This window comes from Silurus meridionalis, chromosome 15 (assembly GCF_014805685.1).
Source record: "Silurus meridionalis isolate SWU-2019-XX chromosome 15, ASM1480568v1, whole genome shotgun sequence".
Taxonomy (NCBI): domain Eukaryota; kingdom Metazoa; phylum Chordata; class Actinopteri; order Siluriformes; family Siluridae; genus Silurus; species Silurus meridionalis.
In genome coordinates this window covers 8,684,396-8,828,574 of record NC_060898.1, presented here as the reverse complement: position 1 = coordinate 8,828,574, position 144,179 = coordinate 8,684,396, and the positions used below count along the sequence as shown (strand labels likewise).

At 37.7% G+C, this 144,179-nt stretch overlaps 2 protein-coding genes and 2 non-coding genes across 7 annotated transcripts; all 4 read right to left on the bottom strand.

Moving 5' to 3' along the window:
- Window positions 1-23,124: 23,124 nt before the first annotated feature.
- LOC124398110 lies at window positions 23,125-27,248 on the bottom strand. 4 transcript variants are annotated; one of them, XM_046868140.1, is made up of 3 exons: window positions 27,098-27,248; window positions 25,524-26,900; window positions 23,125-23,432 (listed from the first exon to the last, which is right to left on the bottom strand). In XM_046868140.1, the coding sequence occupies exons 2-3, from the start codon at window positions 26,818-26,820 to the stop codon at window positions 23,359-23,361; spliced, it is 1,371 nt and encodes a 456-aa protein (XP_046724096.1). In that variant the 5' UTR covers window positions 26,821-26,900; window positions 27,098-27,248; the 3' UTR covers window positions 23,125-23,358. The 4 variants fall into 4 exon arrangements, with proteins under 4 accessions (XP_046724096.1, XP_046724095.1, XP_046724093.1 ...); XM_046868139.1 differs by having other exon boundaries at window positions 25,524-26,872; XM_046868137.1 differs by having other exon boundaries at window positions 25,524-27,248.
- A 34,102-nt stretch (window positions 27,249-61,350) lies between these two features.
- Window positions 61,351-61,478, bottom strand: LOC124398527. The gene has a single exon (XR_006928085.1). It is a non-coding gene; the product is annotated as a U6atac minor spliceosomal RNA (small nuclear RNA).
- A 2,872-nt stretch (window positions 61,479-64,350) lies between these two features.
- On the bottom strand, window positions 64,351-64,478 carry LOC124398528. Its single transcript, XR_006928086.1, has one exon. It is a non-coding gene; the product is annotated as a U6atac minor spliceosomal RNA (small nuclear RNA).
- A 4,341-nt stretch (window positions 64,479-68,819) lies between these two features.
- Window positions 68,820-140,533, bottom strand: LOC124397546 (formin-binding protein 1). Its single transcript, XM_046867084.1, is given in 20 exon segments — window positions 68,820-73,028; window positions 75,829-75,987; window positions 76,215-76,360; window positions 76,719-76,846; window positions 76,941-77,073; window positions 77,876-77,927; window positions 77,930-77,984; window positions 79,628-79,663; window positions 79,945-79,959; window positions 83,166-83,252; window positions 91,617-91,808; window positions 97,635-97,823; window positions 98,903-99,049; window positions 101,685-101,813; window positions 106,799-106,903; window positions 108,547-108,609; window positions 113,075-113,222; window positions 113,449-113,505; window positions 116,052-116,167; window positions 140,331-140,533. Coding segments are annotated over 20 exon segments (2,013 nt in total). The 5' UTR covers window positions 140,379-140,533; the 3' UTR covers window positions 68,820-73,020.
- Window positions 140,534-144,179: the final 3,646 nt, after the last annotated feature.

Sequence of the window (144,179 nt, the reverse complement as noted above, 5' to 3'; positions counted from 1 at the left end):
CACTATTATCAACTATAAATTTTTCAGAGCATAAAGAACAAACCACCCAGTCAACTGATGATGTATATAGGTCACAGGCATCAAGTAGACATTCGATTAAATAGCAAAAAATAATTCTGTTAATTAAGCCGATTTGTTTAATAAACAGGATTAAGTCATTTGTGTCCTTTTTTTAAACACATCCAATAATGTTGTAAAAACCTTGATAAAATTTAAATAAGGATTAAATGGTGCACTTTAACAACATATTTTTTGTATTATTACAAATCAGATTTGCTGGAGATGAGTGTGAGAGAAAAGAATGTTAGTCATCTAGTGATTAAACAAACAGTGCATATTGGTACATGAGAGTTGTTGTTAAGCTCAAACAGGGCTGGAGTCCATGTTGTCAGTGTGTTCTCTCCAACAGGATAGAAAAGGGGAAAGAAAGAATGAAAAGGGCCTTCTGAACAGCATGATGTCAGTACAGGGAAAGCCAGCTTGGAAATGTGTCACCATAAGCAATTAATCCATGTCTTCCCCCTCTCTCTCTCTCTCTTTCTCTGTCTTTCTGTGCATAGACCCTGGGCTTTGGATCTTTTTCAGTCTGTGTTCTGTGGGAAACTACTACTAAGAGAATTTTGAAGTCCACCTCTTCTTTTTCTTCTTCTTTTGGCTTCTCCCATAAAGGGTTGCCACAGCAGATCATCCGTCTTCATACCCCTTTGTCCTCTATACCTGCCTCTTTCAAACCATCTACCTGCATGTCTTCCTTCACCCCCATCATAAACCTCCTCTTTAGCCTTCCTCTGTTCCTCCTTCCTGGTGGCTCCATCCTCTTCATTTTCCTACCAATATACCCTATGTCCCTCCTCTGCACATGTCTACACCATGAAAATATCAGCATCTTCAGCTATGCTACCTCCAGCTCCACCTCCTGTCTTTTAGTCAATGCCACTGTCTCTAAACCATACAACATAGCAGGTCTCACCACAATCCTATAAACTTTCCCTTTTACTCTTGCAGATACCTGTTTATCACAAATCTTTTCTGTCACTCTCTCAAAAGCAGGTGAGAACCTGGCCAGCAGGATCCATGTCTGCTATTCAGGACTGCTTTGAATGCACTGACTGGGACATGTTCAGGGAATCTGCAACCAACGGTGATTTAATCAACTTGGAGGAGTACACATCAACACTGACCAGCTACATAGGCAAGTGCATTGATGACGTGACCATCTCCAAGACTATCACCACACGCTCCAACCAAAAGCCGTGAATGACCGCTAAGGTGTGTGTCATCGGAGAGGTGAAGCGTGCCCACAGCAAGAGAATCCACGACCAATTCCAGGACAGCGGAGACACCCAGCACATGCGGCAGGGCATCCAGGCGATCACGAACTTCAAGACAACTTCACCTGCTTCTGACCATGACTCCTTCTTCCCAGATGCGCTGAACGACTTCTCCCCCCGGTTCGAGGTGCAGAACTACATGGCGGCGAGGAAGACCACCCCTCCTCCCAGTGAGCAGGTGATCTGTCTAACCACAGCTGAAGTGAAGAAAACTCTAGGTAGAGTTAAACCACGGAAGTCTGCTGGACCATACAACATTCCTGGCAGAGTGCTCAGAGAATGTGCAGAACAGCTAGCGGATGTCTTCACCGACATCTTTAACATCTCCCTGAGCAGTGCCATGGTTCCTAGGTGCCTCAAAACGGCGGCCATTGTTTCCGTGCCGAAGAAGTCTACAGTCTCCTGCCTCAATGTCGCGCTTATGAGTTACATTAAGACACTCACTGGACCCGTCATTCCTACTGCACACTTTACTGCTGTCACACTGTCCTCATACATGTCCTGCACCACTCTCACATACTTCTCTGCCACACCTGACAATACCACAGCTTCTCTCTCTGCACCCTGTCATACGCTTTTTGTAAATCCACATACACTCAATGCAACTCATTCTGCCCTTCTCTATACTTCTTTATAAACATTCCTAAAGCAAATAATGCACCTGTGATGCTCTTCTTTGGCATGAAACCACACTGTTGCTCACAGATGTTCACCTCTTCTCTCAGCCTGGCTTTTACTACTCTTTCCTATAGCTTCAGGTTTTTAAAGGTCAACTTTATTTCCCTGTAGTTACTGCAGGCCTGCATGTCTCCCTTGTTCTTAAAAACCAGTACAAGCACACTCCTTCTCTATTCCCCATGCATCCACTTACCTTCCAAAATTTTGTTGAACAATCTGGTTAAAAACTCCACTGCCAGCGCTCCTAAACATCTCTACGCTTTTACTGGTATGTTACCTGGTCCAACCGACTTTCCACTCTTTATTCTCTTAATAGCTGCTCTCACTTCCTCCTTACTAATCTTATCCACTTCCTGCTTCACCATCTCCACATCATTCAACTGCTCAAAATACTCACTTCACCTTTTTTAACACACTCTCCTCACTAGTAAACACATTTCCATCTCCATCCCTTATTGGTCCTACTTGCAATACATTTTTCCCAACTCTGTCCCTCTGCCAGGCCAATCGGTACAAATCCTTTTCTCTTTCCTTAGTGTCCAACTTCTCATGCAACTCCTCATATGCCTTTTCCTTAGCTTTTGCTACATCCCTCTTTACCTGTTTCCACATCTCCTTGTACTCTTGCCTACTTGTCTCATCTCTCTGCCAGTCCCAATTCTGTTATTCCCTTTCTCCCTATGCTTTCCTGCACTTCCCCATTCCACCACCATGTCTCTTTGTCTTTCTTTCTATTTCCAGATGTCACACCAAATACCTTTGTAGCTCTCTCTCTTATCACTTCTGCTGTAGTCGCCCAGCATCCAGCACCTCTTCACCACCACCGAGCCCTTGTCTGTCCTCTTCCCAAACCTTACACTACAGTATTCCTCTTTCAGTTGCCACCATCTTATTCTTTATTCAGTCCTTACTCTCCTCCTTTTCTTCTTCACCTCTAAAGCCATCCTACAGACCACCATCCGATGCTGTTTAGCTACACTATACCCTGCCAACACCTTACAGTCTCCAATCTCCTTCAGGTTGCATCTTCTGCATAGAATATAGTCCACCTGTGTGCACCTTCCTCAACTCTTATACTTCACCCTTAAACCCATTCTTCTTAAAATAACTAATTTCCCACTGCCACTTTGATCCTTTTAGCTAAATCTACCACCATTTGCCCTTCCACAATTCCTCTCCGTAGGACCATACCTACCCATAACCTCCTCATCACATGGCCATTGACCAATCTTTCATTCCTAGGTACACCTTCTAACACTTTATCTAACTCATGCCAGAATTCATTCTCTTCCCTCCCGCACCCTTTTAACTTGAACCTTTAACGTTAATCACCGTATCAGAAACTCTCCTTACCTCCACTACACTCATCCTAAACTCCACACCATGGCAAAACAGTTCAACCCCCCTACAATGTTCCTGGCCTTACTCTCTTTCCATTTGGTCTCCTAAATACATAACATATCTACCTTTCTCCATTGCATCATATCAGCTATTGCTCTCCCTTTACCAGTCATAGTACCAACCCAAACATCCACTCTTCTCTACTTCTCCTTTTCCTGCTGTCTCTGTAGATGTCTTCCTCCTTTGGCTAACAGTACCCAATTTTCACCATCGATCGATTCAGTATGAAATTCTGATTTGTGATCCGCATGTTTGAATTATACGCTGGATGCCCCTTTTTTAACGCAACCCTCCCCATTTCTCTGAACTTGGGTCCAGCATTAGGAGTGTACTGGCTTGTGCAACCCTAATAGCTGGGTTACTAAGACTCAAGAGGAAACTCATCGTCATTTGGGTGGCAGTTAATGTCCATTCATTACAGTTTTATTATTTTTGAGATTTGCTCTTCAGTGATGGGCATTAAAATGCAAAATTTGATGTAAATTGCAGTCCTAATTCATTGAAACAGACTGTTTATATTAATTGCAGAAATCCATCCAGAGCTAGGGCATAAATATAGCACTGAAAAGAAGAAATGAACAGGATTTAGGCAGGCGCACAAGGAGATGTGGCAGCAAGTAAAGAGGGATGTGGCAAAAGCTAAGTAAAAAGCATATGAGGAGTTGTAAGAGAAGTTGGACACTAAAGAAGGAGAAAAGGATTTGTACTGATTGGCCAGGCAGAGGGACCGAGCTGGGAAGTATGTGCTACAAGTTCGAGCAATAAAGGATAGAGATATAAATATGTTGACTAGTGAGGAGAGTGTGTTAAGAAGATGGAGGGAGTATTTTGAGCAGCTGATACATGAGGAAAATGAGAGCGAGAGAAGGTTGAATGATGTGCAGATTGTGAAGCAGTGGATACGAGTAGTAAGGAGGAAGTGAGAGCAGCTATTAAAAGGGTGAAGAGTGGAAAGTTGGTAGGAGCAGATGACATACCGGTACAAGGAAATGTTTAGGCGAGATGGCAGTGGAGTTTAGAACTAGATTGTTCAACAAGATTTTAGAAGGTGAGAGGATGCCTGGAGAATGTAGAAGGATTGTGCTGGTACTGGCTTTTAAGAATATGCGAGATGTGCAGACCTGCAGTAGCTACAGGGGAATAAAGTTGATCAGTCACATAATGAAGTTATGGGAAAGAGTAGTGGAAGCCAGGCTGAGAGAAGAGGTGACTATCTGTGAGAAACAGTATGGTTTCATGCCAAGGAAGAGCACTACAGATGCATTATTTGCTTTGAGAATGTTGATGGAGAAGTATAGAGAAGGAGTTGCATTGTGTGTTTGTGGATTTAGAGAAAGCGTGCCAAGCGAAACAGGGTGCCAAAAGAGGAGTTGTGGTATTGTATGTGGAAGTCTGGTGTGTCAGAGTAGTATGTAAGGGTGTTGCAGGACATATATGAGGACAGTGTGACAGCAGCGAAGTGTGCAGTAGGAATGGCAGACTAGTTTAAGGTGGAAGTTGGACTGCATCAAGGATCGGCTCTGAGCCCTTTCCTGTTTGCAATGGTGATGGACAGGTTGACGGATGAGGTCAGACAGGAGTTTTCATGGACTATGATGTTTGTGGATGACATTGTGATTTGTGGTGAGAGTAGGGAGCAAGACCGCAAACATGGATAAAACGTATTTGCCAAACCCCTCCAGATGTGCCATCGTACCTCCAGGTCCCTCTGAAGGCGACGTCTCGCCTCCAAGTTCCCCACAAGGCGACGCCTCGCCCCCAAGTTCCCCACATGGTGGCGTCTCGCCTCCAGGTCCCTCTGACAGCGATGTCTCGCCTCCAAGTCCCTCTCCAGACGACGTCACGCCTCCTAGCTCCTCTCCAGGCGACGTCTCTCCTCCGAGTTCCTCTCAAGGTGACGTCTTGCCTCCTAGCTCCTCTCTAGGCAATGTCTTGACTCAAAGTTCCTCTGAGGACGACAACGCATTCCCAAGTTCCTTCCAGGGTGCTGCCATGCCTCAAGGTTCCCCCCAGGGCACTGTCATGCTTCGAAACTTCCCTGGAGCCTACGTCACACTCTCAAGCCCCTCTGAAAGCACAGTCACGCTTCAAGTCCCCTCCGATGATGCCGGCGCAATCCAGGATCCCTCCGAAGCCATCATGGCGGACCTAGGTCCTTCCGAGAATGACAACACGGCCAAAGACTCTGCAGCCAGCACCGTCGCAGACCCAGACTCCTCTGAAGGTGCTGTCGTGCTCCAAGGTCCCGCTGAAGGCGCTGTCACATCCCAGACAGCCACGGTGGACGGCGTCATGCCTCCGCCACCCACAATAGGCACCATACCCCCGTGGGCCCCGTCATACCCAAAGGTCTGCTCCGAACTGCCGCAGAAGGCATGACTCGGCCTCTGAACTCCGGCGTGACCGTTTTTCAGTCTTTGGACTCCACCGAGGGCGTCGTTCTGCTCCAGATTTTCGCCGAGGGCGTTGCTTGGTCTCTGAACCCTGTCGTGGGCGTTGCTCGGCCTCTGACCTTTGCCGAGGATGTTGTTTGGCCTCTGAACCCTGCCGTGGGTGTTGCACGGCCTCTGCACCCCACCGTGGCCGCCACTCGGTCTCTGGACTCGTTCTGCCCCTGTTCTTCGCCGAGGGCGTTGTTTTGCCTCTGATCTACGCCGAGGGCATCTGTCCACCTCCAATTTCCGCCCAGGGGGTCGTCCAGCCTGTAGTTTTCGCCGAGGACGTGGCTCGGCCCCTGATCTCCGCCTCGGGTCCTTCCCGACCTTTCCCGGTTTCTTGGAGGTGCGTTTCAGGCCTCCTCCTTCGACCTTAGACGGTTGGCGGGGCCTTCCTCAGAGTTTCCTGGCCCGCCTGGTGTGGGTGGTTTTGGGGCTTCAGGTGCCATCCATTCCCATTGCTCTCGTGTCGGACCTACTCAATGGCTACGGACACCGACCTGGTTCAAGCCTGCCAGCATTCCCCGCTGGTTCTATGGATTACGCTCCTTCCGTGGATTACGTTCCTTCCATTCCTTCCGTGGATTACTTTCCTTCCGTGGATTACTATTCTTCCCGTGGATTACTATCGTTCCGAGGATTACACCCACGTTCAGACTCCTCACGCATCACGGTTCGGATGCTCTCTGAATGGTGTTTGTGTGCTGTATGAACTTCAATAAACATGATAGAGGTACTTCCGCATAATAATAATAATAATAATAATAATAATAATAATAATAATAATAATAATAATAATCTTTATTTTATGTAGTACCTTTCAAAGTTACTTTTTGAATCACTTTCCAAGCATAAATGAAGAAAATGTTTTTAAATTATAATAATAAAATAAGTAAATGAAAAAAAAAATCACCTGAAAGCTATCCGGAAAAGTAAGTTTTAAGAGCAGATTTAAAAACATTAAAAGATTCAGCCTGTCCAATCTCAATTAGGAAAAAGGCCTGATTAGAACGTAGACAGGTAGGAGGAAAATATTTCAAAATAAATTCGGAATCTTACAGGGAGCCAATGCAACGACTACAAAACTGGAGTAATATGCTCACCAGACCAGTTGAATGTCTTTGATTTCAAAAGAACTAAATCAGCTTTCACTGATAGCATTATATTCTGAAATCTATGACCACTAATTTGAACTCACAGCAAGACATTTTTACTTTTAAATTAATTTTAAGTACACTGACAAAAATTATAGTTCCCTTGTCATCATGAGAAGCCTAGCAAATTTGAGTCAGTAATGGCTTTGGCAGCACTGTAAAAACATCATGGATGGATCAGATTTCCCCCTGGTTAGTACACAAAGGTTAATTTGCTTCATGTCTGGTCATTCTGTACTTTTTTGTCTGTACGCTAAGATAACTTCATACCTTTGCAGCTTGTAATGGTAAATTTGATGCATCCCATGGTGCTCTGTAGTGGTAAACTCTATTTTTAAATGGTTTGAATGCAATGTGAATGTATAATACCCCAAACCTCCTAATAGCTGGATTGCTTCCTTTTTCCATCTGACTCAGCTGGTCCCAGACAGAGGGCTTCTGCTCATAAATGAGCTCATTCACATTAGCCACTTTTTTGGATGAAGTGAAATCAAGCCATTTTATTGCACTAGTCACAGACGGTTTGATGGGACTATTCCAGATCCTGATTGTATACTTGAATCCACCCACATATAGAGGCTCTTTTATACACATGCCACATGGAATTTCCTTCGGGATCATTAAAGTTTATCTATCTATCTATCTATCTATCTATCTATCTATCTATCTATCTATCTATCTATCAATCTATCTATCTATCTATCTATCTATCTATCTATCTATCTATCTATCTATCTATCTATCTATCTATGTGTCTGTCAATAAATATATACTTTCAGAACTGTATATTACTATCAGAGAACCACATTTATAAACCTGGATAAAAATGGATTTAGATAGATAGATAGATAGATAGATAGATAGATAGATAGATAGATAGATAGATAGATAGATAGATAGATAGATAGATAGATAGAGAGATAGATAGAAGTGCAAAAAAGTAGCAATTGTGCAAAAGGTGCAGATAAATAAGTAGCATATTTACAGCATGTGATATATATGTAAACAAATGTTCAGTGACTAAATATAAAGGCTATAGTAGTGCAGAGCTGTGTGGACATTATTGAGAAGGTTCTACGGCTATGGCATTGAAAAAGAAATGTGCAGAAGTTGAAGATTATAAGATTATGTTTTTTCAATGTTTTACGGCTTTAAAATTGCCAGCAAGAAAAAAAGAATTATCTTAAAATGTGAATTATCTTTGAGATGTGCCAAAGAAGACTTTACTTTAGAAATGAATGCAATAATAGAAGGCAATAACTGTTGTGACGTTTGCAATATCGCATAAAGAGCAAATTGAGAGAGATGAAACATCCTCGACTGAGAAAGATAGGGGAGCAATGTCCTCTGTAAAGCAAGATGGGGGAGTAACCCTGTCCCCATAGCTGAAGAGGGAAGCAGTACAACGTAAGGCATGGGGAAGGAGCAATGACCTCAGTGTTGCAAGGAGGTAGACTGAAAGAGAGAGAGGAGTGAAGTCAAGAGTGAAGTGGAGCTAGTGGAGCTAGATAATGACATCTGAAGTGGAGATGGTTTTATTAATGGATGAAGCTTCCTTAAAAATGTCCCCATGCCTTCTAACTATTTTTGTGTGTGGCCTTGAACGATGCACCTTTCACCTGTTGGTTTTACATCAGGTTGTTCCACTCCAGGATGTACTAATAAATCTCAAAAAAGTCTGCTGCAGTCATTTATTGGTCAGGATTTCTGTCATAAATAGGGGCAAAGGCGGATGCAATTTAATTTATTGAAGTACAAATTAAATAATCATAGTAGCATAAATAAGTACTATAATTGTGATATGCAGTAAAGGACCTACAGGCTATAAGAAATATTGTCTGACACATGACAACATCATGAAAATCTTAAGGTAAGATATACAGTGGCCCCCCGTTTATCGAACGGCTCGGCTATCGAACATTCCGGTTAGCGAACGGTTTTCCGAACGAAATTTCGGTCCGGTGAACGAACAAGGTTCCAGTTAGCGAACGCCACCCACGCTGCCCAACCCAGCGCGAGGGGAAGAAACTGCTTCCGCTTTAACCATCGCTGAGTAAGCATCTATCGCAACTTCTGTTTGTGAACAATATAGTGATATTTAGCGGTAAGTACAGTAATCATTTTGTTTCTTACTCTTGTAATGTTGTTAATTTATACTTTTACCGAGCCAACACAAAATACCCGCAGAGATCGGGATAATCTCGCAAAAGGCAGTCCATAAATAATATCCACGGTGCTTTACGGAGGAGGCCCGATTCAATGAGCTCAATGTGGGCGGGGCACGCATGAGTGAAGGAACAGGGCATTCCCTGAAGCGTGGCAGGCGTGGCAGGGGGATTCCTGACTATTAATACGGCTAAAAACAGGAAAAAATTGTTAATTATTGGGTATTGGTGTAGTTCGGGAACGGATTAATTGGTTTTCCATTATTTGTTATGGGATAATTAGGTCTGGTTTTCGAACATATCGGATTTCGAACGGTTTTAAGGGACGAATTAAGTTTGATAACCGGGGGACCACTGTACCTTTATTTGTCCCACAGTGGGGAAATATATCAATTTCTAACAATGTGAAACTAAAACTTATATAATGGTCATAATCAATATAAAAGTTTGTTGGCACCATTAAGGCAATAAATCACTATGGCATCAACAATTATACATTTTAGAGTAAATGTGATCCAGCATTCCTGCTTTTGGAGGACTTCTGATAAATCTCAAGTACTTTCACAAAGTTAAAATCAGACTAAAGCTTTGACCCCTTTACCTTAAATTATAAACCATTTTTATTTGAATCACAAACAATAAAGTAAATAAACAACCTTCTATAGCTATTTTTGGTTATTAAATAAAAATACTGTGGATGGAAACCCCTGATGTGACTAAAAACTTAAAACTTAACTGGGCAAATAATTTACCTTATAATTATTTAATTTACCAAATAATAAATATTTTACCCTAAATATTACCTCTTATAAATGTGTCTCACAGTTCTATTTCCAAATCCCAATATTAGATCTACCCACAAGATTATATAAGGTTTGTGACAGAGTTCCATCTGCATCTGCTGTGAAGTAAGTTTGAAAACATAATTTAGCAACAAAAAAGAAAAGAAAAAACAACAACAAAAAACAGTGGCAAATAGTTGCAACAACTTCCATTAATATAGATTAATTTCTCAGTTCTCAATATTTTGTCAGTATTTTAATGGAAACTGCTTTATTAGCAGATGATTTATGTGTAACATACTGTAGATGGAAAAATCTCTCCATTTCCACATGACTTAGCTCATTGTTATGTTTACAATGAGTATTATTATTTATGTTCTTCTTAGTGTTTGTGCAATACTTGTTTTAATTCTATTGATTCAGTGTACTATGACTACTAATACTATTATTATTACTATGTATCTAAACCTTAATCATATTTTTTATATTATATGGTACTATATATTCATGCTAAAAAAAAGCAGATTGGGTTGCTGCAGAGTAAAAGAATTAGTAGGTGGGTTTTCAAATCATGGGGCGGTAACTGGATATTTATGTTCACCCATTCACTCTTAACCCCTCCCCTTCATGATAATACTCTCCCTCTCCACCAACCTCTTCTCCTTTTCTTTCTCTCCATACTTTTACTGTAATAGCAGAAACATATGTGACCCACCCCCAACCAAACCCCCCAACCCCCTCTCACTCCCATTGACATCATAATTCTTAGCTGAAGGGTCCAGAAGGAGGGTGGGGGATACATGGAAAACTCCACAAAGAACTCGCTCTGATTGCTCTCATTTCTCTTCCCCCTCTCACGATTCTTTCTCTTTTCTGTAGCTCTGTTGGCTATCCTCTGTACAACAACTTGGCTTTCCCATTCAAAATGAAACCTTTCTTTGTGTTTTCTCTAATGTACGTATATGTCACTAATAAGGTGCTCACATCCAAATAACTATGACTGAAATCCCTTTTTTCTCCTTCTTTAAACTTCTAAGTCATTTGTATTCCTGCACAATGTTCTAACTTTCTGTCTCTCCCAGTATGGGAAACATTAAAGGTGCTATTTATCTGTAGCAACATCATTATCAGGATAAAAGTGGAGAAAGCATAGTCACTGCTGGAAAAGGACAGCGGTGATCACAGAACTGAATTAAGAGAACAAGAGTAAATGCATAAAACAAATAAAAAGAATGGTATCATTTTAGACTGTAATTTTCTGTTAAATATCTTCTCTTGATTAGAAAATACGTTTTAATAGGTTACATAAATAATAAATATGCAAATAATACATTGTTCTAAGTCACACAACATTATTAAAATAAAGCCATAAGACCGTAGGACCATGAAAAATTCCAAACACAGAATGCTATAATGCTGTGTTTATCAAAAGCAGTTTTTGCTCTTACTTTAACAGATTTTATGTGAATACTAATTGATTCTTCTAGTTATCATCTATTTGCCACCACTTATTCTACAATTCTAGAATAATGTTATGTTCCGTATGTTCCTCTCAAAATGTCTTGATAAAACTGGAACCACTGCTACCTCGCAATAAAGCTGAGTGAGAGAGTACAGGTTAAGACACATAAATGAAAGGAGTTTACTCAGAACATAGACTGTGAAAAAGAAAAGAGAATTATTAATAGCTAGAAGCTTAAATGCTGCAAAAAGTAAGAAAAAAAGGGCTTATAGAAACATTTCAGACAGTGCTACACCTCCTTGGCCACTTTCCTCATTTTTCCTTCTTTCTCTCCCTCTGTCTGTGTACAGTCAGTGGAGTCAGCAGTGAGTGTTTCTCATAATAACTGCTGTGCTCTGGGTACTAAGGGGGGTTAGAGGTTTTGAAAGCTGGAAAGAAAACCTCCTCTGACATTTTCCCATTAGTCATGGAGAAGCTTTCAGACAACCATTATTGGTGGCAAGGGAAGGAACGTGGATGCACTGGAAAATGTATAATCATGCAAAAATGTTTAAATTGATTGATTTTGTGTATTATATAGATTTCATAAATATAGTATTAATTTGAAAGTAGCTGGAAATACCTAAAATGTATTAAAAAAACACCATCAATATTTTTAAAACACACTGTATATTAAAAACAGTGTGTGAGAGAGAGAGAGAGAGAGAGAGAGAGAGAGAGAGAGAGAGAGTGTGAAGTAAATTTCCTCATGCAAAATGCCTTTTAGAGGCACCAGCAGCACACTGGGATCTATACTGGGGGCCAGAGTGCCAGACATAGCCAGACATATCCTAATCTTAGGATTTTAGCTAAGGATAGGTATTTTAGGATTTCATGTGGGACAAAATTATGTTTTTCACAATTTCACCAGTCAGAGGTTACTAATAATAACCTTATAGAGGTGTGTAAATTAGCAAATAAGTAATATGCCCTAGCCCCATCCCATCTGCATGACAGTGTAGCTTATAGCTTAGAGCAAGGGTCAGCTAATTAATGTTGAATAAAAAACAACAACATAGTTCTAACTGTCTTAACATAATATAACTATAGTAATATGATTGGTTTCTACTAATAGTACTGCCCCATGACTTAATGGCCTAAGGGGTCCTTGACTTGAACGTTATAGACCCTGGTATATATATATATATATATATATATATATATATATATATATATATATATATATATATATATATATATATATATATATATATATATATACCAGCCCTGTCTAACTGTCAAGGAGTTTGTGTTCACTGTTATTTGTAATAATAATCTAAGCATCAGACAGAAAACTACACATACTGTAAATGTAACATGTTCCAGGGCCCTATCCTGATCTCCTTGCCAAAGTTAATATCAGCCCCAGTTATTTCTATAGACAAAGAATTATTTGTTGTTGACTTTAATATTTGGTTTGATGAACAGGGAAACCATCTGATAACAGCAGTTGTGTCCAATCTAGATTTAATAGGAATTAATCAGAATGTAACTGACCCACTCATAATTACATGTCTCAAAACATTGGAAAAATTTGCCAGAAGCTTATTTTATGTTTACTTTATTTCTTTGCTGTTTTTTTTTTAAGTTTTAATGCACGCACACACACACACATTTCACACACACACACACACACACACACACACACACACACACACACACACAACTCTGCATGTCTCTCTTTCTATGCTTGTCGAATCCTCTCCCCTCACTCATTGCAAAAGAGAACATCTATTGCTAATGTCAGCCCGCTTGAGCACTTCCTGCATTGCCGTCTTTATCACCGAGAAACCGCCCCCTTGCAACCTGCTACATGGAAATGGCATCCATATTTCAAACACATATAAGGATGCCAGAAACCTCCAATCGGTGCCAGATTGTCTTCAAGGCTTGCCCTGATTACACTCCAGCGTGTTTCCACTGTTTAATTTAACCTTCTGTTACCAACCTGTTTCCTCCTGACTATTCTGTCTTCCGGCTTCCCGACCGCGCCTGTTTTCCCGACTCTCAACTCAACGCTCGGCTCTGCTCTGCTCGAGCTCAACGCGCTCCGACTTCCGGCTCGGCATCCTCGCGCTCAGTGCCGATGGTCTCCACTCTGATGTTCTTCAATGGTGTCACAACTCCCTGTTCTTCTGTCATCCCGGTCAGCCTAGCACTTTGTCTCTGGTCAAGACACGCTTTTGGTGGCCCTCTATGGTAAGGAACACCCAGGCCTGACACAAGAACTCTCGCGGCCAAGGTCTCCTTCTGCTCCTTCCTATCCCGAAACGTCCAAGGTCACACCTAGCCATGGTGTTCGTTACCGGGCTGCCCCCTTCCAAAGGCAACACGGTCGTCATGTCGGTCATTGATCGGTTTTCAGAAATGGGCCACTTCATCGCTCTACCCAAGCTGCCGTCTGCCAAGCTGGACCTCCACTACATATTTCGCCTCCATGGATTTCCCAGAGAAATCGTCGGACCACGGACCCCAATTCTCGGCTCAGTTTTGCAGTCCGGAACCCCTCCTACTGGTCAGATAAACACCATGCTGTCTGAAATCCTCCAGCACTGCTCGACTGGTATCACCTTCTCTCAGAATGAGAGGTAAGTACACTTCAAGGCTCTTCTCTGTTCTGGCACCAAGGTGATGGAATGAACTTCCCCTAGATGTCTGTACAGCAGAGTCCCTGATTATATTCAAGCGACGACTGAAGACCTACCTCTTCCTGAAATACCTAAATTAGCACTTTCCAAGTTTGTAGAATTCGAGTTATATTTATATTAAGTTTGTAATCTTGCGTACCAGTTTAGATTTTTTCATTACTAGAGATTTAAAACACTTTTGTACGTCGCTTTGGGTAAGGGCGTCTGCTAAATGCCGCAAATGTAAATGTAAATAAACTAATATTGGATTAAGTACGCCCATAACACCCTTCCCACTGCTGCCACAGGGCTTTCGCCCTTTCAGGTGGTCCACGGTTACCTGCCACTAACCTTCTCCAACCAGGAACCCCGGTCCGCCATCCCCTCTGCCGCCCTTTTCTTCTGACGCTGCCGCCACGGCTGGAGGACCGCCCGAGCCCTGCTCAAGAACAGCATAAGGCTTTGCCAGGGGGCCAACTGTAAACGGCGCCTGGCCCCTCATTACCATGTCGTACAGCGAGTATGGTCTCCACTCGGGACCTTCCCCTTAAGGCCACCTGTCGTAAACTCGCCCCACACTTCATCGGCCAATTCCCTGTTTCCAAAGTCGTCAATCCCGTGGGCCTCTGACTCAGGCTCCCCAGAGCACTCTGGATCCACCCTACGTTTCATGTCTCTAGGGTTCGACCCGTCCAGGCCTGCTCCTTGGTGCCCTTCACCAGGCCCTCTCCGCCGGCCCGGGTCATTGAAGGGGGTCCCGCCTACACTAAATGCCGCTTTCTCCGCTCCCTTCGCCATGGTAGGGGCCTCCAGTACCTAGTGAATTGGGAGAGCTATGGTACAGAGGAACACTCCTGGATCCCCTCCCGCTTCATCCTGGACCCGGACCTGGATGATTGCCGGCTTCAACGGGACCACCCGGAGCAACCTGTTGGGGCGTCCGAAGCCCCCTGGAGGGGGGTACTGTCAGCCCACTTGAGCACTTCCGGCATTGCTGCCTTAATCACAGAGGACCCGCCCCCTTGCAACATGCTACACGGAAATGGCGTCCATATTTCAAACACATATAAGGATGCCAGAAACCTCCAATCAGTGCCAGATTGTCTTCAAGGCTTGATCTTATTACACTTCAGCGTGTTTTCACTGTTTAATTTAACCTTCTGTTACCAACCTGTTTCCGCCTGACTATTCTGTTCTCCGGCTTCCCGACCACACCTGTTTTCCTGACTCGGATCTCGGCTCTTTTCATGCTCAACATGCTCCAGTTCCCGGCTTGGCTCGGCTCGGCTCGGCTCACGTTCAACATGCTCCTCGGCTCTGCTCGCGTTCAAAGCCAAAGATGAAAGATGAAATCAACCAAAAATAAAACAATAAATCTCTCTACATTTCAGCGGAGGATGATTGAAACAACCCCCAAAACAGCATTACCAGCTTCACTTATTAAAAGCTCAAATTAGGATTTTAGGTGTTTTGGTGTACGTTCTTTTGAAGTCACCATAATGGAGATCAACAAATCAAATGAAAATCAGAGAAATTAAAATTAATTAAAAAACACCCAAAAAAAATCTTAGTTAATTTTATCAGATGATGATTATATCTCAATCAATAGTTAACCAAAATCACCAAATTATCATTGCTTTTGTAATTTCTTGAGTATATCAAATGTGCTTTACAAACACATTCTCAACAGCCACAAAAAGACTAATGTTAAAGAGTCATGGGTCAAGAGCCCTACTTAAACAACCTCTAAACTCAAAAATGGTGAGATCAAACAAAACATTTTTAATAAAATATATACCCTTGTTAATTTAAAAAAAATGTTTTTTAGAAATTTCTAAGAAATAAAGTCAAACTATAATAGCGAAGCTGGTCATTCTACTTTCTTTGAGTTATTTAATCCTCCTGTTTTAATTCAGTTGATTTCATTTAAGACTGTAACTGTATGTACTTTCCTTTAGTGATTCTGCTTGTTACAGCAGTGCTCACCAGTGTCCGAATTCCCTCAATTGTTTTCATTACTCTGTCAAGTGGACTATACTAGTAAACTAAAGAATGTAGGGAATAGTTTTACTTTTCAGGTCATTGACCAGCTCCTCCCGTGTAGTTCTGGGCTGATTTCTCACCTTCCTTAGGATCATTGAGACCCCACGAGGTGAGATTTTGCATGGAGCCCCAGTCCGAGGGAGATTGACAGTCATGTTTAGCTTCTTCCATTTTCTAATGATTGCTTCAACAGTGGACCTTTTTTCACCAAGCTGCTTGGCAATTTTCCCGTAGCCCTTTCCAGCCTTGTGGAGGTGTACAATTTTGTCTCTAGTGTCTTTGGACAGCTCTTTGGTCTTGGCCATGTTAGTAGTTGGATTCTTACTGATTGTATGGGGTGGACAGGTGTTTTTATGCAGCTAACGACCTTAAACAGGTGCATCTAATTTAGGATAATAAATGTAGTCGAGGTGGACATTTTAAAGGCAGACTAACAGGTCTTTGAGGGTCAGAATTCTAGCTGATAGACAGGTGTTCAAATACTTATTTGCAGCTGTATCATACAAATAAATAGTTTAAAAATCATATATTGTGATTTCTGGATTTTTTTTTTTAGATCATGTCTCTCACAGTGGACATGCACATACGATGACAATTTCAGACCCCTCCATGATTTCTAAGTGGGAGAACTTGCAAAATAGCAGGGTTTTCAAATACTTATTTTCCTCACTGTGTATATATATATATATATATATATATATATATATATATATATATATATATACAGTGGAACCGGATATGTCGATGTCCTAGGGGGTTGCCAAAAAGCATCGCGGTAACCGATGATCGAGATAAACGAAAATCAAAATGGCGGCAATATATTCACGTGCTTGAAATTTCTTTATGTACATGATGTGCGTTAATAAATGAGAATGTGCATGCACGTGTTTTTGAAGGGTTTTTTTACATAACAGCGTTGCCGCGATTTGTTTGATGAAGGCATGCTATAAAAATACATACAGTACATGTTTATCTGTCAGGAATCCACCTGCCACGCCCCCTTCGGCCCCCTTCAGCGTGTCAGGTGCTTTCTCGGACGCTTTCTCTGAAGCTCCCGGCTTCAATCGCGCACATATGCTCGTTTAGCATCATCACCAGCTCCTATTTAAAATTCCACACTCTCACCGTCCGTTATTGTTGGTATATGTTGGTTCACGGCGGTCGTTGTTATCGCTCATGTGTATCCCGGTACGTGTCTTCCCACCGGCACTCTCTCAACAGCTGCTCTTTTCTTCCCAAAGCGCACCGCGGATTCCCCCGATCCTGCTGGTGTTCATTGTATGATTTTGGATGGTCATCACACGTTCCGCGCCACCAAACGCGGCTTTCGCCTCCTGTTCATCGCATAACATTTAACAACAAAAGGCATATGTGCACTAACTAACAGCAGAGATTCACCAGTATACAATACAACACCTGTAGCAGCTGTAAGCCTTGATTTTTTCGTCACTTTCGCGAGTTCTTTTGCGGCTGCATTAAGATAACCGACGTTAAATGGCAAATTTTTCCCCCCTTGTGCTCGAGATATTAGGGTTCGGCGACATAAAAAAAGTCGACATAACCGATAAAAAATGCTTAGAAAAAGCAAGAATTTGGCGGTTCCACTTCAAAAACGTTGACTTAATAGGGTTGTCGAGATAACCGAGGGCGAGATAAGCGGGTTCCACTGTATATATATATATATATATATATATATATATATATATATATATATATATATATATATATATAAAATGACTGACTGACAGTAATAGCGAGATAGCTTGTCCTGGGGTCACCTGCCCCAGGACACGCCACCCAATGGTCTTTTGCCAATCAGACCACCTGATTCAGCAAATTCACCAGATGCTGGTACTAGAACCACTTCATTGTACTCATTGGAAGTCAGGTGACAAACTGCTCCAGCATGTGTATACCGGGAGCCAGGACGCCGGACATAGCAGGTCAGCTTAGATTCTTAGGAAAGCACAGGTTCTCTAAGATAGTTTTTCACACAGGAGCTAATGATATACACCTTCGACAGTCAGAGGTTACTAAGAGTAATATTATAGAGGTGTGTAAATTAGCGAAGGCAATGTCCGATGCAGTAACATGCTCTGGCCCCATCCCAATGCGACGTGGCGATGTAGCCTACAGCAGGTTATGGTCGCTGAACTGCTGGATGTCCGAGTGGTGCTCCAAAAATAATGTGGGCTTCATTAATAATTGGAGCATTTTTGAGGGCAAGGCTGGCCTGTTAGGGCGGGACGGTATCCATCCCACCCGGGAAGGTGCTGCTCTTATTTCTTGTAGTATAGGTAATAGTCTCAGAACAGCACTAGTTAACAAGTGACTGTCTAGAGCCAAGGCCAGGGAGCAGACAGACTGGCTAAACTGACCGTCTGCTAGCTGCACAGAGTCGTCACTCAGGATCCACCATATTGAGACTGTGTCTGTCCCCCGAGCAAAACCAAAATATAGGAATTATCAGAAAGTCTGTTTTAGTAACCTGATTAACATTAAATTAAATAGGACTGACCGCACAGCCAGTACCTCTGATCAAAAAATTGGATTGTTGAATATTAGATCTCTCACGTCAAAAGCGCTTACTATAAACGAAATTATTACCAACCAGGAGTTTAATATAATGTGTTTGACAGAAACATGGATTAAATCAAATGAATATGTAGCATTAAATGAAGGTCCAGTCAGTTAATTCCACTAATTATTATTTATAGACCCCCAGGGCCCTACTCTGATTTTCTGATAGAATTTGCAGATTTCATTACAAATGTAGCTACTTCTTTAGACAAAGCATTAATTGTTGGTCACTTTAATATTCATTTTGATAATCAGGAAGACTCCTTAAGAGCAGCAGTTGTGTCCATTCTAGAGTCAGTTGGAATTAATCAGAATGTTATAGGACCCACTCATAGTGGTGGACACACTCTCGATTTGTTGTTAACCTTTGCATTAAAAATAAAAAACTTAATCATAATTCCACAGTCTGAAGCTATTTTAGACCATTATCTAATCTCGTTTAAAATTTGCCTCAGTCATTGCATTTCTACCTCACCACGTTACCGTGTTAAGCGTACTTTCACGTCAGCTACAGCAGCGCGTTTTATCAATAATCTTCCAGAAATTACAATATTAGACAGATCTCTGTCAGACCCCGCAGAGCTCGACTGGGCCACTGAACACCTAGAAACAACGTTACGTTACACTCTAAATGATGTAGCTCCCCTTAAGACCAAAATGATCAGGGAGAAAAAATTAGCACAGTGGTATAATGATCATATGCGCACCTTAAAACAGACCACTCGGAACGTAAATGGCGTTAAACAAAATTAACAGTATTTCAAATAGCATGGAAGGAGAGTCTCTTAAATTATAGAAAATCTCTTAGTGCTGCTAGATCAGCATATTTCTCCACCCTCATAGAAAAAAACAAGCATAATCCTAGATTTTTATTCAGCACGGTAGCAAAATTAACAGGAAATAAAAGCACTGCGCTAACATGCACACCATCAATAGGTAGTAATGATTTCAAGAACTTTTTTAATAATAAAATTTAAAACATCAGGTAAGAAATCCAGACGGTTAATATAAATTCAAATTATTTCACAAGTAACCCTGTAGACAGCAGCGTAATTATAACAGACAATCAACTACAAAGCTTCACTCCTATTCATGAGAATGACTTAATTTCATTAATTTCCTCATCAAAATCATCAACCTGCATTCTCGATCCCTTGCCTTCAAGTTTCTTTAAACAGATAACTCCAGAGGTAATCAAACCTGTTTTAAAAATAATTAACTCTTCCATTAGCACTGGTTATGTACCAAATCCTTCAAACTGGCAGTTATCCACCCCTTATTAAGAAACCTGACCTTGACCCATGTCAGTTGTCCAACTACAGACCGATATCAAATCTCCCTTTATATCCAAAATTTTAGAAAAGGTTGTAGCACAGCAGTTATGCTCACACCTACTTATGAATAACATTTTGAAATGTATCAGTCAGGATTTCGCCTCATCATAGCACAGAGACGGCGCTAGTTAAGGTGGTAAATTACCTGTTATTGGCCTCTGATTAGGGTTTTGTCTCCTTACTTGTTTTGCTCGACCTTAGTGCAGCTTTTGACACCACTGATCACATTATACTACTTGCTAGACTTGAGAACGTTGTTGGAATAAAGGAACAGCTCTCTCTTGGCTCAGGTCTTATTTGACTGATCGCTATCAGTTTGTGGATGTAAATGGTGAGTTCTCCACTCTATGAGGTAAAGTTTGGTGTTCCTCAAGGATCTGTCTTAGGCCCACTGCTTTTCTCTTTATATATGCTGCCTCTTGGTGAAATCATTCATAAACATGGGATTTGCTTTCATTGCTATGCTGATGACACACAGCTGTATATTTCAGCAAAGCCAGATGAGAGAGATCAGCTTAACAATGTTGAGAAGTGTGTAAAGGACATTAGACAGTGGATGCTAAATAACTTTCTTCTGCTCAACTCAGATAAGACAGAAGTACTTTTACTAGGACCACATGCAGCTAGAAGTAAACTTTCCGATTACGTAGCATCTCTGGATGGTGTTTCTGTTTCAGCGTGTACGGCTGTCAAAGACCTTGGTGTGATTATTGACCCGAGTCTTTCCTTTGAGTCTCCCGTGAATAATATCACCAGGCTCTCCTTCTTTTACCTTAGAAATATTGCTAAAACTAGATTAGACTACTGTAACGCTTTACTGTCTGGGTGTGCGAGTAAGTGCATAAATAAGCTTCAGTTAATTCAGAATGCAGCAGCAAGAGTCCTCACTAGATCTAGGAAATATCACCACATCACCCCTGTTTTAATCAGTCTACACTGGCTCCCAATTAAATCTCGCATTGATTATAAAATACTACTACTGACGTATAAAGCACTTAACGGTCTCGCACCACAGTATCTGAGTGAACTTCTGTACCAGTATGATCCTCCATGCCTACTTAGATCAAAAGGTGCTGGCTATCTGTTGGTTCCTCAAATAATGAAGACTACAGCAGGGGGCAGATCTTTCTCTTATAAAGCCCCACAGTTATGGAACAGCCTTCCAACCAGTGTTCGGGACTCGAAATCCGCGAGAGACAACCAGTGTTCAAGTCGAGGTTGAAAACTTATTTATTTAGTCAAGCCTTTTATCAGTAGATTTTTCTTAGGTAAAGGCTCAGATCTGGAGGGAGCATGGATATAGAGTGTTTGGTGAACTGGTATATTTGTATGCTGTCGTCCCCCTACATTCACACGTTCACTCGGGTTTGTTGACGGTGGTGTGGTGGGTCGTCTCTTATCCCAGAGATCCCTCATGTCTGTGTTACCTTCTGGGTCTCCCTTTTAGTTATGCTGCCATAGCGAGTCTTGCCGGAGTCCAAACTGCACAGTGACATTAACTTTCATACACCAATAGGGACACTTAATAATCCATATCCTTCTCTTCCCATCACCCTCTTTTCTCTCTCTCTCTCTCTCTCTCTCTCTCTCTCTCTCTCTCGGTCGAGTTAAACATGCTCCTGAGGCTCCAGTGACCACTGTTCCTGCCCCTCTCCCCTCCGTGGATCTTTACACTTCTGTGCAGCTTGGGACGGTCTCTCATCAACACCTTGGGTGGTTCCATGTAATTCCGGAGTAGAATGGGTGCTTTGAGGATGGATTGGACTGTAGTTAATGTCAACAGTCTGCTACACTGACTCAGGAATACAGTTCGCTTCTGATCATCATCACTGTACCCCGCAACATTGTATATCTGCTTCAAATGGACATTTGGTGCAACCCAGATGAGGATGGGTTTCCTCTTGAGTCTGGTTCCTCTCAAGGTTTCTTCCTTATGCCATCTCGGGGAGTTTTTCCTTGCCACAGTTGCTCATCAGGGACAAACATACTTACAAAGAACATATTTATGTTTAATCACCACATTATCTGTGTAAAGCTGCTTTGAGACAATGTTCATTGTTAAAAACGCTATACAAATAAAAATGAATTGAATTGAATTGAATTTGGGATAAACCTATAGAGATTATGTATGATACTACAATTTATTGTTGCTGCTTTGGGACAATGTCCGTTGTTAGCTTTTTATACAAATTAAAATTTAATTTTACTGAACTGAAGTGAAGTGACATGAATTGAACTGAAATAAAATTGGGTGAGCCCAAATGAGGAAAATTTGTACGTCCCTGTTGGGTGATACTGTATATCTGACAATTTTTATATGAACCAACATGCCCCCCTGTGTTCCATGTGGCACCACACTGTTCCCAGCCATTGAAAAAGTGAGTTTTTAATGAACAACTTCAAGGTTTGAAAAAGGCCCATGGATTCAGAGAGATTGTGAATCTTTTAGTGTTAAATGAGAAATAGTCATCTGTGCCTCCAGGCATCACAGGTGCAGGCTCTACTAAATACATTTTAAAATTATCCACTTCATCAGTTAGTGGCAAAGGGAATAAATTTACATTGAATAACATTAGCAAACCATGTCTTTAAGGGTGATGCTTTGCACAATATGGCATTGTTCTGAGAGAACCAGTTCAGGCTAGGCCATCAGTTCCAGTAAAAGAAAAATAATAATTCAGCAGCATACAAAGATTCCACATAATTTCACAGCATTCTAAAGAGTTTGCTTCCAACCTTCCGGCAATAGTTTGGGACTGAATCTTTAGGCCATATAATGTATCTTTATCTGCTAAGAGACAAAATCTACTAGTGCAGTGCAGGGCAATTTTGAAATTGTCATCACCTGCATCACTTATCCAAGGATTATCAGGAGATTGAAGCATGACTTTTAAATCACTCAGTGCCAAATGTATGTATTTGCAGAGCCAAGCTAGTGTGGTACCTAACCAAGAGAAAACCACTCAAATGGGGAGAGTATATTCAGCAATCTCGCTATTACTGTCAGTCAGTCATTTTATATATATATATATATATATAGTAGCGCCTCGCTCGCATGCTGGGACGAACACACACACACCAGAGAGCTGAATGTCAAAGAAAAATCACAGGATGTCTTTATTTATAGTTTTACAGGAGTGCCAGAGAAAAGAAGAAGTGAAATTTTGTATAGAACTGCGAATTAGTCCTTAACGCCGTGCCCGCTGGAGCTTCCGATGTAGCGCCGCCTCAAATGGGTGTTGTTCGCGGCCACGGCCTGTCCGAGGAAAGCTGAGACCCAAACCTGTCTGTGAGTGGGTGCTCGGTGTCCTCGGCACGTAAAGGTCTTTACACAGTCGTCGGAAGAGAATCGGCGTATTCGCGGCTGTAGCTCGCCCTGCTCTCGCCGCTCTCGCTGCTTCCTGTCAAGAAAAAGGGAGAAAAATCTTTAGTTAGTTGGAAGCCAACTATTTCCCCCTGTGTGTTCCTTAGTGGATCCTTTTATATCCCCCCTTCTCCTTGATGAGCATGGGGAGGTAGCGTTCTCGTCATGAGCTTCCAGCCGTGCCTCGTTATGCCACTCCGCCCCACTGCCATGTGCTCTGCAGCTTTCCACAACACGGGTGCTGATATGGCGCTGTCCATCCAGCACCCCCCTGGTTGTTGTGTTCGGAACGCTTGCCTGGGACGTGATGCCGCCTTCACAGTAACCCCCCCTGAGCTCCGAACCTACTGCCAGCAAAGATCGAGCCCAGAGGAAATAAATCTGGCCCTTCCCAGCCGTTCCACGAGGTCGTCCACTCTGGGTAGTGGGTAGCTGTCGAACTCCGAGACCTGGTTAAGCTTACGGAAGTCATTGCAGAGCCTTAAGCTCCCATCCGGCTTTGGCACCACCACTATGGGGCTAGACCACGGGCTGGCCGAGTGCTTGATTATTCCATCTTGCAGCATCTTCTCTACCTCCTCTTCAATAGCCCGGCGGCGGGCCTCTGGGACCCTGTAGGGACGTTGACGAATTATCACCCCTGGTGGTGTTTTAATTTCGTGCTGCCCAGGTGGGTCATACCTGGAGTCGCAGAGAACACATCCGAAAATGGCCCGCAAGTTCTGTCAGGTCCTGCTGTTGCGCCGGCATTAGCTCCTCCCCCCTGCCGACCAAGGCACACTCTAGCAAATCTGTGGGGGATATGCAGAGGACTGACACCACCGGGTTAGTCCCAACCCATTTCTTTAACAGATTAACATGATAGATTTGTGTATTTTTTCTCTTACCTGGCTGTTGCAGGCGGTAGTTCACTGAACCGACTTTCTCAAGGACTGTGAACGGGCCCTGCCACCGGGCTAAAAACGTGCAGGTCGAGGTCGGAACCAACAGGAGGACCCGAACGCCCAGGTTAAATTCCCTCGGTTGAGCCGGTCAGTTGTACACTCTCCGCTGCTCAGCCTGCGCCTGTTCCATATGCTCCTTCACTATTGAGGCCACCTTCTGTATGTGCTCCTGCATTTCCTGGACATACTCAACCAGCGACCGATATGGCGAATGTTGCTCCTCCCATGCCTCTTTGGCCACGTCCAACAGCCCCCGAGGTCTTCTACCAAACAGGAGCTCAAATGGTGTAAACCCTGTTGATGCTTGTGGAGTCTCCCTTACAGCAAACAATACATATGGGAGCAGGAGGTCCTAGTTTCTCCCCTGCTCGTCTACCACCCGTCGGAGCATTCGCTTCAGTGTCTGATTAAAACGCTCCACTAGCCCGTCCGTCTGTTTGTGGTATACTGACGTCCTGACGTGTTTTACCTGCAACAACCGACAAAGATCCGCCATGAATTTAGAGACAAATGGTGTACCTTGGTCTGTAAGCAGGTCCTTCGGGATTCCCACTCTGCTGAAAAGGAGCATCAGCTCACTGGCAATGTTCCTGGTCGTGGCCTTTCTCAGCGGGACCGCTTCTGGGTAATGCGTGGCGTAGTCCACCATGACGAGGATATACTCGTGACCTCTCGCGGATTTTGGAAGTGGCCCCACCAGGTCCATGCCGAGCCTTTCGAAGGGAACCCCGATGATTGGGAGCGGTATAAGGGAGGCTGGGGGTGGCTTGGTGGGTGAGGTGTGTTGACATGTGGGGCAGCTCTGACAGAAGCGTCGTACCTCCGTCCCATGCCCGGCCAATGGAACCTGTCCCTTATCTTTTCCAGCGTGTTCCTTGGCCCCAAATGTCCGCCCAACGGGTGCGTGTGAGCTAGGTGCATCACAGAGCCTGTCTTTGTTTTCGGGAGCACCAACAGGTCACAGGCCCGTCCTCGACGTTCTGTGTGGTAGTACAGAAGCCCGTTTTTCACCGTGAAGTACGAGTGGGGCAGCGGCTGGCCATTATTACCCCCCACCTGTACCACTTGGTTCCAGCAATATTTAAGGCGGTCATCTTCCCTTTGTTCCCGCCCGAAGTTGCCCTCACAGGAGGCCTGGTGACACACATTGAAAAGAGGATTATCACCATTAATGCCAAACTCACCCTCTGCACCAGTGTCCTGCGTTTCTCGCTCATGAGCCATCAGTGCCGTATGGGTCCGTTTCCCCGACCTACGCAGCAGTTTTCGGTCCCCACCACGTCTCGACGTCCTGCGAGAGATCGCCTGCTGTCTCTGGAACCCCGGCCAGTCCCTGCCCAAGAGTAGGGGCACAGGTAGATTAGGAACCAAACCAATTACAAGCGGCCACTCACCTTCACCGTTCGCCACACGGACTCTGACGGTGGGCACCTCATGCACGTCTCCATGCACACACGCAACTGGTATAGTTTCAATTCTTTTGGTCCCCCTGGCTATGACGGAGGGTCTGGCCAGTGTGACGTTACTGCCAGAGTCTAGCAGCGCCTCTGTGATTTTACCATCCAGTTTCACACTGAGGGTCGGCGACCGGGGCTGTGTAGTTGCATGCATAGTGCAGCCAGCCAGCCATGGTTTTCTGAACTGGGCCGCCAGCCCTGCACCTAGATCGGAGGGCATGTGTTCATCTTTTGGAGGAAACACACCGGTGTCAGCCCTGCTGGCCCTCCGTTCCTGCCGGTCGCTGTTCCAGTCTCGGTGCGCATGAACTTGGCGTGGCTGGTGGCGCCCTGTATTTCCCTCCAGGCTCAATGTGGACAGTGCACACTCCAATGCTTTAACTAGCTCCTTGGGGTTTTCCGGATTTTGCATCCCCACAGCCTTCCATTCCTCGGGGGGCAATGCTCTTACAAACTTATCAATGGCCACCCTCTCCACGATTTTGCTGGCAGTTTTCCTTTCTGGTTGGAGCCACCTATGTGTAATCCGTACCAGATTTTCCAGATTTTGGGTCCTCGGAGCAATGTTGGGTTTGTACCCCCACTTATGGAAGTCCGCTGCTGCAATTCTCGGCGACAGTCCATAACAGCCCAGTATTTCTTCCTTTAGCAAATCATAGTTGTCCGCCGACTCTACCGGGAGGCTGTAGTAAGCCAGTTGGGCATCCCCCGTGAGGTAGGGAGCTACGAGCCATGCCCACGCACGTTTCGGCCATCCTTCGTGTACTGCGATGCACTCAAAAGTATGTAGAAACGTTTTTGGGTCGTCTTTTGCAGTCATTTTGGCAAGTAGGCGTTCCGCCTCCTGAACCGGGCTGAGGACGGGATTTCTGTCCTCTGCATGCTTTTTCCGTATTTCCAGGAGTTCTTGAGTAGCTGCATGGACTCCTTTTGCTCCTGCACGACAGTCTGTTGCTGAAGGTTCGATTTCAACAGGTGTTTCAAAACAGGATCCATGGTGTGTGATGGGGCGGGGATTTCCCATTTCCGTGTTCAAAGACCCGCTTTCTCCACCAATGTAGCCCCTCGCTCGTGTGCTGGGACAAACGCACAAACACCAGAGAGCTGAATGTCAAAGAAAAATCACAGGATGTCTTTATTTATAGTTTTACAGGAGTGCCGGAGAAAAGAAGAAGTGAAATTTTGTATAGAACTGCGAATTAGTCCTTAACGCCGTGCCCGCTGGAGCTTCCGATGTAGCGCCGCCTCAAATGGGTGTTGTTCGCGGCCACAGCCTGTCCGAGGAAAGCTGAGATCCAAACCTGTCTGTGTGAGTGGGTGCTCGGTGTCCTCGGCACGTAGAGATCTTTACACAGTCGTCGGAAGAGAATCGGCGTACTCACGGCTGTAGCTTGCGCTGCTCTCGCCGCTGTCGCTGCTTCCTGTCAAGAAAAAGGGAGAAAAATCTTTCGTTAGTTGGAAGCCAACCATTCCCCCCTGTGTGTTCCTTAGTGGATCCTTTTATATCCCCCCTTCTCCTTGATGAGCATGGGGAGGTAGTGTTCTCGTCATGAGCTTCCAGCCGTGCCTCGTTATGCCACTCCGCCCCACTGCCATGTGCTCTGCAGCTTTCCACAACACGGGTGCTGATATGGCGCTGTCCATCCAGCACCCCCCTGGTTGTCGTGTTCGGAGCGCTTGCCTGGGACGTGATGCCGCCTTCACAATATATACAGTAAGGAAAATAAGTATTTGAACACCCTGCTATTTTGAAAGTTCTCCCACTTAGAAATCATGGAGGGGTCTGAAATTGTCATCGTATGTGCATGTCCACTGTGAGAGACATAATCTAAAAAAAAAAAATCCAGAAATCACAATATATGATTTTTTAACTATTTATTTGTATGATACAGCTGCAAATAAGTATTTGGACACCTGTCTATCAGCTACAATTCTGACCCTCAAAGACCTGTTTGTCTGCCTTTAAAATGTCCACCTCCACTACATTTATTATCCTAAATTAGATGCACCTGTTTGAGGTCGTTGGCTGCATAAAGACACCTGTCCACCCCATACAATTAGTAAGAATCCAACTACTAACATGGCCAAGACCAAAGAGCTGTCCAAAGACACTAGAGACAAAATTGTACACCTCCACAAGGCTGGAATGGGCTACAGGGAAATTGCCAAGCAGCTTGGTGAAAAAAGTTCCACTGTTGGAGCAATCATTAGAAAATGGAAGAAGCTAAACATGACTGTCAATCTCCCTCGGACTGGGGCTCCATGCAAGATCTTACCTCATGGGGTCTCAATGATCCTAAGGAAGGTGAGAATTCAGCCCAGAACTACACGGGAGGAGCTGGTCAATGACCTGAAAAGAGCTGGGACCACCGTTTCCAAGGTTACTGTTGGTAATACACTAAGACATCATGATTTGAAAACATGCATGGCACGGAAGGTTCCCCCTCTTAAACCAGCACATATCCAGGCACGTCTGGATATGGTAGCTCCAGCGGTTAAGGCGCTGGGTTACTGATCGGAAGGTCGGGGGTTCAAGCCCCGGTATCGCCAAGCTGCCACTCTTGGGCCCTTGAGCAAGGCCCTTAACCCTCTATGCTCCAGGGGCGCCGTATCATGGCTGACCCTGCGCTCTGACCCCAGCTTCTAAGCAAGCTGGGATATGCGAAGAACAAAATTTCACTGTGCTGTAATGTATATGTGACAAATAAACGCTATTCTATTCTAAGTTTGCCAATGACCATTTGGATGATCCAGAGTAGTCATGGGAGAAAGTCATGTGGTCAGATGAGACCAAAATAGAACTTTTGAGTCATAATTTCCACTAAACGTGTTTGGAGGAAGAAGAATGATGAGTACCATCCCAAGAACACCATCCCTACTGTGAAGCATGGAGGTGGTAGCATCATGCTTTGGGGGTGTTTTTCTGCACATGGGACAGGGTGACTGCACTGTATTAAGAAGAGGATGACCGGGGCCATGTATTGCGAGATTTTGGGGAACAACCTCCTTCCCTCAGTTAGAGCATTGAAGATGGGTCGAGGCTGGGTCTTCCAACATGACAATGACCCGAAGCACACAGCCAGGATAACCAAGGAGTGGCTTTGTAAGAAGCATATCAAGGTTCTGGTGTGGCCTAGCCAGTCTCCAGACCTAAACCCAATAGAGACTCTTTGGAGGGAGCTCAAACTCCGTGTTTCTCTGCGACAGGCAGGAAACCTGACTGATCTAGAGAAGATCTGTGTGGAGGAGTGGGCCAAAATCCCTCCTGCAGTGTGTGCAAACCTGGTGAAAAATTACAGGAAACGTTTGACCTCTGTAATTGTAAACAAAAGCTACTGTACCAAATATTAACATTGACTTTCTCAGGTGTTCAAATACTTATTTGCAGCTGTATCATACAAATAAATAGTTAAAAAATCATACATTGTGATTTCTGGATTTGCACCTACGGTGACAATTTCAGACCCCTCCTAAGTGGGAGAATTAGCAAAATAGCAGGGTGTTCAAACACTTATTTTCCTCACTGTATATATATATATATATATATATATATATATATATATATATATATATATATATTAAAGTGTGTGTGTGTGTGTGTGTGTATGAAAATTATTTACTATAGCTAAAGGACATTTTTACCTTTTAGCTCCCACCATTATCACAAGCTGTCACAGAGAGATCTAGATGTAGATAAGGTCTAACGTACAGTATTTGATGTAAGAATGGAGGAAAAGATGACAATAGTATTTATGGATATCATCACATCTGGAGGTTGAAACTTAAAATCAATAATGATGAATGAGACAATTTGACAAAATGTTTTTAACATTAATATAACACTCAGTATTACTGATGTCTAACTCATCCAGATTCTGCTTCAGTAACCTTCACTATTTGAGTAGTGGTTGAGTTTCAGTTAAAATCTATAGGAGAAATAGTGTGTCTATGTGTTTAGATTATGATTGACACTAAAGGGGACTCTAATACATTTACCAGACATCCTCTTCTATAAACACACACACACACACACACACACACACACACACACACACACACACACACACATCCTTGTAGAGGCATAAAGCTGTGCCTACACATACCCCAATGAAATAAAGAAAACAAAGCAAAGTTAACAAAATGTAAAAATATTAATTTCATCATTTACATTAAAGAGACATACATATTAAGCAAACCTTAAACCAAAAGAAAATTCTGACATGAATGCAAAAAACATAAATTTGTGTGTGTGTGCGTGTGTGTGTGTGTGTGTGTGTGTGTGTGTGTGTGTGTGTGTGTGTTTCACTGTGTAAGGTCGCAGAGGAGCAGAAAGCTTCACATTGCTCTACAGATGGAGGGATGTTTTCCTATTGACTCATCGTAGATGAGGACACACACACACACACACACACACACACACACACACACACACACACACACACACACAATTTTCATTTCCTTGGAGACCCTAACTTTTCCCTCTCTCATGTTAAAAAGATTGAGCAGGAAAAAAGTTGAAATTTATTTTCTCCCTCTCTCTTTGAGAGCTATATTGATACAACAGCATGTACTGTGCCAAAACAGAAAATACTGGTGTTGAATACTTAGAATAAATAGCCTTGCATTAAAAGTGTATTGGTAAGAATAAAACATACCAATGGTTTGAGATATCAGTTTATGATCCAGTGTTATTTTCTCTCTCTCTCTCTCTCTCTCTCTCTCTCTCTCTCTCACACACACACACACACACACACACACACACACACACACACACACACACACACACACACACACACACATTTACATATACACAATGACAATGTGGGTGGGCTGGACTAAGAGGTCACTCCAATCTCTGTTCCCAAATATGCCATCTCTTCAACTTGTCTTGATGAACTATAGGATAAAAGAAGAAAAAGAAGAAGAAACTCTAATCCTAAGAATGTATCATGGTTTTATCAGTTCAATGTCAATAACAAGGACAGCTCTGTCATTAACTCCATGGGCAGTCCTCTAGTGACTAAGATTTCCAACAAAGTCATGCAATCACAGTGACAGCCTTGATAGTAATTACTACAAGCACTCAACACACACACATAACTCAGCACTTAGGAGATAGGGTACAATTTCACCAATCTGCAAAAAAACTACATTTTTCATTTCTCCACCTAAAATACTTTCAATATCGAATCTACAGTATATACGATCTTCTGAGAATCTGGAGAAGGTCAAAAATCAATATTAGATGTTTATTATCTTCTGGCCCTCAAGTGATGCTGCAATAAGAACAAGCACTGCAATAAATAAAAAAACTTTGTTTCAATTCAATTCATTTTTGTTTGTATAGCACTTTTAACAATGAACATTGTCTCAAAGCAGCTTTACACAGATAATGTGGTGATTAAAAGTGAATATGTTCTTGATATGAACATATCTATATAAAAGTTTGTCCCTGCCTGTTTCAATGCATGGGCTCAGAAACACCTCTAGATATCATTGTTAACACAGTTTGCCATGTCATCCATAAATGCAGATTATAGCTCTATTATGCAAAGAATTCTTCATGTATGTACATGATTCAAAAACACTGCCGTGTTGTTCCTGGCAAAAGCTCTAACTAAAGTTTTCACTGAATTGAAAAACTGTTCTGTGGTCAGACAAATCTTTTTAAATACCATCAAAACTGTGGCCATTAGACTAAAAAAAAAGTGGGACAATCTTGGTTGTCATCACCACTCAGTTTTAAAGGCTTGCATCTCTCATGGTTGTACATCTGTAAAGGCATATGAAATGATGAATTGAGGTTGTGTATATGTTTTCTGTAGGAGGTTCTCTTATTTTCACATTGTTTTGTTGGCCTTTTCTTTTTTTACATTATTTCACAAATCTGCCATGTTCTTTTTAAAGATAATTTTTTTATGGCTACTTTTACATAAAAGTCATACCTGTATATTTTTTTCAACATTTAAGTATTTTAAAAACCTTTCATACACAAAACCTTTAGAGCTATAGCACCATTTAGACACAGACATCAATAATCAGCACATAAAACTCAAGAACGGTGATTATTAACAAACTTTCAAACATGCATCGCAGAATGCATAAATTGTCCAGCTGAATGTTCATACTACTTCAATGTTCAATACTCTTAGTTTGGTTTTACTTTGATGTTATTTGATTTGTTATGACTTTCTACCAAACTGTGCTGTGCTGTGCTGTGCTCTTTCCAAAAACTAAATTTAAAAGGTTATGGTTCAAGAGCAACACTAAAGAAAACACTAATCTGAACAGGAGAGGCACAATAATCCTGGGGCACAAGTAAAGTCAAGTGCCAGCGGCAGACACAGCGGGGCTTGAGGTGAACTGCCACCGGGTACACGTTGGAGTTCAGAAAAGGCCGGATGAAGCGTGGGGCAAGCCTCCAGGTTGCTGCCCCAAGCACTTTCTGGCTGATATGATGAAGTGGGGCGACGCCCCTTTGCAGAGGTCTGAGGCGGAGCAATGCCCTCTGCGGAGGTCTGGACCACGTCGTCAGCAAAACCCATGGGCAAGGCGAAACACCTTGGAAAAACCCGGGGGGTGGAGCAATGTAGTCAACAAGGATTGGTAGCAGAGCGGCGCCCTCGGCGGGACTCTGGAGCGGAGCGGCGACCTCGGCAGGACTCTGGAACGGGGCGGCACTCTCAGCGGGGCTCTGGAGCAGAACGGCACCCTCAGCGGAAATCTGGAGCAGAGCGGCGCTCTCAGCGGGACTCTGGACAGGCTTGGGGCATGCTCGGCAGGGCAGACAGGCTTGGGAGTATGCCAGTCAGGCAGGAAGGCTGAGGTTGGGCAGCCCCCCTAGCAGAGCTCAGGGGCCGGAGGGACAGGTTATTTAAAACCATTTGGTTTGCCAGAGATTGTTCATGACGCACCTGAGAATACTCAGTTATCTGCTAGTGGCTAGGCTTCAGAATGTCGACCATCTCGGTTGGGTCCCTGAATTGCCAGTCTGCCGCGGAGCAAGTTTAACAGTGTATCTGCTGGGTTTATCTTTTGGCCAGATTATTCTTTCAGAAACTCTTGCAGGACAGGGTGACCAGGTGAGTGAGGACCCAAATGCAGGATGTGACAGGGAGTAAGGAAAATACAGGCTTTAATGGGGCACAGGCAAAAACAAAGTTCAATAAACAGTCCAGGGTCAAAACACAGGCGAACAGGGCAATGCAGGGAGAGACAAAACCAAAACCGAAAAATACAGTCCAGAAAATCGAAAACCAGGTAACTCGGGAGGCAGAGCAGAACAGGGATCAGGATCAGGATCAGGATCAGGAACAAGAACAGGAACAAGGACATATTTCCAGAGCAGGCAGGGTGGCAAGAATAATCTCAGGGGCTAGGAAGCCGGTAAAATAATCTGTCACCGAGCTAAAGTCTTGGCTGTCCTTAAATAACGGGCGGAGTGGAAAAAACAGCAAGATGGCCGCCGACCCGGAAGTGCACACCTTGTGCCCGGAAAATCCTAACAGTAAACACCTTAACACCTAAAATCTCAATTAGTGCTTTTAATAAGTGAAGTTGGTAATCATTCTCTGTTTAAATATATTTCTATTATAGGGGGTGTAGCGGTACACATATTTGTACCTAAATTACACACATGACATACCAAATGCAATCCTTTTTATGTGTGAAACATAGTTCTAATGTTCCCTCTGGCGACTGTAAGTTTGTTTAGTCTCTCTACACATTGAGTGCATTTAAAAAAATTTTACTTACATACAGTACACACAACAGTGACAGAGGTATAAAAACGTAGGACAGTGTCTATGTGGCTTCTCACTTCGTACCGGAAATAAAAGCAGTTTTGCACATGCATAAAAATGCTAAAGAATCCACAGCACTAACATTAGCAGCTAACCAGGAAGTGGCTAGCAGCTAATGCTAGCACTATGGATTCTATAGTGTTAAATGTCCAGCCTCAATAATTTCTCTCAAAAGAAGAAAATCCAGACAATTCCATGTATCGAGGGAGCGAATGAATGAAGGATGGAAGAAATCAAGACATTTTTTAAAGTATGCTAAAATAAGTAGAACTGTTACGTTCATATCTTTAGAAACCTAAATATTAAATGTAAAACACATCTGTGTTACCCGAATTGGGTCTAACGAATGTAAATTATTGAATTTAATCCTTCCATTTATTTCAATTTATTTCCTCAATTAAATTTGTGCCAATTTAATTGAATACTCAGTTGAATGCATATAATTCAAATGTGTATTGCATTAATTTGATTTATTCTAATTTATTTTTTTATATAAAATATAAAATATTGTTTTATATTATATGTAATTTAACCAAGCAGGCAATTTATTTAAAATTGTTTTAAAACTGTGAACTGCTGATGTTCACAAATGTTAATAATAAAAACTGCTTTAATAATTAAAAAAAAAACTATTTTATGTTTTGCATTTCTTCCCCATAACCATCCAAACATTTTTTCCTCAATCCTTAATTATTCTTAATTTTCCTCAATCATATTGGAATGTATGCTTTTATATTATGTTATACTGTACATACAACTCTTGCAAAAAGCCAATTCTTCATCTTTTTCCACCCCTTATTTAGTGGCTTGGCTAAAAAGCTGCAAATCAACAATTCTTTATGGGTTGGGTTTGTGGGGAGAACCTAAAATGACCCAAAAAGAGGTTGTAGAACAGAAAAAGAAAGGAAATAGGGAAGGTTGGCTGTCGCTTTTGTTCATCCATGATTTCATATGTGTAGTCTGCAACTGCATGCCAGATGTATTCAATTCGTTCTGTCTTGTTTTTTCTCTTAGTTACTCATTCTAAATTTTCTTGCCTGCTGCTCTTTGGAGTTCTTGATTTTTCATATAACTTCAATTCCAACTACTCTCAGACCTTTCTCGCAGTATATTTTAATGGGAGATTTACAATTGCATTACAGTTATAGTTAAAAACAAAATGTAATGTAAGTAATGTAGTTAATGAAAGAAGAAATGAATTTATAGATTATAATATATATAAGACTGCCCCCTTATGGTGAGTAGAGGAAAGTGAACACAGCTTTCACCTGCTCCCCATACGAACCCTATTACTCAGGAAATCACACAACATAAATATACCCTATAGAACCCTATAAAAAATCTTTCAGTAGTCATAACAATTTGAAGTTTTATATTAAGTTTAATTCAGTTTTGGGGATGAACATTTACTAGGAGTGGAATGTTTTTGGTCTTAATAGTTTCCAAATGGACTGCCAAGTGTTATAGTTGCGTGTGTGCGTGCGTGCGTGTGTGTCTGGGTAGAATGGAAAATGTGTCGACTGGAACAGGATTTTCTCCCTGAACATGTCAGACGCCCCCCACACACTCTCCTATTCTCTAAATGGTCAAATGTATAATTGTATAACAAAATTCTCTCTCTCTCTCTCTCTCTCTCTCTCTCTCTCTCTCTCTCTCTGTATATATATATATATATATATATATATATATATATATATATATATATATATATATATATATTTATTTATTTATATATAATATTGTTGTAGAATAATACGTTTTATAGAGTATAAAACAGTATTGAGTATAAAATACAGTGTGTTCATTAGAATGCTATAATCAGTATTTATAATTATTCTTGCAATATTCAATTAAAATTCAGCATTTAGAAAATGAGATCATAAGTCTTAAGAAAACCTTTCCAACATTCTCTCTATATCAAACATTCTCTTGCTTCTCTCTCTCTCTTTCTCTCTCTGCATCATGTCTTGAACAGTTCCAGATGTGAGCTGAAACAGAGTGGTGATGTCATCACAGCCCCATGTCCACCACCCCTCTGCAAAATCCAGAAAGCAGACAAAAAAGTGGGGGATGAGAGAAAGGGAAGGAAAAGGTAAGCAATAGCCACCCAAAGGAGGAAAGAAGATTATTTGCCTTCAACAATGTAGCAAGGGGGTGGTGATGATATTTTACTCAGAGTAAAAAAAATTATGAAACTACATTTTGTTTCAGACTTGTGTGTAAGTGTACACTGTTTGAGATTTCAGTTGAATTGGATAAAGTGGAGTCAAGAAAATGATTACAGTACACATACTTGCACAAAGTCAGCATTTACTGTGAAGTTGACTCAACTCCATGAAACTGAAAATGACAAACATATGTGCACTTTCTCTCTCTCTCTCTCTCTCTCTCTCTCTCTCTCTCTCTCTATTCCTGAACTACCAACAGTACCTGGATATCCCAATAGCCTGCAGTTCCTTTGTCCAGATGTGTGTGTGTGTGTGTGTGTGTGTGTGTGTGATTGTTTATGCACTTTAAATGGGTCAGTGGCTGACGGCACTTATGCCAGCAAACTGAGAGAGGTTGGGGGTTTAAAGGGAGGAACACTGTTTGGATTGTTGCTATGCAATACAGGCACAAATAAGGTTGAGTAGAAAAAAGGCTATAGCAACACATACTCTAAATAATAGACTTTTTGAAGAGCATATGACTTTTGATCATTTTGATTTCTTCTGCTTAGATTGATTTAGATGCCAGAAGTGTAAGTACAGTATGCTGCGTTTCATGGTTGTATAATTTGTAAAGTATTATTAACACAGGGACTGTTGTTTCTTATATAACACAATTGCTCTCACTTATTCTAAATTATCTATAGAGGTAACCATCACCTTTTATATAATCACATAACTCCAAAATGATTACTTTAGTGGCAAGTTGCTCATGATTTAAAGAAGAAAAAGAGGAATGAATGAATAAACATTTACCAGAATGGTGTGAAAACCAACCAAATCAGCTCTCCTCACTCTTTCTAAAATCTGAGCAGTGTAATCTTGTTTCTGAGTTCAGGTTATTATCAGCACAGAGTTTTGTATGCTTGCTCCATGTTTGCATGAACTAGCTAAAATAAATGTCCCCTACATATGAATGAGTTTATGAATGTTATTTCTCTCTCCAGTGTTCTGTAATGTTTAAAGACTATAATCACACTCTTGATGTCACCCAAATGAGGTTGGGTTTTTATCAAGGTTTCTTCCTTATGACATCTAAGGGAGTTTTTCCTTGCCACAGTCTTGCTCATCAGCGATAAATGCACACCATTCACCTTAACTGTTGATTTCTGTAAAGCTGCTTCGAGACAATGTCTGTTGTGAAAAGCGCTATAGAAAAAAAAATTATTTGTTTAAAACATGTAGTTAACACAGTTGTTTAAAAGGTATAGGTATACTGTAGGTCAGGTCAGAATATTGTGCATAGAATTTACATTTTCACACTACATACAGTACTCAGTAATTGCTCTGAGGCTTTAACACATGCCAGTTCATAACAATTCTCAGACAGACATGTCAGATTGTTGTTTTTTTAGAAGAATCAGATGAAAGGAAAACATAGAAGGAAGGAAGCAGATCATATTTTTGGTCTGGGAGCAAACATGTTTCAGCCAATATCAATGAAGCTTGAATGCCTGTCAAATGCTGTGTTATAACAAACTTCACTCCAGAAATGTCATACATATGTATATATTACCCTATATATTTCTGTGTGATTTTTACCAACTTTTATTTACAAAAGGAACCTCAGGTGCCAATAAAAATATACAAAATATTTTAATATGTTATGATTATTTTTAAAACATAAGGTGTTTAAAACCAGGTGGGAAAAAATAAGTACAATGTATAAGTCAGTAACAGGTATTAACCTTATTATTCTCCCCACTATTTCAGAGAACAGTTTTACATCACTGCTCCAGTTCACTGATGTTTGAAGGCATTTGTTTATGAACAGCTATCCAGTAAAGCTAAGGTCTGTACTTTGTAATGGTCAATCCAACAACTTGAATTTTCTGCTGCAGGAACCATCAAAAAATTGATTTCTCTTTTTATTTTTTTATTAATTTATTCCCACTTAGTACGACTTCCTGGTGCATTATCCTGTGATAGAAAGATAATTGGTAGCAGACTTTTCTTAAATAGGAACAACTGTCCTGCGTACATACAGCTATTTTAAGAAAGTACACACAAAAGAAACAGAGGCATAAAATGAAAAAGAAAGCAAATAAAGAATTGTATGCAAGTACTAGAGATAATGAAAGACTTAGAGATGAAGTAAGAATTAAAGTTTGAACAACAGAGTGAAAGAATGACAGAGAAAGTCTGAAAATAAGCCAATGATAAGAGGTCTTATGTTTTCAGACTTATGTTTAAAAAGAAGGGGGTGGGGTGTTCAATATACTTATTTTCTTGATCACACCATCACATAGAAAGGAAAAGTCTAGCATAAGAATGCTGTCACATGTCTAGACTGTTTGGTATGTCAAAAATGGTTTTCCTTTCTCTGACTAAAGAAATTGTACTGCTACTGTTTTTGGATTGAGACCCTAACAATCTGCTAAAGCTGGAGAGGGAGAGTGGGCAGGAATTCCAGACCTTTTCAAATATTCAGAAGAGACAGAAATAATTCTGAAAGAAGCTTCATTAGCCCCACTTCTTAAGGCTTTTATTAGGTTCCAAAAGAACCTATATGATCAGTAAACAGAATGTCCATTGTATTCTGGGATATGTAGTTGTGCTACCCACATATCCTGACATTATCTTATTCAGTATTCAGTGTATAAAGTAACAAATGTGGAATATATTTACCATATAATCTGTATAGAGACATATACAGTAAATAGCAATCAGCAGTATCTGACATATTCACACTTATTTGTTTCACATTATTTAAGTTAACTTTGCCCATGCTTTTATTCTCTTTCACAGATACATTAGAATAAGAGTCTGTAAAAGTCCAAATAAATAATACTTACTTAAATGTATGTATATGTTGAAGGCATGGTGGATTAATGTGTAGTGTTGTTTTGGGATCCCTGTAGTCAGTAGAGGACTAACTAAGGTAAATTTTCCACATTGTTGACAGTTGTCTAAACTAAACAGATTTACATGATTAACATGACCATGTTATTGTGTGATGAAATGCTTTCACAACATTGCAGCAAATGGTTGGCATATTTGATGTACATTTCTTTTTTTTTTTTCTTTTTTTTTTTCTTTATTTATTTTTAATTTATCTGATGGATCCAGGGTATATTCTGGCAGCACTGTGTCTGGCAGCACTTAGTGGTAAACAATTTTATCATAGGGCATTCTGCACAAATGTTCATTCACAACTTCTAGTAGCCAATTTACCTAACCAATCCATGTTTATGGGAAATGTCTCTAGGTTATGTATGTAACCCTAGTTCCCCAAGGGACCGAGACGCTGCGTCTCAACACTTTGGGAACGCCTTGAGTTGTCCATGCTCTGAACCACGTATGAAATCTGGCCAATAGGCAACCAGGAGCTACAAAATGGTTGTGCAGTGGTAGCGACATTAGCTTCTGCAAAAGAGAGAAGGTAAGCGCTGCAGGGATGCAGGGAGTGTGGCCCGGGGATGCAGCGTCTTGTTCCCCTTTTGGGGAACTGGGGTTACATATGTAACCTAGAGACTTTCCCCATAAGCTTTGGGAACGAGTGTCCAATCATGCCACACTGACCAGACCCTGCCTAGTGTGTGAGAGCCTCACAAACAGCACTTAGGACAGAGAAGCCCGGAGTGGCTCTGAGGTCGAGGTCATAAAACCTGACAAAGGTCAGCGGGGTGGACCAGCCTGCAGCGTCGCAGATGTCCTAGAGCGAGACTCCAGCGGACCAGGCCATAGAGGCTGCCACATTCTGAGTAGAGTGAGCCTTGACCCCGAGCAGAGCGGGAAGACCAGAGGAATCATAAGAGGATGAGATAGCATCCACTACTCACCTGCTGAGAGTCTGCTTATTGGTAGGGAATCCCTTTCTGTTGGGGCCATAGCAGACAAACAGCTGCTCCGACTTCTTCCACGGACTCATCCTGTAGAGATAAGTGTCCAGTGTTCGCAGTGTTCCTGTTTGGGGTCTAGGAACAAAGGAGGGCAGAATGCCTGCAGCACAACAGGACACTTCGGGGAATACAACCTTCGACCACCTCGGGGAATACAACCTTCTCATGGAGGGAGCTCTGGAATGGAGAATGGTCTCCACTACCTCAGCAGAGAGACCAGCTGCTCTCAGGGGCCACAGCCAAAGCCTCCACAACTCTGGGCAGGGGTGAACCAGGGCTCCCCCCGTCTGTGAGAGGAGATCTCTCCTTGGAGGAATTTTCCAAGGAGGGCCCTCAAAGAGGGACCGTGAACCATGGTCTGCACGGCCAATGATGTGCTACCAGGAGGAGACAGGCTCCTTCCTGGCGAACTCTCTCCAGAACTCCCAAGAGCAGCGCATTCAGCGGGAAGGCATACAGACGTAGCCTCGGCCACGTCTGCACCATGGCATCCAGCCCTAACGGCAAGAGAAAGAACCAGAGGGGACAGTGTGAAGTCTCCTGAGTTGCAAACAGATCCACCTGGGCTCTGTAAAACCTCTGCCATATCTGCTCCAACAACTTGGGGTGGAGTCTCCATTCCCCAGGCCTCGGCCCTTTCCTCAAAAGGGCGTCCGCTCTCCAATTCAACTGTCCCGGGATATAAACAGCTCTCAGTTAGAGGAGGATCTGCCACGCCAGCTTGTATAAGGGCCAAGAACGGACACCCCCCTAGTGGTTGATATATGAGACCAGGCCAATGAAGATGCTATGCCAAAGAAGAGATAGCTAGCTAGTATCTGTTCCATACGTGGCATCGCCCTGTAGCTGCACTCCTTAGCCCCAACTACATTCGTGTATAGCGAGGTATGCTGGGAAAAAGTACATGCTGCATACTCCTAGGACCTGGACATCGCGATGTGCAGGTCGGGGAAAAATGGTAGGCCCCTGTGCTGAGGCTGTGACACGGGGTGCAGAAAGCGCTCATCCAGCTCACTAGGTGGACACTGCTTCTGCTTTTTCAAGGAGCTCCTCGTACAGCACAGGCTGTGAGGAGTCCATGGGCTCGCTAGTGTACATAATCTCATCCTCCTCGGAGGGAGAGATGTGGAGCACTGCGCTGCTCGCACCACTAGATGTGCTTCCCCGAGAGAGCAGGCTGTCTGTTCTTACTGTTGTCTGTCTGTTCTGGAGGAACGTTGTCTCATTTTTACTGCGTACCACTGTGTATAGTAGAAATGACAATAAAAGCCTCTTGACTTGACTTGATTACGGCCACACCAGTACGCAATCAAGAAATCTCTTAAATAGGACCTGCCTGACAAAGTGAAATAGATCAAAAGATCCTTAAAAGCTAGACATCATGCCGAGATCCAAAGAAATTCAGAAACAAATAAGAAAGGAAGTAATTGAGATCTATCAGTCTGGAAAAGGTTATAAAGCCATTTTTAAAGCTTTGGGACTCCAGGGAACCACAGTGAGAGCCATTATGCACAAATGGCAAAAACATGGAACATTGGAGAACCTTCCCAGGCCGGCCGACCAAAATTACCCCAAGAGCACAGTGACGACTCATTCAAGAGGTCACAAAAGACCCCACAAAAACATCCAAAGAACTGCAGGCCTCACTTGCCTCACTTAAGGTCAGTGTTCATGACTCCACCATAAGAAAGAGACTGGGCAAAAATGGTCTGCATGGCAGTGTTCCGCTGCTAAGCAAAATGAACATAAAGGCTCATCTCAGTTTTGCCAGAAAACATCTTGATGATCCCCAAGACTTTGAAAATACTCTGTAGACTGACAAGACAAAAGTTTAACTTTTTGGGAGGTGTGTGTTCCATTATGTCTGGCGTAAAAGTAACACCGCATTTCAGAAAAAGAACATCATACCCACAGTAAAATATGGTGGTGGTTGTGTAATGGTCTGAGGCTGTTTTGCTGCTTCAGGACCTGGAAGACTTGTTGTGATAAATGGAACTATGAATTCTGCTGTTTAACAAAAAATCCTGAAGGAGAATGTCTGGCCATCTGTTCGTGACCACAAGCTGAAGAGAACTTGGGTTCCAAAACACACCAGCAAGTCCACATCTGAATGGCTGAAGAAAACCAAAATGAAGACTTTGGAGTGGCCTAGTCAAAGTCCTGACCTAAATCCTATTGAGATGCTGTTGCATGACGTAAAAAAAAACGTAAAAACTGCATGTTGTGTTCACTTGTGTTATCTTTTACTAATATTTAAATTATTTTGGTTATCTGAAACATTAAAGTGTGACAAACATGCAAAAAAATAAATAAATCAGGAAGGGGGCAACTGTATATGTTTTTTAAAGATCAAACATTTTTTTGCAAACATCTCAGAGCCGATTCTTGATGCAGTCCAACCTTCACCTTGAACCAGTCTGTTGTTCCTACTGCACACTTCACTGCTGTCACACTGTCCTCATACATGTCCTGCATACTTCTCTGACACACCTGACTTCCATATACAATACCACAATTCCTCTCTCGGCACCCTGTCGTGCGCTTTCTCTTAATCCAGAAACACACAATGCAACTCCTTCTGACCTTCTCTATACTTCCCCATCAACATTCTCAAAGCAAATAATGCGTCCGTAGTGCTCTTTCATGGCATAAAACTATACTGTTGCTCACAGATGGTCACCTCTTCTCTCAGACCTTGTTTCCACTACTCTTCCCAATAACTTCATTGTGTGACTGATCAACTTTATTTTCATGTCATAATAAACATGCTTTACAAACACATTCACAACAGGCAGAAAAAAAAACCCTAATGTTAAAGAGTCAAGGGTCAAGAGCCCAACTAAGCAACCACTGATCTGAAAAATGGTGAGGTCAAACTAATATAAATATAAAACCCTTATAAGTCTGCAGCAATGAGGTAGGGCCTTATAGTGTAGGTCAGCATTAGAATTTAAAGATCAATCTGGAATCTAACAGGGAGAAACAGAGAAATATGCTCACCAGACTTGGTCTTTGTCAGAATTCTAGCAGCTGATTTTTTCTGAATCTGCAATTTGTTAAAGGTAGATTTTGAAACCCCAACAAGCAAAGCATTACAGTAGTCTTTGCATGAAAAAAAATAAAATTTTGATCAGTTTTTTTAACAACGGAAAAATATAACATGAGGTGCAATCTTACAATGTTTCTGAAATGAAAACTGTATTAACTGTATTCTGAACATGAGCATCGAATATTAAGTTTGTGTAGAAAAAATCACCCCAATCTTTTTTTTGTTTTGACTAAAACTCCGAAACAGAACCTTCCACTTTTAACGTTTGAAAACCAGCTTTATTAGTTTAATAATGTGAACTGATAATAGTGATAATACATGGGAAATTCTGGGACATCAATATTTTCATCTCAGAAATGCAATGTTCAAGAAAGCCAATGGCTGCATTTTTGCCAGGTTTTGTATGAATGTAAATCTGGGTGTCATCTGCATAAAAGTGAAACTTAAAAGCTGAACAACAGGAAAGATGCAAATAATAAAAAGCAGTGGACCCAAAATGGAACCTTGCGGGACATAAATTTATCTGAACCAACTTCAGACTGACATCCATCTAGGTAAAACCAACCTAGACTTAAAATAATTTAATACAATGTCAGTAACAACAACCGGGTTTCCAAACAAGTGAGTAATAGAAAGTGATCCACAGTGTCAAAAATGCACTAAGTTCAAGAATTATTCATATTAAGGGGACAACCATAGGCTGTGTCAATCAACAGGTCATTTGTAACCTTAACTAAAACTGTTACAGTGCTGTAGAGTTAACAAAAAAAAATTTGAGGGTGAAATGAGTATACAAGTGAGAAACCTCAATCCGCTCAAGAATTTCAGCAGGAAGGGGAAGATTAAAAATGGGACAACAATAATAGAGGTTGTCCAAAACTACGTTAACTTTGGTGTTTGGTGTTTTGTTTTTGTTGCAATTTTTAATGCTGCTGGCACCACTCCCATGCACTGGGAATATAATCATTTATTATATTTAAGACTACAGGGCCAAGATAGGCAAAGCATGATTTAAACTAATTATTTGGTACAGGACCCATTAGGAAAGTCTACTTTAATTTGTGAAACCACCTCTTCAGGACAGGTGAGATATGAAGATGAAAAAGTAAAGAAAGAGATTAGAGTAACAAAAGAGACGGGTATAACAGCAGTAATACATTTACAGTACGAGCATAGTCAAAGTTAGAACTGAAAAAATCAAGAATTCTATTACAGAGGTAGGTTGAAACAGGCAGATTAGAACCAATGTTTCCATTGAGCAGTTTGTTAGTAGTCTGAAATAGTTTATGAGGATTTCTTTGCTTATTGACAATTATCTGAGAGAAAAACTGAGACCAGATAGTTAACAACTCAGCTTTATATTTATGTAAATGGACTTTCCAAGCTTAATGATGCACATTTATTCTAAAAAGATGCCACATATGCTCAATCTTAGCACAAATAGCCTTCATAGAGCAGAGTTTGTCAGTATACCAAGGAGCTGAGCATGCTAAGACAATTTTTCAAGATTTACAAATAGGTCCAAGTAACCTTAGAGTGCTGTATGTTGTCCTCCAAAGGAGCAGATGGTGAAAGGCAACTCAGAGAGAAGTGATTAAATTTTGTGAAAAATCAGATGAAACAACAGATTTCCGTTTGCGATAATTAATAGATCAAGACAAAGGTAGATTTGGATGAGATAAATACATATTAAAAAGATTATCAGACAACTCAAAATCAGAGACAGATAATTAAGACAAGGAAGCACCATTTGTAATGACCAGATATAAAGTCACTTGGTATATGTAGGACAGTCCACCATTTCCTTCAAATCAAAACAGTCGAGGGTACAATGTCTTTTTTATCAATATGTATGTTAAAGTCTCTCAGAATAATAAATACAGCAGTAGAAGGTTTAGAAGGTATATAGACTGTAGCTATGACCATAGAGATGGATTCAAATACACTTAGATCAAAACATTCAAAAGAATGAAACTGAGAAATAATAACAGGAATTAATTTGATTAAAATATAAGGAAGACAAAGAGACGTGGTGGTTTAATGAGGAAGTGCAGGACAGCAAAGGAGAAAGAGGTTTGCGAAACAGGATTGGGATCAGCAGACAGATGAGAAAAGTAGGCATGTAGCAAAAGCTGAGGAAAAGGCATATAAGGAGCTGTTTGAGAATTTGAACACTAAGGAGGGAGAAAAGGATTTGTACCGATTGGCCAGGCAGAGGGACCAAGCTGGGAAGGATGTGCTATAAGTTAGAGCAATAAAGAATGGAGATAGAAATGTGTTGACTAGCGAGGAGAGTGTGTTGAGAAGGTGGAGGGAGTATTTTAAACAGCTGACGAAGGAAAATGAAAGAGAGAAGGTTGGATAATGTGGAAATGGTGAAGCAGGAAGTGGATAGGATTAGTAAGGAGGAAGTGAGAGCAGCTATTAAGCTATTAAGAGTGAAAAGTTGGTCGGACCAGATGACATACCAGTAGAAGCATGGAGATGTTTAGGAGAGATGACAGTGGTTTTCTAATCAGGATTGTTTAACAAGATTTTGGAAGGTGGGAGGATGCCTGAGGAATGGAGAAGGAGTGTGCTGATACTGTTTTTTAAGAATAAGGGAGATGTGCAGACTTACAGTAACTACAGGGGGAAAAAGTTGTTCAGTCACACCATGAAGTTATGGGAAAGAGTAGTGGAAGCCAGTAGAGAAGAGGTAAACATTTGTGAGCAACAGTATGGTTTCATGCCGAGGAAGAGCACCACAGACGCATCATTTGCTTTGAGAATGTTGATGGAGAAATATACAGAAGGTCAGAAGGAGTTGCATTGTGTGTTTATGGATTTTGAGAAAGCGTATGACAGGGTGCTGAGAGAGGAATTGTGGTGTTGTATGAGGATGTCAGGTGTGTCAGAGAAGTATGTGAGGGTGGTGCAGGACATGTATGAGGACAGTGTGATAGCAGTGAAGTGTGCAGTAGGAATGACAGACTGGTGTAAGATGGAGGTTGGATTGCATCAAGGATTGTCTCTAAGCCCTTTCCTGTTTGCAGTGGTGATGGACAGGTTGACCATGGACTATAATGTTTGTGGATGATATTGTGATTTGTGGTGAGAGTAGGGAGTAGGTTGAGAAGAGCCTGGAGAGGTGAAGGTATGTGCTACAAAGAAGGGGAATGAAATTCACTAGGAGTAAGCCAGAGTAAATGTGGGTTAATGAGAGGGAGGGCAGTGGAGTGGTGTGGTTGCAGGGAGATGAGGTGGTAAAGATGGATAATTGTAGGTACCTGGGGTCAACAGTGCAAAGTAATGAAGAGTGTGTTAGAGAAGTTAAAAGAAGAGTGCAGGCAGGGTGGAGTGGGAGGAAAAGAATGGTAGGAGTGATTTGTGATAGAAGGGTATCTGCAATAGTGAAAGGTAAAGTTATTAAAACTGTGGTGAGACCTGCTATGTTGTATGGTTTGGAGTCAGTGGCATTGAAAAATAAAAAAGATTAAAAGACAGGAGGTGGAGGTGGAGCTGGAGGTGGCAGAGCTGAAGATTTTAAGATGAGGATGGACAGGATTAGAAACAAGCTTATTAGAGGGACCGTGCATGTAAGACGTTTTGGAGACAAGGTGAGGGAGGCACGATTTAGAAGGTTTTGACATGTGCAGAAAAGGGACATGGGGAATATCGGTAGGAGAATGCTAAGAATGGAGCCACCAGGAAGGAGGAAAAGAGGAAGGCCAAGGAGCATGTTTATGGATGTGGTGAGGGGAAAAAGAAGAAGAAGATTAAGATTTTTTTCTTCTATAATTCTAACATTCTATAAAGATGCTTTGAGATAATGTCCATTGTGAAATGTGTTATAGAAATAAACTTGAACTTGAATTCCAAGTACTTAAACCTGTTATAAAAAATAGCTATAATAATCTTCCATTAGCACTGGTTATTTACCTAAATCTTTCTGTTACAGCTGTTATCGCCCCCCTAATTAAAAAGACCTGACCTTGACCCCTGTCAGCTGTCCAACTATATGCTAATATCTATACCTTCCCTCTAAGATCCTAGAAAAAGTTGTAGCACAGCATGCTTACAACTAAATATAGTATAAGATATACAGTATAAGCACTGGTTATAGTGATAACTGACCTGCTACTGGCATATGACCAGGGCTGTCTTCTTGCTTTTGTTGCTTGAACTTAGTGCAGCTTTTGACACCACTGATCCCACTGATCATAATATTCTTGCTAGACTAGAAAATGTTGGAATAAAGGGAATAGCTCTCTCCTTGCTCAGGTCTTATTTGACTGATTGTCAATTCAATTCAATTCAATCAATTTTTATTTGTGTGGTCTCCTCAGATTATGGAGATTGCTGAGCCACACAGCATTAGCAACAGTCATTCTGGAGAGAGAGAGAAGCTGTGTTTGATATGGGGATAATCAAGGAGTCCCTCAGTTATCTGGTTCTGTGGACTTTAGAAAAGTTGTTCAGAGCCTTTTAATGCTCCAGTGACTTATGAAGCAAAATATCCACACCTGCAGTGTATGCGGTGGTGTACTTAGGTTACATTGTTATTTATAGTGATGATTGACAGTGGCATCTTCAAAATATGAGGGTGGTCTTGAAATTGTTGAGATGGGAGAGACTCATAGCAAACCCAAAGGTGTGTGCGATTGTAACAGTACAAAAATGTGTAATTGGAAAACTGTGTGCAGGTGGAATTACATTGATACCTGTTTAGAGGGAGGATCTATGGTTGCGGGAAAGCAGGTACAGAATGATTAAGAAATAATGCTTGGCCATCAGATAGGCAGTCCTCACCCTCCAATAATCTAGTATGGGCCTTTACTTTCCATTCTGACTATACCACACTCCATTGGTTCCCTCACATGTAAGAAGTCAATACGAAGATGTTCACAGACCAGGGGCATGAATGGCTAAAGTGGATTTATTTTGCGACAATGGGGAATCAGCTGCAGGCCATTTATTACCTGGGCTACCTGAGTTAGGCAGAGGATGTATGCGGTGTATGTAATTTTTTGCTCTTGATCCATTGAGCTCTTTATTGTAATGTTCATTACAATAGTGAGACAGCACTGTTTTAAGTCGTAAACGACCACAACTGCCCTCGTATCAAGATTTTCTCATTATGTATATATGTATAATACCTTTGTATACAACTATTTAACATGATATGGTTTCCACTGTTACACTGATGGCAACAGGGATGGGCAGTATTTATTATACATGTACAGTAATCCCCTGTTTATTGCAGTGATAAACCCTGTTTATCCCCTGTGATAAACGGAAAACCATGATAAACTGATGCTACCCCAAAAATTATATTTTATGTATACAGAACTGTACTGTATTAACATTTTACTTAATTTTATAATTAATAATTATATTTTTATTAATACATTTTATTATTTTAAAATTCCCTACAAGTTTTTTGGTTTATCGTGCTAAATGGAGACCAAGAGACAGAGAAAATCAGCTAAACAAATTAGTTATGTGGCACAGAATTGCAATTAAACCGGGGGCAAGAGATTATTTGTATGTGTGCAAATCTGGAAGGATTAAGAGGATATAATGTTGTGGTAACATGGGATTTTTGGCTGCTATTTTGATGCTGTAAAATAAATATATAAAAAAACACTCTTCCCTACTACACACCCTCACATATTTGTCAATAATGCAGTGGCTGGCCACTATATGTCATAGGATATGACACCTTCATGTCTGTGCTACCTTCTGTTTTTCATTAGCAATGTTGAGTAGGTATAAAAGCATTAATTACACCAATGCTAGTTTGTTTCTTTTTAATCTCTGTAATTTTGGTCATTTTTATATGCAAGTCATGTGACATCTTTCTAAAATAAATATTGAGACACACTGAGGAAATATTCATATTGGGAAATAAAACTGGGTCAGGCAGTGTATATTTTGCAACTAAAATGTTTAACAGCTATGTGATATTGCTCCTGTTTCTAGAAGTGGACAGGGTTTGGTACAGCTGCTGCTACTATTACCACCCATGTCTGTGGCACTTTTGCTGCTGTTGCTGCTGGTCGTGAAGGTTCACTAGACAGGGTCACTTTTGCCTAAAATTAAAACAACTAAATGGCAATGTATATTAAATTTTTTTATATCTCTTATTAAGATTTCAAAATTCAAAATTCTTTAAATGTTCCAACACTGTACCAATACACAAGACAACAGCAAGCATATTAATCTATAACTACTGACATATCTCCCTCATTCCAAATATATTTGATCCTAAATAATCCTAATAAACTATTACTAGACCACATCAAAGCAAAATCATAGCAAATTGAAATTTGTTCTTTGCATATCCCAGCTTGTTAGGAATCTGGGAACAGAGCACAGGGTCAACCATGATACAGCACCCCTGGAGCAAAGAGGGTTAAGGACACTTGCTTGGCAGTACAATGGATTAAACTTCTGACCATCTCATTAGCAGCCTAGATATTTTACAATTGAGTCACCACTTCCAAAGCAAACCAACATTTGGAACAATAAAGTGTAATGTCATTATTTTTTTCTTTTTTAATCTCTATTTTAAAATGTTAGAATAGCCCTTATAGTGATGTTTTTTATACACTGACATTGACTGTTTCTATTTTTACTTAACATTTTCATTCTATCTGACTTTATTTTAAATACAAAAAGTCTCTAGACTGCATTTGCATCTGTCTTTAACTCCTTGCTTGAAAACACATAACCCTAACCTAACTGAAGCAAGAGAACGCATGTATAGATGTTTTTGTTGACTACAGCATTTAAAAAAGAATACCTTCCAAACTCATCTTTAAACTTCTGCTGAGACTTCTCTCTGTCTCAGCAATTCCATTGATATTGAATTGTTACTTGAGGTTTCCTGCTAAATTAATTGCTGATCTCTCAGATGACACAACAATCCTTGGCCTAATCTCAAGTTATAATAACCCAACAGAGATCAGTGGTGGGCAAAGTTAAAGTAGAGATAGGTAAAATATTACTCCCTTTAAAGTTTGTTTAAAATATGTGCTCCCTTTAAACTTTCACTTTTACAAAAGCATTTGCCTTTAAATGTTCCTATGTATCCAAAGTACAAGTAGTCTCTGAGTTACGATTGTTGGACTTATTATTTTTCCATCTTATGTTAAATATATTGTTACGACAAAAATAAAAGTATCGCACAGCTGGCAAACAAAACATTGTATGAGCAGTACAATATTTTGGAATGCTGCCAGAATGTGCACATCTTCCACCTTGTGAGATGCCTTACTCTTGCCAGCGGTCAACAGATTTCAGTTGTCTCAGTTTAGAGTGCATAATATTTTCTGTGTTTTTAATGCTTCAAAGCCCAGTTTTGATTCTCGACTCTCTCCTTTTTACTGGCATCGTTGTACACTGAAACAGAGCACACAGCCTGCTATGCCTTCAGCTTGTGAAATGGCACTCATATGCTCATGTACATGTCACAAACATATATACTGTAAAGTTTATACATTATCATCATGTCTCGACTTATGATATCTTCATCTTACGATGGTGTCATTGTAACATATGTCGATCGTAAGTTGGGGAATACCTGTACTATATATTATGGCTAAAATGTCTTATTATCACTTTTGTCAAGAGCTTAATCAACTCAGTTTCTGTGAAAAGACTCAGTTACTCTTAGCACAATCTATTAAGATTAATATTAATTAGTCAAACACTGATTGATATATATTAAAAATAATAATGAGCCCAAAACTTTCTTTTCAAATACGCAAAAAAAAAATCTGGCAAATAAGGGTGTTCCTGGCAAGTTAGAATCAGGAGTTTTATTTATTATCCTCAAAATGCTATGCTTCCTGTTGTACTGCCACTGAAAAAGCTTTTATTGTCATTTCAACCATATATAGCTGATGCAGTACACAGTAAAATGAGACAACATTTCTCCAGGATCATGGTGCTACATAAAACAACATAGAGCTACATAACAGAACACAGAGTTAAGGACTAAAGTAAGTTGCCCTCGTCAAATTAAGTGCATCGTGTGCAACCTGGTGCAAACAGTAAAGACAAAAGACAGTGCAAACAGACAGTACAAGTCAGTGTAGGACATTTGTAGGACAAGACACAATCCTACCATAAACCTACTGTATAATGTGTTGTACAGTACATTGTGTAAAAGAGAACTGTATACAAGAGTGTACTTTTAATAAACACAAAATGGAAACACAAAAGGTGATGCAAAACATCCACAGCAGCAGTCACATAGATGTACAAAACAGCATGTAAACAGTTATATAATTAGAATAGAATAATAATGTAAAATGGTATTTTGAATCGGTGAACGTAATGATGTGGTTCGAGCTGTGCATTGCTACACAGTCATGAGTCAACAAAGTGAACAGCATTGTGTGAACATCAGAGTGAACTAAGGGGTCAAGTGCTCAGTGTGGTAGTGCTGGAGATGCTGTCTTCCAGTCAGGAAGTCCAGGATCCAGTTGCAGAGGAAGGTGTTCAGGCCAAGGAGGCTCAGCTCCTCAATCAGGTGCTGAGGGATTATTGTGTTGAATGCTGGACTGAAGGCTATGAACAGTATTCGTACATATGTGTCCTTATTGTCCAGGTGGGTGAGGGCCAGATGGATGCTCGTTGCAATGGCATCGTCTGTGGAGCAGTTTGGACAATACTTAAACTGCATGGGGTTTAGTGAGGGTGGTAGCTGGGTCTTGATGTGCCTCATGACAAGCCTTTCGAAGCACTTCATTTTAATGGGTGTGAGTGCGGTGGGATGATAGTCATTGATGCAGGAGTTTGTAGATTTCTTTGGCACGGCTTTTGGTTGGAGTGTGTGGTGATGGTCACATCATTAATGGTCACATCATTAATGCACTTGACGATGTAACTGGTCACTAACAATGTATACTCCTCCAAGTTGGTGAAGTCACCGCTGGTAGCAGCCTCCCAAATTACATACCAGTCGGTCCATTCAAAGCAGTCCTGAAGAGCAGAGAGGGTCCTGCTGGCCAGGTTCGCCCCTACTTTTAAACTGCTCTTAAATGCCTATGTAGTGGTTTGTATGCTGGGATCAGCATAAACGTTTAAGTAGTTTGCTGGTCTGGAGCATTCAAGTTTTCAACAAATTGTTAAAGGAAACACATCAGCAAGGATCTGACAGAAGCAACTCTTGTTGATCATCAATCTGTAAATCAAATCAATCAAAATTTTGAATGTAAATAGATTTATGGCCATTTAAAAACAATTTAAAGCTCCTAATTTTACAGTGAGGAGAAAATTATTCACAAGTGGAAAACATTCGATACAGTTGCCAATCTTCACAGGAATAGACATCTCAGCAAATTCACTAAAAGGTCAAACTGTGAAATGGTTATAGAAATTGCAACAAAAAACAAAACAAATTATATCTCAGAATCAACAGGCCTCATTTAGCTTGTTTTTAATTATTAATATTTTATTTTAATATTATAATAGTAAATGAATAAATATATATATATAAAATAAATATTGATAATAGTTGATGACATAATAATTAGAAAAAGAATGAACAATTATAGTTTGTTTGGAAGGATTGTCAAGAAAAAGCCTCTCTCTAAAAAGAGCATGGCTGCTTTGTTTGGCCTTGTAAAGTTGCATCAAACAAACCATAAGACTTCTGTAATTATGTCCTTCGGGCACACAAGACCAAAGTCAAGATTTTCCAATGTGGAGATGTTTGACCTTAATGCACAGTGCCAAACACAGCATATCATCAAAAACACCTCATACCTACTGCCAAGGAGTGATTATTTGGGCTTGTTATGCAGCCATAGGACCTAGGAAGCTTACATTTATTCAGTTGACCAGAAACTCCTCTGTTGACCAAAGTATTCGAGTTAAAATGTGAGGCAAACAGTCTGCCAGCTAAAGGTTGGTTGAAACTCGGTCATGCAGCATGGCAATGATTCCAAAACACCAGCAAATCTTTAACATAAGACCAAAAAAGTAAAGAAAATAAAAGAATGAAGGTTTTGCAATCTCCCAAAGTCAAAGTCCAGACCTTAACCCGACAGGCTCCATGAAATGATGTGGCAGGACCTTAAGAGAGCTGTGCAAAAACATATGCCCGCAACCCTCAATGAGCCAAAGCAACATTTTAAAGAAAAATGAGCCAAAATTCTTCTACAATGATGTGAGAAACTTGTGAAGTCATAGAGAAACTATTACTTGAAGTTATTGATGCTAAAAGTGGTTCTACAAGCTACTGAATCATTATGTGTTCTTAGTTAGTCACACATGGTTTCTTCATTTTGGCTTTATTTTTTGTAAAATATTTACATCTAAGGCTATACTTACCAAAGGCCTACTATGGATCATGCTAGGGTGCTAAAGTCATGACATAGTTGTTTTATGTATCATGTTATGATACATAAAACAATAGAATTTACAGGTGCACATTCTTTTTCACTTGACTGTAATAATTCTGAATATATATACCAAAACAAATAAATTTAAATAATGACTGTGTGGAATTCAAGATATTCTGAAATTTCAGACACTTAGAAATACTCACAAGACAGAGTTTACATTTTTGGATGACTACAAACCTTCACATGATAAGAATACATTTGTTAAAATATTGTCTTGTAATGAGATCATTAATTTACATTGAGGAGGCAAAGAAAATATATTGTTTAACATACTGTACATGTTTCTAAAATAAGTCTAAAGAACAAAGTTTCTAAAGAACATTTTAACAGCTGCATTCATTTTCTTCAACATACAACTGTGTTTTATTTATATAGAGTAATACCCTATGTATGAAGAAATGCATGTTTAAGAAGTGGGATGGACTTGAAAGGGCAAATTGTTACACTTTTGCCCTTTTACTCTTCTTCTCCATCTCTTTCTCTTTCTTTAATTAGCAGAAGTAGATGAGGGAGTTTGGAGAGAAGAGTGCAGGAGGAGATGGTTGAGTAGAGGTTAAAGCTAAAATTGATAGTTTTTGCAAACATCAAACATATCTTAAGGGCAGACATACACATACAAACTCACACTTCAGAGCTATCACTTCTAAAGATTATACAAAAAAACTAAAAAGTAAATTGTGATAGTTCCTGAACACTGTCGTTTGGTTGAAAACTCTTTTAAATATATATTGAATTCACCCAAATGCACATAGTATCATACACACAGCATATCATTTTTTTACCATGACTCACACACATGTGGAGATGATGTAATTTTGTTGGCTGTCCTTATAGAGTATTACCCATGTTTTTGGTTTAGTGGGAAAGATGGATAACAGATTGTGCTGTTAGAACAATGTACTAAAACCTTGGAGACCTTTAACACCCCCTGGGGTTTTCTCTATTTCACTGAATTAAAATGATAATCAACTGCTAAGTTGAACCTAAAATAATAATCTGTTAAAAACTGTGCCCCCAATGTCCTGTTTAAACTTAAGCAAGGAGGCAGATTAGAGGCAAATGTACTCATGACATTTGTTTTTTTGTGTGTGTGTGTGTGTGTGTGTGTGTGTGTGTTTCATATGCAACCAACAATAAAATAATAAATTTACTATAGTGTTCTATATCTACCTAAATACCTGAATTCAGAGATGTGATAAAGCCAAAAATCAGAGCACATTGCTAGTGATTATGTCATAAATGGTACATCTATGGTATCATCTGGGAACACTTAACAGTCTTACCAGTCTTACCAGTCTTACCAACACTTAACAGTCTTACCAAGTCCAGGCACAAACAACATATCATTTGTTAGAAACTTTCTGATCGGTTGTGTATGAACCCTATTTACAATAAACTGGTGTTTGCTATTAGATTGATATCACTGTAAAACAAATGGTTCAACAACTCAAAAGAGTTTCATAGGCCATTTATGATTTAGTTGTGAACTGCTGGGATAAAAACATGCAAATGATTAAACATTAAAGGTAAGCATTTTCTGTGGCTTTTAATAGCCTATAAAAATATATATATATATAATATAAGTCATGCTTGTCATTTGTGTAGTAAAACTATTTTGTGTAGTATAAAATATATATATATATTTTTATACTACACAAAAATAGTTTTACTTACACAAATGACAAGCATGACTTGTGCTGACCACAGATTCCGAAAGGGAATTTAGGTTTTCATGAATTTATTATTTTTTTAATCTTTTTTTTGTGGAATTTAAATTCATTTGGACATACTAGCACTAATTGTTTACAAATACATAGACAGGAACACAAAATGACAACCAGATTTTTAAAGACTAGTAAAAGCTACAGAAGATTTGTATTTAAACAAAAATAGATACAGATATCATAAAACCTTAAAAATGCTTTATAAAAAGTATTTTTCAGCAGGAAGCACTTCTTATACTGTACAAGCTTATTCATTAAAAAATGCCAAAGAATCCTTAAAATTATGCATTTGACTGTCCCCTCTGAAATTATTGAGACTTTAACACCAATCATTATTGCTGTGAACTGAAAACATGGGTTTGAAAACAAAATATATAAATATAACACAAGAGCTTTTATTTTCTTGGTAAATAAATTTATATGTTTTAAACATAAAACAGAACATTTTGTATCAAAGTTCTAGGCAAAGTTTTAGGTGAGTATTTCCCTTCAGTCTTCTCTTCAGGAGGTGAAACGCATGCTCAATTGGGTTAAGGTCTGGTGATTGGCTTAACCACCTGATTTTTACACCTATATAAAGTAATTTGTTGCATAATAAAGTTTATCCCAATCCAGACTTTTACTACAGCCTTAATCTGTTGTTCTTTGTTTCAGAGAACATGCATTTCACCTCATGAAAAGAAGTAAAAAGTAGTGTAGCCAAAAGGTAGTGTGTTTTGCGTCATTATCCTAGTGCTTGACAAAGTTTCTCCCAATTAATTTGGATGCATTTCTCTATAAATTGGCAGATAATATGTTCGTGAACTTCAGAATTTATTCTGCTGCTCCATCATGAGTTACATTATGAATAAAGATTAGTGAGAATGATCCAGCAGCCACATAGGTCAAAGCCATGACCATATCCATTATATTTTACAAATGAGCATGTATGTTTTTGGAAAAAACTATCTTTTCTTTCTCCACACATTTCCATCATTTGGGGTAATCTTGGTTCCAGATTCTTGGTTCTGACTCTTACTGCTGATGAATAGTTTGCCTCTTGTGGTATGACCTTAATATTTCTGTTCTGCTCTGCTCTCAAAGTCTTCTTTGAAAGGTGGATTTTAATACTGTAACATTTTAGAAGGCATTGCAGGGACTCTCTCAAAAAAAAGAAAAAGTAATTTTTCCACCATGCTTAAAGGGTTTGTCTTAGCATTTTTTATCGGTTATGTCGATTCTTTTATGTCGCCGAACCCTGATATCTCGAGCACAAGGGGGGAAAAATTTGCTATTTAACGTCGGTTATCTCGGTGCAGCCGCAGAAGAACTCGCGGAAGTGGCGGAAAAATCAAGCCTTACAGCTGCTACAGGTGTTGTATTGTATACTGGTGAATCTCTGCTGTTAGTTAGTGCACATATGCCTTTTGCTGTTAAATGTTATGCGATGAACAGGAGGCGAAAGCCGCGCTTGGCGGCGCGGAACGTGGGATGAGCAGCAAAAGCATAGAATGAACACCGGCAGGATCGGGGGGAATCCACGGTGCGCTTTGGGAAGAAAAGAGCAGCCGTTGAGAGAGTGCCGGTGGGAAGGCACGTACCGGGATACGCATGAGCGGTAACAACGTGATGCTAAACGAGCACCATATGTGTGCGATTGAAGCCGGGAGCTTCAGAGAAAGCGGCCGAGAAAGCACCTGACACGCTGAAGGGGGCCGAAGGGGGCGTGGCAGGTGGATTCCTGACAGATAAACATGTACTGTATGTATTTTTATAGCATGCCTTCATCAAACAAATCGCGGCCACGCTGTTGTGTAAAAAAAACCTTCAAAAACACGTGCATGCACGTTCTCATTTATTAACGCACATCATGTACATAAAGAAATTTCAAGCACGTTAATATATTGCCGCCATTTTGATTTTCGTTTATCTCGATCATCGGTTATCTCGATGCTTTTTGGCGACCCCCTAGGACATCGAAATAACCGGGTTCCACTGTACTTGATAAATAATTATACTTGCTATTTTAAATACACAAAGATAAATACTTGATAATTGTACTTGATATATATTACTTGATCATTTAAAAAAAAAAGTGAAGCGTTGTAAATACATTTACAGCATTTGACAGACGCCCTTATCCAGAGCGACTTACAACTGAGCAGGGGAGGGTTAGGGGCATTGCTCAAGGGCCCAGCAGTGGCAGCATTTGAACCCATGACCTTCCAATCCAAAGTCCAGTGCCTTAACCACTAAACTACCTTCAGTGCTACTAGCATTATTGAGCAAAGAAAAAACACGTGTACCAATAAGTGTGCTATAAACTAGTGAACCAGTGTTGATTTATTAATTGAGACAGACTTCAAAGCACTGCTAAAGGCCATGAATGTAAATGTAAATTTGGAAACCCTAAATGCCATGTCCTCTACTAAAAAGGGGGACCATCCAGCTGTTCTCAGTGTTCAGTTCAAAGGCCTGCATCACTGATGGTATGGAAGTGAATTACTGCCTATAGAATGTGGAGCATCAATCCTAAAATGTATATACAGGGTTTAGAGCAACATATGCTTATTAAGCATTCTAATTGTTTCATAAATGTTTAAAGACACTGTGTAATGAAATAAGGGAGTAGGTAGAGACTCTGGCAAGACTAACTATTGCAGCATAGCAAAGGGGAGAGCAAAAAGGTGAGATCCCTCATGTGTCTGTTATCTTTTTGCTCTCCCCTTTGCTTTCTTTGCTTCCAGTACATGTATGTGGATGTTTGATTTTTTGTCCAATCAGATTTCAGCCTGTATGTGCTGCCATGTCAATCTAATCTGCCAAGAGACTTCAACGTTAGTACTGCTGGCCTTTAATCTTAGTCTTAGTCTCACTTTAGAGGGTGAATTTGGGCTAGCTGGCCCAGAATAGCCCAGAATAGCATTTTTCTGTTCTCTGATTGGTTGGTCAGAGGGAAACTGTCACAACCAGGTTTGACTGACAAAACACGTCTGTAGTGTGCTGTAAACATTAATACATCTTAGTTAAACTTTTTTTATGCCCATGGAGGAAGAGAAATTGATTTGGTCACATACTTAAAAATCCATTTTCAAGAAAAGCTAGACATCATGAGCCCAGGAAAGGGTTTGTTCGTCACTTCCAGACAAGTGAATACAAATGGCACCACTGGCTCTCAGCCTCTGAGCGGCGGTGCAAAATATGAGTATGCATCTCTGGTCAGTAGGTTGTATTTTATTTAGATTTTTAATGTTTTTGTCATGTTATTAGACAAATATTCATTCCGAACTGCTCCAGATTATGTAGGTGGCACAGTTGCGGATGCAGTGTTAAGGTTTGGAGCTTGCTTTAGTAAAATGGTATTCACCTTCCATATGTGAAATGCCTCTCTCTCCGTAATGCCATGCATTGTTATATTGCATTTTTGACTGTAAATACACATGATAGAGTTGCACAAGAAGGGGCCTGGCAGAATTGTGAAGGGGCCTGGTGATTAGAGATTTCTTAATTTAAATGCCAAGACTGAAACCACTGCAATATTAGTAGCTAGTCTTCCACGACATGCCTGACCTCCACAATGCATTATGCAATGTAAAATAAAGTATCATAGTGTATGTTTTTATTTGGCTAGTTTTAGTACATGTGGAACACTTTGTAGGACACTCCTCGTCACTTTCATTGCAGTGATTATGTATGATTTTGAAATTGATCAGCATTGAGTAGATTAATGATTTTATGACATCTTATTGCATTCCTTTTTCCACAATTTCAAACAAAGCACCAGACTATAAATAATGTTGTATAAAGAAGCTACAATAAGTAGTACTTGTCTCCCAATCACAATAGATGTGAATCTAATCAGCAATAGGTTTAGAAAAAATTGTCTTTGGTATAGGGTAAGTGTTAGCATATTAGTAATCTACCTCAACAAGAATTCCATGAATCAGCATGCCCTCATCCTCGTGGCAATTTTTACATTCTGCTGGCTTTTATTATCCATTTTTTTCCTCAGTGAATTGTCCATTAAAATCAATGCAGTATCTTAAATTGCAACTGTATACTAAGACTGCCTATTCAGATTTTTGCATACTTTCCACTAGTGTTCTTGAAATAATCATTTGCTTAAATCTCTTGCCCAGATGTCCTGCTCCATGACTAAAAAAAGAAATGAATAATATTGGAACAACAATCGAAAAACCTAAAACCTGTTATAGCATTGTGGAGCTTTATGGGCAAATTGCACAATCAGAAACTAAGTTTTGCATATCCCAATCTCCTGAAAGTTTATCCAAGAGCTACATTGTTTTTATAAATAAATTCAAAATAAAGATATTGGATTGGACTGCAACTGAATTGTCTAGCTTTTAGGTAGCAGGTAAAAGAGGCATAAATTCACTCCAATTCAATATAGTAATAAAGGTGAAGGTTTAAAAGTTCTGATTCAAGTATCTCAGCAAATAATTTTTCTACATTTTTTGACAATTTTATTGCCCTAAAGAGTGAAAAAGTAAAAAATATGTTAATGTGAATGCCTCACATTTTGCCCAATTCTCCTAGAAGCCATATAATTAAAAGAAGAAATCAATGGTTTCAAGTACAGCAGGTACAGACTTATCTGCAAAAATTCTTGACTGCACTTATTGACTGCATCCCCTGAACCTAATACATTTCTAAAATGGCTGTATAAATAGACTGAAGTGCTAAGAAAAACACAAGCGTGATATATCCCGACTAGTAAAATATTTAACATAGTTAAAAATACAGCCAAAATTTACCTTCTGGTTGATTATATGATGGTGATTTAAATGGAAAATTTATGTTGCATGGTTTTCATTTGATTCACTCACATATTTTTATAAATGTTTTGCCAAATCCAAACATTTGAATAGCAATAAATATCACTTTATTACTATAACTATAAAACCTTTTGGCATCAAGAGAAATAATTAACCTTTTATTATAATGCCCTTTTATTATAAATAAAAAATAAACTTGATCATTACTTCTACTATTTTTAAAGAGCATGTTAGAGAGGTATCCTGAGAGCAATGCTAAAGTTGCTGTTTTGTTTTTTTTTCACAAGATTGCTTTTTAAAAATGGACATGGCCTTCTTTTATAATGTTACCCTTCATAGGGTAACCCTCATCCAGTCTTCCCACTAACTGCTAGTTATTGTAATTGCCTTGTAAGCTGTGGAACACAGAGCTAAAGGATTTAACTCTTGTGAACTAAAGGCATGTCGGCATTTGCAAATTCTAGAATGCCTACCTTTGGAGTGCCATAGTAGTACACTGAGTAGTATAACAACCTCACAGCTCCACGGTCCCCTGTTCTATCACAAGCTCAGGTTACTGTTTGTTGTTTCACATGTTTGCATGAGCGAATATGTGTATCTGTGTGTGTGTGTGTGTGTGTGTGTGTGTGTTTGTGTGTGTGTGTGTGTGTGTGTGTACATGGTGCCCTGTGATGGACTGGTGCCTCATCTGGTTGTATTTCTGCCTTGTGCAAAGAGCGCCAAGAGTAGGATCAACTGCAACTCTGAGCAGAATAAATCAGCAGTGTAGATGAAAAAAATGCATTATTGTTTGATGGGCTGAATACATGAAAGAAAAGCAAATCTGCCCATTTCACTGCAATAATAGTATAACTGTAGTATGATACACACGAAGATTATAGAGAGTCCGGATTAAAAAATATATGCAAAGAAACATACATGGGAGGCAAATTGGACTAGATTGTTAATGAAAAATAAAGGTTTTATTGTTTAGATTCTACAATAGGTTTGGTATCTGTCAGAGTTAATTGGCAAGGAAGACAAGGATAGGAGTAACAAACTTCATTCACTATGTCTGTTTAATTAATCCACTGCACATATGCATGTTCACCTAAATGCTAATTGCTTACTTTCCAGGCATCCCGCTTCCAAATTCCTGCTTCAAAATAGTGTTAACACAATACTACTCATGAACACAGGACTAGGGTTAATCAAACAGCAGTTTAGGTAAGTTTTATTGTACAGTGACAGGTCCATTCACAGTGATTGTGTACTGAGTTTCTTGAAATGTGTTAAATGGCTACTTCAGGAAACGCGAAATAATAATTGCTGTTTTTGGTGTTATGTTTCCATCTAGTGGAGCAGGCAGCAATAACAGCATTTTACAATTTCCCCAAAAGCTAGTCGCTGACAAGTTCACTGATTTTTAACTCGTGACGGGTTTGCACCGCAGTGTGGACCAAAATAAAAAAATATTTTGTTATCGTTCTGAGAGAAAAAAGAGAACAACATTTTTTTTTAAAGTAAGCCAAAGTCTCTGCAGCCCAAGTGTTTATGTATTTTGAATTTAGATGGAATTATATATAAAGTATAATCTGTGGGTTGAATACTGTGTCTGTGTGTGTGTCAATGGTATATCTCCTTGGCGAAAAAAGGGGCTTTTGGCTTTTCAGAATTATCTATAAATCTGCTATAGATAACTGCATTCCTGATATCCTTCTGAAAACGTCAAAACACAAAATTTAATGAAAAATAGCACACAATTTTAGCGGCACTTTAAAAACATGGTTAGAGATGCCACGAAGTAGGTGGCAGTGCCTTAACCGTATATGTGTTGTAGGCCACTAGGACCTCTTCCATCCTTGTCAAGGGGAGTGCTAACCTTCTCTCCTTTCATACAACACAATGGAAGTAGGCTCGCCTCAGAGTATATATAGTACGAAAAAGATATAACTTTCTCATTGACGGTAAGTACTCCAAAGCTGATGAACGCGTTACTTCTTTTAATTTATATAAACGAAAAAAAATTATTTAACAAAATTAACAGGATTACATGTGTCAAATATATAAAAGTTACCTTGATAAATAGACGAATCCTGCGCCGCAATGCATTAATGTATTTGCATAAAACGGCTCAACAACCAATCAAATTGGAGAATGCGCATGACGTTGCCTGGTGATTCCGGAAGTAAACAATTGGACGTGTCCCAAATGACGCCCAGAGCTCTCCGCTAAATCAGCAGCATAGTGACGTCGTCGACAAACTATGGTGCCCGAGTGATCGAGGGCTAGAGAGTGTAAAGAGATGGATTTGGAACACTTCCCAATACGTCTCTCTGAGCCTCATACACCGACATTCGTGTGGCTACTTGATCCGTATATCGACATTTATAAGTGAAAGCTGCATGCAGGGAATTTTTGTAGCTGATCGACAAATTATGATTACTTGTGTCACTTTGCAGATGACACCACCTTATTTTTAAAAGACATATGACAGTTTTCTGATCCTGACGTTTTTGCATAATTGCATTATTTGGAATGTCCAAAAGTATCATAAAGTGCATACAGTATTATGTTAGATTTTCCATTTACGACACTTGCTGTAGGCAAAACTATGGTACTACTTATGTAGCTGTATTAAAGTTGTTTAAAGCCTTAATCGTTTAGATTCTACAATAGGTGTGGTATCTGTCAGATTTAATTGGCAAGGAAGACAATGATAGGAGTAACAAACTTCATTCACTTTGTCTGTTTAATTAATCTAAAGCACATATGCATCTTCACCTAAATGCTATTTGCTCACATTCCTGGCATTCCGCTTCAACTTCCTGCTTCAAAATAGTGTTAACACAATACTACCCATAAACAAAAGACTAGGGTTAATCAAACAGCAGTTTAAGTAAATTAAGCTAGTCGCTGACAAGTTCACTGATTTAAAACTCGTAACGGGTTTGCTCCGCAACCCAGTCATTAGGGTTGCACAAGCCAGTGCACTCTTAGTGCCGGTCCCAAGCCTGGATTAATGCGAAGGGTTGCGTTAGGAAGGGCATCCAGCATAAAACGTGCCAAATCGAATATGCAGATCACGAATAAGAATTTCATACCGGATCGGTCGAGGCCCGGGATACCAACGACCGCCACAGGAATTGTTAGCCAACAGGGTACCAGTGGAAATTGGGCTACTGTTGGCCAAAGGAGGAGAAGGAAAGGAGAAAGACACCTACAGAGACGGCAAGAAAAGGAGAAGTGGAGGAGAGTGGAGGTTTGGGTTGGTACTTTAAATGCAGGTACTATGACTGGTAAAGGGAGAGAGGTAGCAGATATGATGGAGAGGAGAAAGGTTGATATGTTGTGGTCAGGAGTCCAAGTGGAAAGGGAGTAAAGCCAGGAACATTGGAGGTGGGTTTAAACTGTTCTATCATGGTGTAAATGGAAAGAGAGATGGTGTAGGGGTGATCCTGAAGAACGAGTTTAGTAAGAGTGTAGTGAAGGTGAAGAGGGTTTCTAATAGGGTAATGAACGTGAAGCTGGAAGTTGAAGGGGTGATGATAAATGTCATCAGTGTTTATGCTTCACAAGTCTGCTGTGAGATAGAGGAGAAGGAGACATTCTGGCATGAGTTGTGAAAGAAGGTGTACCTAGGAATGAAAGCTTTGTGATTGGGGCAGATTTCAATGGGCATGTAGGTAAAGCTAACAGAGGTGATAAGGAGGTGATGGGTAGGTATGGCCTTATGAAGAGGTAGATTTTGCTAAAAGGATGGAAATGGCAGTGGTGAATACATATTTTAAAAAGATGTGAAAGGTGGAGGAGTTCAGGTAGCTGGGGTCAACAGTGCAAAGTAATGGAGAGTGTGTTAGAGAAGTGAAGAAAAGAGTGCAGGCAGGGTGGAGTGGGTGAAGAGTGGTTGCAGGAGTGATTTTTGATAGAAGGGTATCTGCAAGAATGAAAGGAAAAGTTAATAGGACTGTGGTGAGACCTGCGATGTTGTATGGATTAGAGACAGTGGCATTGAGTAAAAGATGGGAGGTGGAGCTGGAGGTAGCAGAGCTGAAGACGTTGAGGTTTTCGTTGGGAGTGACGACGATGGACAGGTTTAGAAACAAGTTTATTAGAGGGACCGCACATGTAGGACGTTTTGGACATAAGGTGAGGAAGGCAAGATTGAGATGCTTTGGACACACACACATATATATATATATATATATATATATATATATATATATATATATATATATATATATATATATCGGTAGGAGAATGCTGAGGATGGAGCCACCAGGAAGCAGGAAAAGAGGAAGGCCAAAAGGCCAAGGAGGAGGTTAATGGATGTGGTGAGGGAAGACATGCAGGTAGTTGGTGTGAAAGAGGCACATGTAGAGGACAGGGGGGGTATGGAGACAAATGATCCGCTGTGGCGACCACTAATGGGAGAAGCCGAAAGAAGAAGAAGAACGGGTTTGCACCGCAGTGTGAGCCAAAATAAAAAATAAAATTCAAAAAAGTTAGCGAAAGTCTCTGCAGCTCAAGTGTTTATTGCATGGAATTATATATAAAGACTATTCTGTAGGTTGAATACTGTGTGTGTGTGTGTGTGTGTGTGCGCGCGCGTGTTCGCCGTAAGCACGTCAATGGTATAGCTTCTTAGGAAAAAAAGGCTTTTGGCTTTTCAGAATTATCTATAAATCTGCTATAGATACCTGCATTCCTGACATCCTTCTGAAAACGTCAAAACACAAAATTTAATGAAAAATAGCACACAATTATAGCGGCACTTTAAAAACATGGTTAGAGATGCCACGAAGTAGGTGGCAGTGCCTTAACCGTATATGTGTTGTAGGCCACTAGGATCTCTTCCATCCTTGTCAAGGGGAGTGCTAACCTTCTCTCCTTTCATACAACACAATGGAAGTAGGCTCGCCTCAGAGTATATATAGTACGAAAAAGATATAACTTTCTCATTGACGGTAAGTACTCCAAAGCTGATAAACAGGTTACTTCTTTTAATTCATATAAACGAAACAAAATTATTTAACAAAATTAACAGGGTCACATGTGTCAAATATATAAAAGTTACCTTGGTAAATAGACGAATCCTGCGCCGCAATGCATTAATGTATTTGCATATAACGGCTCAACAACCAATCAAATTGAAGAATGCGCATGACGTTGCCTGGTAATTCCGGAAGTAAACAAGTACAATTTTGTAATGTCCCAAATCAGCAGCATAGTGACGTCGTCGACAAATCTATGGTGACCGCGTGATTTAGGGCTAGAGAGTGTAAAGTCATGGGTTTAAAACACTTCCCAATACGTCTAACTGAGCCTCAAACACCGACATTCGTGTGGCTATTGGATCCGTATATCGATATTTATATGTGAAAGCTGCATTTAGCGAATTCTTATAGCTGATCGACAAATTATTATTAGTCAGTTGGCAGATGACACCGCCTTATTTTTTAAATGATGCTTCCCAAATCCCACTAGCAATTGATCACAAAATTGTTTTCTGCAGCGTCAGCTCTTCACCGAAACGTAGGTAAATGTAAATTAATTCCCACTATTTTTGAAATTACAGTTAAAACGGAAGTTGCATATTTAGCAATTGTAATCACAAAAAAACAAAATAATAGGGGTATCCTGAATTTTGGACTTGTTAAAGTAAAGCCCAAAAAAAAATTCGATTTGTGGTTGCAGAGAGAGACATATCTGAAAGGCAGGATACTGCTTGTTAAAGCTGAGGGCATTTCCAAATTGTCCTATGCTGTGCTGTCTTTGTGGACAAAGGAACATGTAGAATAATTTATAAAATACTCTTTAATTTTGTTTGGAAAAACAAAATTCACTATGTTAAAAAAATATAAATACAAATACAATTGAAAATGGGGGATTACATTTTATTGTGTATAAAAACAAGTCTCTTTTTTTTTTATTGGGTTGAGAAAAATATTTTGACTGTCGCTCAGCTATTTCATTCAGAAGGTCTCACTTTAAATTATACAGAGTTTCTCCAAAAATTCAACTTCCCTTGTTATAGATGCTATTCCTAAAGTTGTTGTTATGTTTCTAAGGGGGACTTAAATCACTGCAGGGGTGTCAAACTCAGATCTGGCCCGCGGTGTAATTATATTTGGCCCGCAAGATCATATCAAATGTGTATTAGTGCTGGCCCGCCAGTATATAGCGCATACACCGCTAATACTACAAATCCCAGAATGCTCCGCTAATACTACAAATCCCAGAATGCTTTGTTAGTGCGTTGGCGCATCAATCGAGACCGATGAAAAATTCTGCGTACTCAGCGCTGAATTTACCCGGCGATTTACAGACATTGAAACCCAGAAATGCAGATTTGAACTGCTCAGTAATCCGTTTGTGGTTGACTTGGAAAGCGCACCAACCAACCTCTAAATGTAGCTGTTTGAACTCCAGTGTAGAGACACGCTCAAGTCAAAGTACGACTCTGTGTGTGCTGCACAGTTTCTCTGTTTCTCCCCGACACACTGTTCCAACTCCGTGCCCAAGCTGCTCAAATCCTCTCTGTGTTCAGCAGCACATATCTGTGTGTGTAACTGTTCTCTTTAATGAAGATGAAAAAAAACACCACTCAGGAGTCTTATTGATGAACATCTTCACTCAATCCTGAGGATTTCCTCAGCTCAGAGCCGAAACCCAGACATGATGCACTTGTATCTAAGAAGAGATGCAGGTATCTGACTTCAACACCAATGAATGAATGTTTTTTTAATTGAAGGAAATTATTATTTTTGGTTTTGTTGTTGGCCTGTGAACAATGATTTACATGATAAAGGTATTCTAAAGTCTATAGATAGAGCGAGACAGACATAATAAGAAACGAATACCACTGATGTGTGTTTTATTTCACATTTAATTTCTCATGTGGTTATAATATTAAACTTTTGTTGTTTCAGATTTAATGTTTATGCAAAACTAAAGTTTGTTTCCATATGAAAAGGTTTAACATTACACATCTAGAGAGACGGAAAAATGCACAATTGCAGTAATTTTTTCAATAAATATTGAGTTTGGCCCGTGACTTCATCCCAGTTTTTAATTTTGGCCCACTGTGAATTTGAGTTTGACACCCCTGACTTAATGTATTACCTGTCTCATTAGAACACCATTGGAAACACCAACAGGGAAATGTGCTTTTTGTCACATCACTCAACAAGTAACTTCAGAATTCAGTCTCTCTTTCAAAAAGAGCATACAACAATGTAAAGCAAGCTTTCTTAATGCTTTACTAGGGAAAAATTGTTAACCATATTGAGTGGAAAAAAAGGTTTGGACACTGGCACTGAAATACTTGATAACTAATAAAGTAAGGGAAATTTTATTTTGAATTTTGAATAGATTTGATCCAGATAAAGCATATTTGAAAAAATTTTCAAGTCAGACATAGTAGCATGCTGTTCTTTTTGTGATGCCCCTAATGCATCTGATCTTCATATCTTTTGCCATTGTCCTCATACCCATTTATTTTGGATGGAATTTTCTAAGTTTATAAGCTGTAACTTGCTTTTAGATTTTTCTCTATTCTTTAAAGTTGTTTTGTCCATCTTGATGACAGACAATTCAAATACACCAAATCACAGAACAAACCCATAGGCTTTGATCAAACATTGATACAGCTACAGCAAGTAGTACCTCAGTTTTGCCTACAGCAAGTATCGTAAATGGAAACTCTAACATAACACTGTATGCCCTGTATGATACTTTTGGACATTCCAAATAATGCAATTATGCAAACACTTCAGGATCAGAAAACTGTCATATGTGTCTTTGTCTTATTAAAAAAAAATTAATAGAAGACAGACCAATAGTAGACAAGCTAGGTGATTATACCGCTTACTGTAATTGCTGGATGCAAAGGGATCTCTATGCATGGGGTATTTTTTTAAGCTAAATACACTATTTTGCCAAAAGTTTGTGGACACCTGGCCATATGATTTGTGATTTTTGAACATCCCATTCTACATTTATTCCCGATTTGCTCTTATAATAATCTCCACTCTTTTGGGTGTATGTTCCACTATAATTTTGAGTGTGCTAGTGGAGATTTGTGCTTATTCAGCCACAAAGGTTTTAAGCCAGGCACTGATGTAGGGTGAGGTGAGGACGCTTGGGTGCAGTCAGCATTCCAATTCCTCATGTTCAGTAGGGATGAGTTCAGAGCTCTATAGCAAGTCACTCAAGATTTTTAACTTCAACACTTGTAAAACATATCTTCATGAAGTTTGATTTGTTCATATGGGCATTGTCATGCTGGAACAGGTTTGGGTCTCCTAGTTCAAGTGAAAGGAAAATTTCATGTGACTGCACCCAAAGACTTCCTGTACAATTCTGTGCCTTCAGCTTTGCAATAACAGTTTACGAAAGGACCACATATGACTGGAAAAGACAGGTGCCAATACTTGTGTTTATATACTGTACATTTGACTGGTTGTTTATCTTTCTGTATCCCTGTATGATTATACAAAAAGTGGTTGCACCTTCTTTTTTAGATATTTTAAACTTTTAATTAGATTTGCACTATTTAAATATGAAACACTATTTTTAAAATAATTGGAGCATGCATTTCCTAAATATGGAACTTCCTATTTTTCTATGTTTCTTATATCATTGTATTGCAATACATTGCATTAACCAAATATTTCTGCTTCTGTGTCATTTACATTTTTCTAACTGCTATCAAATAAACTTTTATAACCAAGTACTACATACAGATACGGACAATTCCCTTCATGCACACAAATACTGTAAGTTCTTTTAAATAATTAGCAATCACTATAGAGGACGTAAACAAGCACAGAAACCTTTACCACTTACACAGGTCTACAATTCCAGATTCATTAACTAGTGGTATTCTTATTCTTACTTTTTTTGTCTCTTAGTAAACATTAAAGTAATGGAAGTATATTTGAAAATACTACTTCATCCTTTGAATTCATAATCATCTTTATTCTTAGCCCTATTGCCTGGAGTGTCTGGTAATGATTCTATACACCCTAAGAATAGGCAACATGTTATGTGTTTGTCTATTAAGTACCAGTACATACATTCATGTATTTCCTGTGTATATTTAATTAGCACAGTTAACACAATATAAAGTTTTCTGAAAATACCATTTTAACAAACATAACACAAATGACAATGAAAAAGTGCAAAACACAGTTTGGAGCCATAAAGTGGAATAAATGACTTGCTTAGCTTAGGAGAAGCAGTACAATTTCATGACATTTTATTATTAGTCCAAAGCTTAAAAATAGATTTTTTTCTCTGTTATTATTTCCACAGTACATTCTTATTTATAGATGTATATGTATATTTACTGATTTGGAACCAGAGTGACACTCTTTACAGCACAGCCAGGTTTGTTTGTGTGAGAGAGAAATTGCAAAAAAAAAAAAACCCATATGTTTCAGAACAATGAGATGTATTCAGGCAGCATCAATATTTTCTTGCTTCATATTTACAGCTTTTATATATATATATATATATATATATATATATATATATATATATATATATATATATATATTTTTTTTTTTGTAGGTCAGTTTGGATATTTATCTTGTAATGAAAGGCAAAATAACCATTTTAATTGACCAAGTATTATTTTTAACAGGAGGCTTCGGTTTTCGAAAGAGTTGAAAATCAATACGACAAACAACTTTAATCAGCAAATGAACAATCAGCTATAATAATAATAATAATAATAATAATAATAATAAATCTCTCTATGAGAATATAAGGAAGTTACAAATCAAACAATGTAAATCAATTATGTGCCAGCGTGAGTAGTCAAAGGAAATTCCAGAAACTAAACAATATTAAGTTGATTCATCATGTTCTCTACAAAACAAAATAATGTCAAAGTAAAACTATCATTTCTCTTCCATACCACAGACATTAAGCCTAAGAATAGAAATCACCAACCACAGAACAAAGCCATGGACACCAAGTGGGTGTGCTAATCCATGATAATAGTCCTTAGCCAGTTCTGCTGATGAATGTACATAGTTTTAAATCTTTTTTTTATTCTCTTAGAATAAATGTTTCCACTAGAGCTATGTTTAAAAGTGCTTTTTCACCGACACAATGCTGCTGTTGCTTACCTAGGCTGCCATCATAATATCCAGGAACATTTCAGTCAAAAGAAAAAGGTTATTGTTTTCTTTACCCCAAATGGCATGCAGTGGTGCTACGATATTAATGTAAGCAATAGCTGAAAAAAGATTAGAAAATCACAGTTTATCATCATGCAAACTGCATGCCATACCTCGCTATAAAAGCGCCTGACTTAGTAACACCATTTGTACAACAACTGCATAAATTAAATAGAATTAATCCGAATTCAATATCACTCCGGACCTGAATTTCTATTAAAACGTGAGTAAAACAATTTTCTAAATTCAAAATTAATTTAATTTCACATGTAAGAATCACTAATACACAAATGCATATGCATAAATAAATATGATGGACTCTTTAAAAGCATATTCTTATTGTGACAGGTGCATTCATTGCACCAAATACATTTAAAAATCCCTCATTATTTTGCTGCTGTATTTGGAATTATAACAAACTACAGCATTAGAGATATACTGTAGATGCATGTAAGGCATGTGTCATTATTTGACTCATAGTTGGTTAGAAAATGAAAGACCTTCTGGAAATGTGCTCTTGCGTTAAAAAACCTAGGGTAGAAGAACTTAACTTTGCATAGAGGTGCTACTGCTGCCTTTGTTAGTCTTTTCAAGTGTATGGGTACTGGCAGAAATCAATTAAAACTGCAGTGGGCAAAATAAAAGAATTCTAATGAAGGTGAAATAATCACTCTCAAGAAAGAGGTTCTTGTGGTCCTTCCACATTCCCTGCACAAAGGTGCATGTGCCAAACCTCCAAGCAATGCATTTCAGATACTATGTGCATCGTCCCAATCAATTTTCAGATTACATGATTTTATGAGTTTCTGCATCAGATCAGTATCTTGTGGATACTGTATTTACTGTCACTTATGCTGGTTTGATTGAAAATATGGATGGGAGCTCCTCACAACCATTTTAATTCACATTTATTTTCTTATACTTGGGGCTTCCGCATATGCATGCTCAAGGAGGAACGTGCACAGAAAATCCGCATAGACAAAAATGCGAACTTAAGAATCAAGGACTACAGGAGGTGAAAATGGTAACTACTGCCATTACATGCAGCTGCATAAAAGGCACAATATGTTCAACATGTTAAACATTTTCCATTTTAAAATATTTTTGCTTATGTTAAATAAATATTTTGGTTACACTTATATATAAACAAGTCTCCATAAATAAGAATCTATTTTTTAAGCTGTTTAAAATAAGTATGTAATTTAAGCATGACATTTTCTTAATGCCAAACTGCGGGACAACAGCTGACTAGTTCCTGTTAGCTACATTAGCCTCATAGCACCAGTACAAAACCAAAATAAAAAAACTGGGTTCAGACCCCATGCTGTTGATGTCTGGTGTAATAAGGGGCATTGTTTGCACAAAGATTTTGTGTACCTAACCCTACCCTGAACTATTCCTTAAACATTTTAAAGGTTTAAAAAAGTGTGAAGTCAAAATTTTAACCACATAAGATATATGAAAAATATATCTACATTCACAATATATTTGCATGGGATATCAAAGCAGGTAGAAAATGGTACTTTCTTAAAAGTTTAGCTGTTGAAATAATCCAGCTTTGGTTCTTGTAACAGCTTTGTGTCAGTGGAAAAGCACTGTCTAGCCCTGATCTAGGATCAGCTATCTGTCTGCCAATATAATCATATTCATTCAGATAAAAAAAAAAAAAAAAAACGAAAAAATTACTTATAAGTCAATACCACATAAGCAACCACATAACATATGATGGCTAACCTTTGTAGGCAGGCTCAATAAATCCACAGGATGAGACTGCAAATTAACCTGTTAAAAATGTGCCTGTAATAATGGGACTTCACAGTGTTTGCTGAGAACTACTAGGGGTTGCAAGAGTATTAATTTTTACTAGTCAAGCAGTAATTTCAAGTCATTTCCGACAATGTTTGGCTATTTTTACTTTTAACTGTAAAATGCAGGGTTTAGATTTCATTTCTGCTTAATTTTTAACAACAAAAATAAATAAATCAGTGCAATAAATGTGCAAAAAATAGCTGTGTCATACTATATTATTTAAGTATGTGCAAATACACTTGTGTTTAAATTTTTTTTCTGGAAATAAAAATTCAATGTCCTTCAACAGAGTAGTCTTTATAGTTTATTGACCGGCCTTTTGTGGATCGAGGAAGCTATGTCTACTGTAGCATCAGAAAGCTTTTTAAGTCTAATAAGGACCTGGGTGTTAAACAGCTCCAGTTCAACTACAGCCTCAATAGCATCTGAAAACAAGTGTGACTGTTTGTTGGCATGCTCTGACAGGCTTTATACTACTTGAGTGAGATTGGATAGTGACTTGCAAACCATGGCACCGATTTCACTCTTTTGCATGGCACTGTTTGTGATAGAATTAGCAATGCCAAAGAACAGGGACTTTTGTTTATCTTTATTCAGCTTTAAAGGGCAACAAAGAGTCCCATTTCTATGCACATCTTTTAACCTAAAATTCATATAAAAGTAATACAAATCTTTTTGAAGCATGTTGACAATAGAATCAGCTTTGCTTTTTTTGTTTTTTTAATCTACATTTAGCCTGCAACTTGTGAATGTACTAGTTGACTAGTCTATGCAACCCCTAATAGCTACTCACTGGCTAACGAAGCAACAGAGTACAGTGCTTGTGAAAAAAAAAAAAAAAACACTAATACATAAATAAATCTGTTGGTTGCAATGCAACTAAGGCCTGATTGTAAAAACACAAGGACTCAAAAGACATATACAATATATAGTATAGTCCTATTTGACCAATCCTACATACATACTTCCTCTTGTTTACTGTGTGATATTTCTAGAAGAAAAAGTTTAAAGGTAAACAGGTCACATTTTGGACAACACTGAAATGAATGGCGTGTCTTTCAGAGGCTGACTGGACAAGATTTATGTTACCAGATCTAATGTTTAATCTGTGCCAATGTGTAGTATACACTATCTAGCTCATGTTGAACTGAATTACAATTATGGGTGCTTGTAAGCTGCATAGCGAAAAAGCAATATTTTCTTATATGTAGCGGCTTTAAGGGTCTGATTTTTTTTTTTTTTATCTTTGATTGGTGTCAGGGGCATGGTTCAGTTATTGTCTGCAGTAGAGGCTCCACTGCCTCCTGTGCATTGCTTTCTTCCAAATCCATGAGTCAATCATCATCATCATCATCATCATCATCATCAAAGTTTCACTCTCTCCATTTTAGTAGAGAGATATATTCCTGTATTTTCCAGTCAGTTGCCATGTGCCCTCTTCTCTTCATTAGGAATCTGCAGTTACAAACATAAACTGTGTTAGAAAGACACACCCACACACACAAAGAGACAAGAGAAGAAAATTGACACTGCCTTGAGTTAATTGGTCTGTAATCTCTTATACTGCTCTGATATGTAAAGATGAACACTGTCAGACAGCATTTATATCAATAATACATTCCTTCATTTATTCATTTTTAATTCACATTTAATCCTAGACAGGATCAGTGTGGATCTAGAGTCTATTCCAGTCACACTGGGAATAAGGTCATCTATTCATTGCATGGCACCATGCAAACACATGCATACAGCTGTATATTTTCGTATATTAATTTTTTTTAGACCTCGGGTTAAACTTGCACAAACATGGGGAAAACCTCCAAAAGTCAATACAGATAGACCTAAGAGATTCTGCTACCCTTTTATAGTATTTTTAAAGGGAAAGTCTAAATAGAGGAACGATTATTAATTTTTTTGTGCCTTCTGCTGCTCATGTGGCCAAATGAAATTAAAAGAGAAACAAAGCTCCTCTTTCTTTCAACAGAACCACTCTCAATGCAGAAGCTCACTTAGTCTCATAAGTTGTCTTTTAAGGAACTGAGCAACTGTGTTTTGGCTAGAGCTGAGTTCCAGCCAGGGAAAATGTAAACAGAAGACTGAATCATTACATAGCAATATTACCAGTAAGATTTTCTAAAAAAAATAAATAAATTGAAATCATGTATAATAAGTATATATTTAAAATGCATATAATTAAATATAAACTACACTATTAGACACACAAGACAGCTTATACATCTTTAGATGTTTCTGCTGTTCTTTAAAATGCAGTGGTAAACAAAATTCAGAGAGATGAGGAACAGATAATGAGCCAGCAAGAATTATGTATGCTTCATTTGGACCAAATGGAGATGGACAAAGATAAGCAGATAAAAACATTTTTTCTTGTATTGTCATTGGAGAGGAAATGTGTTTTAAGCACAGAAAAAAGAAGTTTGTGGGAAGTATATTGTCTTCAATGCTTGTGTGGCTTTTAGATTTGGGATTCTTCAAATGCATCATGACTGAGCAAATTACAGTAGATGTCCACAGTTCCAAGTTAGTTAACCATTCTCAGTTCATTATGCCATGCAGCACTGATTTATACCTATGATACCTTGGCATGTTTATGAGTCAAAATCTTTGAAAGTAAGCTGTCTACAGTAAATTTGAAAAAAATAAATAAATAAAAATAATGGATTATTATTACAAGGATTATTATAAAAGATTATTATAATTACAAGGATTCATGTTTCTTGCATTTGCTTGTGCATCAATACACTGCCAGTATATCATAGGCATCAAAATATTTTAGGGCCACTCCACACCTACAAAAACACACACTTTCTCACCCCTAAAATGGGTTGTATGCTCCGTTCACAACCCCTAATTCCACACATAATAACCTGTAAAGAAACAATACAATGGACCACCTGTAGGGGTATGGCAAATGTTCCCCTAGATAAATATGCAGTGTATACAATGCATATATACTATTACATATACGACTGGTATATACTATATTTTATATATATGGGCACCGATCGTCTAGTCATCACAATTTGGCTCTTGTCAAACTCATTCAAATCCCTACACTTGCACATTTTTGCTGCTTCTAACACATCAACTTTGGGGACACAATGTTCACCTAATATATCCCACCCAATAACAGGTACCATGATGAAGAGATAATCAGTGTTACTCACTTCACTGGTCATATTGTTAAAATGTCATAATGTTATGCTGATCAGTGTACTTTATCAGTATCAGTACTTTGAAAAAGTATTTGCCACCTTTTAAATTTCTCCTATTCTTGCATATAGGTAATAGTTAACTGTTTCAGATCTTCAGGCAAAAATTAATACAAGACAAAGACAGCCGTACTAAACACAAAATACACCTTTCATATATTCCAAAAATTAATGAGAAAAATTTATGTTGACTCTTCAATGGAGCATTAAAAAGACTTGTTACATCTAGTCTAATCCTAACAAAGAACATCATACCAATAATCAAGCAATGGTTCTACATCTGAAGGTTCTAGAGAGGCCAGTCAATGTCCTGACTTGATTCCAATGAGGACCTTAAATGGGCAAATTATGTTTGAAAGCCTTATATTGTGGCTAAATAAAGGCAACTCTGCAAAGAAGAGGATGTCAAAATTCCTCAACAGCAATGTGAGGAAAATCTCCATTGCTCAGAAACCTTACATTTTCCCTGCTAAATGTGGCACAACCAGTTTAAGTTTAGTAAATCAATTACTTTTAATATGGGTGATAAAGATGGTGCATAATTTTTTCAATCAATGAAATAATATTTTATAAGATCTTTATGCCATTACTGACACTAAATTGTCACTAAATAATAATCCTCACATATAAACTATACTATAAACTACACTGTATACTCAAGTCATTTTGAATTGTAAATCAAATGTAATATAAATAGAAATGTAATATAAAAGGGTCACTAGAGGGTAGCTTATAATGCATATTAACCATCTGATACATTTAAACAGCAGGATATGATGCTATAACATCAGCAGATGCTGATTAATTTTTGTGTGTTTTACATACCATTTCTCATGTGGTATCTTGTAAAAAATTAGTTTGCCATAAATAGAATATACTAATCAACTTTGTAGTCAATACATTGAATGTGTTGACATTTTCTTTTTCACATTTTTCCCTAATTAAATAGTATTACATATTACAAGATTTACATATTATGACCCCCATTTATTTATAAACCTACAATACTATTCAGGTGTGGATACCTTTGGCATTGGAGTCGAGGAACACCTCAATGTATGATGAGGGAACGTAGCCCTCCTCTTCCTCGTTCCTCCGGACACGTGTCCAGCCATCTCCTTTATCCTCCTCGATCACAAAGAGCACCTCTCCTTCTGCTAATGCGAGGGTACCCTCATTGTTTCCTAAAGAGAGAAGATAGAGATATAAAGGGAAAGAGGTCAAATTGAAAAAGAGGCTAAATGGCTACAATCCAAACAAGACCATTTTATTCGTCCCATTGAAATCATTCCCATAACAAATGGCACACAATGGCTAAACTATGACAAAATTATCAACATTTTCAGCAATGACCATAGACATATACTCAATGTGTGTTCGTTTTGTTTTGGTTTTTGTATGTCCGTGGTACCTTCAAAAGGGTACAATGCTTTGCAGGTTCCAATAGTGGGCAGCATTTCTTCTTCAGCATCATCAAATTCATCAAACTCAGGATCAGTCTGAGATTTTGTCTGTACTTCAGAGCTCTGTTCCTCAGTGTAGCTACCATCTGGACTGCTCCATCACACACACAAACACACACACACAGACCCGCACACACACAGATCCGCACACACACAGAGTAACTATAGCAGCAGCACTATTTACTGAGTCATTATCACAGGCATTAGCAAGCTAATTTGCTAATAACATTCAAAAAGCAAATCAGTGTTGCAATGAAACTAGTTGAAAAAATATGAGTATTTAATACATTTAATACAATTAATATATTAAAATTTAATTTATATTCTTTTTAGAGTCTGGTTCAATTTTGTTCCAGTGGTATTCAAGCAAATCAGTACACTGAAATTCTATAGAGAATGTCATAGCTGCAGAGACTGCAAAAATAAAAGCAGAGGTGTGTGAGTGTGCATACCTTTCACGGTCCTGAGCACAGTTATTGTTGGATGTCGTGGTACTGTTTTGAGTTTCATATGCAACACTTTGTCTTTGAGTAGATTCATTTCTCACCGGCATTCTGCCCTCCACTTCTGCTAGCCAGCCCTGCAATGTGTAAACACATACACACAGAGCACATAAGTAGTTTTGTTTGTAGCTGGGTATGACATAGGAATAAACACTAAAATTAAATATGCACCTCAAACTTCTGTAGCTCAGCCTGTAGTTTATCAACGTTATGGCTGATCTCTGCAAGTCGTGGGTCCACACTGCTTGGATCCCCCATCTGGGGGTTCTTCACATACACATCCTTCATTTTAGTCAGTGCATCTCTGAAACACACACACACACACACACACACACACACACACACACACACACACAGATTACATCTCTGCAATGACAGTATATGATGATGCATATACACACACAAAAAGTTGGCCAAAAATGTTGGCTATAATGATCATTTTTGTTGTACCTTTGTTTCTTTTTATATATAAACTTATTTGATTTGCATCCATAACCCAGAGCAGAGTTAACCAATCCTTTGGAATATGTGAGCTCATCTGTGCAGAAGTGGCTAAATGCGTTCTCTGAGTGGGTTACTCTGCCATGATTTCAATATAACTAAATTGAATTAATAGAATATATTGTTGGGAATACATCAATGTGGTAAATAAATAACAATTGTTTTTTATATATACAGTAATCCCTGTTTATCTCGGTGGTTACATTTCAAAACTGCTTGCGATAAACGATAAACCGCGAAGTATGCTATTATATGTATACAGTACTGTACTGTATTAACATTTTACTTCATTTTATCATTAATAATTATATTTTTATTGATAAATTTCATTATTTCAACCTAAAACTCCATAAAACAATTCCTTATAAGTTTTTTGGTCTATCGGTGAGAGACCAGGAAAATCAGCCAAACAAATTAGTCATGTGGCAAAATTAATTCCGCAATAAACCGGGGCACGAGATTCAAACCGCGGTAAAGTGGGGATTACTGTATATATATATATATATATATATATATATATATATATATATATATATATATATACACTGTATGTGTGTGTGTGTGTGTGTGTGTGTGTGTGTGTGTGTGTGTGTGTGTGTGTGTACTTCTGGTCCAGCTCTTTCTGTATGTCTTTATTAATGTCGTCAATCTTAAACATAGTTTCTTCCTCCTTTGTTCTGGGGGCAGATGACTAAAATCCTCTGGAGTCGCACCCTAAAACCAATACAAAGAGAGAGAGAGAGAGAGAGAGAGAGAGATAGATAGATAGATAGATAGATAGAGATAGATAGATAGATAGATAGATAGAGAGAGATAGATAGAGAGATAGAGAGAGAGAGAGAGAGAGAGAGAGAGAGAGAGAGAGAGAGAGAAAGTCAATATCTTAAGTGAATGTATTGACTCTATACTTACCCATGCAGTTTAAGCAAAAATGTGATTGGGATATAGATATAGCTTCTTATAGTCTGACTGACTATCTTTGTGTGGATTTGAAGTTGATGATTTCTCTCCTTAATATAAATATGAATTATAGGATTTGGAATTTTGGTCATAGGCAGTATGATTCATCAGAATTTGTGTCAGGTCACTTTGTAATTTTTTTAAGTAGCTAATTTCCTGTTTCCTGCACTGATGTATTGAGCTCTAGGGTTGTTGAGTCATCCTTCAGAATTTTCCCTATTTGCTGTTTTTGTGGTTGGAAAATTAAGCAGCTTGTGCACAATGAAAAAGAAGATGAAACATTCAGACTCCAGTACGATTTTCCCCTGACTTGGGCCAAAAAATTTACTTGCATTTTTGACCTGCCTAAAGCCTTCACTGACATGATTTTTACTTTATTATGTTTGGAATGGAACATGCTTGGATTTGTACTCAAAACTTATCCAGGTTGTCAGCCAGCTAGTTATTTTGTTATATTAATGACCACTGAATATCAATGTAAATTCCAGTTCAAACATCATTTGGTAAATGTCACTCTACTTTACTCTCTGCATGTAATGTGTACACTGCATGTACAGTGCACTTCAAACCCAACCCATTTCCCTTGGTCCAGCATGCAAGGTTGCAGCAACACAACAAAAAAAAAATACTATGCATGCAATACTAACAAAATAAACCTAAAATAATCATTACCATCCCAGTACTCATGCAAATGATAATGCAAAGCATGCATCAATCATATTTTCTTTAAATTGCTTAATGTCCTATAAAGGTTCGTTTTTAGTATTTAGTTCGTTAAAGAGTTCGTTTTTAGTATTCCTCATCATTTAAATGAAGAAAGAATGAAAATCTAAATAAATGTACATAGTTACACAGGTTTTTATTTTATTTAACTTTTGTTTATAAATCTATAACTATATATACATAGATAAATATTTCATTTAGGATATTTGTAATATATATTATTTTTAGGAAATTTGTTATTGTTTCAGTAAATATTTTAATGGAATGTACGAATTCTCAAAATTTTATATTTTAAAATAAAAAAGGTATATTAAATGTAATGTAAAAATCTGTTGCTTAACACAGTGACAGATAAACTGCACTTTTATGCAAACAGAAAGCTTTTGTGTGTACTAAAGTAGAGGTGTGTTGGAAACCTGGGAACCAGCAAGAACAAAACAGATTCTGGAGAAACAAGCAAAAAGGCTGAGCTAGGGCAACATGGGACCAAAAAAAAAAAAAAACCACATCACACACCTTTAGACTAAAACTATTCAAAGGAATTAGGTACAAGGTAACTACTTATGGGTTATTTAACCATTAGGTGAAAGAAAGCCAAGATGTTATTGTGCTTAACTGAACAGTTTAACAGACAAGCAACTAGACAAGAGGAACAGTGTTGGGTTTTGGGTCACCTCAATAAGATTCCGCACGTGGGCATTGAGCGAGATCTAAACAGAGGGATGGCCACCACAGACATGAGACAGACAAAACAAAAACAAAAGCAAACAAAACATAAGACAACACCACATTTGTGAACTTATTAAAATAACAAATAATAAAATAAAAGAAATTGATATCAACTGATTAAAATGAACTGCAGTTCATACAATAAGGCATCAAAATTAAAAAGAACACAAGGTGTTATTAGTGAAACGGTTTTGTGGGTTATGAAGACATCGAGCATGCTACAGTCATGCCAATAAATTCATGTGATTATCAACATGCTTACCAACTTCAGAGAGAGCTTCTCGAGGAGAAGAGAGAGAATGATGAAGAAAGGAGCAGAGAGAGAAAAAACAACATCAGAGGAGCCACACTGCATCACTGTTCTCTCACAAGTATACACACACACACACACACACACACACACACACAATGTCTATACTAAGTTGGGTCATGATGTCACTGGTGAAGGTCACTACTAAAAAAGTGCTCAAAAAGCAAAAAGCAAATTCCTATGCATGTTTTAATTTTCCTATAACCGGACAAATATTGCTGTGTACTTATCAAGACTTACTTTTTCTACATATTGATGTGTCTTGATATTTTGACAGATGTGTTTTTAGACCTTAAGAACTAGCTGTTTTCAGAGAAATAACTTTTATATTATTATTATTATTATTATTATTATTATTATTAGTAAAATTGTCTGTGCTCAGCAACATTCAAAATGTTCCAGATGGTAAATATTCACCCACATCTGTGAGCTACACAGCATGTCTCTTTAATCATAAAATGCTCACTGTAAAAAGTGGATACTTTTGAAAAGATTTAAAAGCATCCATTTATTCTTTTGTTTTGTCACCAATTTTAACAAATTATTAGCTAATCGGATTAAATATACAAATACGTTTGAATAATTATTTAAGAATAAAACATGGAGGGGTGTGTTGTAATAGCAAAATAGTAAATGCTGCAGAAGTGTAAATGATTATTTATTTGTTTGTTTGTTATTAATTATTGTTTTTTAGTAACAACCTATACTGAAGTATTTGATTAATGTATTTTTATTGTATAGAAAATGTAATAAAATATTAAAAACACCTACTGGCCAATTAGAATTACTCCGATGATATTAAGTATTACCACACATTTACAAATGCAATACTGCTTTTACACAGCAGTTTTATAAACGAGAACAAAAATTAAGATTAAGTCACATTTCAGACACAAAAAATGGCAAAATGGTCTGTTTAATTTTCCTCTGCTAAGTAAAACAGATCTCTAAAAAAGCCACTTACACTATAGCCAGCATATTCATCATATCATCGAGCTGGCTAAATAGCTCTCATTGTTTTGAACATTCCCATTAAAGGTGTGTCCGATAACATTGGCATCTGATCTTTCTTTTTATCTTTATCTTTCATCAGACTATTATATTTTATAGAAACAATTTTATTCTTTAAAATTTAATTTTGCCATGTGTGCTGATAATGTTGCTATGTCTTATGTAGTCATCGTTTCAAACTAGGAAGTGGAATCGTACACAATTAAGACAAACTAGTGGAGTGATGCACACAGTGAAACATCTTGTGCAGTTACAATTATAGGTAATACCGGCACTCTGGAATAATGCTTAAACAATCAAACTAGTAACCAATATGTAACTGTTGAAAAAAAGAGCCCACGATTCTAACTGTCACAGAAAGGGGTGACCATCAGCAACAGAGCTAAAAACACATAAAACATAGAAGGTGAAAACTGTAACTTTTAAGCATTATGAATACAATTTTCCCTTTCATGATTTAGACATTCCATATAATGTTTCCCCTTAGCGATTTGAAGTTTTCAAACAGAAAGGTTTATTTTGACTACTTATATATTGTGTATAGAAACATTTATTGTGAAACATGACATTTTGAAGTGTTAATGAGCACTTGAGAAGCCTAATAACAAAAGAATCATGCATGCACCAAATTTTCTATTTGAATTGTAGTGAACTTCATCAGGTTACAAAAAAAAAAAAAACTTGATGTTAAAATGATTTGGGGGGAATTGTCTAAATTGGCGGGATTGGCTTCAGCCAGACAATGGCTAAGAAGCATAGATAGGATAAGAGACAAAATAGATTATGACAGAAAAGAAATGAAAAAGGACAGAGGAAAGAGAGCAATTGCAGTGCTCGATTGAAAAACACATGAAATCCACATGGCAATGAAAAATTTCTTAAAACCAATGTTCATTTTCATATATACAATTACGTCCTTAATACACTGTGACACAATAACACAATAAAAGCTTCTTTCAGAGTAAGACACTAGAGCACTGGTATATAGAAAGCCTGTGTTCGAATTACAAGGCAAGAATTTGTTTAGAATTGTTAAAAATGTAAACAAAAATGAATTTGGAAAGTCTTTCAATAAAGTATAAAAATCATGTGATAATTAGTGACTTATTTTGGAGCAATACAGACATGCAAGTATGTGTTCCATACTAAATACCTAAAAACTAGCAAAGTTTTTACAGTATGGTTGGTATCATCTAACAGTTACAAATATTCAACATAATAGTTGAAGAAACTACAGTGATTTGCATTTTACCAAACTCTTCCGGAGCAAGAATGCTGAAACATTGGTCAGGAAACATCTTGATGACAAAATAATGCATTGGATCTTAATGTTCTTCCACTAGGGAAAGCACATATTGTTTTTAAAAGGTTAAACATTACAGTACAAGTTCTGCAGTGCTAATATATCTATACAAGGATGACCCTAATGCTATAATTCTACATTACTGAATATAACACATTTTGATAAAAACTATACAAAACATAATGTGTAATGTAATGTAAACTAACAAACATGACACATTTGTATACAGTACAAACAGATATATAAAGAGGCATGTATTGAAGCTACATGATGGAATTTAGACAAACAGCTACAATCTTTATGACATCAAGAAGGACCAGGGGTAAATTCTGAGACATATCCACACATGTCCAAATAACACAAAGGTCAAAGTTCACATAGTGCTTGCCTGGTCTTAGGCTTTATCCTTTCATTTCCAGCATAATTTCAAGCATTGCACTTGTGGCACTTTGAGAATTAACCCCTACACGCACACTGATTTACAGCTAAAAAGCTCTGACTTGAGGGTTCAAGGGTAAGTGACAATGGCAGGGCTATAGGTAGAATAATAGATAGTACAATATTGCTAATATTGTAAAAATATTTACGATTGGAATTTCATTAAAGTTAATCAAAAACAGACGCTAACCTCATTTATGAAATAAAATAAAAAAAACACTAAATGAGGTTATGTCTGTAGGTCACTTATAAGACACGTCTAACTACAGATTTATTCAGTGTGCACACACACACACACACACACACACACACACACACACACACACACACGTATAATATTCTCACCAAGACCAGTTCATCTTGGCTGAATAATAGGAAGACTTTCACACACCCATACAAAAATACCTACACACACACTTACGACATATTGCCTGGCCTCAAAAGCATAAGTAGGCCGGCCAAGAGTCCTCTTCATCAGCTCTTTATCATAGTGAAAGGACTGTGGAGACTGCAGCAAGGAAAATATTCTTATCAAGCCAATGTGTGCATGTATATACATACGCACATGTGTGCACATACGCACACACACACCACACCCACACACAGAAGTGAATACATAATCGGTAATCTGTGTAGAATGTAGATGATCTAAAATGTCTGTTTCTTAATGAATAGTGAATGTACAATAAGATCCTTAATATAATCAATTATTCTAAAAATGTATTTTGCAAACAATTACATTTTTTTCCAAGAAGATTCCATCATTCTGTATTAAAATGGAACCTGGTGCTGTAAGGCAAATGATCTATTCATAATTATCCAGCTGTATGTTTTATCTCACCACATTAAATGTTTATTAATGATTTAAAATATATCCCTAAAACTACACTGGAGAGATTAGACAGCATTTAAGTATTTTCCCTCATGTTACATACAGATGTCAGATTAATGAAAGACAGTGGCATGGTTTTGCTGGTATGGTTTAGGTTTTTGTCTCCTCTGTCTGTTTGTTGAATTTTATTCAATTAAATACAATACATTTTTATTTATATAGCACTTTTAACAATAAACATTATCTCAAAGCAGCTTTAGACAGATAATGTGGTGATAAAAATTTAAAAGATTTTCTTTATAAGTTGAAGTTTGTTCCGTATAATAATTTTATATAATTTTATATAATGATTAAGCATTGATATCCTTTCCCAAGTTAAAAATGCTCAAGCATCCATCAATCCCAAATGCCATAATAGCAAATGTGATTCATCAGAATAGGTCACTTTCTTTTATTGCTCCATTTATATATTTTGCTGCTCACATGCCCATTGTAGGGGCTTACATTTGTGCACAAGGGCCAGCATGAACACTGTGATCACTCTTGGGGTCATATTAACAGTTTTACTTTGTTACTTTTTTAGCAATTTGTGTTACAGTACCTTTTCTATAGGATCATAACAGAAAGATTTACATCCACCCCTATATGGTTCAATTAGCCTTCAGTGCCCATGTCCCTGTTCCAATGGCTCTGACTCAGTCATCTATCCCTGAATATGCCTCTTTTCAGAGTCTCTCAGATATTAATGCTTAAAACACCTCAAATATGAAAACTCATATTTACTTTACCAGTAGTTTTAATGTTATTGCTGATTCGTTCATAAGTTATGGATTTCATATTCACCAGATCTTAAACAAACTAAGCACCTATGGGACATTTTTGAGTGACATGTAAGACAAATGCCCTCCAACACTGTCATCAAAACACCAATTGAGACAATAGGTTTTGAAGGAATGTTACTCATCTCTATGGTACAGTTCCAGAGACATAGAATCTGAGCTATCTGCAATAGCAATGTAGTTCGTGTCTCAGCACCTTATTCAGATTTACATTAATACAGAACAGACTCATCTATTTTATTTACATACATAAGCAATATAGCCTGTCAGAGTAAATCCACACTCACACACAACAGACACATATGCCCCGACACACAAACACTCAAATAGACAGATACCCAGAGACACTAAATATACTCAAATAATCTACCTGCTTATGTACTTATGAACACACACAAATAATATAGTGATTCTGTTTTTCTGTATCGTGTGGTTTACTTTTATACACTATTCTTGACAACAAAACACAGACAAATACAAATAAACTCTAAACTTTTAAACTATAGATCAAGGGTTTCCAACCTTTTTTGGGTATGAACCTCTTCTAACCTTTGATTCGCTTAAATATCAGTGACGTATATAATGTATATATGTATATATATATATAAGGAGGACAGATAGTGTTCTCCTGACAATGTTAGCTGTTCAAAAAATTGCAGAGGAAACCCATGCTAGCATTTACTAAAATGTGTAGGAATTAGTGACAAATTTGGAAAGAAAGTAAAGAAGTACATGTAACTGCAAAATATTGAATATTATTGTCTAATGCATTTTATTTGCATTAACAGTATTTGGGGATCAATGGAATCAGTCAATATGGAGGTGTAGGTAAATCTGCCTCCACACTGCCTCAGTGAATGCTGAGCCAAGGAAACATATGCACCTAGCCTTCCAAAGAACAACTGGTACAGTAACTGGGAAATCGCCCCCAAGTGGCTAAATAATAAACTGCTGAAAAGTTCAACAACAGTTGACTATACAAAAGTTTTTATGGGGTTTTTTGGGGTTTTTTGCTTAAATGCTTGAGCCAAAGACAGGCACCATTAACAAGTGTTTACTCTCTCTGGAGGCCTAGCCTACAGATTGAAAACCCCTGCTATAGTTAACAGTAACAGTGGACGCTTAAAGCTTGAAGCTCAGATGGGTGGATGAAGAAGTGATTTAGCAGGTGGGATGAAACATTTTAAAATCTCTCTATTACTTGTGTTTCCCTATCAACCTTCTTTTATACATCCTGATTTATCTCTTTCCATTAACATTCCATACTTATGTTCTTCCTCTCAAAGACGCCATTCTGACCTGTTCTTTAGCATCAGTTCTTCAAATCTACTTATCTGTGTGACCCTAATTTCTATACAGTGTGTGTGTGTGGGTGTGTGTGTGTGAGAGAGAGGTTAGGCATGAGGTTATGCATGAGTCCAGGCATGTAAAAAGGAGGAAGCAATACTTCAGCAAATTTTGGTCATAGGACAGTCCATATGTTGAAGTGGTACTGCAAAGAAGCCCAGTTCCTTTTTTTGAAATATCTACTTCCTGTTCAATAACTGACACAACAATATCAGAGTTTCCTGTTTCACTATTTTGGGTTGTGAAATCATGGTGTTTTCTTTCATTGTAAGGTCGTATCTATGACTATATTATAACGTATAATATCCAGTAAGTGCTGTTAAAAAAAAAATAATAATAATAATAAAACCAAACAAAAAAACATCAGTTTTCAGCAGAATATTTATGAACTGTTTGTACTACTAACGCCCTGTGAGTATACACCTCAAAAACCCCACCCTTGTGTTTAGTCACTATGCCCTCCTGCACTTTTTTTTGAGAACTATTAATTATGTGCCAACTTGCCAATTCTTTAGACTTAGGTCTAAGTTAGCTGCCATGCTTAGATTTCAATTTTTAGCAGTGCTGTTTGGAAACACAACTTTCATATGAAGGAACCTTAACATCCAATAATGTTACATGATATATTTAATAGATAACGAGCTTATATTTGTGTAGAATAGCTGACTTTTATTAGACTGCATTGTAAGATAGCTGAGTATGTTTCATTGCATTCACGTCAGTGTGTTTCCTTTCATAGCAATACACAATTAACTAATGATCTAGCAAGCTATGAAGAGGCTTAAATACTAAGCAGTACTATACTTTTTCTATGTTGCACAGTATTGTTTATTTACTGTACCAATTATATTTGAAGGTTTATTGATGACCTCTTTTATTGAGAGGCCTAAAAAGGTAGTAGGTGTAACATGTTTTTAAAAGTGCTAGCACCCATAGTGTTTTAGTGTTTATTCTTCTGTCTATCTCATCTGCTGTACTATCTCATCTATCTTTCTTTTCTGTTGACACGTTAAGGCAGCAGGACTGACAGACAATGACTTTGGTATGAAAGTTATTTGGAGTTTCCACATACATGTATGAACCTGATTCTGAAAAGATCATCTGTTATTCAATCACAATATTTAAGCAGCCAATGTGTGTGCTGCTGCAGGCTATAGAATGTTGAACGAGAGGCCTATGTTATATTTACTTTACTGAGTCACACAACCTTAAAAAGCATTAAACATAGCTACAAACAATATGAAACTTCTGAAATTTAGCAAGGAGTCTGATGACTCTGTTGAGTCAATTGAATAGTGAGAGTGTAAAATTTAGCAAATGCAAAAAAATATAATCAATTACCAAATTGTATTATATCTATAATTCCCTTTCAGGAACTCGAGATGAGTCGAAGCGCTTTGGGAATGTTCCCAACGTGCACGCTCTGAAATAATGTGTGTGATCAGTAAAAAATTGGACGCTGGCCGTCACCGGCGGGGTGACGTCACAACCAGGAAGTATAAAGCGCACATGGAATGAGGTGAGCGGCAGCTTCTGTTTGTTCACGAAGCGCTCTGTGTGTATGTGTTGAATTGTCTGTCAATTGTTCCTCAGAAAAATAAAAATTTAGGTACAAAATTAAAATTAAATCCTGTGCGGAGCAATCAATGCCATCACTCTGCTCTGGATCTGTGCATATTGCGCCATTGTGCCGTGCACATTCTGCTCGTATTTCGATGCGATCGTTCCATTCCTCCTCGAGGGTGGTGCTCTCACTCCTCGTGGTAAAAAATAAATAAAATAAAATAATAATAATAAGCCAGTAAGCATTTTCGGGGGTTGTGACCTGCACCGTAGCCAAGCTACATAACTTGTCTGGCTCATGAGCAGAAAGTCCCTCCGTCCACTAAGCGAGATGAGCGCTCTCTGACACCGGGTCGCAACCTCCATGTGGGGGTCTCCCCTTCTTTCCAGACCTGCACACTGAGGTGTCATGGTCTCGGCAGGTTAAGCCGCTGCATCCCTGCACACCATGGCGGTCTAGTATGGCGTATCAGGCTGAACTGCTGCATTAACTGGATGTGGGAGGTGCCCTCAGAGCCACTAAAACGACCGCTAGGGCCATTGGCCGGTCCATGGCCGCCCTTGTTTTGACAACATTTGCAGCATTTAGCAAGAACAAGGAGACAAGGAGGCACCTCTGGCTCACTCTCTCAGAAATGTTTGACTGCTCCTTCAGGAGTAGCAGGTGGTTTCTGCAGTACCTCCTACACCTCTCTAATGAGGCTGCTTGGCGGGCGCAGCCCCAACCCCAACCCACCACCTCCCATCGGGAGGTACAGAAACGAAGCGCCGCATCTCAGACTCCCTTTGTCAGGGATCCTGCGTGGCTCTCTGTGCCGAAGCCCTGTGAAGTGACACCTGACTGTCACCTTCAATAAGAGGCGAAAAATACCTGACAGGACATTCTGGGGATCCGGCCCTGAAGAGGTGCGTTGCACCGCTGTATCAGGTGTCTGCCCTGCGCCGGCCCCGTCAGAGACCTGGTAGGTTAAACCTGCCACTGAATGTGCTTCAGGGCACGGCCAGATCCAGCGAGCATTCTCCTTGGTCTCCACCTGGTCTCATAGTGGTCCAGGAGAACTCGCCGCCTCCTAGAGTCGCTTCAGGGCACTGCCCCAGCTCTATGCACCAGGGGTCAGTCTCTCGAGACTGATACCCCTAAGAGATTTTCTGGCAGCCTGGAAAGCTCTGTCAGATGTGTTTCAGTGGGTCCTGCCCACTGTAGAGCGAGGCTACTCGATTCATTTTGAGTCTCATCCACCCCGTTTTTACTGGGTTCTTTCCACTCTGGTGGGAACCAAGCAGGCTCTGGTCATGGAACGAGCAGTAAACACTCTCCTGAGGAAGGAGGCCATTGAGGTTGTCCCTCTATCAGAACTACAGGTCCGGGTTTTATAGCCGGTACTTCATATTTTCCAAATAGGAAGGTGGGTTGCGTCCTATTTTGGATCTCCGTCAGCTGAACCGCTCACTCGTGAGACTTAGGTTCAGGATGCTAACCCTCAAGCAGTCGTGTCTTAAATCGGATTCATGGACTGGTTTGTCACGGTAGATCTAAACGAATTGTACTTTCATGTATCTATCCTTCCTTCTCACAGGAAGTTCCTGGGGTTGAAAGAGTGTGCTTTCTCAATTACAGAGAACCACCTATCTCGGTCATAGGGATTAGACTACCGTATTTTCCGGACTATAAGCCGCTACTTTTTTCCCATTCTTTAAACCCCACGGCTTATACAATGAAGCGGCAATTTATGGATTTTTCCTGGGTTTTTCACGGTTTCACAAGCTTCAAGCCGGCAAAAAACTGAGCCCCATAACATTAGACCAATGAAATTGCCGAACGGGTTCAGCTGAACCAATGAAACTCTTTATATTAAATCGTGCTCCCACTGAATCGGGCCGCACCACATCATAAATATGGATGAGGTCCCTCTGACGTTTGATCTGCCGCTCACTCGGACTGTCAACAGGAAATGCGAATCATTTGGCAAACGGGCATGAAAAAACGCACTTCAAAATAAAAATCTTTGTCAAATTCAGTGTGTGCGGCTTATATTTGGGTGCGCTTAATAGTCGGGAAATTACGGTGCTTTGCGTGCGCAGCTTTTACCTGCCCACATTGTGGCCATCCTTACGGCCATCAGAAAGGTCAGAGAGGGACAACATCTCACTGTCAAGCAGTTCCAAAAACTTCTAGGACTCATTGCAGCTGCACCCAGTGTTATCCCACTTGGCCTTCTCCACATGAGTCCCCTTGCCCTGGTGGCTCAGGACCCATGGGTTCACACGGAAGGGCGATGCCCACTGTACGATTAAGGTCACGTGGCGATGCCTACGTGCCTTAGATGTTTGAAGAGATGCCGAGTTTCTGTCTCAGGGTGCGATGTTGGGAGTTCCCGGTCGTCACATAATGCTAACGACAGATGCGTCCCTCATGGGGTGGGGAGCGGTCATGAGTGGTCGCTCTGCCCAAGGTCTATGGGAAGGGCCCCATCTACTCTAGGCACATCAATTGACTAGAGATGCTGGCCGTGCTTCTAGCATTGAAGCATTTTCTCCCGGACCTCAGAGATCACTACGTGCTGATCCATACGGACAACACCTCAGTGGTTTCTTACTTCACTCGAGGGCATTCCCAAAGCGTTTTGACGCATCGTCCCCTAGGGGTACATACCCTAACCTAGAGACGGTACTTTATATCTTAGTTTAGAGGAAATTGTAATGCTACTTCAGCCGCTCATCTCAGATTTTTCTGAAATGTTTTCTTACACGGTAATTTATATACCAAGGTCAATTATATTGTAGCAAACAATTAAAGATAAATCTATTTAGAATACAAGCCTGAATCTGCTTTTACTTTCGGTTCTTATCAAGCTTGTGAAGAATGATGTCATTTGCTACACATAAAATTACACGCAATGCATCTGGATGCTACTAAATGTGCTACTTGAAGTTGCTGTGTTTGTGTGTATGTGGATCTGAGTTAGTAACTGAGCAAGCTGAAACAGTACAAGACCATTAACCTAGTATTTAAATAACTCAACCAAAGAATATGGAATGAACACAGAGAAATAGAGAAAGAATATATGAGAAAGAGAAAGGCAGTGAGTAGCAGATGTAGAGAGAGGGGACAGGTGTAAGGCAAAAAAGAGAAGGAAGGAGAGGCCATTTTGTCAATATATTCCCCAAAGAGATTTGCAGAACACAGACCAGAAAAGTTGCCATTGAGTTTATATATTGAGTAAATATCTTTCTATTGCCAATGGAATGACAAAGACTTTTAATGGGAAAGTGGCTATTACTTTTAAGTAAATATATATGTACATAAAAGGTAAAAACAAATTGCCATTGGTATATGTGCATGCATTTTTACAGGTTGTTACCAACTATGCAACATGACATAACTATACAAAAAGAATTCTGACAGTTGAAAAAACAATTCAACAATCCACCATGAATGACAGTAAAACTGAATAGATAATATACAACTGTGCAAAATAGTGACTCTCTGAACCTTTCTCAATAGCACTTTTTTGAATGAAATCCTATAAAGAAAATATTCTATATTTATTTTTTATATTTCTATAAAGAAATACTTTACAGCTTTCTCATGTCCCCATCTGTACATGTTGCCTTATCTCAAAACACTATTCATATTGTATTGGTTCAGATGCACTTCACTTGGGGACTTTGAGTTTTTACACTACTTATATGGTGGGTATCATATTACTACAACACTTAACATTTCTGTAAGTGAGAAAAACAATAAAATCTTTCCTATCAATAATATGTCACCATTATTGCTAAAAACATCAGCCTATGCCTTATCTCAAATTTAGCCAATTTACATCCACCAGTCAGTTCTTTCCTATCCTTCCTTTTTTACCATATTACTGCATGTTAATAACCAATTATCACTGCTACTGCCAACAGGATAGATGACAGCTGAGAAAACCCATCTAAAAGGAAATATTAAAATAGTGTGGAGTGTTTTGGTTGCAACCTTATAAGTATTTAAAGGCCTTGTAATCAACCCCAGTCAACAGTATACCCTCTGTTCTGTGATTTGCAGAGAACAACTCCTGCCATTTTTGGGGGAAAATTATAAAAGAATTACATATTAAAATGATTTCAATTGAAAATAACTTGTTAATAATGAATCACTTTAGTCCTTTCAACTCCATCCTTCTCACACATGCACACAATATGAGGCAGGCAAAGAATGGCAGCACAAACACAGGCATGCAAACACACACACACACACACACACACACACACACACACACACACACACACACACACACATACTTACCCCACGACGCAGGCTCCGAAGGCAATGAATTTTGGGCTTGGAAGTAATGATGTCATTGAAGCGGTGCGAGAGGGCCTCCTTGGGTGGTTTGGGGCTCTGAGGGGTGGGGCAGGGGTCAAGGGTCACAGTAGAAGGTGAGGGGGGTTCTGTAGGGGGTTGGCGTGGGTCAGGGGATGTTAATAGGGACATAAGCTACATAAGCAAGACACACGCCACCAAGCAGCGGCAGAGCAAGAAAGGGAGCGAGAGAGGAAGGATGAACAGAGGAGATAAAAGGAGGGAAAGTGAGATAGAAATGGAGAAATAGGTAGAGACAGTGAAAAAAAAAAGAAGAGAAGCAAGAGAAAAGAGGAGAGAAAAGTGAGAAAGGAAGCAAGACATAAAAAGGAGATTGACAGATAGATGGGGAGGAGAGAGAGAAAAGAAAGTGAGTGAGAGAGAGAGAGAGAGAGAGAGAGAGAGAGAGAGAGAGAGAGAGAGAGAGAGAGAGAGAGAGAGAGAGAGAGAGAGAGAGAGAGAGAGAACAAACTCCAATCCAGTAGAAGGTAAAAAGGAAGGGGAACACAAAACAAGAGAAATAAGGCTCCAAAAAAATGTAAGACTTAACAAATTAAATTAATCTATTAATCGACCAGACAATTAATAACTCCAAAACAAATAAATTAGAACGGAAAGAAAAGATAAAGCAAACTATGGGTGTGTTTAAGATCACACAGTTAGTGTATTAGAGATAACAATCTGCTTCTTCAGAACATGCAGAAACAGTCATGGAACACACACACACACACACACACACACACACACACACACACACACACATACAAAGCCCAGGCAATTCTGTTCCACGTCAGAAAGCAATAAAAACAGAGAACTGTAAAGTACAATATACAAAATCAAATCTGTCATCACATTGCTCTTGTGGTTTTTTTTGTACTTTTCAACCAGTAGGGTATAGTTTTTTTAAACAAAAAACACAATTTAGTGTTTTATTGCATTTTACTTTCATCACTGTGCAAGAATTCTGCCACAGCCTGTCCACCATGGCTCAAAATACGCTACATGGACAAAAGTATGCAGACACCTGACCATCACACCCGCATGTGAGTTTTTCCCAAAACTGTTTTCCCAAATTTGAAAATACACAATTTTCTAAAATGTCTTAGTTTACTGTACAATTTCCCATCACTGGTACTAAAAGACCCCGAACATTTTCTGCATGACAATGCAAGTGTGCATAAAGCAAGCTCTATAGACATGCATAGAAAATTTTGTAATTAAAAAACTGTGCAGAGACCTGACCTGCAGAACACCTAAGGGATTAACTAAATCACTGACAACTTCAGGTCACCACATGCCTGACCTCACTAATGCTCTTGTCGGTGAATGAAAAATAAAAAATAAACATGGTACAAAATCTAGTAAAGCTTTCCCAGAAGAGTGGGAAACACACTACAACATTCAAGGAGGAGTAGATCAGGATTGAAATGTTTAACATGGGCATTTGAGTGTACTGGTCAGGTGCTCAAAAACTTAAGGCCAAGCATTGTATTTCACTAAACTAACTTTCAATTTAAAATGGCTGGAAACTCTTTCACTGAACACAAATCTGTTGTATAAGAAATGTGATTCCATTGGACTCTCCTCCGTGTTGCACAAAAAACAAACTTTCAAATACACAATCAGCCACATGTTTTCTTCATGTGATATTTAAATGATAATAAATAACATTACTTTAATGTTTAAACACTGCATAAAAGAAGAGGTGGAGAACATTATTTTAGTGCAATATCCTGCACTTTTCTTATTGTTTTTCTCTTTCGTTTCTATTACTCTCTTCTCCCTCGTGTCATTAACCTGTAACCCAGAGCACTAATGAGTTTCTAATGAAGTTCTGCTTTGGGAGGAGATCTGCTCGAATCTAGATCCATCTGTAACATGTGCATGTACCACACACACACACACACACACACACACACACACACACACACACACACACACACACAGACACAGACACGCACACACAGTAATTCATGCCCAAAGCAGCACTATCCATACCCATCAACAGTCATTCACAAAACACTATGAACTCCAATATACTATGAACTATGAATATATCTATGAACTATAGATTAAGAACAGGGTTGGGCAAAGATAAATCAAAATGCATTTTAAAATAAAATACCTAATACCTTTAAGTGTATCAAAATTAACTACAAAATCTTGCAGCCATACCATGAATCAAAACAAACTACTGTATTTTGGTATTTTAAAAATCCTAAAAAATACTTTTACAAGAAAACATGAACTTTCTTCACAAACCTTTCATCAATTAGCCTATTTGATCTCTCCCTTCACCATTACACGGACTCAATTGATAAAGCAAACAATCTTATCAATCTGATAGCAACAGCTTTTCTCTGGCCGAGTCATGCAGTACATCTGACAACCAGTTAACAGGTCAAATATTAACATGCATATCCCAGATGAAGGTTTGCGAATGACTCATAATTGTATTATAATTTGGTTAATTTACTGTTTGGTAACAATGGGCTATTTTACATCAGCAACACTGACGCAAAGACAAACAAGTCATTCATAATAAGCCAGTTGATGACACCTGCATTCATAGCAACTAGTCTCTAACTAATTGATGATTTGATTGTTAATCATAAATATAATATATTATTGTTCAGGCTGTCATTCATGCATTGGTATGCGAAATCATGATCCAATTACACAGCTACTTTAATTAGGGTACAATATTTGCAATTAAATATTTATTTCTATCTCTGGACACCTATTTGGTTTGGTTGGCAATTTCAACAATTATTAATGATCAATTATTAATGATTAATATGAAAGCTTGAGCCTGCATGTTTCTTACCTTGACCACCTTCCATATGGATACATTTTCTGTTCTGATCTCAACAAGTCTGGGGAAACTACTGAGTAGACACCAATTAACAGCCGCATTTTTATGATGTCATCATGTAGACTATTCAAAACTACAAAAATACAAAACACTGAAGTATTTTGATACAAAATATGAATACATTTTCATCAACTCTATCAAATATAAATTTCAAAATACTGTTATATTTAAAATACATATTTGAAATAGATGTATCATAAAAACTGCCCGTCTTTGACTATGAAGTTAGTATATGCTGCCCATCAGAATTATTGGTTTACACCCATAAAAATGAGCAAAAATGACTGTCTAATCTAAACAGACAATAGTTTATTAATTTGTATGGACTAATAATATTTTTTTCTTACATGTATACATATACATCAGGCATAACATTATGACCAGCTGCCTAATATTGTGTTGGTCCTTATTTTGCTGCCAAAATGAAAACCAATCGAGGCATGGACTACACTACCCTCCTGAAGTTCGGCTGTGGTATGTGGTACCAAGATGTTCAAGTTCAGAAGTAGATCCTTTAAGTCCTGTAAGTTGAGAGGTGGGGCCTCCATGGATCAGACTTGTTTGTCCAGCATATCCCACAGACGCTTGATTGGATTGAGATCTGGGGAATTTGGAGGCCAAGAAAACACCTCAAATTTCTTGTTGTGCTTCTCAAAACATTCTTGAACCATTGCTTTGTAGCAGTTCGCATTATCCTGCTGAAAGAGGTAACAGCTATCAAGAAATACAGTTTCTTCCCAAAGTGCATCCTGATGCCATGTGTTCCCCAGGTAAGTGATGCACATGCACCCAGCCATAAATCCGCAGACCAGGCCACCTTCTTGCATTGCTCCATTGTCTAATTCTGATGCTCTTGTGCCCATTGTTTGCTGCTTTTGGTGGTATACAGGGGTTAGCATGGGCACCCAGACTGGTCTGTGGCTGCGCCATTATAAGCAATACACTGCAAAGCACTGTGTATTCTGACACCTTTCAATTAGAACCAGCATTAACTTCTTTAGCAATTTGAGCTACAGTAGCTCGTCTGTTGGATTAGACCATACGTGCCAGCATTAGCTCCCCACGTGCATTAATGACCCTTGGCCGCCCATGACCCTGTCGCTGGTTAGCTACTGTTACTTCCTTGGACCACTTTTGATAGATACTGACCAGCTGCAGTTTTGGAGATGCTCTGACCCAGTCATCTAGCCATCACAATTTGGCCCTTGTTAAACTCGCTCAAATCCTTACACTTGCCCATTTTTCCTGCTTCAAACACATAAACTCTGAGAAAAAAATGTTCACTTTCTGCCTAATATATCCCACTTACTTATGGGTGCTAATTCACTTCACCTGTCAGTGGACATTATGTTATGCCTGAACTATATATATATATATATATATATATATATATATATATATATATATATATATATATATACATACATACATACACAAATTCTATATTCTATATGACTATATAAAACAAGTGCAATCATGGTTAAAAACAGGCACAAGCTCAGACTATCAGCAGATGATTAAAACATTGTATTATACTTCAGGGTGACTGTGTTCCAAAAGTCCTTAAATTGTGTAGGTAATGTAGGTAATCAAAAAGTGGGAGAACCTAAAAAAGTGGTTTAGGTGTTTGTGGTGGCCATGTTTGTCCCTAAGAAGTCAGCAACACTGATATCACAGAGAATTCTTTGCCCTCATTTGAGTCTAGATTTGTGCTCTACTACAAACTTAGGACATTTGAATCAATTAGTGATGTGCCCAGACAAGAAACATGCTGAAGCTTCAACATGTTATGGCTCTTTTCAAATGTACCCTAACCTTTTAAGACATTGCAGAAAGTCTTAGTGATGATTTGTTCTCTACATGGCTCAAACCTGCAAACATTTATCGTAATAGTGCTGATAAAAATTATACTGGTACATTTATTTTGTGTTTGGTAAAAAGGTTTACATAAAACAAAGAAATTAAAAATTGTGACTATAGCTGAGTGTGTTTTAGATGGTCATTTTGCTCTTTTTTTAGAAGAAAGGTAGCATTAATTATTTTAATATAGACTATGTATAGTGTGAATGTTAAACCTAGTTTAATTGTCAAACAACCTGTTTTGGTTTTATATAGTGATACCAAATATAGTCAAACCAACACACACACACACACACACACACACACACACACACACACACACACACACACACACACACAGTTGCATTTATCCATTTTGGCCCACTTCAAGAATGAGTGAGGTTTAGAATGGAGCATACTTATTGACATGTGACTCAGCCCAGCTTAGAAAAGATCAATGGTAAACAGTTTTCACAGCCACAGCAATAGTGTATGATGGAAAGAAGAGCAAGAGTTTCATACTAAAAATTAGGTTAGAGGGATGCTTTGTGTTGTGGAGGTAAAGGCTTAAAGGTCACAAAACTCTTCTCAGTTTAAAGGTTAGGGCTCATTGGCAATGCATTAGTACATTAGCTCATCAACTGTTTAGCCACACAGGCAGGGGTGTGTAAGGTTGAACATAATAGGAAGACTGCAGAAAATAATAACATCGCAAAACTTCTGCAACCAACAATGACATGCTACACAAAAAAAACCTGAGAAATAATAAAAACATGGATATAAAATTGAAATGAATAAAAGAAATAAAATATTATTTAAGTGTATTTACTCAAAATGCTGATATTTTTCACAGCACAATCAGCTTATTGTGTGTGTTTTGTTGTTTAATAATGTGCTGTAACACTTATTCAAACTTATTTTCAAGACAGAAACTAAATGTTTTTCTCTTGTGTCCCACTAAAACCAAAGCTTGATCAGCTGACCAACATGAAAACTGTTCAAGTAAACAGGAATATATATATATATATATATATATATATATATATATATATATATATATATATATATATATATATATATATATATATATATATATATATATATATATATATATATATATATATATATACGTATATATATATATATATATATATATATATATATATATATATATATATATATATATATATATATATATATATATACATACATACATACATACATACATATGCGTGCAGCTGTGTTACCTTGTTCTTCTTAAATGGCCAGAGTTTGCTCTTGCTTTTGCTGGGTTTTTCTGTCTTAATATCAGGCCGCGAGTTGGTCAGGCTGGTCTCCGATACGGTCCTCTTCATTGCTTGCCCATAATCTTCAAACTCCAAATCACCTGGTGGCTCAAACCCTGATTTGTACGATTCCACCACCTGTGCTGAGTCCTATACAAACAGACAAACATTTAATTCATACCTACTGGAAATGGATTTAAAAACAGTATCAACTGGGATAATTTGTCAGCTAAGCACTTAAAGATGTGCTAACAGAAACAAGAAGTTTAAACCAGTTTACAGAGTCTAAAAAATGCAGGCCTAATGCACTGTAAAATATTCTATTTAAAAACCGTATTACACAGTATTACCATAATGGTTCAAAAAACATAAATATTTTTATATAGGAGTCAGTATAAAGTCAAATCATGTACAATTGGCTTCATGAAGTAGCTAAGTAATATTGCATGAAATCTGCGTTCATGAAGGTGAAACAATTAATTGTTAAAGGTATTAATGAGAGAGTCGCAAGCCCATTTATGGATGCTTTCATTATTGCCATAGATCTGTTTTATGGTTAAAGCAACCATAGTAAACAAAGTTTGACTGATCAATAATGGTGTATTTTACTAATCATGTAAGAAACTAGTGTTCTTCTGCTCATGGCAAGGTGAGGGACTGTGCAGTACATATTAGCTTTCATGAACTGATAGCTAATGTTTAATTATGCAGCGTTGTATTTTTATTGTACACTGTAATACACAAACACTGTCATTACTAGGTTTCACCGGTTCCAATAAAGGAACAAACAGCACAGACCTAGTCCAGGTCACCCTTTGTGTGTGCGTGAGTATGTTATAGAGTGTATGTGTATTTGAGTTTAGACATTTCACAGTGATAACATGCATGTGTAGGTAGGTCTGTGTCTGTGAAGAATTGTGTAAACCTGTGGAAAAATGAATGGAGAGATGAGTAGGATGATATTTAGATTTGTGTATGTATGTATGTATGTATGTATGTATGCATGCATGCTTGTAGTTATCTATCTATCTATCTATCTATCTATCTATCTATCTATCTATCTATCTATCTATCTATCTATCTATCTATCTATCCATCCATCCATCCATCCATCCATCCATCCATCCATCCATCCATCCATCCATCCATCCAGCCAGCCATCCATTTACCTACATCTGTGTGTGTGTTAAATTACGCTTAATTAGATGACATTCAATTAGATGACTCACAGTCTTGGCGTCAATGCTTTCGGCTGCTTTGGTTATACCATCAAGGCATTTTCCTACAATGGGCAAGATCTCTCTATCCAGGTCGGCAAAGGTCTTCATGGATTCACCCACTTTCTCAATCCTCCTCTCTTCCATTTCCTGTATTTTCTGCTCAAAAACAGAAACAGAAAAACAATGAGAACATCAACCAAACTCACAATAAATTAACCAAATAGTCAAACCTATTTGGCCAGTGACAATATGTAATTGGAAGTAATGTAACTATTCCTGAAGTTTAGGTGATGTATAGGCACGTAACGTTATTGATGAGAACAAAAAAAATAATGCACGTGACATTGCAGTATTACAGTTTTTCTCAGTTGCTTTGGAGCGTTTCTTAGATCAGAAATGAAATTCTCAAAACTATTTCTGTATTTCTATTTCCCATGCCTACTTAGATCAAAAGGTGCAGGCTATTTGGTGATACCTCAAATAATGAAGACAACAGCACTGGGCAGACATTTATCTTTCAAAGACCCACAGTTATGGAACAGCCTTCCAATTAGTGTTCAGAACTCAGATACAGATAGTGTCCTTAACTTTTATACAGCAATAAGGATACTTATAATAATAATAATCTAAATAAATAATAACAAAAAATATACAAAAAATATAGTAGAAAAAATATATTAATAATAATAATCTTTCTCTCCCTGTCACCCCTCTTCTCTCTCTCTCTCTCGGTCAAGATTAACATGCTCCAGTGAGCAGTGTTCCTGCCCCTCTCTTCTATGCGAATCTGCCCTCTCTGTCCCGGCCTGCCTCTGGATGGTGTTCTCTTTGATTGGAGGCTCTGTGCAGCTGTGGATGGTTTCTCATCAACGTTCGGGGACCCATGAAATTACTGAGTAACACAGGAGCTTTGACTCTACTTAATGTCAACAGTCTGCTACACTGACTCAGGACTACAGTTTGCATTCGATCTCCATCACTGCACCCCGCAACATCATTTATCTGTAATAAATGGACATTTGGTGCCACCCAGATGAGGATGGGTTCCCTTTTGAGTCTGGTTCCTCTCAAAGTTTCTTCCTTACGACATCTCAGAAAATTTTTCCTTGCCACACTCACCACCGGCTTGCTCATTAGGGACAAACCTACACTTAAAGAACATAAAGAACAATCTTATTCATTCTTTTTTACCACATTATCTGTGTACAGCTGCTTTGAGACAATGTTAATTGTTAAAAGCGCTATACAAATAAAATTAATAGAATTTAAGTGAATATTTGTTCAATCTCTGCATCATGTTGTCTCTTGTGCACATCATAAAAGCATTTCTTGTTGTTTTGATTAAATTGTAAATACTTTGGTATATTAATTTAATTGATTTTGTACAATTGTCAGCTGTTTCCTACATTATCAGTTGTTAATGTCAGGTTAATGAAAATATCATTGTGTCAGTCCCATCACAATGAAAAGTCCCTTCGTTCATTTGGCTCTGTTGCCAATGAATGTTCACAAGATTCACCTTTGACCTATTTTAGAGAACTAGTTGATCATTGGTTGATCAAATTCCTGCAAATGGATGAATGACCAAGAAATGAACAGACATAATTACATTACAATAGAAGTATGAATCCTGTCTGTTCTCTTGCAATCAATATAAAATAAAATTTGCAATCAAATATTTGGGCTGTTTTATATATGCTATACATAAGAAATCTAGCCTTGTGAATTAGAAACCATAGTTTGCATCAGGAAATACTAAAACTGTATAATATCATACTGACAACATGACTAAACATGTTTGTGAACAAAATCAAAAGGACTTGTCATTCTGATAGGAATGACATGTTCATTGACACAAATACTTACTTTTGAAAGATGAACTAACAATTTTATGAAAAGTGTAGGCTTTTGCAAGAAATTCAATGTGTTGTGATTTTTGTACAAATTGTTTTGAGAATGCACTTACTGGGTTGCAAATATTAAGGATGATTTGAGAAATGCTCCAAAGCAAATGAGAAAAACTGTTAGCTTAACAGATGATGACAACAGGTTTGACCATTTTGGATTCAATGACTTATGCAATGAACTGGTGCTAAGGTACTAAGGTATTTTAGTGGTTAATGCTATTTAGGTAAAACTAGTATAACATATTTTGATCAAAATGACATAAACATGATCATGTATAAAACAGCAGACAATTGTACACAATCAATTAAATGAATGTAAAAGCACTCGCAATTTGATCAAAGCAACAATAAATGCTTTTATGATGTGCACAATTGACTAAATGATCTGAAAGTGGAACAAGTAGTTTTAAGAATTTCATTACTGATCTGGGAAAGCAAGTAAGAAAAACTGTAATTCTGCATTTGATGAATTAATGGATAATTAAATGCAAATAATATATATGAGAAGATATACATGTACACAACTGAATAATGGATGGCTGGATGGCTTTATGACTGGATGGATGGATGGATGGATGGATGGATGGATGGATGGATGGATGGATGGATGGATGGATAGATGAACAGCTAGATGGTGTAATGTTATATAGGTGTATATATGAATGATTTGGTATTGTATTGATGGGAGGAGTAGATTTATGGCTGTATGAGTACACTGGTTGGTGGATGAATAGTTATGTGTTTCCAAAACTGTGTCCATTTATACTAAGTAGTGTGTGTATATGTGCCAAATCTAACATGCGGAGGATCCGCTGTGGCGACCCCTAACGGGAGAAGCCGAAATAAAAAATGTTTAGTGTGTGTATATGTGCATGTGTGTATACCTGAAAGATATTGGGGATGACTGTGTGGTAATGTTCAGTCTGTTCTTGGTTGAATCTCTGCAGGTAGTTGGAATATTCACATTTACTGTCACTTGCCAACTGGTGTCTAAACTGAGCCTGCTGTCTGGCCTAGAGGGAGAAAGAGAGAAAAAGAAGGAGAAATAAATTTTAAAAACTGTTCAGGTTATTATCCAGATACTTATATCATCTTTTCACATGAGGCTTATTGATAACCACATCATCTATCCATCTCATACTGTCTGTGTATTTTGAAGGCACAAAAAAAAAAAGAATACTTGCATTGCTGTCTACCGCATATAATGACATTACTATAAATGGGGTTCTCATTTTTCATACCGTTGGTCTCCAAAAACACATGTACACACAAATAGTTTGGCCAGGGTGCTGACCATTTACACAGTAAGAAGAGTTAAAATGTAGAAGCCAAGAGGTGAGCCACACTGAGAAATGAGCTAAAACTCACCAAACACAAGTAAGAAAACTGGAACCGAGATGCTTCTTTAGCTGGTGACATCAACAGGTGTTTAGAAGCTGATAAACAGGTAGGAACTAAATCAAATGGGACTACTAGGTTTAAGTGATGTATGTTCATATAATAATATTACATTAACAGCTCCTAAAGAAAATTATTATAGTAGTGTACTCTTTGGCATTCTGTAAACCTGCACTATTAGTGCCTAGCAATAGCTAATAGCTACATCATGCGATATTAAGAGAAAAATGTAATGCAAAAGTAACTAAGTAAGTAACCCAAACTCTGAATAAAGCTATGCTGTTGATAAATATTACATGTACTTGTAAAAATGTTATAAAAAGATCTTTAAGTGAGTCATGTGCAAACTCATATTATGCAAAATACACAAATTAAAAATGCCAAACACAATAAATATTGCAACTGGACTGATCAGATGGTGCAACAGTTTAAATTTACGTCACAGTGATAGCCTGTTTATGCAACCGGCCATCGGCTTGGTTAAGTAACAAGTGAAAACTTTAACTCAAAGGAAGAGAGAATAAATCCTGCTTTCTGCAACCTTCATGCAAATTTTTAAGCAGGAAACAAAAGACCGACACCATAACCACATCCTGAGCAACTTCTAGGAAGCCTTTAAATGCTATGCTCATCACTGAACCAAATGAACCAAGTGCAGACTAAATTTAATCAAACTTTTCTCCTTAAAGCAATAAAAGGAATATTAAACAAAACAAAAAAAGTCAAATATGCTATTAAATAAACAATGCAATGAAGTTATGTAACATTTTATATGTTGCAAATAAATAAATAAAAAATTAATATATGTTTGCACTAATGACTCCCACTTCTTACAGAGTTTACAACAAACAATGGTTTTTGGTGTAGTGCTTGTTTCTTGATACAGCATAGCTAACATACGTAGATAAGAGAAGCCATTGTTTATTATTCCCTTAACCAAATAACCACACACTGGCTTCTACAACTGCCCACAGCAAATTTTACAGCTGCTTAACATTCAGCTAAGATGCACTAGCTGATGTTAGGAAATTAACCCATCTGTCAAGCAGTCTTCTTAATATTAAGACATTATCTATTTGCATTTTTCCAAAAATAAAATATTTGTTGATTTCCTCATATATAAGGGTTACTCTTTTTACAAAGTAACTACACTTTCTGCTATTAAAAGCAGGAGCATCTTTACTCTACTCCCTAACCTTGTTCTGCTATTACTAATCTTCTATTAAACAGATTAGTTCAAAGATTACTGATGAGTCTGTGTGAATGTAACTTTATTTAGATTGCCTTAAACACTGTTTAAATTCATATGTATAGTCAGATATATACCATTTTATTTTCTAGCTGAGCTGTTACTCACATGCTTATACATATTATCTAAATTGATCCAAATACCAGTGTTTTAAGCGTTATATCGTAATTTATTTTATAATGTAAATGATGTCATAAATCTTTTTAATCAAATCCTGTATATTAATAGCAGATTCCTGTAAGCTGCAAAACAAAATATTACATGATGAGCTAATTCTACTATGTTATTTCTACAAAAACAATTTAATTAGGGCAGGTTCTCCACATGAATTAATTTTATTTTGTTAATTGTTAATCAGTCACAGGATGCTTCTTCTTGTCTATAATCGGAAATTCTTTGGGATTTGCAGTTTTGCTGTAACATAAAAAGCAGCATTTTGGGTGAGGCAGCTGCTGATGGAACAATTGACATTAGCAAATTTTAATATAAGCATACTAACTGTTTAATAAACAAACTACAACTGCAATTCCAAAGAATTTGCAACACTGTGTATACTGAATGCAATGAGATTTGCAAATCTCAAAAGGTAATTTTTTATTTGATCGCCACACAGGTCCTTTTCCTCTTTAGTCTGGAAAACAAGGCATCCATGGTTTCCAAAAATAATTTCAAATTGTGACTAATTTAGTTTTTATGACCTTCGGCCCAGAGAAAATAATATGGCCTCTTTTCATGACTGAGCTTAAACCTGCATTTGTGAATGACAGGGTAAACTGCGTTAACAGACAGTGATTTCTGAGTGTTTCTAAGCCCAATTAATCAATCTGAAATGGTCCATATTTTGTAGACAGTTTTTTTGTAGATTAGTCAAACTGTTCCCAATTTTACTTCTGAGAGAGAACAAAAATTTTCTTTAAGACTCCAGTACAGTAATCCACCGCTTTACTGCGGTTCGAATCTCACACCAACAGTTTATCATTTGCATTTGCCACATAACTAATTTGTTTAGCTGATTTACCCGGTCTCCTGCGGATAGCCCGATAGACCAAAAACGTAGGAAATTGAGTTTTATATTTAAATAATAAAATGTATTAATAAAAATAGAATTATTAATTATAAAATGAAGTTAATGTTAATAAAGTACAGAACTGTATACATAAAATAGCATTTTTGGGGTGCCGTCTGTTGCGTTTTGCGTTTTTTCTTTTATTGCAGGCGGTTTTGGAACGTAACCACCACGATAAACGGGGATTACTGTATACCCAATCATGTTACTGACCTGTTGGCAATTAATTTAATTACTTGCAAAATATTCCTTTTGTTGTGTCTTTTAAGTAACATTGACTTTTCCAGCTTTTGTTTGCAAAGTGCTGCATGAAATATTTTGTTTGAACATTTAATATGTTTTCTATGTTCAATTGCAAAATAAATATGGGTTAATGAGATCTGCATATCATTGCATTCTATTTTCAATTTACATATTACATTTTCCCAACTTTTTTGGAATTGTGGTTGTGTAAAAGGAATTGCTGCTTTATGTTACTGAAAATTAATTTGGGTCAAATTATTAAAGCTATACATGCATACATAGATGCATACCTACATACATACACACACATACATACATACATACATACATATGTAATATTTCATGCAACTTTGAAGTATTTACGCTTACGTCACTATGTATTATTGGCACAATTCCTTTTAATTTATTTCTTGATATTTTAAGAATTCCCCATATACATTTTTACTTGAACATATTGAAAAAACCATAACCTACATACATATTGACATTTGCAGCCATGTGAGTGGTGAGACAACAGAGCGAACAGACATTTTCAAGGCTATGACTGGACAGGCCTCACAGTAGGCGTGGCATATGGGCTTGCCTATGGGTGCACTGGTAGCAACATACATATAGATACACAACTGTATCTGTGCACCTACCTTAAGGTAACATCGCTTCAATGCATGATCAAAACAACAACACAAAAGATTAGCTTGAAAAGGTTTTTGTACCCTTGAAATCTAACATTTTATATACGCCACTACCTGTAGACACACACTGACCAAATTATCACACAGAATTATACTCTTCACTCTGGTAAAAGCATTCTTACTGAAAAAGTGTGCAAGCATGATTCTGCTTCAAAACTCTAAAAGGAATTTTCTCTCTCCTCACGTGGATCACAACAGTATGGTAGCATCTGGAAATGATACTCTGCCTACACACCCACATCTGTTTCACATACACAGAAGGAGACAGAGAGAAAGAGAATAGAGGACTGAGAGAGAAAGGGAAGAAAAACAATGCCTGCACTACAAGGACTCATTAGAGAAAAATGTATGTGTCTCTGTGTCTATCAGACGAGATACATCCAAGTGATACACTCTGGACAGACTTACACACAGGACACACAGAGTCAAACATCTTAATGTTCTAGCACTGCCACAGTGACAAAGCTGCAGTGACATAAGCAGAGGATGGGTAATGAAATGGTGTGAGGAGAGAAACTAGGAAACTAGGGGATTTTTCTTCACTGTACAAATCTTTATCATAGACAGTTGATTTAAATTTAATTAAGTTAATCGTATTAAGGTTTTTTTTTTTTGTTTTTTTTTACATCAAACACAATCAATTTTTCTGGTACATAGTTTAGTCACTTTTAGCCTTTATAAGTGCCTAGGCATATTAATTTTTACCACTTTTAATACAAAATATTGCCCAACTTCTAGCTCATCATGCAAAAAATACAGTGTGTGTATGAAGTCCTAGTGGCAGTCATGTGGGTGGGACCTGTACTGGTATTTTGGGAAGTCTGTAGTGATGGCATAATTATCATGATTATACAGTGTTATTATAGCAATGCTTTCATTCTGTTTGAGTATAATTGTATCTCTGGCTGCTCCTCATTTGTGTATTATTATATAATTATTTAACTATATTTTTTTATTGCTTCGTGTTCAAGCTACATGTTGATGGATTGAGAAAGTAAGATCTGATTAAATCTGTAACACAGTTTGTATTTTCCAGCCCCGATTTAAACTTAAAGATAAATGTTTGTCTAGACCTACCTGAAAAACAGCTGCCCTTAAGGGGTTTAAGCAAGAACATTATGGCAACTAAGGGGTCTGACTGCATATGTCATATTTGTGTGTGTGTGTGTGTGTGTGTGTGTGTGTGTGTGTGTGTGTGTGTGTGTGTGTGTGTGTGAGAGAGAGAGAGAGAGAGAGAGAAAGAGCATAAGAATATAAATCCTGCCTAAATCTAATCACATTAACCAGACCCAGGTACTGAAAAAAAGCTAAGAATTATATAAAAAGCTGGAAACAATAACACACTCCTACCTTCTCAACATCTGCTTTTGTCACATTGATATCAGCATCCATTTTCTCAAAGTACTGCTGTGCTCGATCTGCCTCTTTACAAGATCTCTCAAAATTCCGCTTACACTGTAACATACACAAACAAACACATACACATGCACACAAACATCAGTATACAAGAACTTGCAAGGATTAGCAAATTAGAAAAAATATATTGTTGATATATAATGACATTTTATCCTGTTAAACACCTATGTATATTTTAGCATGGTCAATCCACCGACCAAGGCTCCGCATGTGTGATACTGCAAGTCTACCATCTGTGCCTCTGTGTTGCCTACAATACCCAGAGTACATGACATATACAAAATATAGTATAGTCATGCAGCATGTAGTGTCATCTCCTTACATCTGGGTTTGATGGCCTGTAATAGACTGGTATTATGACATCTAAGGTGTGAACCCACCCAATGGTGTCTCAAATATAATATCAAGTATTGCAGAAATCAACCATACAATGGCAGGCTCTCAAGGCCAGCAAGAATTAAAATCACAAGCAGAATCAATGACTTACATTTTAATATATTTTTGTCCATCGATATGTATTAAATTATTTTCAATAGTCTACTTTCTTCATTTCATAGCGTTTCAGAACACAATGTGGCTTCATAGAGTTTTTATTGTACTAATTAAATCAAAAAGTGCTAATTGGGGCAGCCCACAAGGTGCTGGCTATAGTTTCTGTAGTACTTTAATTCACATTTTCTCAACATTTAACTGCCCATTACATGGGCATTACAATAAGTTGGTCAGTGTTAAAAACATTATCCGTGATAATATCAAATATATCAAAGAATATATATCAAAGAAGCATATTCATATCATTAATTAATTGTTTATTAATTGTAAAAAGCACATTAGGCGTAGACAGACCATAATATATTTGTTTTTATCTTACATTTACATACCCACAGAACCCAGTTACACTCACATCATATCAACATACATACACACCCTGTCTATATGCTTGAGTTTAGCATTTGAGTAAATTTCAAGTCGCTTATGTACTTGTAGCCTTTCTCTTTCCACTCCTTTTTTCTTCCTTTCTTTAGTGCTTTTCTTTCTAGTTGTTTATTCAAAGAGGGACAATCGGTGCTTGTTTCACGAGTCCACAACCATTCCATCCTCCCACACAATGTGTTCTCACACACACACACACACACACACACACACACACACACACACACACACACACACACACACACACACACACACACACACACACACACACACACACACACACACAAGCACACACAAGCACACACAAAGGTATAAACAATTTTTTCATTTGCTTTCCAAACACACAGATGAGTTTGACACAGGCCCTCTGCTATAAATCATTTAACCACCATCTATGTTTGTTCCTTGTGAACCAAATATTTTATATAATCCGAATTGATTAGATAAATGTATATATTCATCATATTTCATTTAAGTACTTTGAATGTTGAAGTAACTAGCTCTGTAAAGGTATGTAATTACCAGAATGGAGAGTGACATAGAATAATTAATTAAAGAAAATAATTAGCATCCTAATTTATGCAGCTCCCCAGAGAGAAATATGTGTCAGTGACATGCATTAAGGGGGGAGGGTCCTCTAAAATCTGTATTTACATTAAATATATTTATAGATATTGACACACTTATTCAGTACAATTATCATTTCATTTATGTGCAGTGGATTAACATCTGGATTTAGATAAATTCACCTGTTCCAGTAGTTTACAGCTGGTCTCAATTTGTTGTTGAGCTTTCCGTCCATCATGGAAATGCTAAAAAAAAGAGAGAGAGAGAAAGAACAGAGAATTAGTGCATCTCTCTGTGTATGTATGTTTTCAAGCATCTCACTGATGTGTGGCATTTATACCACAGTTCTGAAGTCTAAAGTCCTTGATTTAAAAATCTCTAAGAAAAGTTGGCCTGCGTTCAACAACAGGAGATTCAAAATGGAGTTTTAGCATCGCCCACGTTTACTGCTTGTCAAATAGCAACTGACAAAGTTATTTTTTGTATATATTTTTTCATTTTTTGCATAAAAAACACAAAGTAGTGTAGAAATGTACAGCAGCACAAAGTATGACACTCAGGCAGATATAGAAATTTTGCATGAAATGCTATGCTAATCTCCTTCTTCTTCTTCTTCTTTCGGCTGCTCCCTTTAGGGGTCGACAAAGCAGATCATCGTCTCCATACTACCCTGTCCTCTACATCTGCCTCTTTCAAACTAACTACCTGCATGTTTTCTTACGGTCAACAGTAGCCTAATTTCCACCGGTACCCTGTTGGCTAACAATACCTGTGGCGGTCGTTGGTAACCCGGGCATCGACCGATACGGTATGAATTTCTGATTTGGCACATGTTGCTAATAAAATTAATTTTACAACAAATTACTTGTGCCTACATTTTAGTTATTGTGCATACTTCTCTGAAGAACGCATGCTTACAGTTTGATGAAGAAAGTAATGAGGCAAATTTCTATCAAAATAGTAGTAAATAGATTAAAAAAGATAAAAAATAACAAAACAACCTGCACATGTAAATATAGGTATTATCTATTTTAATATACCGTCTTTATTCTGATACTTAAATCCAAAGCAACTTTGAGGGAGTATAGACTTTAACAGCTACAATTTTAGAAGTTTTGCTCAAGGGCCCAACAATGGCACTGGTGTCTGTATTCACAAAATTATGATGAGTAGCTAAGAAGCCAAAAGCCCCAACCACTAAGCTAACACTATGTGTGATAACTGTGAATTTTGCCCTTAGAAGCAAGGTTCGAATAAAGTATCAAGCATCTGATCATTTGTCCCTACAATGTAGAGGATTTTTAATTAGAAATACTGAATTGTTACACATATACAGAGAAAAGTGGTCACTAATTTATTCAAGAGTCTGTGGATTCTGTGCAATTGTGTAGGACAAAATCTGCAGAGGTCTGTCTAAGTGAAGAGGACACACCATCCAAAGAGGAAGAGGAAATAAGTAGAGTAAAAAAAGAGGAACCAGAAAAGTGGTAGCAGGTAATTGTGAATGAATTACAGATGACAAACTTAAGTCAAAATCTAATGTAATGTCATCTTTTGCAAGAAAGAAAGCAGAGAAGTATCTTAACACAATTTGAAGCAAACCATTAAAAATTTATTTTAACATTTGCTAGATGTGCTTTTCAAAGCAGTATTTTCAGTTTCATGCAACCATTATAGTAAAACAAGCAAGCTAACAGAACATGACATCTTTTAGATAGAAATACTACTAGAATATTCACTACTTATTTACCTTCCACCTTCTGCAGAATACCTACATTCAGTAGTAACCAGGAAGAGTTGACTAGAATTCACTAAAGGTATATAAAGGTCATATTCCCAATATTTCCTTTATAAATATATATATATATATATATATATATATATATATATATATATATATATATATATACATATATATATATATATATATATATATATATATATATATATATATATATATATATATAGAGAGAGAGAGAGAGAGAGAGAGAGAGAGAGAGAGAGAGAGAGAGAGAGAGAGAGCATTAAAATTGGTCAGAAATAGAAAGAAATCTGAAAAGCCCAGTAAAATTTTATTTTCCTTTGGCCCCTGTGGTCTATAGAATTGGTGCAACACACACACACACACACACACACACACACACACACACACACACACACACACACACACATACACACACAGTAAATAGAAATAGAAATAGAAAGAGGGAGAAAAAAAAATGTTTAATTGAACTGAAAAAGAAGAAATGTATGCCTTTAGAAAAGCCTTTAGGCCCACACGACAGTCTGTGTGTATGTCTTTGTGAGTGTGAACGTGTGTAAGAGTGTGTGTGTGAGTGTGAGCATGCTTTGCATAAGCCCAAGGAGAGCTAACCCACTCACACAAAAGAAACGATTCTCAATTCATTATGGAGTGACAGCACTTCCTGTCTTAGTTAACCTGCACTGCCCTCAGGTTTCTCACTTCTCCCAAACACTGAGAAACTAGGAACCAGGAAAACACACACACACACACAGACTTATGTATACACGCACAATCTGTGTACCGTGTTATTGTACACTATAAGCTTGGCTGATCTCAGAAGCTTCAAACTTTGTTTAGATGAATCATTAGATTTATGTCAAATAATTTCAGTCAAATAATGTCATGAACTGCCACATTGTTAGTGGTAAATTCTGTGTTTATAATTTGGGTTAAAGAAACATTAAATTGAAATATAAAATGCACTCTCATGCAAGACATATTTGGTGTTTGACTTGTGCTTATTTGGTTGTGTTTTAGACCTATAAGGATAATGTCATAAACAAATGATAAAAATGTACCTCACACAGCAAGTCGCGCGCACACACACACACACACACACACACACACACACACACACACAATTAGGCTGCTAAGTATTCTGTGGTTTGTTCAGATGTACAGCTTATTAAACCAGAGACGGTATCTGATCAGGAGGAAAAAGGAAAAGGACAGAGCTTTGCTGTATATTAGACCTATGAACCACAGATTAGATGGGCATTATCCAAGATTGTAAGAACATTGGGCGAAGTCCATCTGCTGCAGATTTAATTTTAATTAGCAATAGGATAACCAAATGTTTCAAAGCAAAGCCACCATTCAGAAACCAGTTATGAAAAAAAGTACACCCTGTAATTCAATAACATTTCAAATCACATTTAAAAAGTTGAAGTAAACATTTTCTGCAGAAGTCTTTCAGTCTCACAATAATTTGGCCCAATGCAACACTGCTTCTCTTTACAAAAATGCATTTCTTTACGAACATCTCTCTTAAGAACTTACCACCATTTTTCCTCTTTAGCAATAAAGATGTCGATTTGCTGCTGTGCTTTGAATCCTTGTTCTGTTGCATGACCTAATTTCAGCTCTGCTAAGCTCCTGGACAAATGGCCTCATCTTTGCCTCAGGAAAATTCTGATATAAAATGAGTTCATTGTTGTTTCAATGACAACAGGTTTCCCAGGACCTGTGACTGCAAAACAAGTACAAATCATCACCCTTCCACCACCATGCTTCACAGATGGCATGAGGTGTTTATGGTGATATTATGTGTTTGGCTTTCACCAAACATGTACTTGTGCATCAGGACCTATGTCTGTATCAGTCTAAAGAAAATTATTCCAGAACCTTTTTGTGTTTTGTTTAGATGCAAATCAATTTTTTGAAAGAAGTCCCTTTTTCCTTGCCACTCTTCCATAACACAGACACACAACTGAGTGCTACAAAACACAAAATTACCAAAAGTTCTTCTTAATGACTACCAAATATTGTTTATATTATGCAACACATGGCTGCTAGTTATTCTCATGATCATTGTGGAAATAGGAAGTGTGTAGTTTTTATATCTCTATTATTTAGACCCAGATAATAATAATAAAAAAAAAAGAATTGAAGGAGAGTGTTTTCTCTTTTTCCCATAACTGTACCTATTGGGCAGGAATATTCTTGGCCTCGACCAGACCCTATCACTGTTAATGCTCCAGAAGAAAAAGGTTCACACAGATGAGCATGTAAATATACTGCTTTCATAGAAGCCCTGTGCACTCAATCACTCTCACACACACACACACACACACACACACATGCAGAGTTGTATTAGTGCCGGTCTACACTGGCGGCATTGAATATTGGTGTATTTTTTTCCTTTCATGTCTTTATTGGGATCAGAAACTTATATCTGGAGAGGGTGGAAACACTGTGTGTGTGTGTGTGTGTGTGTGTGTGTGTGTGTGTGTGTGTGTGTGTGTGTGTGTGTGTGTGAGAGAGACTGGACACTGAAATCAAGTACACATACCTGTGAACACAATTAAATGAAAATAATATTTAGGCGTGTGTGATGCCTAAATATTATTTTCATTTAATTGTGTTCACAGGTATGTGTACTTGATTTCAGTGTCCAGTCTCACACACACATACACACACAGGAGAAATAGAGAGAGTAAGAGAGAGAGAGAGAGAGAGAGAGAGAGAGAGAGAGAGAGAGAGAGTTAAGAAGAAATAAATTAAGCAGGATGAGCTAGAAAGCTGACTATTCTTATCCAAGTCAGAAACCTCACTTGCACTCATTTGTGCAATCACTACATTTAGCAGTAGCAAAAAGCCAATACAATATCAGTAAAGAATGTAGTGAATCTATCTATTTAATAGACAAATGTTTAATGAAAAGGATTTGTGTTCGTAAGACTTACTGATTTTCTCTCTGTTTTGAGGTCTTGTGTGTACCGCGTGAGCTCAGTGATGATCTGTGATGTCATGTTCTCCGCAACAAGCTCGTGCTGCCCGGCGTAGTCATTCATCTCATTAAGGGATGCCAGAAATGCACGGCACCAAGTGTATCTAACACAGGAAATGACATCACAAGTGAACTAACTGGACTAGCATCCTTCAAGCGACAGCAGCTTTCAGACTGGCCACTATCTATCAGTTACTGCTGAATTTACAATTATAAGTCATTTATTTCCTCTCCATCAGAACATCACCTCTATGATTTAACAATTTCTTTGTGGGATCAATAAAGTATTTAAAAATATTTTTTAAAAATAACAAATTTTGTTAGACTTACTTGCTCTCTTCTTCTTCCCTGGCATTCTTCTTAGGTTGGTACTTTTTAGACAAATTTCTAAAATAACAAATCAATAACACACAATTAGCAAAGATTTCAAATAATCTTCATTTTTGTACAACCCAAATAATTTCTTTGTAACTATGTATTATTCTATTAAACCTGGCAAGACTTGCAAAGTAAGCACATGGAAAAGCCAGTAGTAGAAGTACAGGTAAACATCTATCAACCAGCATTTGTACTTTAATATAAAGTTAATGTAAAATAAAATAGTTACTGCTTAGCAACTAAGTTACACCACCCTCAACATCATGTTACCTACAATATTTAGTAAAGAATTAATTACAGCCTGCCCATGAACCATCATAAAGCTCCACTTAAATTAAATACACATTTTATAGTGTAAACCTTTGTTTAAAAACCTTTTTTTAACTTTTATTTGAAAATAATTGTTTGGCAACTTATAGTTTGATCATTTAAAAAGCTACACTCATTTAATCACATTAAGTTTCTTTATCTTCAATGATTCTAAATTAGCAAAAAAATAGATCTTCTTCTTCTTTTTCTTCTTTCGGCTGCTCCCAATGGGGTCACCACGGCGGATCATCCTTCTCCATATTACTCTGTCCTCTACATCTGCTTCTTTCAAACCAACTACCTGCATGTCTTCCTTTACCACATCCATGAACCTCCTTTTTGGCCTTCCTCTTTTCCTCCTTTCTGGCGGCTCCATCCTCAGCATTCTCCTACCGATATACCCTATGTCCCTCCTCTGCACATGTCCAACCATCTCAACCGGGATTCTCTCACTTTGTCCCCAAAACATCCTACATGTGCTGTCCGTTATAAACTCATTTTTAATCTTGTCCTTCCTCGTCACTCCCAATGAAAATCTCAGCATCTTTAACTCTTTCCCTTTCACTCTTGCAGATACCCTTCTATTACAAATCACTCCTGCTATCACTCTTCTTCACCCACTCCACCCTGCCTGCACTCTTTTCTTCGCTCCTCCACTCTCACCACCTCTTCTCCCTGCAACTGCATCACTCCACTGCCCTCCCTCTCATTCACACACATGTACTCTGTCTTACTCCTAGTGACTTTCATTTTCCTTCTCTCCAGCATGTACCTCCACCTCTCCAGGCTCTTCTCAACCTGCTCCCTACTCTCACCAAAAATCACAATATCATCTGCAAACATCATAGTCCACAATGACTCCTGTCTGACCTCGTCCGTCAACCTGTCATTCATGACTGCAAACAAGAAAGGGTTCAGAGCAGATCCTTGATGCAATAAAACCTCCACCTTAAACCGGTCTGTCGTTACTACTGCAAACTTCACTGCTGTTATAAGATATAAGCAGATGTGCTGTTTAAAAAGCAAATGTACAATGCAGAAGGTGGAACTCTCCTGTGAACTTACATCCCTCTATCATTACTATAGAAACCAGTCTGTTCAACTGTAATTCTCAATGTGGACAGTATTAATAATGGTTTAAAAAAATAATACAAATGTACAAGGCTTAAGATGAGTCAAGTCAAGTCAAGTCAAGTTTATTTCTATAGCGCTTTTCACAACAGATATTGTCTCAAAGCAGCTTTACAAAATTTAACAGTTAACGTGAACAATGTGTATGTTAAGGTGAACAATGTGTATGACAACATGAATTGAGCTTGAAACCTGTAAAGTTTGGCTTTTATTTTCCTTTGAATGCCTTTTAAATATGTATTAAATATTTCTAACAATGCTGCAATAAATCAATTTGAAATGTTTAAAAAGATATAAATTGTATGCAAGAGAAGATTTTCATAAAAATCACATCTGGGACTGCTGTGTGTGTGTGTGTGTGTGTGTGTGTGCGTGTGTGTGTGTGTGTGTGTGTGTGTGTAGGTGTGTAGGTATGTTTGTGTGTGCGGTTGAGCAATGCAATATCTCACTCTCTAGGGGATTAAGGCAGTTTACCAACTGACAGCTCCATGGGGTTTTAAGGGGATTCAAAGCAAGTGTGTAAAGCAGAGTGAATCATCAATATAATCTTTATTTAAATCAGGATTATTTAAAGGAGCATACCTTGTTACCATGCCAATACTTGTGTTCCTGAAACTAGCAAATTAAAACCTCTACATTAGCTCTCGAGTCGAGAGTTTTTTTGTAAATTATTCTTTACTGGATGAGCTGAACTGAATGAGGAAGAATGATTGATATTAACAGATGCTCAATAGCTGCTATTATCGATTTAAGAACACACTAAAAATGTATTAGCAGTAGCAGTAGCATCACTCTGTTCACTAGGGTACAGATGGCTAACGAGATTGTAACAAGGCAAAGTTGATAGTTGACAACAACTAAGTTTACAGTGTACAGTTGAGTAATTGTAAGATGCTTTGAAAAAAACCCATCAGCTAAAAAAAAGCTGATGTAAATGCATCTGTGTATCCGTATTATGCCCCTATTTATAGCAAAACACACACACACACACACACACACACACACACACACACACACACATACACACACACACACACACACACACACGCACGCACACACACAGACACACACACAGAAACACACACATATACACAAAATTAAAAGTCACAACTCACCTGATCTGCTTTGCATAGTTGAGTTCGATCTCAGATCGCTCTTTGACAAATTTGGTGTAGCGCTCCACAAAATCTATACCCCACCCAGTGTGCTTCTCCAAGTTATCAAACTGATCCTAGAGAAAAAAAATTACACAAAAATTAGCACATTATGCTTGTTCACTGGTTCACCAGTTTATAAACAGGGTAGTGTTAATGTTGGTAGTCTCACAGACACTCCACCTACACTGTGTGTAGGTGGAGTGTCTGTGAGACTACCAACATTAATGAGGTGTAGTTTAATGAGGTGCTATTATGTAAACTGCGACTTCGGGACAGCCGCACTAGGTATGTTCTGTCTTGACTCGCAAGCATCAGGTTGCACAATTAGCTCGATCCCAACATAGTTGTGGATTCAATTAAAACAAACAGTAAATCTAAAATCAGCAAATAACAGCAGCAGTAAACAATTACATTTTTAGTCACTGCTGTTGATTTCAGTGAACGATTACCAATGCATATATTTTCTTTATTTTTTTTTACAGAAAGTAAGAAATATAGAAATATAGAAATATATATATATATATATATATATATATATATATATATATATGACAGACAGACAGAAACCCAACAGAAAAACAGCAAATACATTTTAGCAAGGGAAGTCCCCCTCAGAGACTTGCTAATAATTTGGCACCATGTATTTTGTAAATTGAAATAGAAACCTTAGAGATCTTTAACTGGGGAATTCTAGAGGATTTTTGTTTCAAGGAATCCAGGGGAAAATATAAAAAGTTGTATCTAGAATTCACTATTTTAAGATCTTTTGCATACTCCTCCCAAGATTTTAGCCCAATCTGAATTTTTTTATCACATTAATAGCAATCTTGTAAATGTGAATGATATCCAAAACATGTTTCAATTTGCAAAAAATATGAAAGGTCAATCTATTATTATAAGGCAGAGCCTGATTTTTAATTTTAAGTTTAGAGCGTTTATACCCCCATGAGGCTAAGGGTAAGGCTGAAATTCAGTATGTTTTCTTCAGCCCTGCCTTTTAAAGTAGTGAAATGTTGTTGTTTGGGCATATAATGTCAAATGGACCACTGTGGACCAAATTATTAAATTTATTTTTTTAAGACTATTTTCAAGTAGTCTTACTTGTTAATCCCTCAGATCCACATTATGTACAAGTGTATTATTTACTTATTTATTAAAATTTTAATTTAGAATAGCCTTTATTTGTCAAATATACATTATATCACAGTGAAATTATTTTCTTTGCACATCCCAGCTTGTTTAGAACCTGAGGTCAGCCATGATACAGCACCCCTGAAGCTCACAGAGGGTTAAGGGTCTTGCTCAAGGGCCCAAGAGTGGCAGCTGGGCAATACTGGAGCTTGAACCTTAACCACTGTGCTACCACTCCCCCAATTTTCAAATGTTCTATTTAAAATGATCCCATCTAATCAGGGTTTTGCTTAGTTTAAGCTGGTTTAGTTCAAGCTGGCAGTTTCTTTCTGAAGAAACAAACACATTTAACTCTAGGGTAAGAGTTTAATTTAAACACATTGCCAAAATCCCTACTGTTGTTTAAAATATATAATGATAAAAAATCAAATATGGTTTATAAGAAATGAAAATTAGTGGAATAAAAGTATAAACACACCTGGTCCAATAAAACCAGTTAATTTTTTACATTTCTTCCTTCCATTGAATGTTGAATTTACAACATCTGGATATTTTAGTATGCAACAATAATGAATACCAACCCAGCCCTAAAGGTAGGTTTCAGAAAGTACCAGATTCTCCAGCAACAGAAATTTGTAGTTGCTGCTGTTTAGAGGAAACCCCCATTTAGTCATTGGCGTGTTTGAAATGTCAGTGCTCTTTAGAATTCTATGTCTCAGTGACAATTCAAAGACAAATCAGATCTTAACAGTCCCACTTTCCTTTTCAATAACAAAAAATCCTCATACATTCAAAACACAAGCAAATTCTCCTCCTACAAGTCAATGTGATGCAAAAAACAGCCATAGAGATAGTTTACATTGTACAGTTGAGGCAGATGTGTTATATTGGCAGTTTAAGAAGGCTAAAGGCTATTAACATAAAATGGAAATGATCATGAGAAACTATATGGGGATAATATATGTGAATCAGTTGGAAAAGTGAGAGATAGCTAGCGAGAGAGAGAGAGAGAGAGAGAGAGAGAGAGAGAGAGAGAGAGATACTGTAACCATTAGTATCAGTTTGTGAAAGGAAAGGAGCAAGTCTAAACTGGACTGAGGAAGGAAGAAAGGATGATAAAGAGAGAACAAAAGGAGCAGCACATTGTCTTATCATGAAAGTTACATAAGAAAAAGCTAAATAACATCTAAAGAATAAAAAACCTCATGCTCTCTCAGCATCATCCACCTGAAAGCCTGATGCACCACACACAGATTCAGATTCTCAGATAACTCAAGATAAAAGCATAGGTCATCTAATGCAGTCTAATGCATTGATTGAAAATGTCTACAACCAAATCAGCCAATCTGATTACCATTCACAGTCTAACACCTACAGTATCAGCTGTCTCACTGTATGATTTCAGGGAAATATGATCTAAACTCTGATCTAATATCTAAGCTTTGACAAAAAAACAGAGCTAATAGGTTTTAAGTGACAGAGTGGGACTTAAAGTGGTCTTATTAGTGGTTTTTGCATTTCAGTACCAGAATTAATTTATTTATAGAGCTCTAAATAAAGTCTTTGTGTCTGCCAAATATCATAAATGTTTTTCAAATAAAACAAAATAGTATGGTCTCCAATGTCTTGTCAGGTTGAATAATACACTGGGGTGTTTCTTTCCTCATTGTGGTTTATTTGGGAATATAAGTGCACAGAAATCACATTTGAGAGTCTGACGCTGTATTGAACTGACTATTTTCGTGTATGATTACAGCAAAAATTGTGTATAAATTTAATGCAGATGTGAGATGCTAAACTGGTTTAAATATTTTAACCAACAAATGAAGAGAGAAAAGCTAAATGTTATACTAAAGATGTTCTTATTTTGTTATTTGCTTATAATTGCTGCTCTTTTAAGACCTACATGACCACTTTATTTATTGACCGTATGTGCATTGTGAAATCAAACCAACTCATGACTAAAAGCTAAAGGCACAAATTTCATGTGATTTGAAATTCCAAAATAGTAAATTGTATGTAAATACTATTGGCAATCAAGAGTATCATAAAATAAAATAAAAATTACTCTGACATTATATGTTTAGGGTTAGTGTGTAGTCAGAGAAGTAAACAAATATTTGTAATTATTATTATATCACTGTTAGTTAGGTTGGTATTACACTAATGAAAAGCTGAGTGCATGTAGAAAGAAAAAATACCTTTCTGTATACTTTGGGTAAAAGTGTATAATGAATAAAAATTTGTATTCTTTCATTCTTGACCAAAATATCTTAACCTGATACTTGAAGACATTCCCATGGTTATATGCATCAGGGTATAACAGTTTGCCAACATACTGCCAGCTAAACAGTAAAGTTGCAATAATAAAATTGTGTTCAAGGATGCATTTATTTTGTGTCATCACATCCCCACCCCCTCCATTTTCTCACTAATCCCATTTCCCATCAGTTTTTTCCTATCATAATACAACTTCCAGCGGAGAAGGGTAAAGGCTAACACCCTGCCAAGACATGCTGCAAGTCAACTGTATATTTTCATGTTGCGGTACTTGCAGGAAGGTGCTATGTGCTTTTCGGCTTAAATTAACTCATTCCTAAGATTAGACAGTGTTACTGTAAAGGCAGATGCCATTTTTGCCAATTTTGTTCCCTAGGTAGCCAATGTCGAGAAATGTAACTAGTTCGAGATATAAAATATAGAGTAGAATAACAAAATTGATTACTAAAAATTAATACAATTAAATTACTGAGGCATTTTTGTCATGTGGATAGTTTAGGCACTTACCTGTTTACTTGGTAACCTTCTAAGATTTAACATAGACTGTCTGTAAATGATATAAGAATTTACTAATGAACTCATAATTGCGGTCCGAATGGTCTAAAAAGCATGACGTCATTGCAACAACATTCTTCTTTAATGCATAATACTCAGTCAAATGTTAATATAAAAGTCAGATAAACACATTTTGCATGTTGCATGATGCCTTATTCATGATGTTTAAATTAGTAGAGTCTGATTACAGTTAAATATATGAACAACCAACTACATAAGGTTTTAAATATGCCTTATTTTCAGGTACAATTACTGAGCTCTTAATTGTAATCACCATAGTGAGAAAGAACTCCCATTAAGACAGTTCACCTCAGTTAAATTTTGTCACTGGTCAACCTCATATCATGTCATCATAAACTTTATCCAAAGAAACACAGTCTTTTATAGAGCATCATACTGCATCTAAAACTCAGTAATTCCTTCACGAGTACCTTTATCTACATACCATTGTTTTTCTGACAAAAAGAATTAAGAAAAAATAACACCTGAAATGCGATTTTCCACAATGTTGAATCTGTTACTAATCAGCAGTATAAATTACAGTTCAGGATTACTAGGAATCAACATAATCAACATATCAACATAAAGCTAGGTTCACCTTGGTGTTGCTCCAGCATCCACCCATCTTCTCCTCCACCATCTCCAAGATCAGTCCCAAGTTCCACTCAGTCACAATACTGTACCTCACTTATAAAGTCCCTTTCTATTGCTAGAATCATCTCAAACACATGATAAAGTGCATCACAAAATGTAATAAAGTTCACCCACTCCGTCAGTGCACAGGAGGACAGGAAGGAAAGAGCTACAGATATATGTGTGTGCATGTGTGTGTGTGTAGACACAGGATGTGTATGCGGGCTGACGCTCTAAAACCCTGCATGTGCATTGGTGTTACTTGGTCGTTTTTGTTAGGCTCTCCAAATGTTTCCTGTAAAAAATGAGAATGAAATGTAATGCACCTATATATATTTAAACACGTATGCTTATTGTTTAATTCTGTGGCTTTTAGGTCATCTATGTATTAGCCAGCCTTATTACAACATATATACATTACAAGTAGATGAACACCTGGCCATACAGAAAAGGCTGACCTTATTCATACTGATCATTTTACCAATATTTAATAGTAAAGACGGACTAGGATCTGGACTTCGGAGTAATGGTCAATTATTCACAGACTTTTCGCCATATAAGTTATCAATGTCTTTTTGAAAATAAAATGTTAACTCAAGTCAGCTACGACATCTGTTCAATTACTATTACGTAAACTAACCATGTAAGAAAAAGATATAGCATTAACTTTTTTAAACTTGTAGATAATTAAATGAGTCATTTTAGGGAAATAGTAGCCTAAACATTTCAATTTGTTTCTGCTCCACATTTCCATATACACCTCTTATTAAATTTAGTTTGCTTTGAATAAAAGCACCAATCAGGTGAAGATGCCATTTTTGGTTATTATTCTAACAATGAAAATAATGAGAGATGGTAACAAACGGAAACAATAATTTAATAATATCTTCTACCTACCTACCTACACACATACACATACACACACACACACACACACACACACAGTTGCTTCGGTACATCAATTGGGTCTGCCTAGTGCAGTCCACGTAAAATAAAACTGGGAATACAGGAAACATCTGGAGCCACATAATCTCTCTCTCTCCCTCTCTCTCCTTTTTATGCACGGACACACACACACACACACACACACACTCACACACACACAAACACACACGCAAAGGTTTCCACTGACCCTATTTTACTGTCACACAGCAACTATATTCTTTGCCTCTATTAATCTAAAAATTTTTATATTTTTCTCACAGAATTTCCAAAGAAATTTCTTCCACCCATGTGATTGTTATGTAAGTCACAGCTTCGTCAACTACAGGTACACTACCACATGACCCTGGAAAGAAAGTATATTTGGCCAGAATTAGCATGATCCCAAATTGTATCTGTTATAATACAAAGGAAATTCCATAATGACATGCCATATATTTTTTTACCAATTTCTGAGCAGCATGTGTATATTCTCTCCATGTCTGCGTGTTTCCTCCAGGTTGTCCAGTTTTCTGAGTGATATACAAAATATTTTAAGCAAATATTTCCCTATTGAAATAGCATAATAAATGGAGCTATAAAGATAAAGCAGAATGATTACAATTAATTAATTAATTAATGTGTTTTTTCCTCAGTGTAATCACATAAGTTTGTTTGGAAAAACAAGTCCTATACAGTACAATATGTCACAAGACAAAGTAATGTGCCTCACAGCTAGTTTATCAATCTAACTTTCTACTTAATTAAGTAGCTTCATTTCTTTATGATAAATAGTTTTACCTTGATGGATTCATTAGGTTTCAAGATTATTGATAAGCTAATAAACTTTCAAGCAATGAGAAATAAAGTTTATATGTTTGTTGTATACAAATACACAATGTTCTGATGACACAAATGCTGTCTAAAAGCAATTAATTGAAGGATTAATTTTCAGTTTAGCATTGACTTCTTTTAGAAGGATGTGACCTCTGATATAGCAAGTTAATTATAGACACTTCACCATTATGATCAACAGTGAAGTTTTAGATGCTTGCCAATACTGTGTTTGCGTGCTCAATTTACTGCTCTCTAGTCTTTATTTACTCATACGACATATGACATATCATTTACATTAAAAGTTATAATTTTCCTTTTTCAGACATGAAAAAAAGAACTGGCTAAACACTGCATAGCATGAGCTATGGTTCCCTTTCAGCAACTCTAGCTGCATCCACAACGGCTTGGGAACGCTTCCACACTCTGAATCACGTGTATAATCCGTCCAATGGAAAGTGCTCACAGGCGGGGTGACTATTTAGTCCCAAAGAAGAATTGTACTCCAACGTTATGGGACTAAAAGAACATGGTTATGGGTCGGTTCCCCAGGTTGAAGAGACGCTAGCCAGCTATCTCTCCCTGGGTTTTCGCATCGTCTCTCAAGACCACGACATTGCCCACCAAGCCTCTGCATAATACAGTTGGCGCTGGTGGGTAAAGCTTACGCCTCAGCCGGGCAAGCCGCTGCATGCCTGCACACCAAAGGGAGTTGCAGGTGTATTAAGCTGATGAGAGTTAGACGTGGGGGGCATCTCGGGTGGCCAAGAGGTCCAGCAGCTCTGCCGCACGGTGGATTTAGCTCTCTGGGCCACAAAGGAGACCGCTATTGCTGTTGGCCGGTCTATAGCAGCCCTGGCTTCCACTGAAAGGCACTTATGGCTCACCCTATCGGATCTTTCCAAAAGGGACAGGGCCGTACTGCTGAACGCCCCTCTAGTGCTGACAGGCAAACCATGGTTTATAGACCTGGAAGCCCTTCTTGAACACCCTCCCTGAGAGTTCCTCTCAGGAGGGATCTTCTCTCTCAGGCAGGGGGCGCAATAGTTCACACTCGCCCAGAGTTGTGGAGGCTATGGCCCTAGACGGGGCACAGCTCCGAGATTCCAGTCTCTCCACCGAGGTGGCAGAGACTATTCTCCAAGCCAGAGCTCCCTCTACGAGGAGGTTGTATGCCGTGAGATGGCATCTGTTCAGTGTATGGTGAGATCAGCAACGATTAGATTCAGTTAACTGCCCGGATTGATCAGTGCTGCTTAAGGAACAGTTCGCCAACAGTTTGCCACCCTCAAAGTCTACACGTCCGCCATTTTGGCATATCATGCCCCTGTGGCAGGGCAATCACTGGGCAGAGACCCGCTAGTGATGCCTTTTCTCCACCTGTGCGACCTAAAGTGCCTGTGTGGGACTTGGCTGTTGTATTAGAGGCTTTATCCGACCCCCCTTAAAGCTGTTGGCCAAGGCATCATAGAGGCATCTCACAGTCAAGACTGTGTTCCTCCTGGCCATTTGCTCTTCTAAAAGAGTTAGGGATTTGCAGGCCCTTTCCTTGGCCCCTCTTTTCTGGAGTTTACTCCAGGCATGGCCAGTGCTTTCTTGTACCCTGGAACGGGTTACATTTCTAAGGTTGCCTTGGTCATCCCACGACCTGTTAGGCTGCAGGCATTTTATCCTCCTCCTTTTTAGGCCCCACACCAGGAAAAACTGAACCGGCTGTGTCTGGTGCAAGCACTGAACACTTATGTCCACAGAACGAGTCGGTGGAGGAAGTCGGAACAACTGTTCATCTGCTATAGCCTGCTATGGCCTCTCTGCAAACAAGTAGATGATTCGCAGGTGGATTGTCGATGCAATTGCATCCTCCTATAAGTCCTCTGGTCACCCTGCTCTCTTCAGGGTCAGTGGCAGCCTCTAAGAGCATGGACAAGGGAACCAGGGTTACATACGTAACCTGGATATTGTGTATACATAGCACATGTGAGTCTGGAAGTGAAGTGTCCAATATAATACAGTAATAAAAAAAATATTATGTTTAATGCTATTGAATATTATATGACACATTTATGAAGATTAGCTAGAGTATTTAATAAACCGAAGTTTGTGTGTAATGTCTATGCACTCAGCCTCAGAGTAAATGAGACAATACTATGATGTCCTCTTTATGTATTAGTGGTACTGTCCCATAACAGATTTACATTATTCAATACACTACACTTATCTGCTTGTGGTCTTTACAAAAGAAGAAGCAAAGGGGCCTTTTACTGATCTATCTTTGTATACTGTTTTGATCTGTTGGAGCTTCTACCAGTTAAGCTGCTAATACTAGTTAGTTAAATGACAGCTATGAAGGTACAGTTGTATGCAAAACCCTGACAATGTCCATGATTTTCATTTTTAAATATTTGGGTTTTGGATCAGCAATTTCATTTAGATCTATCAAATAACTGATGACACTGGATATTTCAACAAGACAACGACCCAAAACACTGCTCAAAACCTACTCAGGCATTTATGCAGAGGAACAAGTACAATGTTCTGAAATGGCCATGCCAGTCCCCAGACCTGAAAGTCATTGAACATCTGTGGGGTGATTTGAAGCGGGCTGTCCATGTTAGGCAACCATCAAACCTATCTGAACTGGAGATGTTTTGTAAGGAGGAATGGTCCAAAATACATTCATCCAGAATCCACACACTCATTACAGGCTATAGGAAGCATCTAGAGGCTGTTATTTCTGCCAAAGGAGGCTCTACTAAAAGCAATACTAGTAGTTCTGACTGACAAATGTCATAATTGTAAACAATGTAGACATATTTCAACATTTATTTCACAACATTTTAAATACATTTTACCAGAGGACAGGCTTTTGAGCGGAGGTTGCAATTTGTAATATCCTGCACACAACCAATAAAATACACCCAAAACAACCCCTCAGCTTAAAATTTTAACTCATCAACTTGGGCTAGTCTTCTAAACCATCAGTTCCTTCCTCTTTAACAGAGTGATGTCAAATCAACAAGGCTGGTCTTTTAATCTGCGCCTTTTTATTGGCTAATAGGGTGCTTGTAATAAGATGTGAGTGATGTGGCATACTCAAAATCGTATTTAACTTATATAAACTCTATTGCTTTTTATTAATTTATTCAATGAGTTTTTATTTAAACTCAGAAGTGTATATTATACACAGTACAAAAATATATGTTTCAATCAGCTTCTTTTTAAGATTAATAACTTTGCAGGTTGTTTTAATAGCCCTTATGTGAAAGTTATGATGATGTAAATGAAATAATACATGAATAAGAACAATAATCATATCACCCACTCTGTGTGTAGTGCCATTTATAGCCAGAAGAGGCATTTAAAGACTGACATCTCACACAAATCTGATCACAGACCTAACACATTGTTGAGCTGTAATGAAATACTATATATATATATATATATATATATATATATATATATATATATATATATATATATATATATATATACAGTATATACATAATACATGTAATCTTATAATATATATATATATATATATATATATATATATATATATATATATATATATATATATAAAATACAAACAAATCTATTTAAAACAGTTAAACTACCATGAGAGAATACTTTCAATGCACTTTATGTGTTTTGAAAGTCATGTCATCATGCTCAAACTTCTTTATTTGTGTTGCATGCTAAAGGGTGAAATACACAACAGTGACAGAGACATTTCATAGCATTTCTGCCTCACAGCAGTTCAGTCCTAAGCTCCGGTCACTAGAATAATGGAATTTCTTTTCTCCTCTGTGTTTTCATCAGGCACTCTAGTTTCTTCATATTTTGATGAAGATCCAATAATACCTTGAACAGAATAAATCAGTTACATTTTCAAAATTGTTTCCTTTTTTAATGTTCACATCCAAGGTAATTGAAGTATATTTTTTTACTTTAGATGCTAATTGTATTCTTTATCTTTATGTCTTAAATAAAACAGTAAAAGAGGATATTTACTTTAAAACCTTAATAAGTTTTCACTTTCCTGACATTTTATGTTGATCCCTGACTACTCTATTTAAAAAATTAAAGAGTATTAATCATATTGAAGAAGAATATACAAGAATGTTTTATGTGTTGCAATGGAATTCATTAGTGAATCCACTAAGAAAGTTATTCAGTATTTAGGCGATTACTAATTTGCATGTATTAATCCAGAAAGAAGGGTATGATCTTACTAAAGTATATGACTTGGAAATCATTATTATGGATTAATTAACACAATAAAAAGTAGCCTACACACACGCACGCACGCACGCACACACACACAGTACCTTGAGTATGAAAAGACTTCCTCAGAAAGTCAGAAAAAGATTTCCTGTTTGTGCACCTTAGTAGTTATTAAAAGCTCCTCACAGTCACTGTGTCTGTTGCAGCTCAGTGTTTTTAATGCTATTGCTTTTTGGCAATTTATGTTTATTTCAGAGACAAATATTAGTGTGTGTGTGTGTGTGTGTATAATACTTGTGTGTGTGTGTGTGTGTGTGTGTGTGTGTGTGTGTGTGTGTGTGTGTGTGTGTGTGTGTGTGTTTCAGCAACAAAGCCTCTTTGTATTATGGAATGTACCAGAACAATGCTACTGTAACCTCTTAGGCAGACCCACACACACACACACACACAGACACACACACACACACACACACTCACTTACACACACACACACACACACACACACACACACACACACACACACACACACACACACACACTCATAACAAGACCTTTGCATACACACAGTTCTTTCACTCATATTCTCTCCCACCCAATACAAGGCATTTTCAGTCCTTGGGTGAAGCACGCACACACACACACACACACACACACACACACACACACACACACACACACACAGGCACACACATACACACACACTCACAGTATCATAATGAGCTTTTGTAGTTCTTTACAGCACTTGTTTATAAAGTCAAGGACAGCTCTTAACTTTGTTTTTTTAATGTTTCTACATCTGTAATTCTATCTGTCATTTTTTTCCTTCATTGATATCCACAATATACTGATTGTGTACTGTAGGAATTGCCAAACTGCATTATGTTTCTGGGTAGACAGAAGCCCTTAAGTGTCTATATGAGCATTTATATAACAAGGGTGTGACAATAGAATCATTCCATTTCCAAATGGAAACCAGTAATGCAAACCAATGAAAATTAGAAACTATTTAATTGTTAAGAAATACGCATGGCATTATGGGAGGTAGAACAAAGCGATTTTTAAATACAGAATAAAAACGTCTTCAATTGATCTTCACATTGTACATCTGAGAAAGCTTTGAACTTCCACCAAACCCCACTGCGTTCGGTGAAGTGGTTTGAACTCAATATAAACATGAAGATATTTCTTCATCAACCATCACACACTGAGAACAGCTGTTCACTTTTCAAGTTACATTCACACACACACACACACACACACACACACACACACACACACACACACACACACCTCACAGTTGGCTGACAAACACATATTTATAGAAGTGCATGATTCCAGAAATGCAGGACTGACAGTGTAGTAAATGTGTTATCTGTAAGAGTGTGTGTACTTGAGTTTGGCATAGACATATCGTATGCTGTGTTAAAAGTATGTATGCAGATGATATTTACATTCATGTGTTATTAATTCAATTATTTACTCAGTAAATACATTATCCTGCTCAGAGTCCCTGGAACACTGGGCACAGAGCAGCAATAGACAAAAGTACATCGCAGAAATATAATGTCCAATAAATAATAATAATAATAATAATAATAATAATAATAATAATGCATAAAAATAAAGCTCAAAATGAAGACATACAGCACTAATTTAAGGATTTATTCTAACTCTCATATGCACTCTTTTTGTCACAAAAAGTTGTGCAAAACTTTTTGAAAACTCTACTTTTAAAGAGGTTTCATGACTGGTAATTACTTGTTTTTCTGTTGCTGATGGAGCCACAGTGCTCTGGTGAAACTGTAATTGTTTACTGACTGTTGTATGCAATCCTGAAATATAGCATCTTGCAAAAATCTTGCTTTATTTTAAAAAACTGATTGTCAAGTTTGGCAGAGACAGCAGGCTCAGACATCAATTTAAAGCCTGTGCAGACCTCTAAACAAAATACAAAAACAACTTTTGTATTTGAATTTGCATAAAGCTATTTGTTCCCTCATTTCATTTTCATAACCACTTTATCCTGGTCTGAATCCTATTCCAGAAACACTCAGTATGAGCCTGAAATACATCATGGATGTGACACGGATGCAGGGCAAGGTAAAACAATGCAGCTCAGCATATGATTAAGAGAGCATCCACTGTCCTAAAGACTAAGCTATAAGTATCTGACTGTTAAGCAAGACAAGTGACGCTTTTCTCTATTGCTTTGGAGCATTTCTCAAATCATCCTAAATATTTGCAAACCAGTAAATGCATTCTCAAAACCATTAGTACAACACATTGCACATTGTTCAGCTTAACTGTTAAATTCTGTAAAGCTGCTTTGACACAATGTCTGTTGTGAAAAGCGCTATAGAAATAAACTTGACTTGACTTGACATTGAATTTCTTGCAAAAGCCTGTACTTATCTCAAAATACTTAGTTCATCTCTCAAAAGTAAGTATTTGTGTCAATGATCATACCATCAGAATAACAAGTCCTTTGGTCATTGTTAAAAAAAATAAATAGTCAAAATGTTTGGTCATGGTGTCAGTATGACAATCCACAGCTTTAGTATTTCCTCTTATATACTATGGTTTGGATCAGAATTATTATATGAATTTAGATTGACAGATTCTGACAACTGGTTCAACCATTTTACATGGAGGTACGTACATTTGGGGTTACCCCCAAAACATCTCGGTATCAGTTCATTGCATAAGATGTTAAATGTAAAATGGTTAACCAGCTAAATTTCTATTAGACTTTAATTTTTTTTGTAAATATGTTTTGAATTGATAAATTGTGAATACCGTAATTTCCGGACTATAAACCGTATATACCATATATAAGCCGCACCCACTGAATTTTACAAATATTTTTATTTTTATCAGCTGTCTATAAGCCACAGGTGTCTAAACTAATGTACTTTACACAGGCTTTAACGAAAGACACGTTACACACGGTGTAACGGGTGAAATATGCTGCGCTTCCTTAACGCTGTTGCCAAGAAAAATAAAAAAGCACGAGTTTTGGAAACCTGTCTGTGCTTATATGATTTCTGTTGCAAATGGAGTTAGCGAGCTATACCATTACCCAGACTCAATGCGTTACAACGGCTTGTATCTAAACAGTAGCCGACCAAGAAAGTCATTGTTCACTGTCTTCCTCCTTCCTTTCACAACTATTTCTCTCGGGAGTTTATCTTTTGGCATCGTTGTGTGTTTAAAAAAAACTTTTTTTCTCCCAATGCCGTGCAGCTCAGAACACAGGTAAGATGCGTTTTTTTCGTTTCCGTTCGGAAATTTCATTGGTCTAATGTTATTCGGTTCAGTTTTTAGGCTTGAAGTTTGTGAAACCAGGAAAAACCCAGGAAAAATTCATAAATTAGTCGCTTCGTTGTTTAAGTGTTCAAAACGTGGGAAAAAAGTAGTGGCTTATAGTCCGAAAAATACGGTATGTCCTAAATGTCACTAATGAAGGGAAGTGTAGGGAATCAGATCAACTAAAATTCAAATACTTCTCTAAAATAGGTCAAAGGTGAATCTTGTGAACCTTCAATTGGCGACAGGGCATATTACAGAATTACAATTTCTGAAAATGGATGAACAACCAGGAAATGAGCAGACACAATTATAGTACAGAAAAAAGTTAATCTTGTCTGGTCTTTTGCAATAAAAATAAATCAAATATGCAATCAAATAAATAAATTTGTGCTGTTGAAATTTATATATGCCATACAGAAGAAATTTAGCCTTGTGAATGTTCATAGTTCATATCAGGAAATACTGAATACTGAAAAACTGTAAAAATGCACAAGGATCAAAATCTTCTGTATGGCAGATATGAACTTCAACAGCACAGATTAATTTATTTGATTGCATATTTGATATATATATATATATATATATATATATATATATATATATATATATATATATATATATATAGATTGCAAGGGACTGGACAGGATTTACACTTTTACTGTACTAGTGTTCACAAGTGACTACATGATGTGAAGGTTGAACAAGTTATGTATGTAATAAAACATACTGTACCATACACACATGCTTATATTTTAATATAATAGGCTAGGTAAAAAAAGAACAAACTGCAAACCCTTAATGCTCTAAATGTCTACGATGTCTACTAATCCATGGCCAGGTGTGCAATATAAAATTTTGATGCATGACATGGTTGCCTCTGCCATAGATTATCCCACTTATAACATGGTCATTTGGCAGCACTGGCAATCTAATGCTGTCATTGATGTTTGCCATGAAAACTTCACGAGGAATGATAAAAAATAAAAAAGATTTTTCAGCAGATTTAGAATTCTGTCTGCACTTAATTATAGACAGAGATAAAGTAGTGTGATAAGATTTCTTAGAATAAATCATGAAGTTAGAGTTTAAAGTTAGAGTTATAATTTAACATTATCTTTTCTATTTTGTTAAAAAAAAATTTTTATTAGCATAAATTAGCTGCATCGTTGTTTAAGCGGCGGGGTTCAAAACGTGGGAAAAAGGTAGCGGCTTATAGTCTGAAAAAACGGTAATCTAAATACAATGCTGAACACAGGTAACTCAAATTAAGTTTAATATTTTTCCCTTGGGTGAAAAGAGTTAATAATAATCCTATCAATTTATTTTATGGGCAGAGTTACATCCAGAGTTGTGCTCTTGCAGTATATAAATGAACCATCACATTTTCTTGCTATGATAAACCCTTTCCTTATCTGCTGTGTTAGCATATTGGTGTTGTTGGAGAAAAACTTTGCAATCATCTCTGCATGAACAACAAATCGTCCAAGTTCCTCACAATAACTGCATTTTATATTTTATTTAAAATTAATCCCTCCATGTACAGATTAATTACTGAAAGCTTAAAGTAAAACAACATTAATCACACACTACAGCTCTAATAATAACAACTGTGTGTAAAATACAGTTCCAGCTGTTAGCAGCCTGCCGAGCATGTGTGTGTTTGTATGTGTGTGTGCTTGCTGTGATGATGAAGCTCTAGGCCAGACTGATACATGAAAATATACACAGCATGTGTGGCATGTGTGGCATGTATTAAACTGAACCTGGTACACACAAACACACACACACACACACACACACACACACACACACACACACACACACACACACACACACACACACACACACACACACACACACACACACACAAAGTCCTTATCTGTGTTTATTTTTACTTTTCCTATAAATGTGCTAACACTATGTAACTTAAAATACAGCGTATACATATAACAGTGATATATATCTAGGGGCATTTTTTTACTGGAGAAACCATTTGTGCAATTAGTGATACAAACTGGGTCATCCTGTGTGGATAAAGCGAACAAACCCACACAAAAAGACACCTAGATTGTACATGTGATTTATTTTTGTTATAGCCCACTCATCCTGCCTCTTCCTGTTTGGTATTGTAACAAAAAAAAAAAAAAACATTTTTCATTTATTTGTCTAAGCCTCACTTCGGGGTGTATATCACTGATGATTACGATATGGTAGCACTATTATTTTACATTAATATTTTACACATTCATTAAAATCTATATCTGTATAAGTGGATGGATAGATAGATAGATAGATAGATAGATAGATAGATAGATAGATAGATAGATAGATAGATAGATAGATAGATAGACAGACAGACAGACAGACAGACAGACAGACAGACAGACAGACAGACAGTTTCTGTACATACACACAACCAAACATGCATGCATGCAAACATACATGGATATTATAAATTAAAAGACCACTGCTAAGATGATGGGTTTTGACTGCTTTGAATCTCATGCTTTTGCTCTTGTCCATATGTAGTTGTAAGTGGGGATTTAAGATGGGTTCTGAGATTGGATTCTGAAGCACACAAACAGCTTTATGGAAACTTTTCTTGTCCGGAGAGAAATGTAATGCGGTCAAAGGTCAGCAAAGCCTAGAGTGAGAGTTAGATGCTAAATAAAGTCTGACCCCTGATCTTCATTTCAACCTCACTCTGTGGAAGGAGGAAAGATAGAGAGAGGGGAGAAAAAAGAGAAAGTGTCATTGATTGTATGATTGTGTTTTTAAAAATAATATATTATTATTAATATATATATTTTTAATCCCCTCCAAACTACTGCTCACACACATGACCATAAACACACACATTAGGTGGGCAAACAAACACAGTTGGAAGTGTCTATATTTAGGAGTCCACATCAAAATGGTGTGCAAGTGTGTGGTCAGATTCATATTCTGATAACAGGTCTACACATCCATGTTAACAGCGCAGGTTTATGTGATGTAAAAAATGTAACCAAAATAAATCTTGTCAGAAAAAATCACTAGCCTGGTCGCATATGTTTGTCTACATTTTTGTAGGGCATGTGATTGTGCTCAGACAGATCACATTTATTATTATGTTCGACAGTAATTATCATGCCCCTGTCATCAATGAAGTGATTCTAATTAACCCCACATAAAGAACCTGTTTCTGTATAAATCTTCATGCTTAATGCTCTCATCCACATGATGGAGGTTTAAACTATATTTCAAATTATTGCCTGGAACACCAGTAAGGCCACAACATGTTGAAGGAAATGGTGCACCTTGGTGAAGACATCAAGAAAAGAACATTCCTCCAGAATTGATTAAAGGACATGCAGGAGCCCGAGAGCAACAACATAGCTGCAGAGATATCTGTCAAATAATGATCACTGTAACAAATACCTTTTACTCATGGATGAAGTACAGGAGGCTTTTTGCCCCCCACTCCATATACACAATCACACAAATGAGTTTGTTAACTGTCTAGTTATTCCAGAATGTTCTTTGCATGTGAGACATATTCAAATAGACACAAGGTTTTGTCATTGCAACTTCTTCCTTTTTCTACCTCTCACTTCCTCCAGTGTGAGTGCACAAACACACAAGACACAGATACTGCATTTTCAGACTCATTAATTGATACTGCATTAAGAGTACTATTATGTGATGTTTTTATGAATAATGTCAAGGTTTTTTTTTTTTAATTAAACACACACACACACACACACACACACACACACACACACACACACACACACACACACACACACACACACACACATATACACACACCACGCCCCTATCTTTCAGTAAACACAAACTCAAAACGTGTTTGAGTTTGTATATAGATACATAAATACATAAGTGCACATTAACACATCCTTTTTATGTTAGTTGATATAAAGATTTTTTGACAACTCTAAATCAGGGGTCTGGAGTTCAAGCCCAGGAATCATCAAGCTGCCACTCTACGGCCCTTGAGCAAAGCCCTTAACCCTCTGTGCTCCATTGGCTATCATGGCTGATTCTGTGCTCTGACCCCAGGTTTCAAACCAGCTGGGATATGCGAAGAAAATAATTTCACTGTGCTGCAATGTATATGTGTCAAATAAAGGCTCTTCTCTATACAGCATGGATTAATCTCCTATCCAATCAAATCACCTATAATATTAACTCAAAGTTGTGATTGAAACAGTATAATATACCCTAAGTAGCATGACTATATCGTATATATTCCAGTGATGTCTAGGATGTATGTTAAATATTCTATATAATATATTATATAGATCATATACAGTCGTACAGGTTCAAATCTCTGGAAATGCATAAGATTTCTTGTCGTTTATTAACACAGTTTATTATTATTAATAATAATTTGAGAAAATTTTAACAGTTTACATTTTTTAAACAATTTAAAATAAAATGACTGCTTGGTTAAATAATATATATAAATTAAAATTTTATATAATGAATCAAATTAATGCAATACACTTTTTTATTATATTGATTATATGTATTATATTATATTGACAAATTAAATTGATTAAATTCAATGTAATTAATGAAAATATTTATGAAATAGTTTACATTTGTTAGACCCCATTTGGGAAATACAAATGTGTATGAAAGTGTGTGTGTGTGTGTGTGTGTGTGTGTGTGTGTGTGTGTGTGTGTGTGTGTGTTTTACATTCAATATAAAATTTTCTAAAGATAGGTTCTACTTAACTGTTCTACTTATTTAAGTATCCTTTAACAAATGTCTTCATTCCTTCCGTTCTTCATTCATTCACTCAGTTGATAGTTAATTTTAAGAGAAATTATTGAAGTTGGACATAAAACGCTAAATAATCCATACTGCTAGGATTAGCTACTAACCAGGAAGCTAAATTGCTACATTCTTTTTTAACATTACCCATATTAGTCTGGTTGAGATATTTAGTCTGGAGTGATATTATTTAAAATATTTATAACTGCACTTGCATTCACCTGTCCTTGTGTTGTGTAATGTAAAAAAAAAATGTGTGATACAACAAATGTAAAAGTGAATAAATGAATGCACTTAATAATTGAACAGTTTAACAGTTAAAGGTAAATGTAGCGTTTCCACTGATCATTAAATTTCACGTTCATTATGGTGACTAGCAAATGAACACATGCACACATTATATAGAAGTTAACTAAGAGTAACTAAATGGCAAACCTCACACAGGCAACCTAATATGGCCACAATGACAAGAAAAGCTTGGCTACAAGCTAATAGTCATTTATCATTAGAAAAAACTAAACACACATAACTTAGTACAGATAGAGTTGGATGGAAGAGTACAAATAGCTGTGCTACACTAGGATGTTGGTGAAATGCTTTGAGCTGTGTGAGGCTAAATCTTATGATTAAAAATATATATTAAACGATATTTTTCAATTAGTTTTGTTGTGTACTGAGAAAATGTAATAGCAAATTTTATTCTTTTTTAATATGGAGTAAGTGAAAGTAAAAAAAAAATGCACAGTAAAGTACTGCACAGATACTTACAAAAATGACAACAATGGCATGTCTGCTTTACTTCCCTCAGTTTAATAACTTTTACATCTCTACGCTACTAGGCTCTGCACAAATGATAGAGGACATGGGCTCACACTTTTGATTCATTGTTTAAATCCATTTTGCAAAAACTTTGCTACAAATTTCCTGTTAATTGTTGTTAGCATGAAACTAAATTGGTGCTCCCGCAGCGTTTAGTTGGCATTAGTGTATCTATGATTAGCCCAGACCAAACGTTGTGGTTGAGTTTCTATGGCTACATGACTAACATGGCCACGTGTGTGTGCGTGTGTTTGTATGTGTGTGTATCGGTTTGTAAATTCACACTGTGGTTTCTATAGCAACCTGGACTTTTCCCCCCCTGCTCAGGTCAAAGCAAAACTCTGAAATAAGGAAGTCATGAGAGAGAGATTTAGAATTAGGTAATGTATGACTAACATCTTTGCTTTTGTGCTTTTAATTTGCAATATCTTCTTTTTTAACACTTTTTGTGTACCTGTGTATACACACACACACACACACACACACACACACACACACACACACACACACACACACACACACACACACACATGAAGACACCGTGGCTATGTTAGTCATGTTTCCACAAAAACAGAAATGTAGCTATTATTCATATGTATGTACACCATAAACCCACTAGTAAAACACCAGTATTTGCAAAAAAAAGACTTGTAATTACTGAGTGTCTCACTACTATGACTGTAAATTTCCAATTCTAATCTTTCTGTAAAAGATGTCATAAAAATGACACAATGTACATTACTAAAATATTGCTACAGATGCTTCTACCTAAGAAAAGAAATTAAAAGTAATTGTCAGAATTGTTGCCTAATAAAGTTAATATATAGTTGTTGCCTAATATCTCTACTTATCTATATAACAATTAGCAAATTGAAAATTGCAGAACAGATTCATATTGTTCCACAGATTATTAACTGGACGTAGGAGACAAAGGAAAAGAAAAAAAGACATGATTTTGAAAATCTTCCAGAGATGAGTCATGGGAAGGTCTGAATGAAGCCATAAGGGGTAGGATTTCACACATGGAAATCATTTAAAATCAGAGTATAGGTACTGACTTTCAAATAAAGCACAAAGCCTTTTCAAATGACGTAATTACATAAGCACTTTCCATTTCTGAAAGCTTTCAGACCTTTTTTTTTAAGTAATCTCTCACACACATATGAATATATATATATATATATATATATATATATATATATATATATATATATATATATATATATATATATATATATATATATATATCACCTGTGACCATTGATTGTACCATAGTGTGGACAATAGTACATATTTGGGACAGGGTTTAATGTTGAGATGTGTGTTTCCATGCTCTATGGTTATGTTAACATCCTGAAGAGGAAGAACAATCTGGCTTTATATTAGGAGCATTTGCAGTTGATCTCTATCATTCTAAAATCTCATGCAATGCACCGTGTGTGTGTGTGTGTGTGTGTGTGTGTGTGTGTATGTGTGCGTGTGCATGCATGTGAGTGTGTATGTGCAGGAGCTAATCTCAAGTTCAGGTAAGCACTTCCTCATGTGGCTTTGCTACTTCCTCCACTAGGAATTGAAATGTTCTACAGGAAGATGAGTTTAAAGCTTAAAAGAGTAACATCTCCATCGTTTTATTTTTATTTTTGCATTTGGCATATACAAATTTCCCCTTGGCTATGTGCAGCAACTGCATTTTAATAAATACAAACATATCCTGGGTGTTTTTGGACTGTCTATAACTAGTCTAAACGTTGATGCATTCATTCTTAAATTCCCCCACCAACACACATGTGCACACAAACACACTAGATCTAGTTACAACCCACAGTCTGCCCGTATCAAAAGCAAGTATGTGTGCATGTGTCATTTTATAGTCCAAGTGCTTTAAAGTCGCCTTGCCCGTAGGCTATGTACAGTATATGACATGCCATATGCAGTAGCTATGAAGCTGATATGAAGTTTAAGAAGATAGCGTTTCACTTCTGCATGGCTTCAGTTAGACTACTGGTACAAAAAATGTAATAAAAAAAGAGTCAATATTTATAATTGATTTAAATGAAACCAACACTGACACATTTGTAAGTATATTTGTACGAATATATACACATATATATCAGGGCTAAAACGATTTCTCAAGTATACCGTCATTTCTGGACTATTAAGCGCACCCATATATAAGCCACACCAACTGAATTTGACAAAGATTTAGATTTTTACCATAAATAAGCCGCACCTGTCTACACTGAAACTACTGAACTTCACACAGGTATTAACGAAAGACAGTGTCTGCTACAGGGTGTAACGGGTGAAATATGTTGTGGCTCCTTTAAGAGCAGAGCGGTATTTTGGGAATAGCCTGCCGCCGCATTTTTCCGCTATTACTGCATGTGTGCAAGACCGAGGATTATGTCCTTATTATTTTCTGATGCTCTTTTCTAAGTTTCTTTGACTAACCCGTAACACTGTTGCCAAGAAAAAAAAAAAAAGCACGAGTTTTGGAAACCTGTCTGTGCTTATATGATTTCTGTTGCAACTGGAGTTAGCGAGCTCTCCCATGACCCTGACTCAACACCTTACAACGGCTTGTATCTAAACAGTAGCCGACCAAGAAAGTCATTGTTCACTGTCTTCCTCCTTCCTTTCACAACTATTTCTCTCTGGAGTTTATCTTTTGGCATCGTCGTGCGTTTAAAAATCAACACCGGTGGAAGTTTTTCTCCCGATGCCGTGCGGCTCAGAACACAGGTGAGGTGCATTTTTTGTTTGGAAATTTCATTGGTCTAATGTTATGTTGCTCAGTTTTTCCATAAAATCCATAAATTAGCCGCTTTATTGTTTAAGCCGCGGGGTTCAAAACGTGGGAAAAAGTGGCGGCCTATAGTCTGAAAAATACAGTAATTAGAATACAAAAAAGCGTCGAGGCAAATTATTTGTCCATTTAACTACACACAAAGCACTGTGTTTCACCATGGACCATTATTACTGACGCACCACCCGGTAAACTCTGGACCATTCAGGGGTCTCATTTATAAATGTGGCTTACACACAAAACGGTGCTGGAAACATGTGTATGCCACTTTATATGTAATGGTTGTTTGTGCTATCTGTGCCAATTCCTTTTCTTGCCTTCTGTACGTATTACGTATGTGGAACAACCTTTTTGTGTTGAAAGCAGCACATTTTCAGGCTCGTTTTGTACGTACGCCATGTTTAAAAATCTGACCTATGGACAGGTAACACAGAAGATGCTGCAAAATGAAAAATGGAGGAACGGAGAGAAAACAACAGAAAGTTCCAATGTTTGGAATCATTTCAAACCAAAACATAAAGAAAACACTGTACAGTGCTTTTAACTTTTTTAAAGTAATTTGAAATTGACTTTTATATTTATGATTTTTTTATTTATATATTTGTATTTGCATTTGGATGTAATAAGGCAATTAAATGCACTAAATGGGTTTAGATTTTACAGATATCAATTTTTCAAAAAAAAAAAAAAATGTATTTGTTAATAAGAGGGTGTCTTATTTTCTCTTGTGTATTTGATATTGCTCTTTAATAAATTAAAATACATTTTTATCTGATTACTTGATTCATTGATCTTTTATTCTTTAATTAGAAGTGTGTCTATTTTTTGTCACATTAGAGTGCTGTCACATGATTTCAAATTTTGGTGTGTAAGCAATTTTAATGGCTGGGCCAAGTTTAGACACTAGGCTGTGACAACATGTGTACAATGTGTACTAATGTTTCTGTTTTGCTTACAAGCTAAACTGGTCTCTGGTATTAGCAAGTATATAATTGTATGCTTAAGTATCCCAGCAAATGCCTCAACCTGCAAACAATAAACATTAGGTTTTCTCATCAATAGTTGGTGCTAATTTAGTAAATTTCTGTAGATAAAATTGCACATGTGCAATAAGGTAATGCTAGCAAGCAAGAAGCAACATTTCAATTAAGATGTTCTAAATTGAAAGCAAATGAGACAATGCAGTAAAGCAATTAATCTAAACAATATATGTGACATACAACAAATGACCTTTCAGCTCTATAACTTATGAAAAAGTATGTTTCAACAGTTTTTTTGGTTCCTCACTTGCAGCTTTAGTTCATCAATTAGTATCCTTTCCAAAAATGTAAGGAAAATATTGTGTTTATTTAACTTAAAAATTGTGTAGAACAACATTACAAAATAAAGTTTTTTAAGAAAAAACGGATGAGATTATTGGTGCACATGGTGAGTTAATAGTCAGTGCAGATGGCTAGCTTTGCCAAGCTAGGAAGAAGGTTAATACACATACAACTGCGTTATTCAATTTGTGTTTAAATAGTTCGATTTTTGAAGTAATACACGCTACAAGCATTCCAAAAAAAATCACTGCACATCATTAGAGACAAAATACAAGCTAGTGTAAACAGAAGATACTGTGAATATAGTGTTAGGGTTCCACTAACAGGGATTGACTTAGCCATAACAATGCAAGCATTAACTTTAATGGTGTTTTGCATACATTCCTGATTTTGTATTAACCAAAAACTTGTTTTTTCTTATTTCTTTATAGTTTAATATGTACAGTACAGTCTTTTTTTATTATGCTTTACAATAAAACTTTTAATATTTTAGCATCTCAGTTGTCTTCCCAAAATGGAACTATTACAACATGACACCTAGTGTTTAGGTCATATTAAATTAACATAAATTGAACTGTTAATGTTGCATTATGACCTGGTTATTATGATCAGAGACTCACCTTTAGCTGCAGTTCTTTAACTAGTATTTCTGGTTTTCCATAATCCATGTCCGTAATGTAAAATGAAACCTTTGTACGTTGTAAACGCTACACTGTTACACTTTTTTCTTTTTTTCTGTTTTTTACAGTGTACGGGTTGTACAGTTGTACACAGTCACACAAGACACACGCTAACAGCTGGGATCTGTCCCTCTCTGTGCAACTCTCCGCTCACTTGGCAGTATCTGTAATGTGTGTGTGTGTGTGTGTGTATGTGTGTGTCTACTTTTCCCATTCCCACTTCCAGATCTAATTCTCACGTAGGGTTTTGTCCAAGGCAACCACACACATTCACACACAGAAGTGCAATATATTACAAAAGGTTATCTTCAGTTTCATGAAGTCCTGTTTTATTGTCTTGTTTCCTGATTTTGAAACGCCACAAAACAATGCACTTTCATGCGTTAGCACTGTCACGTACCTATTAAGAAAGAGAACTTTACTGCTTTGATTGGTCTCCTGAAGTGGATACCAATTTAAAAAAACTTGGACACAGTTAAATCCATGCATCTGTAACATAACGGTATAATAACAAATAGTAATACGTTATATGTGTATGTGTATGCTCCACAAAGGCATTATTATTATCCTGGGACATAAAATCATTATACTTCAGCATGCAAAGACATTGAAGACAATCATGTGCGCAAAACTTTGTGGTGGGAAAAGCCCACATACATGGGGTCCTGCTTTAGTGTCCATTTACATTTGGCCATATAGTGTACATTTATCTTACTTGAACCTTATGGCATGGATTAAACTCAGATATTGTTCTGTTTATAAACATAATGCTTACTGATTACACAAAATACATGAACGTGGGTATGTTTATAATGACATCATTAGACTGAAATTGAGAGAATAGTGCTTGGATTTGTCTGTGTGGAATGGTGAACAGAACAAAATCATACTCCCAACTGTTTTATTGGCTGCACTAAAAGCTAATTTCATGTACACTAATCATGAGTGTAACACTGCTCCCTCTTGTGTAAAACTGCTGATTTTGAAGAACTGGAAATGATCTGGAAATGAAGAACTCGGATTTTACAAACTGCATTATATAGAGGGGTTAAACTGTTACATTAATTTTATAAATTTTATTATACATTTTACAAGCCCTGAAATTAAAAAGATTAAATATTTGCTTAAATATTCTACCACACAGGATTTTTTTATTTAGTTGCTTCTAACCACCTTCTTCAACAGTTTTGTGATTTTGTGAAAACTGCATGTTAATGGTAGCATACTAGCTTTACTAGTTTTATTCATAGTCTAAAGTGCAAAACTGCTGATTTGAATGTAGCTCTTTCTCAGATAAGATCTCTACAGTGTACTGCTCCAATCCACAAGCAGTGCTTTGAGTAAATACACAGAAAAGTAGTACATGCTAACAGGCTCTCTGTAGCAGTGGAAAACTTGGTAAACATCGCTGTTTACAGAGATGACAAGAGTTTATAAATATGAGCTTCGTTTATCATTTATCCACATGTTGTCTCAATCATTTGTCATTTGTACCACAAAACTTGCCTCAGTGATCTTTCACTGGCGCTTGCACCAGGATGTTTCCTGTTCAGCTGCTCACTCAAGCATCTGTTGATGTGCTAGGCTAATTCATATTTGCATAGACTACACAATATCACTGTTTCCCAAAACCTCTGAAATACTTCAGGTGGTTTTGCACACCGTCTTAATTTGGTTCCATATTATCGTAGCATAACACAAAGTGTAGATTCATAAGAAAAAAGAACCTCACCATTTTTAGTATAATTAGTTCATTTATTTAATTATATTGGTTATAGATTATTTACTAACTTTTAATTCAGAAGAATTATGTGAATCTTTATATAGATTCACTTAAGATATTTGTCTAATGCTGCCATTTAAATAGAAGCTTTAATGTATGTAACATGTTGCACATGTAAGCAATGAAATACACCAGTACACCAATATACCAATGTGTTTTCTGATTACTTGAAATTATAAAATAATAGGGTGCAATAAGGCTCATTCTATGCCTACAATGGCTATAACACTGCCTTAAATAATTAATCTTATATTAGCTGCCACCATTCATTCAAATACAAAAACAGTAGGTGGAAGGACAGTGGGTTGTTGCCAACTGCAAACAAAGTCAATAGCTGCAATCCTAATTGGGCTTTCTGTATATGACCCTCGTAATAACGTTTCACTCATTTAGAACAGTAGATGTAGATTTATGTAGTTCTATGGTATTTAACTATGGTCTTGAATTTAAAGCTCTTCTTAAGAATACGTTCTGACAGCTTTTACCGTATTTTCCGGACTATAAGCCGCTACTTTTTTCCCACTCTTTGAACCCCGCGGCTTAAACAATAAAGCGGCTAATTTATGGATTTTTCACCAGGCATGAAAAAATGCACTTCACCTGTGTTCTGAGCTGCACGGCATCAGGAGAAAAGCTTAACCGATGGTGATTTTTAAACGCACGACGATGCCAAAAGAAAAACTCCCGAGAGAAACTGTTGTGAAAGGAAGGAGGAAAAGAGTGAACAATGACTTTCTTGGTAGGCTACTGTTTAGATACAAGTCGTGTAACAGACACTGTCTTTCATTAAAGCCTGTGTAAAGTTCATTAGTTTCAATGTAGACACCTGAGGCTTATAGACAGGTGCGGCTTGTTTATATTCAGAATAAAAATCTTTGTCAAATTCAGTGGGTGCGGCTTATATTTGGGTGCGCTTTATAAATTACGGTACTTCGTAATGAGTGTTTGACTAATTCCATTAGAACACTCGTTTTCAGTAATGTAAATATTTTGTATTAAAAAACTGATCAGTTATTAGTAACAAATATTTACTCCATTCATTTAGTGTATTACTGGATAAAATAAACTTGCTGCTTGCTGTAAACCACCACACTGATTCTGAATGAGAACAAGAGTGCATTTATTGGGAATGGTGTCATCACATATTCTCACAAAGCTGGTGGATGATGTCATTAGGAAGTACATTGAAAAAAAGCATAGAATTCATTTTGACAGGTGTTGTGACGAAACGGGAAGAACAACCTGGTTATTTACTTCCCTTATTGTGTTTATATCCATTACCGATCAGACAAGTCAGACAAGCCTATAATTCAGTCTCATAATAGACTGGCTAAACACATGAATTTTACTGTTCAAATGCTAGTTTAAAATTAAGTTTTTAGATTTCAGCATTACTGATTGATTGATTGATTGATTGATTGATTGATTGATTGATTGATTGATTGACAAATAAATGTGCTCATTCAATCATCTTTAGCAACCATTCTTCCAACCATCCATCCTGCCATCCTTTACTTCGTCCGCTTGTAAGTAAATAAACATACAAACAAACACTTCCAGTATTATTTCCCACCAGGTTTGGAGATTTGGTCATTCAGTCTCGAAAGCATTAGTATGGTTGGCACTGAGGTTGGGCAAGAAGAACTTTGTACAAAAAGTGATGACTACAGTTGAGGGATCTGTGCAGGGCATGCAAGTTCATGTACATTAGGCATGTCTTTATAAACCTTGCAATGTGCACAGCAGCATGCTTTTAGAAAAAAAATAATTAAACAGTATTTTGTTTTCATTTAACAAGATGGTCTTGGATCAAATGTTAAATTTTTATTGTGTGTTTCTCCTAACATCCAGCTAAAATAATTTGCCATGCTTCTTGCAAATTTTGCCAAAGGTGTCTTTGCTGGCTGGAAATGTTTTTCTAACCTTGCAATCCAGTTTATCCCAATAGAAATTCATTAGGATTTAGGTCCACAGACTGGACAGGATATTCTATTATAGATAACACT

Coding starts and splice junctions, on each gene's coding strand:
- LOC124398110 (XM_046868137.1), bottom strand. CDS start 26,820: ATGGGAAATCCCCGCCCCATCACACACCATGGATCCTGTTTTGAAACA. Junction 23,433..25,523: donor GCAGGACACTGGTGCAGAGG/GTGAGTTTGGCA, acceptor TTTTCTTGACAG/GAAGCAGCGAGAGCGGCGAG.